The following is a 144,179-nucleotide window of genomic DNA, read 5'->3' on the forward strand; positions in this document are numbered from 1 at the left end:
TTGTCCTTTAACACCATGTCACATTGGAGATCAATCAGTTCCAACTGCAACTCCTGTGGCACTGTTTCCGGGTCGTGTGAGAAGGGACATGACACCAGCTGAAGTGCCCTGTCAATTTTTCCAAAATCACAAAACCGACGGCAGAATTCCTCATGCAGGTCATCCAGTGATTTCCTATATTTTTTCACGTTGCGGGGCCTCTTTTAACGTAGCCAGTGTGGAGAAATGAGCAAATGACTTGTCTGACATTTGCTTCGAAAATAAAACCAGCTTGGTTTTGAAGGCTCTGACGTTTGCTTGCATTTCATGAACAAACTGGTGTTTCCCTTGTAGCTTCACATTCAGCTCGTTCATGTGTTTCAGTATGTCCACAGTAAAAGCTAAATCACAAAGCCAATCTGTGTCATTCAGCTCAGGAAAATTGTCAGCATTCTCAAGTAGCTCCAAAAATGAAATAATCTCCTGTTTGAGCTCCCACACACGTTGACATACTTTTCCCAAACTTAACCAGCGGACATTAGAATGGTAAAGTAAGTCCGTGTGATCAGCATCAGTTTCTTCAAGAAAATGAATAAACTGACGATGGTGAAGTCCCCTTGCTCGAATAAAGTTAACGAGTTTCACAACCGGCTTCACTACGTGGTCAAGCTGCAACACGGATTTACACTGCTTCTTGGTGAATTATGCAGTGCAGGAAAATTACCTCCTGCTCAGGGTTGTCCTCTTTCACCCTGTCCTGAATTCTCTTGAGCAACCTAACGTTTCTTCCTGTCAGATTTAGTGATCCATCTGTGGTAACGTTGGCGAGCGTACTCCAAGGTAACTTGTGCTTCTGTATGACTGCTGAAACGCTGTTAAATAAATCCTCTCCACGTGTTTTTCCTTTCAGGGATTCCATATCCAGAAACTCCTCCGTTATCTCGAAATTCTCATTAATCCCTCTGATAAAAATTAAAAGCTGAGCGGTGTCCTTTATATCATTGCTTTCGTCCAGTGCCAAAGAATATAATGTAAATGACTCCGCTTTTTTGTTTAGCTTGCTAGTTAAGTGTTCGTCAATTACTTCAATACGGCGAGTCACTGACCTGCGTGATAAGCTAATTTTTTCGAACTTGTTCTTGCTCTCAGGACATAAAATACTTGCTGTCTCTACCATGCACTCTTTAAGAAACTCCCCTTCGGAGAAAGGCTTGCTGGCTTTTGCTAGTTTGAATGCCAGTAAATAACTTGTCTTCGTGCTTGCTTCTTGGATGGGAGTTGCTCGAATAAAGGTGTTTTGCTGAGCTTGCAAGCTAGCTACCAACCTGTCAGCGGTAGCCGTATGTTCTTGTGTTGAAAGGTTGCTGGCGTAATTAGCATGCTTGGTGGAAAAGTGACGGCTGATGTTGTACTCTTTTAAAACCGCAACGGTTTCTTGGCAAATAAGACATACAGCCTTGGACCGGAGTTCAGTAAAAAAGTATTTAGGCGTCCATTCTTTGTTAAACACCCGGCACTCACTGTCGACTTTTCTTTTCTTTGACATTGCTGTAGATGGGTTCTGATCTGGTCAGTAGAAGAAGAGCGATAACTGAAAATGGCTCGGGCTCCGTAAAATCAAGACACTGCGCCTACTGCGCCACCTGGTGTTGAAATGCCTGTCATTACAAGTCAAAATGAAATAAATGCAATCATTCACATCAAACCTTAATTCTGTACCAATCTTCGGCGGGCCGGATTAAAAAGACCAACGGGCCGGATGTGGCCCGCGGGCCGTAGTTTGCCCACCCCTGCTCTTGAACATCCTCTGTAGAAAGTTATAGAGCAGCTCTGCTCTAGAAGTTTCTCCAGTTGTCGGTAGGTCTACTCTAGAACTTTCTCCAGGTGTCAGTAGGTCTACTCTAGAACTTTCTCCAGGTGTCAGTCGGTCTACTCTAGAACTTTCTCCAGGTGTCAGTAGGTCTACTCTAGAACTTTCTCCAGTTGTCGGTAGGTCTGCTTTAGAACTTTCTCCAGGTGTCGGTAGTTCTACTCTAGAACTTTCTCCAGGTGTCAGTAGGTCTACTCTAGAACTTTCTCCAGGTGTCAGTAGGTCTACTCTAGAACTTTCTCCAGGTGTCAGTAGGTCTACTCTAGAACTTTCTCCAGTTGTCGGTAGGTCTGCTTTAGAACTTTCTCCAGGTGTCGGTAGTTCTACTCTAGAACTTTCTCCAGGTGTCGGTAGGTCTGCTTTAGAACTTTAACCAGTTGTCGGTAGGTCTACTCTAGAACTTTCTCCAGTTGTCGGTAGGTCTACTCTAGAACTTTCTCCAGGTGTCGGTAGGTCTACTCTAGAACTTTCTCCAGTTGTCGGTAGGTCTACTCTAGAACTTTCTCCAGTTGTCGGTAGGTCTACTCTAGAACTTTCTCCAGTTGTCGGTAGGTCTACTCTAGAACTTTCTCCAGTTGTCGGTAGGTCTACTCTAGAACTTTCTCCAGTTGTCCGTAGGTCTACTCTAGGACTTTCTCCAGGGGACGTTCTCCTTTCCTGCTTCCAGTCTTTAAGTTTAGTCTCACTTAGAACATTCCAGGTCCTTGAAGTCCATAGAGGTGGGTCCAGGTTTATCACTTTTAATGGACTTTTTCAGAACTTCATCAGTCCAACAGATAGAACCATGACATTTAGGAGGAGAAACACCTGAGTTCTGGTACAACCTGACCCCAGATCAGTTTTAAATCCATACAGATATCTCAGTCTAAACAGTAAACCAGAGTTTTGGAACGTCTGGACATTTTTCACGTCGTTCTAAACTAATGTTTGGCCGTTTCAGACCAGTTTAAAGCTGTTCTGGATGACTCTTGAGTCGTTCTGGAAAACTATTGGAGCGACTTCAGGCAGATTTCTGAGCAAATAAGTGAAAATAGTGAAATCAGCTTTTGTCATTTTAGACTTTTTCTGAAAAAACTGGACCATTTTGAAGCTGTTTCTGTGATTTTTGGAGCCATATTAAAAATTTTATGAGTCACTGTCGACTGGATTTTTGTCAGATTGGCAGTTTTTTTTAAAAAAAAAAGACCATTTTGAGTCATTTTGACCATTTTTTGTGTCATTCTGAACAAATTTAAAGTCATTTAGAACAATTTCTGAGCAATTCTGGACCATTTTTCCTCTATAACCATCTTTGATCATCAGTATTATGGGATGTATCCTCGTGTCAGCAGTTTAGAGTTACAGAAACTATCATTGGTTCCCTGGATGTGTTTCTGTTTCAGTCCAAAATTACTCCAAAATGGTTCAAATTACATGAAATTCTTCCCAAAATGATTTGAAAACTTCCCAAAAAAGTCTCAGAATTTGTCCAAAATCCTAAAATCTCATTAAGGTGTCTGAAATCTTTTCCACAGAGACTTGAAACGTGACCAACGTGAAGCAAAAAGACTCTGAGGTTAAGAGTTCCTGAGCTGATTCTTCTGTTATCACTTCAGTTTATTGTTTATTCATATCAGCGTTACAGAAATCTAATTAAACTGATTAGATTCACGTTTGTTGTCATTACTCATGTCTGAAGTACGAGGCAACGACATGCAGACTGCATCTGAGCAGAAAATAATAAATATGGAAAATGTTCAGTAGAGGAGGTTAGAAGCAGAATGTCGAAGCCAGAAATAATCTGAACTGAGTTTTATATAGAAAATGACAAAACTCCTCCAAAATGACTTAAATCTTTTCAGAAGTGAACTGAAAATCACTGAAAATGACCGAAAACTTGCAGAATGACACAAAATTTGTCGAAGATGCTTTAAAAACTTCTAAAATGACACAGAATGAGTCTAAAATGACTCAAAAATGATCCAAAATCAGTCAGAATTTCTCTCAAATGATTAAAAATGATCCAGAATGACTGAAAATTTGTCTGAAATGACTTGGAAATGATCCAAAATTGCAGAAAATTTGCTCAGAATTACACAAATGTTGTCAGAAATTACAAAAATCCTCCTAAAGTGACTCAAAAATTGACCAAATTTACTTAGTCTTTTTGTGGTCATTTTGTGTATTTTATGATCATTTTGTGTATTTTTATGGTCATTTTGTGTATTATTACAATCATGTTGTGTCTCCTTGTGGTCATTTTGTGCATTTTTAAGAGCTGCTGCTGAGACGCTGTAGCAGCAGAATGACGCAGCAGATTCACGTCGTTTCTCATTCTGTTAACGGAAACCGATGAGTCACTTGGATCTGCAGCCAGAAGAACGATTCAGCAGCAAACCTGCAGTTTAATCAGCAGGAATAAAAGCTTGAAATGAAGGTTTGACATCAGGGAATCAGCTGGTTGTGTAAAACATCCACGTCATCGTTTATCAGCTGCTGAACTTCGTCCCGTCAGATATTGAAAACCAAAAAGATAAACAAGAGACTGACTCACAATCAGATAAAACTAAACTCTCAGCAGCTTCACAACGTCTCATAGAAATGATCAGAAAATATCAGCGTTTTAAAGCTTGTTTACTGATTAAACAAACAAGATGTGGATGGACACTGGAAACAATAATAAAAACAATAATAATAATAATAATAATAATAATAAGAAGAAGAAATCCTTAAAAAACCCAGTGGCAATCTGACAATAAGGTGTCAGAGAGAAAAAAAATACATAATAAACAAAAAACATGGAATATTGCATTGTTCAAAAACATTCAAAACAGTGGAAATATCAGCAAATATATGTAAAATATTTATATTTTTAGCTGATTTAAATGCAATAAAACTTTTTATTTCATTAGTAAACATGCACATATTTCTTTAAATAATAAAACAATGTTTTATATTTTTGCTGATTTAAATACAATAAAACTGTAATTTTACAGGTAATTTGAAGTAAAACTCAGATTTAGATGGACATTATTTACAGTTTGGTTCTGTGGCGGTGGTTTTTAATAATACTTTTTTCTGGTTTCATTAGATGTGAGTTATTTAATAAAAACAGGGAAAATCTGCAGAATAACAGTAAATAGGTCATAAAATTAAAGTTAAAACTGAACAAACATGCATTTTATCAGCAATTTGTGTCATTTTGGGGTCACTTTTGGTCCTTCTTACATGTTTTGTGGTCATTTTGTGTCTCTGTTGTTGTTTCTTGTGTCTTTCAAGGCAAACTGAGTCTTTTTATGGGTGATTTTTGTCTCTTTGTGTTTCTGTTGTTTCTTTATGAATATTTTTGTATCTTTTCCTGGTCCTTTTGTGGTTGTTTTTTGTCTTTTCCTGGTCATTTTGTGTCTCCTTGTTTATATTGTGTATCTCTGTTGTTGTTTCGTGTCTTTGTGTTCCTTTGGCGCGTCTTTGTGGCAGTTCTGTGTCTGTCGTCATTTCATGTCTTGTATTTTTGCATCTCTGCAGTCATTTTGCATCTCTTTATAGACATTTTGTGTATCTTAATGGTTGTTTTCAGTCTTTTTATGAGTGTTTGGCATCTTTCGGGGCTTTTTATATGTTTTTGTTGTATTTTTTTAGTCATTTTGTGTCTCTGTAGTCATTTTGTCTCTTTGTAGATGTGTTGCAACTCTTCATGGACTTTTTGTGTATCTTCATGGTTGTTTTGTGTCTCTTTATGGACATTTTGCATATCTTCATGAATGTTTTTAGTCTTTTTATGGTTGTTTTGCAGCCATTTCTGGGTTTTTATATGTTTTTGTTGTCTTTTTGTGGTCATTTTGTGTCTCTGTGGTTGTTTTCTGTCTCTTTCATAACATGTTGCATCTCTATGGACATTTTGTGTATCTTCATGGTTGTGCTGAGTCTTTTTATGATTTTTTGTGTCTCTTCCTGGTCATTTTGTGTGTCTGTCTGGTTGTTTTGTGTCTTTCTGGTCTTTTGTTATGTTTTCATTTTCACTTTTTGCCTCTTTGTGTCTTTGTTGTTGTTTCTTGTCTATTTGCGGTCGTTTTGCTTCTCTTTTAGGTCATATTTTTGACTCTCTGAAGTTATGTGTTTCTTTTTGGTAGTTTTGCATGTCTTGGTGGTCATTTTGTGTGTCTGGCTGTTTTGTGTCTTTTTGATCGTTTCTTATGTTTTCATTTTTTTCTTTGTGTCTCTTTTGCTGCTTCTTGTCTTAGTGGATGTTTGCATCTTTTCCTCGTCCGTTTATGGGTGTTTGTTTTTGTCGCTTCCTGGTCATTTTGTGTTTCTGTTGTTGTTTCGTATCTTTGTGGTCCTGTGGCGCCCCCTTGAGGAAGTTTTGTGTCTGTCATCATTTCATGTAGTTTTGCATCTATTTGTAGATGTGCTGCATCTCTTGTGAATATTTGCGTATCTTCATGGTTGTTTTCAGTCTTTTTATGAGTGTTTTGCATCTCTGTGGGCTTTTTACATGCTTTTGTTGTCTTTTTTTAGTCATTTTGTGTCTATCATTGTTTCTTGTGTTTTTGTAGATGTGTTGATTCTCTTTTTGTTCTTACGTTTTAATGTTTTGCCTTTTTGTGTCTCTGCTATTGATTCTTGACTCTGGATATTTTTCCATCTTTTCCTGGTTCTTTTCTGGTCATTTTCCATGTTTTTGTTTTCATTTTGTGACTCTCTGTGGTCACTTTGCATCTTTCTATGGACATTTTGTATTTCTTCATGGTTGTTTTGAGTCTTTTTGTGGTGTTAAATCCTAAGGCCAGTAACCTCATAAATCAACTGAATTCATCAATTAACTATGAGAGAAGTACTGGACCAGCTCTCCATCTAACGCAGGGGTGGGCAAACTTTTTGGCTCAGGGGCCACATTGAGTTTTGAAATTCGACAGAGAGGCCAGACCAGCATCAGATGGATGGAGATTGTGCAAACTAATATGAATTACATGTTAAAGACATTACTGACAAAGTAAAGAATACTCACATTCAGTTGTCGTGGGAACAGTGTTGCTGGTCACCCTTTTTTGCCAGTGCATCAAAGTCTGGTGTCGGTTTGGTTGTGGCAATTCTCAGGATAGATCTGAGGTTTTCATCAGTTAACTGGGATCTGTGGTGTGCTTTGTTGATGTTCACCACGCTAAACAGCTGCTCACACATGTAGGTAGATCCAAACAACACCAGCATCCTCTGACCCATCTTCCGAATGTTTGGAAACTTAGCTTCACTTAGTGATGTGTAAAAGTCATTCAGTTTAAGGGAGCTGAACTTCTCCTTTAAGACTGAGTCACTTTGAAGATCGATCAGTTCCAACTGCAACTCCTGAGGTGCTGTTTCTGCAGCTTCAGCCTCTCGATGACCCAAGACATCCTGTCCTACAAGTCCTCTGCTCCTGTTTCCCCCTTCATGGATTCCATGGTCAAAAATTCATCCGTTGTCTCAAAATTGTCCCTCTAATAAAAATTAAAAGCTGAGCAGTGTCTTTTATGTCATTACTTTCGTCCAGTGCTAATGAATATAACTTGAAGGACTCCGCTTTTTCGTTCAGTGAGCTGGTTAAGTCTTCACAGATTAGTTCAACACGGTGAGTAACTGTCCTGCGTGATAAACTCATTTTTTCTAATTTGTTTCTGCTCTCTGGACACAGGAGACCTGCTGTCTCTACCATGCGTTCTTTCCAAAGCTCCCCTTCGGAGAAAGGCTAGCTAGCCTTTGCTATTCTGAATGCTAGTAAATAACTTGCCTTCGTGCTTGACTCTTGAATCGTAGTTTGTGGAAGAAAGTATTTTGCTGAGTGTGTAAACTGGCTGCTAACCTCTCAGCCGTAGCTGTCCATTCTGTGCTAACTGGTTGCTAGCGTAGTTAGCATGCTTCGTGGAAAAGTGTCGGCTGATATTCTTTAAAACCCGCAACGGTGTCATTGCAAATAAGACATACGGACTTCAGCCAAAAAATATTTAGTAGTCCACTCCTTCTGAAACACTCGACACTCACTATCGACTTTTCTTTGATCCACTCCTTCTTACAGCAGGGTTCAATGCAGTTGCAAAGTGGAAGAAGAAGAGAGAATAAAACAACAAAGGTCACGTGTGTCTGGAGTGCGCCATCTAGTGGGGTCAACAGAAACGCCGGGTTCTGCAGGAGAAGGCCAAATGAATGTGGTCTTTACTGCAATTTCGTCAATTCTAATATTGACAAAATTATTTCTCGGGCCGGATTGAAAAGCCCAAAGGGCCGTATGTGGCCCGGGGGCCGTAGTTTGCCCATGCCTGATCTAACGGGTCCGGTTCCCGTAGCCCATATGATACAACCCAGATGGGATCTGAGGAACGTTTTTAAGCTGGTAAGTGAGAAAATTCACCTAGCTTCTAACTGCCTCCATCCAGACGCCTATCCTGCTTCCTCTGATAACTAACTCAACTGAGTAGCCACTTTCCAATGGTCAAATTAATTACCAGTCACGTCTGTTAACGGCAGCTTTTCTCTCATCGGATTCTGCACTTGGTAAGTTGCTAGGTTTAAATTTAGAGGTTAAGGAATGGATAACCCCAAGGATAAGTTTAGAAAAGGCCACCCTCGGCCCCAACGACTAGGTAATCTGACAGAACCAGTTTTAGATGTAATGCACACAGTAACCTGACTTTTTACAAACTGAGAAGATATATGTGATTAATTCATTATCATGATAAAAATAAATAGAATTTCCAATCTGTTAACTTTAATTGCAGGATGAATATTTTATCATAATATTTCAGCAGGAAAATAGCAATAGCCCATAAATCATCAGACAACCAATTAAACATTAATTCTTATAACAATCCTCTAACATGACTCCTAACTGGAACTATGCTTTTATCTAAGAAGAGCAATAATCACCCAGACTATGTAATCTGGAGGGGGAGAGCAGAGGGTGTGGCCACACCTGCTGCTCACCTGAAGACCGACGCCCCGCTGGGCTCTGCTCCAGGGAGGAGGTGGAGAGAGAGTTCAGTCCCCATTTAGATCTGCTTGTATCCTTTATGTTGTTTGGCCCAATAAAAACTTTGTTATAATCCACTCTGGTGTTAATCCTCTTGGAAATAGTAGAGTTCAGTAATATTCCTTCAGTCAGCGTTATTTTTAGATCACAGTCTTTCGTAATCCTCCAACAGTGCAGAAAGAGCACTCCTTAAATCCATAATTCCCGTGGAAAAGTTATTCCTTTACAGATCATGTTGAATTCTCTTCCAAGTTACGTGGTAAAATCCCCCATGCTCAGAACATTGCTGCCTGGCTTGCATCCAGTGACTACCTCGTAACTCTCCCAACAACTCTTTCCAACAGGTGCATTTTATAGCAAACTTCTCTCTCCAGAATTTACATATGCGATGTCAGCATCCAGTTTGCATACGTGATGACAGTACACTTTAATTTACATACGTGATGACAGCATTCATCCCCCTCCTCACTCGTGCACTGCTCCCATCCACCGACCTCATGGCCTCTGCATGCTCTGGAGGAACTAAAACCTTGGACTGTTTTGCCCTTTCACCCAGTCTCAACTTTCCATTACTGTATTTGTTCCATCCACAGCTCAGAGCAGACCTCCGGTCGGGGAACAGGAGCAGCTGTTGTCAGCACCTAATAATCACTGACACCACACTGTATATCTCTGCACAGTGCGCACAGACTTACGCTAAAACCCCCAAAATATATTCAGTTTATTAACTTTTAAGGTGACCCAAGTTTGTCTCGTCTTCTCGCTTCACCTCCAAGTAAACAACCTCCCAATTTCACAGGGTGATCAAACTCTTCTGTAAACATCTCTATTTCGTAGTAATCAAAACCTTAAAAGCATTTCCATTTTCATAGTAATAAAAACCTTAACACATCAATTGTCCTGGTAACACTAGACCTCTCTCCCTACAGTGTGTTGCTGCCCCCATGTGGTTACTTCTTATACCAACATTATAAGGATATGTATTCAGACAATCACCTTTATTGAAATAAGACACTCCTGTAACTCAGTTACCCCTAAACCAATATTATAAAAGACAAGTATTAAAATAATCAACTCCCCACTCCTCTGATTTCTACACTGTTCAAAATAAAGATTGTATAAAAGAGACATATTCAAAAATAATCAACTCACCACCTTTCACAGTGAGGGACTCTTCTGATTTCTACACTGTTTCAAATAAAGATTGTATATATAAAAAATAGGCACTTGGTTAAACACATTTATTATGTTACAGCATGAATCAATCATAAATCACAGGTTATAATATCATACTGTGTCCCCTCATTTATCCGTTATTCTGCCAGAAGCCTGCACCTATAGCTGACTCAGGGATCTCATACCTCTAGGATCTTATGACAGTGAGTGTTTTGTGTCTTTCTGGTCTTTTCTTATGTTTTCATTTTAGTGTTTTGCCTCTTTGTATCTCTGTTGTTGTTTCTTGTCTATTTGTGGTCACCTTCCTTCTCTTTTCGGTGTTTTTTTTTTCCTCTAAAGTTGTTCAGCGTTTAATTTCTGGTCGTTTTGTGTCTCCTGGTGGTTGTTTTTTTTTCCCCGTTCCTGTTTCCTTCTGAGGAGCTTCCATGGATGGTTTCTCCAGAACGTCCTCCAGATGTTCCGTCTGAGATCTGGTGAAGGTCACGGTAACGTCCAGAGGTTTCCGTCAGAACATCATCAGAACATCACCAAACGTCATCAGAACATCACACTACCTCCACTGACCTGCTGCAGGAAGCTCCGCCCACTGACAGGTGTGAGCAGGTGTCGTCCATCGGTCGGATTCTAGAGTTATTTACACATTTTTAACAGTTGAAGAGAAACTTTTTTTTACTGCTAATCTAAACAGAACATCAACAAAAAACAGAGAAAACAAACCGAAAGACGTGACGAATAAAGTGTGACTGGTGTTTTACTACAAACTGCTTCTAGTCTGATAAACATTAGAATAACAACCCAACAGCACCACCTGCTGGCTGCTGAACCCTAAAGTCCTAAAGCTCAAAAATGCTTCAACATCACTCAAAATTTGCGAAAACGTCTTTGAAATTTGTCAAAAACTCTTTAAAATGTGTCCAAAAAGCAGAAAGTTAATACAGATGAAAAGTTATTTCCAAGGCTGGAATATAATCTTCATGATTCTTTCTAAATAATTCTTTTAATTTGTCTCTTTATGTGGATTTTCTGGGTTTGAATGCAGAACGTCTGTGAGTAAAGAATGGAAATGTTCTAGTTTTTTATGTCTTGTATTCTCAGTCATCGTAGGAGCTTCAGGAGAAAACATCTGGACTTCTGGTTCAAGAACCTACCAGAAAATCCAGTTGGATTCTCCTGAAGCTCCTACAATTATATAAACTTTTCTTTCATAGGAGTTTCAGGAGGAACCATCTGGACTTCTCTGGGAGGTTCTTGAACAAGAAGGAACTTCTCTTTTTTGGAGAAACTTTTATTTCGTAGGAGCTTCAGGAGAAGTCCAGATGGTTTTTCTTGTACAAGAACCTACCAGAGAAATCCAGTTGGTTTCTCTGGGAGCTCCTGAAAGAAATCATCTGGACCTCTGGTAGGTTCTTGAACAAGAGAAGTCCAGTTGGAAGTTCCTACGATTTTACAAACTTTTCTTTTGTAGGAGCTTCAGGAGAAACCGTTTGGACTTCTCTGGGAGGTTCTTGTTCAAGAACCTCCCAGAGAAGTCCAGTTAGTTACGATTTTATTTTTTTTACTTAATTGTGTCGTAGTCGATGTGTTTAAACGTGACGTGGAGCTGCAGAACCTCTGAGGAACCTTCTATGGAACCAAATCAAACGTTTGAAGTCCGGTCCTGAAGTTCTGCAGCTGCTCAGTTTGACTGCAGAGTTTTCTTCAGAAACTCCACCAGCAGGTGGTGAGGAAACCCAAAGTCCATCTGAATCACCGTGAAGCCCTGAAGCAAAGACACAAGTCAGAACCCAAGGAGAACCCAAAGACAACCCAAGGAGAACCCAAAGAGAACCCAAAGAGAACTCACGTCTCCAGGTAGAACCTCAGGGTTGAAGATGGTGAATAAGTTCGTTCCCTGTTTGTCCAGAAGTCGAGTGAGTTCCACCTCCAGAACTGCAGAACAACCAGACGTCAGCTTTTTATTTCTAACCACTTTTAAACCTGATTAAAGACATTTAAACCTGACTAACGACGTCTAAACCTGATTAAATCTGACTAACGACGTCTAAACCTGATTAAACCTGACTAACGACGTCTAAACCTGATTAAACCTGACTAACGACGTCTAAACCTGATTAAATCTGACTAACGACGTCTAAACCTGATTAAACCTGACTAACGACGTCTAAACCTGATTAAACCTGACTAACGACGTCTAAACCTGATTAAATCTGACTAACGACGTCTAAACCTGATTAAACCTGACTAACGACGTCTAAACCTGATTAAACCTGACTAACGACGTCTAAACCTGATTAAACCTGACTAACGACGTCTAAACCTGATTAAATCTGACTAACGACGTCTAAACCTGATTAAACCTGACTAACGACGTCTAAACCTGATTAAACCTGACTAACGACGTCTAAACCTGATTAAACCTGACTAACGACGTCTAAACCTGATTAAACCTGACTAACGACGTCTAAACCTGATTAAACCTGACTAACGACGTCTAAACCTGACTAAACCTGACTAACGACGTCTAAACCTGACTAAACCTGACTAACGATGTTTAAACGAGTTAATTTCATCCAGAACATCATCAGAATCTCTACTGGAAAACACATCTAATGATTTAAATGTCCAGTTTAGGTCTCAGACTTCCGCCTGGACAGAAAATGTCCTAAATGATCCAAAATGACCTAAAACCGTCTACAGAATGTGTCCTTAACCACTGAAACATCTTTGAAATGGCTCAAAGTTTGACAAAAAAATAATGGATGTTTGTGTCTCTGTGGCTGTGTGTCTCTTTATGGATATTTTGCGTGTCGTCATGGTTGTTTTGAGTCTTTTTATGGTTGTTTTGACTCTCTTAATGACTGCTTTGCATCTTTTTGTGTGGCCATTTGTGTGTCTGGTCTTTTCTTATGTTTTCATTTCATGCGTGTTTGTGTCTGTTGCTGTTTCTTGTGTCTTTGGAGACATATTGAGTCTTTTTATAGTTGTGTTTGGAGTCTTTTTATGGGTGTTTTGTGTGTCTTCCTGGTCATTTTGTGTCTCCTTCTTTACATTGTGTACCTCTGTTGTTGTTTCGTGTCTTTGTGGTCCTTTGGTGCCTCTTTGTGGAATTTGTGTGTCTGTCATCATTTCATGTCTTGTATAATTGCATCTCTTTGCAGTCGTTTTGTGTCTCTCTGTGGTCATTTTGTGTCTCTTAGTGGTCATTTTGTGTCTTTCTGGTCTTTTCCTATGTTTCCATTTCCATTTTTTGTCTCTTTGTGTCTCTGTTGTTGATTCTTGTTTCTTTGTGGATATTTTTGCACCTTTTCCTGATCCTTTTGTAGTCTTTTCAATGTTTGGGTTTTCATTTTATGTCTCTGTGTTCATTTTGTGTCTATTTGTGGATGTTTTGCATATCTTCATGATTGTTTTGTGTCTCTGTGGCCATTTGACCAAATCGGCTTTAAATGGTCCAAAACAATGTAAAATTGTTTAAAGAATGCGTCCACATGAGTCTGAAACGGCTCAAAGATTGTCAAAAAATAACCAAGTTTTACAAAATTACTCTAAATTTGCTCAGAATTATTAAAACGACTTAAAACTGTGGATAATTAATCAGGATTTTACTTTGTTTTGATTAAATAACGTTCCTCTAGATACAGAATCAGCTGATTCAGGGGGATGTGGCTGATTTTAGATGGAGGAACTATTTACTAGAAGTGTTTGTTGAAGCTGGATAACCTCTAATTCAATAATTATTCTGTTCCTTTCAGCTAATAAAGAGTTTCTCACCAGACAGGACTTCAGGAACTCCGACTTTCTGCACAGCTTCTCTGATAAACTCCTGGAGCTTCTCATCCTGCAGCTGAACACAGAAAAGTTGATTAAACAGGTGGAAATAAAAAGCAAAACTCTGAGAAAATTAACCAAAACACCACAATGAGTGTCAGATTCAGAGCTGCACAGGAGAGTGAAGCTCACAGCAGTTCATTTAAAAAAGCTTTTTATTTTAATCATTACAAAGTTATTTTTAACCCTCAGGTTCAATGTTTCAAAAAAAGACTGGAAATTAGTTCAAAATGAGAAAACTATTGTCTAAAATTTGCCTAAATATGTCTAAGATTATCAAAACATCTGCAAAACAACAAAAATGTGTCCAAATGGAAATTAAAAAACTCCAAAATGACTAGTAATCTATCGAAAATGGGAAAACTACTCTGAATTTATTTAAAAATTTCAAAAATGGCTTAAAAAAAATGTCAAAAAATGACGAAGACGAAATAAAGATTCAGAATTTGTTAAAATAAACTCAGCATGAGTCACAAAATGTCCAAACGACCTGAATGACTTTAAATGATGCAAAAGTTGTTCAAAACGTCAAAAATTTCTCCAAAATGATTCAACAAACGTTCAAAAGGACACAAAAATTGTCCAGAAGTATTAAAAACTTCTCCTAGTTGTGTAAAAGAACCAGAAGTTTATTCTTATTAGCAGTTATTGTTATTAAATGTTTGTAAAACAAGACAAAAACTGGTCAGAATGAATGAGATGAAGGAATAAACTCACCGGCAGCTCGGCTCTGATCAGAGACACTCTGGAGGAAGAAGGAAGCATTAGAGAGAAAACGAAGCCCAACGAAGGAAACGGATGAGATGTAGAACCGTAGAACCGTAGAACCAGACTGGACCAGCAGGGGGAGACTCACTGGGAGGAAGAACGAACGTCTGCTGGGGCTCAGTGGTGGAACTTTCTCATGGTTTTGTGTCCCATTCATGTTATGTTTGTGGTTTTGGGACATTTTTTGTCTCCTTCCTCTCATTTAGTTTTTTTCATTCAGTGACTGTTTTGTGTTGATTTGTCTGGTTTCTGTCATGTTGTGTGTGGTTTTTAATGTGTGTTTGGGACAGTTGTGTATCCTTTCTGTGTCTGAGCGTCTCTCTGGTTAAATCCTAATATCAGCTGGAGGTTCTTACTTTTTGACGTCTCCCTGCATGAAGAGTTTCTTCTCCGAATAAGAAACCGAGACATCTAGAATCACATCCTGCAGAGAAAACACACACACAACCGTCAGCAGACACACAAACAACACACAAGCAACCGTCAGCAGAAAACAAACTGACAGGGATTCACTTCATTGTTATTATTAATAGGAAGAAATAAATAAAGTGACGCATTTAAACGTGTTCTGGGTTTGAATGTTCTCAAAAAATCCCAAAACATCGTCCAGAATGAAAAAAAAACCGACATAAACTGATCAATACGACTCAATATGACAAGAAAACTGTTAAAAAATTCCTCAAAATGGTCCAAATTAATTTCTTTAAAGTTTCAAATGACAGAAAAATCTCCCTAAATTTCTCCAAATGTGACAGAATTGTTCAGAATAAAAACAATTTCAAATCCGTTGAAAGGAACAAGAAAATTGTTTAAAATCAGTCAGATGTTGTTAAAAATTACAAAAAAAATTGATCCAAAATGATATTTAAAGAAAAAAATCATTAAAATTAAGATCATTTTTACTGAATTTGTCAAAAAATTGAACAAATACAAAACAAGAAAATCATCTAAAATGTTAAACCTGAGCAAAAATAAATAATTTCCACATTAAAAATCTGTATTTTCATAAACAGTAATTTGTTCAGTTTTAACGTGACGATTTTTTCTGTTATTTTCAGGTTTTATTTAAAAATGTTTTAAATTATTTCTTCTTTTAGTGAATTCTTTCTGTCACATTTTCTTCCCGCCGACAGAAGGAACGTCACCGTCTGGAAGGAGAGCGTCGGCGTTCCTCCGGTTCCACAGTGAAGTTCTGCTGAGGCCTGAGTCCAGACGGAGGAACCGGAGCTGGACGTGTTGAGACGAGGAACAGAAGAACTCCAGACGGAGAACCGAGAGGACGACGGATCCTTCAGACACTACAAACATCAGAAACAGGAAGTTCTAGAGGGTTCTGGAACACAACGTTCTTCTGACAGGTTAGACCAGAGACGTTCTAGGAGCGTTTGGTGAGAACGTTCCGTAAATGTATTATTATTGTTATCATTATTATTATTAGTGTTTCCAGCAGGTTTGTTATTTATCTCATTATAGAAACAATTCATTAAAATGTTTGATTGTTGGTTTGAGAACGTTTGTCTTAATGAATCAAAACACACAAAACAAAAAAATAAATCAAACCAAATGTTTTCAACTATTTACTGTTATTTTACAGATTTTTCCTTTTTTTGTTTAATTGTAGAAAATAAAAATGAAAATCACTGAAAAAAACAGTAATTTACATGCTGAGTGTAAAAATAATAAAAATATAAAAAACAGGACAAGAGTCAGTATTTTTACAAACAGTAAATTTACTGGATTTAAATCAGAAAAAAAAATTACAGATATTTGCCATTCTTTGACAGAAAAATCATGGAAATTAAAAAAAAAAAAATTGTTTATTTATAGTTTATTCAACTGCTAATTCTATATATAAATTCAAAAAATGAAAATAAATGTAACCATTTTTTGTGAAATTACAGATATCTTATAAAATCATGGAAAAAAAATATTAATTTTATAAATTTAGTTGACTGTAAAAATGTTTTTGAAAAACAAGGAAATAATCAGCATTTTTACAAATAGTATTTTTTTAGTGTATTGAAATATAAAAAACATCACAAACATTGTCCATTCTTTGAAGGAAAATCATGTAAATAAAAAATGTAATTAGTTTATTCAACTGTTAATTCTACATACATTTTTAAATAAGAATAACATCTAATAAAATCATGGAGAAAAGGCATTAATTATTATAATTTAGTTGACTGTAAAAAAAAAAAAACAGGATAAGAATCGATATTTTTACATGAATTTTTAAAATGTATTGAAATCAGTATATACATACATATATTTTATGTTATTAAATTTTACCAATTTTCATGAAATTACAGATAACACCTAATCTAAAAGTATGAATTTTATTCATTTAGCTGACTGTAAAAAATAAAAAAAACGGGCAAAAACCAAAGAGTAATTTTTTCTTTTTAATGTGTCTATAAATATATTTATATTTAATTCTTTTACTGTATTTAAATCTGTATGTTTTCATTTTTAATTGTATTTTTAATTGTATGTAATCACCAGATTTTACATTTTTTAACAGATAAGTTTTGTTTTATTTTATTTTAACATCCTCTGAATGTTAATTTCCAAACGTTCTGTCTTTGTTCACGTCAAACCTTCCAGGACCTTATTAAATCTCATTACTGATGGTTACCTGTGTGATGAGCTCAGGTGAGCTGCTGGACAGGTGAGTCTGGAGCAGGTTCTGAAACACATCCATCCCATAATAAGACAGCAGCAGTGAGAACAAGAGAACATCCGTCTGCTGAAGGTTCTTACAGAGAGTTCGTCTCCAGAGACATTCAGCTGGAAGCGTCCGTCCAGGTGAGCAGCAGAGAGCATCGGGTTGAACACCTGGTCTGCAGGTAGGACAGGAAGTAGCACCGCATGAGACACAGAGACACAGAGAGACAGAGAGAGACAGAGAGACAGAGACACAGAGAGACACAGAGAGACAGAGAGACACAGAGAGACAGAGACACAGAGAGACACAGAGAGACACAGAGAGAGACAGAGAGACACAGAGAGACAGAGAGAGACAGAGAGACAAAGAGACAGAGAGAGACACAGAGAGACAGAGACACAGAGAGACAGAGAGACACAGAGACAGAGACAGAGACACAGAGACACAGAGAGACAGAGAGAGACAGAGAGACACAGAGACAGAGAGACAGAGAGACACAGAGACACAGAGAGACACAGAGACACAGAGAGACAGAGAGACACAGAGAGACAGAGACACAGAGAGACACAGAGAGACAGAGAGAGACAGAGACACAGAGAGACACAGAGAGACAGAGACAGAGAGACAAAGAGACAGAGACAGAGAGACAAAGAAACAGAGAGACAGAGAGACAGAGACACAGAGAGACACAGACACAGAGAGACACAAAGACTCAAAGAGAGACACAGAGAGACACAAAGAGACTCAAAGAGAGACACAAAGAGAGAGAGAGACACAAAGAGCGACACAGAGAGACAGAGAGACAGAGACACAGAGAGACAAAGAGACAGAGAGACAGAGAAAGAGAGACACAGAGACACAGAGAGACAAAGAGACACAGAGAGACACAGACACAAAGAGACAGAGAGACAAAGAGACAGAGACAGAGACACAGAGACAAAGAGACAGAGACACAAAGAGACAGAGACACAGAGAGACAAAGAGACACACAGACACAAAGAGACAGAGAGACAAAGAGACAGAGAGACAAAGAGACAGAGAGACAGAGACGCAAAGAAACATTTCAGATTATTTCAGACGTCTGATCAGCCAGAATGTGTAAAAACTATCTGAAAAACAGCATTCGAACTATTTCCTGAAAACTATTTATTATTATATATATTATTATTTATATTTATTATTGTGCAGGCATATGGGTTCTGTAAAGCGTCTCGAGACAATTTGACTGTAATTGGCGCTATATAAATAAAATTGAATTGAATTGCATGTTTTTATTTGAACATAAAGTTTCTACACTTTCAAAATGTCTCTATAGTCGTTTTGTGTCTCTTTTTAGTCATTTTATGTCTCTTTATAGTCATTTTGTGTATTTTTACAGTCATTTTATGTCTCTTCATGTATTTTTATGGTTGGTTTTATTATTGTGCATGTTTTTTTTAATGTGAACATTAATCTACACTTCATCTACACATTCAAAATAAAGTTTGAGCTCTAGCAAACATCACTCTTTAAAAGGTCAGACAACTTGTAATGGGATTGTGTTCATCCAACAGGCTACTGTGAGTTCCAGGAATCAGCTTTCCCTCTACAGTTGAAGGTATTTTCAGCTCATCAGCGGCATCAACACAACTTTAAAGTCCATAAAACCGACCAGACTGTCTGGATGTGAGAATAAAAGCCCACCTGAGACCCAGAAGTAGAGCATCCTCTGTTCGGTCAGCTGACTGGGATGGAAACCAGAGTCTCTGATCACAGCAGTCGTGTTGTTGTAGTTGGTCAAACCCTGACATTTCAAAATAAAAGACAACAACAGGTCAGAATGGACAAAAAACTACATTTAATGTGATAATTTTACCCCTAAAAGTCACCACAGTGACCATATTAGAATATTATTGGAAGCAGAGCAGTCCGACTCATTTTCTGTAGTTTGGGAGAAAAATGGGTTGAAAGTTTAGTGTTTTCCAGAATGGTCTAACATTCCACTGTAACGCTGTATCTGGGTTGTGGGTTAGACCACTCTGACACTAAAATCTACCAGAAAATATTACAGGAATGATAGAAAACTCAGACTGGATGTTTAGTGGGTTAGACCACTCTGCTTCCAACCCCTCCTTTTTGGGTCATTCTATATAAAATGAACTAAATGTGAAAAAGCTCCCCTTGACGTCCTCAGAACCAGACGATTCTTCATCTACAGGAACATATTTACTGACAGTACTGTGGATGAAGAATCATCTGGTTAATGGACGGAGTGTTTAGTACCTTGTGATATGATTCGATGTAGTTTGCAGTAATAACTGGAGCCGTCGTCACTCCGATATCCACGCTGATGTTTCCGTCACTCAGGAACTGCTCTGGAAAAACACACCGATGTTCAGAGATGTGAAGATGGAGAGTTTATGGATTTATACCTCCAGACTTGATCTGTTTGTTATCTGGGACCAAAAGCTAAGTTATGAAAAATGGTTTGGTTGGATTTTAGAAGTTTTAGACCTGAGAATTTCTACATTTTCCCCTCAAAACAACCCATGAGGTCATTTTAAAGGTTCAGTATCTCCAGAAATATAACTCCAACAGAGAGAATAGTTTCATCAGATCAGAATGATTGAATGGATCCAGCAGAGGATCAGTTTAATTACTGGACCTTAAAGATGGGGGAAAAAAGTGAACAATCTCCAATCCAGGCTGGTCTAGTGTCTCCATAAAGTTCCTGTAAGTGTTTATCTATGGATGGATCCATATTTGTACTAAAATCCAGTCTGTGGTCCACATTTCTCCAACTGTTGAGGCTCTAACATCAGTAGAATCTGATGGGTTAAAGTTGGACCAGACAAGGTTCCAGTTCCAGGTTTTAAAATGTCTCATAATTGTAATAAATGACTCCAGATTATCCAGAAATAATTTTAAAACGTCTGGAATTTGCCAAAATGACTCAACATTGTCCAAATCACTGATAATAATAAATAACAACTGGACTTTGAAAATGGAAGAAAGTGCACAATCTCCAACCTATGCTGGTCTAGCGTCTCCATAAAGTTCCATTCGGTGTATATTTATGGTTGGATCCATGTTTATTGACTTTAATCATCAGTTTCTATGTTCAGATTTCATTTCCAGTGTTTTTAAACTGGAAGACACGTAGAAAAAAGGTGATTGTGATGAAACATTTAAATCTGTTTCATTTTCCAGGTAGAACATCACAGATGATGCATTCCAGGACAGTGGGAAAGCTGAAAAGCTGCAGATTGTTTTTGTTTGGCTGATAAATGGTTCCTTTCAGTGACGGTCTGTAGACTGAACGCTGCTCACCTGCCTGCTCCTGGATGAAGTCGGCCAGGATGTTGGCCACCTTGTTGATCTCCTTACAGATCTATTAGACGACAGACGGTCAGCTGACAGAGCAGAATGCAGCCTCCTGATTGGTCGATGTGTCTCACCTGTCCTTTAACGACCAGCTTCACGGTGAAGGTGATGAAGTCGGTGAAGAGCTTCTTTAACCAGTTCGGTCTGAACACGGAAACAGACGTGTGATTTATCAATACCAGATGTTTCATCAAACCGACTCCAGGTGAGTCACTCACTCTTTGTCTCCCTCCAGGTGAAGGCGGAGCTTGTGGAAGTTCAGGTAACAGTCGGATGTATCGGCCGCGACTTTACCTTCACCACAGTCTGATGAGACAGAAGACAAATAAACAAAGAAAACAAATGGAATTTAGAGGAGTTTATAGTAACTCCTTCATTAGAGTCATAGCTGTCTTGGTGGCCTCTTGTGAACTTGGAGTCCTACGTAAGATTCTTCTGAAAGAGGAGTCATAGGTGTCTTGGTGGCCTCCCTCTCTAGTCTCGCTCTCATATTTCCATCATTCCTGAACATTCATCGGTAGCAGATGGAAACTCGAAATTTCAGGATGTGATCCATAAAATACTCACATAGTTTGGGGTTGATTCCCAGATCAATCTGAGACTCGATCTCAAAGTCCAGGGAATGTCCAACATTGACTCTGGTTCAAAAAGAAAGACAACAAATACAGATGGACTGTTCTTTCCTATGTGAGATATTTCCTCTATCGGTGATCTTCAGGTTGTTTCTGTCTCTAAGTGACTGAATGATGGGATGTTCAGACTCACAGCCAGCTGCCGTATCCATACTGGATGGTTCCTCTGAACACTGCAGAAACGTTACTGATCTCCATGGCGATGCCTTCACCTGGACGCAGCTCAAACGCACTCCGACCGATGGACAGGTTGTGAATCTCCAAACTGATCAGAAACACAATTTAATGGCATTAATACATATACAGGTTGTGTATAAATATATACCTGATGTATACAGAGCCTCTAAAAGTATTCACCCCCTGGAAGATTCCTCTTTACTGCTTTTCAGGATGAAATCATGATCAGTTAATTTGATCTGTTTAAACAAAAATGACAGAAGACAGTCAGTATTTAGTAGATGAACCTTTGGTCTCCATCAGTCTGAACATCTGGACCTCCTTCTTCATAAACTGTTGAACTCTGTCAGGTTCCTCAGGGATCCTGATCAACAGAACCTTTCAGGTCCAGACTCTATTTCTCAGATGGATTAAGGTCTGAACTCTGACTCCTCCAGAACTTCAAACCATCTTTGAGGATCTTCAGCTGTTTGCTTCGACTCATCATCTGGATGGAAACCCGATCTTCTCCACGTCTCACTTCTCTTCAGACTGCATCAGGTTGTCCTCCAGGATTTCATTTACCCTCTACCTTTACCAGCTTTCCAGGAACTGCTGCTGAGGAACATCATGATGCTGCCACCACCATGCTTCACATCATGATGCTGCCACCACCATGCTTCACATCTTGATGCTGCCACCACCATGCTTCACATCATGATGCTGCCACCACCGTGCTTCACATCATGATGCTGCCACCACCGTGCTTCACATCATGATGCTGCCACCACCATGCTTCACATCATGATGCTGCCACCACCATGCTTCACATCATGATGCTGCCACCACCATGCTTCACATCATGATGCTGCCACCACTATGCTTCACATCATGATGCTACCACCACCATGCTTCACATCATGATGCTGCCGTTTCTTAATGAGTCTCATTGAGTTCAGTTAGAGTCTTTAAAGGGGTGAAGACTTTTTATCGGCACCATATCTACATATTTTGGAGGACTCACTTGTCGAGGCCGTACAGGACTCTACCGATGAACAGCAGGGATTTCTCTCCCTTCATACTCGGGTATCGAGCATGTTGGAACGCTGCCTCGATCACTTTAGTGGTTTTCTCGTTCACTGCAGACAGACAGACACTTGAAGGACACTTTGGGATGTTAGTCTGACCTTTAAATTCTGTCAACTCTGAAGATACTGAAACGCTTTCAATTATTATTTCCACAGTTTCAGAATGTTTCGTTCAGACCAGAAGATCTTCAGGGTGATGCTTATTCAGAGCTTCAGTCTGTCCCTTAGTGCTGCTAGTTCAACAGCTGCTGCTCCAACTCAGCTTTAGCTCAAAGTTTAATTATTTGTTATTTGGGAGCCAAAAATAAATTCTGGGAAATGTTTTGGCAGAATTTTGAATGTTTCCATCTGGGAATGTTTGTTTTCTGCCCCAAAAACATGTGAAACCATTTTCAGCCTTCAGCATCTGCAGAAATAAAACCCTCGCTAATAGACGACGAAAGTTTCAACTGCATTTTTCACTGCATTCATTTTAATTGTTAAAATTAAACCACAAAACTGCAACAGGCTGGAAACATCTGCTGCCGGCATTTCATCTGCAGTTAGACAGCCATGCAGACGTCAAATTAAAACACTTTGTCAATAAGAACGCTGGTTTCATTTATATTAACATGACTTTTAAACAAAATCTGAGTCATTTTTAGCAAAGTTTGAGTCATTTTAAATAAAGTTTGAGTCATTTCTAACAGAGATGGAGTCATATTTTAACACAGTTTGAGTAGTTTTTAACAGAGTTTGAGTCATTTCTAACAGAGTTTGAGTCATTTCAACAAAGTTTGAGTCATCTGGACGAAGTTTAACATGACTTGTGGTTGTAAAAAGACAACGACTGGCCTAAATGAATGAAAGAATGAAAGCCTTAAACTCACAGACGACAGCAGCGGGGTAGGTGAGGCGACACACAGCCCCGGTCAGTCCGTAGGCCGGCGTGGGGTCCTGCAGGCAGCCGCTGGACGCCCCCAACACAACCAGCAGCAGCAGCAGGACAACATCACGAGGCATCGTGCACGTGGACCTCGGAGGTGTTTAACCCTGTGGACTGTTTGCTGTCGGCAGCCCACTAACCCACAGTCTGGAAACCCTGCAGATATCCACTGACCAGTCCTGACATCCGACCAATCACAGGCCGCCGGGATTCTCACCTGGTGGAGCACAAACACTGACTCAGGTTTGGTAAACTTAAAGCAAACTGGGCAAAGTGCACCTTTCTGTGATGTTAGAGCCACAAAACCTCTAAAGTTTTTAACTGTTCACACAAAGAGTGCAGGTAAAGTAGAACACGATAAAACAGTGATTCTACCTGTATGCCTGCCAACAGAAAACACAAAGACAGTTTGAGTCATTTTTAGCAAAGTTTGAGTCTTTTTTTAGCAAAGTTTGAGTCATTTTTAGCAAAGTTTGAGTCATTTTTAACAAAGTTTGAGTCATTTTTAACCAAGTTTGAGTCAGTTTTAGCTAAGTCTGAGTCATTTTAACAAAGTTTGGGTAATTTTTAAATAGGTTTGAGTCATTTTTAGCAAAGTTTAAGTAATTTTTTAAACAAAGTTTGAGTCATTTTTAGCAAGGTTTGAGTCATTTTTAACAAAGTTTGAGTCATTTTTAGCAAGGTTTGAGTCATTTTTAGCCAAGTTTAACACATTTTTTAAACAGTTTGACACATTTTTAGCAGTTTGAGTCATTTTAAGCAAAGTTTGAGTCATTTTTAACCAAGTTTGAGTCAGTTTTAGCAAAGTCTGAGTCATTTTTAACAAAGTTTGAGTCATTTTTAAATAAGTTTGAGTCATTTTTTAGCAAAGTTTGAGTCATTTTTAGCAAAGTTTGAGTCATTTTTAAATAGGTTTGAGTCATTTTTAACAAAGTTTGAGTCATTTTTTAAACAAAGTTTAACATGCCTTCTGGTTGTAAAAAGACAATGACCGGATTAAATGACTGAAAGAATGAAAGCCCTAAACTCAAGAAACGTTCAGAATAAACTAAAGTATCTCCGGTTTCTCTGCTCATCCTACATCCTCACATTCAGATCTGAACGAAGACTGTTTGAAACAGTTAGCATGACAGCTAAATAGTTAGCCTGACGGTTAGCATGACAACTAAATAGTTAGCCTGACGGTTAGCATGACAGCTAAATAGTTAGCCTGATGGTTAGCATGACAGCCTGACCCTTAATCTTAGAGTTAGTCTGACTCAGGTTTGGTAAACTTTTCTGAGATGTTGGAGCCACAGAACTTCTGCAGCTTCAGACAGGTAACACAGGTAAACTAGAACAGAATAAACCAGTGATACGAGCTGTATACGTACCAACAGAAAACACAGAGAGGCTTTAAAGTGACCAGAAGTCTGCAGGTGAATCACTCTCGGCTGCTCTCAGCAGGTAACAAACATCCTCACATTCAGCTGAACAAAGACTGTTGGAGGCAGTGAAACCAGATCCAGCTGAAGGCAGCAGAGGGAGGAGCAGCAGATAACAGCACTGATCCACTGTTTGACTATTGATTGGTTCCTCCTGTTTCAGGATCACAAACACCTGGAGAAAAAAGGTGATCAACAGTGGTAGCTTCTATGAGTGTTTGTGATCGCCCCACTTTACCTTCTGTTGGCTGCCGCAGGATCATTCTGAGTCATCTGGACAAACTTTGAGTCATCTGAGTTTAGTTCATCAATCTTTCTCTAATATGAGAGATTACTGAGAGACGCTGAACTAAACATGATTTCATGACCTGACTGAATGTCATTTTGGTTCAAGAAAATGTTTTGTGTAAATATCAGTACAGGAGATCGATCGTATCATTTCCAATCATATATAAACACTGCAAAATGTCAGATTAGAGGCTGTAAAATATCTAATTTACAGTCACTCCAGTTCTCACACTCCATATAATATCATTTTTGTTTAGAACCTAGCAGTTAGCCTGACAGTTAACCAGTTAGCCTGACAATTAGCCTGACAGTTAACTACTTAGCTTGACAGTTAGCCAATTAGCCTGACACTTAGCTTCGGGGTTGCTAGCCTCGGTTTGCTAGCTTCGGGGTTGGCCGGTCTTACCTTACAATGTAAAGCTTTAACTTTAAATTCCGCTTTGAAAAAGTCTTTCTAAGTAAATCTGTGACCAGATCCACATCTCCTCCCCCGTCACCGACAACAGTTTTAAAAAAACAGCTAATACAGTTAATACTTTTAGGATAAAGTTGTAGCTTCAGCGTGTCGCTACAGATAGGAATCGTTAGCTTTGGCTAAGCTCTCTGACCATCCAATCAGAGGACGTGAAAATGCAGACGTCATCGTACGCCAGCTGGATGGCCCTGAGGTCACCAATTGGAAATCTGATTGATTAAAGGAACAGTTTCATTGCGATGTATGGCGCTTTTGATACTGAAGGCCTCGGGGCAGATTTATTTGCCCCTAGCAACACATGACGGTTGAATTATGATTGGATAAAAACTCTCACATAAACACCACAGCCCATTCAGGATTCTTTCATTCCTAAACCCTCAAGGTTTCTCTTTATTTGGAGGTTCACATGAAAATAGGTGACATTTTCAGCGAGTTGTCTGACAGTTAAATAGGCAGATTTCTTTGACCCTGGCAACACATAACAACTGAAATATGATTGGATAAAAACTAACATAAACACCACAGCCCATTCAGATTCTTCCATTCCTAAACCCTCAACTTTAACTTGCGGAACTGATGCTCTGTCGCTGAGTTTACTGAAGGTTAAATGTCGTCACGTGTCCTCAGAGTTCCTGCAAACGAGGGTCAACAAACTCCGGTTGAACTGTTTGTACCAAAACCACAAACCAGATGTGAACAAATCCACTCGGCGGGGTTAAGAACATTTATTGCATCTGTTATTGCAGATCCTCCTCAGCACACTTCATAAAACAGCATTGATTTCTCACAGAAAGACAATAAAAAGTTTCATCTCCAGTCGTATAGAGAAGCAGAGAGCTCATTTACAGAGTTTAAAACTATTATTCCCCGTTAATAAACTCAAAGATCAGGAGAATCTGGAAGAACAAAATCACGTCTGTTTAAGATAAAATGAGATAAAAACAGGAGAAATAATTCACTTCATTATTCCACATTTAATTAATAATCTGGAATGAAGCATCAACTAAATATTAAAGCAGCTTCTAAAAGCAAAATAAACTGGCCTTAAATCATTTATAAGCTTTAAATATTTCACACTTGACCTGAAACTTAAATAACTCAGAGCCTTTTCTTTAAAACGATAAATGAAGCCCTCTGTGTTGCTTGCATAAGATTAGCCTGACAGTTAGCCTGACACTTTACCAGTTAGCCTGGCAGTTAGCCAGTTAGCCTGACAATTAGCCTGTCAATAAGCCTGACAGTTAGCCTGACAGTTAACCAGTTAGTCTGACAATTAGCTTCACAGTTAGCCTGACAGTTAACCAGTTAGCCTGGCAGGTTAGCCTGGAAGATAGCCTGACAGTTAGCCTGACAGGTAACCAGTTAGCCTGGCTGGTAACTAGTTAGTCTGACAATTAGCCTCACAGTTAGCCTGGCAGTTAGCCAGACAATTAACCAGTTAGCCAGGCAGTTAACCAGTTGGCATAAGATAAATGCTGTAAAGTGCTTCGTGAACACACAATATATTTACAAAACTTTACACCTTCGCTGCTTTTTTACAGCTAATTTGGCAGAATGAGTTGGGTTTGGTCACAATCTGAGTTCAAGAAAAACTAAAATTCAACTAAAACAGGAGAAAAGTCACACCAGAGGTTTGACAGTATTTCAGATTCTGTGAATGTCTGCCAAAGAAGCAAACAGAGGCCAAAAAAAATCTGATTTTCTTCTGTTAATTTTAGATGCTTTTGTATGATTTCAATGTCTAAAGGTGTCTAAAAACACCCCAACCAAATTTAGAGTTAAAATGATCTTTTTTTGACTGCATGTAGAGAAACCTCACGCTGACCTGCTGGAAATAATGAAGATTCTGATATTTTGGTGACTTAAGTTCAGTTTTTCCACAATCAGACACTCAGATTCTGATGTTTTTGGCCTTTATTCGCTTCTGAGGTTGGTGTGAAAGTCATAAACAACCTCACAGGAGTTTTATTTCTCCCTCTGCTGCCACCTGCTGGATAAAACAAGAGTCTCAGAAGGTCCGGAGGTGAAGATTAAAACCAGCAGGTGGAGAAAGAAGTGAAACTTGCAGCTCAGATCCTGGAGTCGTTGGTAAAATGTGGTTCTTGTTCTTCCTGTTGCTGGTGTTTGTTTGTTTCTCACTAAAGGAGATAAAGCGAGTCCGTCAGTTGGCCTGAGGAACCTCCGGGATGAGGGAGGAGAAGAAGGTTTTGAAGAAGATCCAGGCCGTCCACATGACCGAGACCCGGTGAGGAGGAACCAGAACTGCCGTCATCGGACCAGAACCGTCAGAACCTTCAGCTGCAGCTTCGCCTCCCTAAAAACACGTTTAGACAAGAGTCACTCCATTAAAAAACCAACCACAACCTCCTCAGAACATCTGGTTCTTCATCTCCAGCAACTTTATCAATGACCAGAGTTCTACCAGGTCCTTGAAGTTCATAGAGGAGAACGTCCCCTGGAGAAAGTTCTAGAGTAGACCTACCGACAGCTGTCTACTCTAGAACTTTCCTCAATAGGTAGGTATAATCTAGAACTTTCGTCAAGAGGTAGGTCTACTCTAGAACTTCCCATGGAGAAAGTTCTAGAGTAGACCTACCGACAACTGTCCAGTTGTCCACAATATTCTCAAGATGAAGGTAGAACTCTTATTATTAAATAACTGCTATCAGATCCAGGTTCCTTTAAAGGGCCACTGACTAACTAGATGGAAATGAAGACACCAAACGATTAAAATAAGCTTTAAAACAGGTTTTCTCACTGGATTCTGGTTCTGGTTCTGCTGGTTGTGCAGGACCTCAGGGGGCTGCTGGAGGTTCGGTTCTTGAACTCGTCTTCTGAAGGGAAACCGGCCGACGGTGTGCCTGTGGAGGACAAGAGAGTTTTAATAAATAGATTTAACTTCTGGCACCAACAATTATTTAGAACAGAAATTAGTCTAAAACCAGTAAAATCAACTGTTCACAATTGTTTCTGCCACTCAGGAAACAACTAATTTCCACAACAGGAAATTAGTTAAAAATATCTCAGATGTGTAAAGTACCAGGTATGAAGTACCAGGTATGAGGTATCAGGTATGAGGTACCAGGTATATGAGGTATGAGGTCTACGAGGTACCAGGTACCAGGTATGAGTCAAGAGGTACCAGGTATATGAGGTATGAGGTGTACAAGGTACCAGGTATGAGGTACCAGCTATAACGTCTATGAGGTACCAGGTATGAGGTAAGAGGTCTATGAGGTACCAGGTATGAGGCCTATGAGGTACCAGGTATATGAGGTATGAGGTGTACGAGGTACCAGGTATGAGGTACAAGCTATAAGGTCTATGAGGTACCAGGTATGAGGTAAGAGGTACCAGGTATGAGGTCTGCGAGGTACCTGGTACCAGGTATGAGGTACCAGGTATATGAGGTATGAGGTGTACGAGGTACCAGGTATGAGGTACCAGCTATAAGGTCTACGAGGTACCAGGTATTAGGTCTGCGAGGTACCTGGTATCAGGTACCAGGTATATGAGGTATGAGGTGTACGAGGTACCAGGTATGAGGTACCAGCTATAAGGTCTATGAGGTACCAGGTATTAGGTCTGCGAGGTACCTGGTATTAGGTATGAGGTACCAGGTATATGACGTATGAGGTGTACGAGGTACCAAGTATGAGGTACCAGCTATAAGGTCTATGAGGTACCAGGTATGAGGTAAGAGGTACCAGGTATGAGGTCTGCGAGGTACCTGGTATCAGGTATGAGGTACCAGCTATAAGGTCTATGAGGTACCAGGTATGAGGTAAGAGGTACCAGGTATGAGGTCTGCGAGGTACCTGGTATCAGGTATGAGGTACCAGGTATATGAGGTATGAGGTCTATGAGGTACTAGGTATCAGAAGTATCAGGTGAACTTACAGGTACATGAGCAGAAGAGTACTCATCACCAGCAGGAAGCGACTGAGGTTGGAGTTGAAGTAAACGATCATCAGCAGGACGCCGAACCGAGCCGCCGAGTACATCCAGTCCAGCCAATCACGTTCCACTTCCTCCTCGTCCTCCATCACCGGACCGCCCTGAGCGTTCATCCGCAGGTTCTGATTGGCCTCCCCGGGGTTCAGGAAGGCGCCGTCCTGGGCCGGGTTCTGATTGGCTGGCAGGTTGTCGATGGGGTTCTGGTTGGCCAAGGGGGCGGGGACTGGCAATTGGTGGGCAGGGACTGGAGGGTACTGACCAGTGGTGGGGGCTGGAGTGGAGGGGGCGGAGCCTGCTGCTGCCAGAGCTGCATGACTGATGGGGGAGAATCACTGTTAGGATCATCACAGGAACTCAATCAGGACTCCATATACCAGATACCAGGTACCAGGTACCAGGTACCAGACATCAGGTACCCGATACCACGTACCATTTTGGGACAATTTAGTGTAATTTTGGAGTTTGAGACAGTTTGAGACATTTTTGACAAATAGTGAAACATTTGGGATGATTTTTGTGTAATTTTAGCCAAGTTTCATGTAATTTGACCCATTTTTTTCTGGTACAGTTCTGGTAAAAACTGACACCAGTTTTTACATCCATCCAGGTGTCTCAGTCTAAACACTGAATCTGGTTTCTGTTCAGTTTCTCTGTAACCAATTTGTCAGACTTGGTTGATTTTAGATGAAACAGCCCACTAAAGGGTCCATTCTTCAACACATGTAGTACTACTTACTACTGCATGTAGTAAAACTTACTACCGCATGTAGTACTACTTACTACTGCATGTAGTAAAACTTACTACCGCATGTAGTACTACTTACTACTGCATGTAGTAAAACTTACTACCGCATGTAGTACTACTTACTACTGCATGTAGTAAAACTTACTGCCGCATGTAGTACTACTTACTACTGCATGTAGTAAAACTTAATACCGCATGTAGTACTACTTACTACTGCATGTAGTAAAACTTAATACCGCATGTAGTACTACTTACTACCGCATGTAGTAAAACTTAATACCGCATGTAGTACTATTTACTACCACATGTAGTAAAACTTACTACCGCATGTAGTACTACTTACTACTGAATGTAGTAAAACTTACTACCGCATGTAGTAAAACTTACTACCGCATGTAGTACTACTTACTACTGCATGTAGTAAAACTTACTACCGCATGTAGTAAAACTTACTACCGCATGTAGTACTACTTACTACTGCATGTAGTAAAACTTACTACCGCATGTAGTAAAACTTACTACCGCATGTAGTACTACTTACTACTGCATGTAGTAAAACTTACTACCGCATGTAGTAAAACTTACTACCGCATGTAGTACTACTTACTACTGCATGTAGTAAAACTTACTACTGCATGTAGTAAAACTTACTACCGCATGTAGTAAAACTTACTACCGCATGTAGTACTACTTACTACTGCATGCAGTAAAACTTACTACCGCATGTAGTAAAACTTACTACCGCATGTAGTACTACTTACTACTGCATGTAGTAAAACTTACTACCACATGTAGTACTACTTACTACTGCATGTAGTACTACTTACTACCGCATGTAGTACTACTTACTACTGCATGTAGTAAAACTTACTACTGCATGTAGTACTACTTACTACCGCATGTAGTAAAACTTACTACCGCATGTAGTAAAACTTACTACCGCATGTAGTAAAACTTACTACCGCATGTAGTACTACTTACTACCGCATGTAGTAAAACTTACTACCGCATGTAGTACTACTTACTACTGCATGTAGTACTACTTACTACTGCATGTAGTACTACTTACTACTGCATGTAGTAAAACTTACTACTGCATGTAGTACTACTTACTACTGCATGTAGTACTATTTACTACCGCATGTAGTAAAACTTACTACCGCATGTAGTACTACTTACTACCGCATGTAGTAAAACTTACTACCGCATGTAGTAAAACTTACTACCGCACGTAGTAAAACTTACTACCGCACGTAGTAAAACTTACTACCGCACGTAGTACTACTTACTACCGCACGTAGTACTACTTACTACCGCACGTAGTACTACTTACTACCGCACGTAGTAAAACTTACTACCGCACGTAGTACTACTTACTACCGCACGTAGTAAAACTTACTACCGCACGTAGTACTACTTACTACCGCATGTAGTAAAACTTACTACCGCACGTAGTACTACTTACTACCGCACGTAGTAAAACTTACTACCGCACGTAGTACTACTTACTACCGCATGTAGTAAAACTTACTACCGCACGTAGTAAAACTTACTACCGCACGTAGTACTACTTACTACCGCACGTAGTACTACTTACTACCGCACGTAGTACTACTTACTACCGCACGTAGTAAAACTTACTACCGCACGTAGTAAAACTTACTACCGCACGTAGTACTACTTACTACCGCACGTAGTACTACTTACTACCGCACGTAGTAAAACTTACTACCGCACGTAGTAAAATTTACTACCGCACGTAGTACTACTTACTACCGCACGTAGTACTACTTACTACCGCACGTAGTACTACTTACTACCGCACGTAGTACTACTTACTACCGCACGTAGTAAAACTTACTACCGCACGTAGTACTACTTACTACCGCACGTAGTAAAACTTACTACCGCACGTAGTAAAACTTACTACCGCACGTAGTACTACTTACTACCGCACGTAGTACTACTTACTACCGCACGTAGTACTACTTACTACCGCACGTAGTACTACTTACTACTGCATGTAGTACTGCTGGGCGTAGACGTGCTGGAGCCACAGCAGCTGCTGAGGACTGTACAGGGAGACTGAGGGGAACGTTGGCTGGTTGATCTGTGGAGCTTCAGGTCTGCAGAGGAACATCAGAGGAACCATCAACATGCTGACAGGAGCCTTAAAGTTTACCCAGAATGCACTCTGCTGAATGGCCAGACCTTCTACATGGAACGTACCCTGCAGCAGGAGTCTGTGCTGGAGATGAAGAGGTGTTCCTCCTCTGCCTCAGCTCAGGTGAAGCTGCTGGAGGAGCTGTGGAGCTCTGAGGAGAACATCAGACAGATCTGTTAAATCAGCCTTAAGATGATGTGAAACTGATCACAACTTTCTTCAGCTGCACGTCTCATCCTGAAACTGAAACTGAAGCAGAACCGTGACGAGAGGAAGAGCATCTGTTTATCAGAGAACATGTGATGTTCTGAAAGTCCAAACTGCTGAACCCAAACCTGAAACCAGAAGTTTAGAAGGAACTGGAATAACAGAAACACACAGCTGCTCAGAGGGGAAACCAAAACCAACCGCATTTCAAAATAAAAGCAGCAGAGTTTCACTGGAATCTCTGGTTTTAATTCAGGAGCAGCGGTTGAATACAAACATCAGGAACTTTATTTATACAGCACACTGATGCTAACACAGTAAATACGAATGAAACGGTACAATAAGAAGGAGACATGAAATGATGAAATAAATGAGTTTGTTTCATTCAATCAGAACCTAAAGAACAGATGGTTATTTGAAGACTTTTAACACAAACTCTGACATAAAACTAAAAATCTTTTCCTTTCTAACCGAACACAGAGCAGGTTATGTGGTCTAGAAAACATGGACAGGTCTCTCTTGAGAATGACACTCAGTGTCTCAATGAGACTACCTGTATAAATAAAGGCTAAATAAAAATAAATAAATAAATAAATTCAGTAAATCTGATTATTTCTCACCAGAGTTTTACCTCCTGGACTTCCTGCAGGAGGATTTCTGACGGAACAAACCAGGTGAAGAGTCGGAACCGAGTCCGTCTGAAACAGGAGAAAAAGCACAACATCAAGACCAAAGGAATGCAGTAAACAACAAGTAAACAACAGGTAAACAACAGGTAAACAACAGGTAAAACCTGAGGTAAACAACAAGCAAAACCTGAAGTAAACAAGTAAAACCTGAGGTAAACAACAGGTAAAACCTGAGGTAAACAAGTAAACCCTGAAGTAAACAACAAGTAAAACCTGAGGTAAACAAGTAAAACCTGAAGTAAACAACAAGTAAAACTTGAGGTAAACAACAGGTAAACAACACGTAAAACCTGAGGTAAACAACAAGTAAACCCTGAGGTAAACAACAAGTAGAACCTGAAGTAAACAACCAACCAACAACGGTAAACTTTACGGTTTATTTTGTGTCATTTTCAACAGTATTCAGAGTAACTTGGGGGAATTTTCATGTTTTAAACTATTTGTGAGTCATTCTAGACTTATTTTGGACATTTTTGGTATAAGTCTGGACAACTTTCATGTATGAAAAACACATTTAAGCTGAATTTGACCATTGAACTGGATCGTAGCTGGATCACCAGGTAAACATGCTCCTGATGTTTGGTCTGTGAAGGAAACTCTGCTGCAGGTCGACCGACTTCCTCTGATTATTTGGTAGTAAAATCAGTTGTGAAGCTGCTCTCTGGTCCTCAGATCGAAGATACCCGGAAATAAAACCCCAAAACTTTTGGTTTTGTGTCTTTTAGTGTCATTGCTGTGTTATTTTAGCATCATTTTGTCATTTTTGTGTTATTATAGCATTGTTTTGTGTCTTTCTGTCATTTTTTTAGTTACTTACGCATCTTTTGTGTCATTATTGCATTATTTTAGCATTGTTCTGTAATTTTTGTGTTATTTTAGCATTGTTTTGTGTCTTTTTGCATCATTTTTGTGTTATTTTAGCATTGTTTTGTAATTTTTGTTATTTTAGCATCCTTCTGTCATTATTTAAGTTATTTTAGCATCCTTTTGTATCTTTTTGTATTATTTTTTATTTTATTTAAGCCTTGTTTTGTCTTTTTTTTGTTATTTTACTATTATTTCGTGTCTGTTTGTGTCATTTTTTTTAGTTATTTTAACATTGTTTAGTTATTTTGGTATTATTTTAGCCTCTTTTTGTGTCATTTTGTGTTCTTTTAGCATTGTTTTGTAATTTCTGTGGTGTTTTAGTATTCTTTTGTGTCATTTTTGTGTTATTTTAACATCTTTTTGTCATTTTTGCTTCAAATTTGCCATCCTTTAGTATAATTTTTGTGTCACTTTGTGCCATTTTTTTTAGTTATTTAAGCATCTTTTTGTGTCATTTTTATGTTTCTTTTTGCATTTATGTTGTTTTTAATGTAGTTTCAGATCATTTACTAGGATCAGACCAATTTAATACTTTTATAATATTATTGTTTTTCTTCTTATTTTTACTGGTGTACAAGTGAAGTTAATAATATTTTACAGCAGTAAGGGTCGACTGACTCCTCCTCAGAATCTGTAAACTATTATTAGTTTTCTGTCAGTATTTTTACTATTTTACTGTTTTTATTTCCATCCTGACGACCTGATCTAGTACTAATGTGTTCATTTTTATTTATTTATACACTTTTCTACTGATATTTCCTCATTATTTTCTCCATCTGTTGATGAAACATTACAAATTCTTCCACTGAGGGGTTCATAAAGGATGATGGGATCCTAAGTTTTATTGATTATTGGATCTACTGGATGAACTTTCCAGAACTTTCTGACGCTGCCGTCGGATGTAAACTGATCTGATTCCTCTTTTCTTTGTCTTCTTCAGCAACATGAGCTTCAGCTGGGATTCAGGAATAAAACCGGAAAGAAAATCGGTGAAATATTAAACCGGCTGCTTCTACAGAGCATGAAAAGCTTCTGGCCGGTTACTATCTGATGATGTGAGGGAAAGAAAACCAGGAGGAACGAAGCTTCTGTCGGTCTGCAGCTGAACCACACTTAAGAAGCTGTTAAAAAACTCTGCCTTCCAGTTCTGCACGACGTTTATGTTGAAGATGTGGACGGTTTAAACGCTCTAGATTCAGTTCCTCACCTGTCTGAAGAGGTGTCTGAGCTGCAGGTGATCAGGAAGCAGTTTTCCAGCGTAGATCAGCCTCTGGTCGCTCACAGCCTGAAGGAAGCAACAAGTTCAGGTCAAATAAAACCTTTAAACAGAAATCACATTTAATCTATGGTGACTTCAGATCTGAAATCCTCTTTACGGTCATTTTTTGTCTCTTTGTGGTCATTGTTTGTCTTTATATGGTAATTTTTCATCTCTCTGAGGTCATTTTTTGTCTCTTTACGGTCATTTTTTGTCTATTTACAGTCATTTTATGTCTCTTTGTGGTCAATTTTGTCTTTTTGTGGTCATTTTGTGTCTCTTTACAGTTATTTTCTGTCTCTTTGTGGTTGTTTGTTGTATCTTTGTGGTCGTTTTGTGTCTCTTTATGGTCACTTTGTGTCTCTTTGTGGTTGTTCTTTGTGTCTCTATGGTCATTTTGTTTCTCTTTACATCATTTTCTGACTTAGTACAGCTTCTGACTGGAAAACGAATATAATTTATCATCATTAATCTGCATTTTACTTTTGTTTTTTATGTTAAACTTGAGTTTATGACTCTGTCTGCAAAACTGGAGACAGTTTTTAGTGAAGGTGCATCAATTAATCAAACAGTCAATTAAACTGAATTGAAAGTAAACTTTATTTAAACACTGTTTATGAACCAGAAATATGTGAAATGAACCATTTTATATATTTATTAAACTTATTAAGCCGAGCAGAAGAAGTTTTACACAGAAAAAAACACTTTTAACAGTTCTTTTTAATAGATTTTTTAACTTTAAAATGGGTCGGTTTGAGCGGCTACTTAACAGGAGCGTGACAGCAGAAAAATTCCTTGAATCTTTTCTCGACTTTAGTCTTTATTTTTCTCCACCTGGTGCTTCCTGGACGTCCTGTATCTAAAGGTTAGCAAGTTTCTGTGTAAATATCTTCAGTTATCTCCACGTGAATTCCACATCTAAACTTCTAGCTGTCAGATAAGAAATGTTGTTTAATGCCATCACCTTTTATCAGCAGAAACACCTGCTGCTGCTTCCACTGATCAGTAATCATTCATTGTTTTTCCACTTTCACCTGAACACACCTGGAGTTACACTCAGGCTGTTACATAAAGCTTTTCATTCAGAGGATCGACGTGAATCTGAACTAAACTGAGACTGAATCCAACCTGGAGTCGTTTAACTCTCAGTTATTAACTTCCTGTTATGTATCCGCTCAAACAGACACATTTTTAAAGTCAAAACATCTAAAAAAAAAAACCCTCTTAAACATCTTTTTTCTGTTCGAAACTTCTTCTGCTCGGCCTAAAAAGTTTAATCAACATATAAAATGGTTCATTTCACAGATTTCTGGTTCATAAACAGCATTTAAATAAATTTACTTTCAATACAAATCCTCATTTTAAACACTATTTTGAGTAACTTTTGTGTTATTTTAGTATTCTTGTGTGTTTTTTGAGTTATTTAAGCAAAATTTTGTGTCTTTTTGTATTATTTTTATTCTATTTAAGCATTGTTTTGTCATTTTTGTATTATTTTTAGTATTCTTTTGTGTCTTTGTGTGCTATTTTTTAGTAATTTAAAAACATCTTTTGTGTAATTGCTGCTATTTTAGCATCATTTTGTCATTTTTGTGTCTTTGTGTTGTTTTAGTATTCTTTTGTGTCTTCCTGTGTCATTTTTTCGCTATTCAAACACCTTTTTGTATAATTTTTGTTATTTTAGCATTGTTTTGTCATTTTTGTGTTATTTTAATGTTCTTTTGTGTCTTTTTGTGTCATTTTTGTGTTATTTTAGCATTATTGTCATTTTTATGTTTTTCGAAACAAATCCTCATTTGTCTTGATTTAAAATCAGCAGCAGTGAACAGAAGATGTGTTCATTTATCATTTATCAGCTCCATAAGAGGGGAAATAACACACAGATTATTGCAGAAGTAGACATGATTCCTACTTTCCTTTAAATTAGTATCCATTGGAACGGTTTAATTTATGTAACAGGTAAACTCAGACTATTTTAAGAGAAATAAACATTAAGATTAATTCAATTCTACAATAATAACATAAAAACTTACTGTCCCTTTCCCTTCAGGTAACACATGCTGTGGACTTTTTAGCCTTTATAACAGTAATATTCAGACTGTTTTAAGGAAATAATTCACAGATGAATGTAGATTTAGTTGTATCTTTAGCTTTCCTTTGAGCTAACACCTGTTGTAGACAGTTTATTATTCTGAAACTCTTAAGTTCCGGCTGTTTTAAGGGAAATAAAGTAATAAAATAACCCAAGTTTGAAGCCACGGTGTCTCTTCTATCATCTGAGCAGCTTTTGGGTTAAAAAAAAATAAATAAAAAAAATCGCAGAAACCCACCAGAACCAGAGAAGTGGCAGCCAGCTGTTAGTAGTTGTTAGCATCTGTTAGCATCTATTAGCCGCTAACAGCCACTAATAGCTGCTAAAATAACAAAAATAACACAAAAGGACACAAAAGAACACTAAAATAACACTAAAATTACCAAATAATAATAAAGTAACACAAAAACAACAAAACGATAATCAAATAAAAATACAAAAAGACATAAAAGAATACTAAAATAACACAAAAATGACACAAAAGAATACTAAAATAATACAAAAATGTCAAAACGATGCTTGAGTAAAATAAAAATAATACAAAAAGACATAAAAGAATACTAAAATAACACAAAATGATGCTAAAATAACAAAAAAATTACCCAAAAAAGTGTTTAAATAATTTTAAAAATGACACGCAAAGACACTAAAGAATACTAAAATAACACAAAAACGACAAAACGATACTTAAATAAAATAAAAATAATACAGAAAGACACAAAATGATGCTAAAATAACCCAAAAATTACTCAAAATCACACAAACGAATACTACAATAACGCAAGAATGACAAAATAATGCTAAAATAACACAAAAATAGCCGCTAATATTAGCATGTTAGCCGCTAATAGCATCTCTCACCACATTCCTCCACAGCCTGAAGCTAACCAGGCTAACCGGATAAACTTCTCACCCCGGTAAAACTCACCGGTTTGCTCGGATACACGGCGGACAGATGCTCTTTCAGCTCCCTGACGGTCCAGTCGAGGCGGACCCCGTCCACAGTCCGGTCCTCCTGGGTCTGGTTCGGGGTTTTTACCAGAAGACTCGTCGTCTGTCGGTCAGCTTCTGCCGGATCCATGTCCACAGAGCGGCTGCTTCCGTCTACAGTCTGGACTCTAACCCGGCAGGACGAAGTAAAAGCGGCTGAGTGTGTGAGGAGACTCGTGGAGAAGCTGCTCCGGTGCTCCAGTATTCCGGTGCTCCGGTAAACTTGATCACCGACTGACGGACCGAGGGAACAACATCCCGGACTTTACGGTTATTTCCAAACACTGTGGCCGCTCCCGATTGGCTGCCGGAGGCTCGTGCTCAGACGTGGAGGCTCGCTGAAACGTTGCCTGAGTGAACATGCGCAGTGAGGAACAACACGTCAAAGATCGTTGATATTGGACACGGAGCTCACTTTGACGCCATTTTAACAACTTCACCAAAATACATAATTTTTTACTCATGACTGTGTGTTTAACTGTCTAAAGGTCGCTTATGAGATTTATAGTTTAGATTTTCTTTTCTGTCGTCATTTTAAAAATATCTGAATTCATTTGGTCATTAAAATTAGTTAAAAACAAAATAAACAAGATGTTCAGAAAGGTAACTTTAACAGTGGAAACCTTTAAAACTGATGTTTTATAATATAATATAATATAATATAATATAATATAATATAATATAATATAATATAATATAATATAATATAATATAATATAATATAATATAATATAACATAATATAATATAATATAACATATTATAACATAATATAAAAAATATAAAATAAAATAAACTAAAATAATATAATATAATATAATATAACAATGGGTAATTGGGCAAATTAACAAATTAAGCGACTTCAGATCGGTAAATAATTACATTTCCTTAAAATCAGTTCCTATTAATAGCGATTTATTGTGTCTGGGTATTTATTAGAGTGTAAATTATCTCAAATCAACATTTCTATAAAATATTTTCTTTATCATTTGTGTGTGAAAATGTTAATTGATCTGAGACGATTTTGCTTGTTTTTTGGGAAAAAAAATCCCGAATATGTCTTGCTGAGATTATTTCACCAGTAAATCCGTGAACGTGGATTTTAATTAGAAGTAAAATGAGATTAATAACAAAATAACCCACAACCTTTTGTTTTTCATTAGTTTCGTTAGTTTTCTCCACAGAGTGAGACCTCCGTCCTCTTCCGCCCCTCTCTGACAGGAACCTTTCAAAGTAAAATTTCTGTGTTTACATTAAATCAGCTGCAAACTTCAGATTAATCAACCAACAGCTGATCATCAGAGAGTTCAAGCATTCTTTATTCAGAAACTTCAAGAAGCAGCAAATATCTGAAGGAAAAAAACTGAAGACAAGAAAATAAAACATAAAATAAAGATTATAGTTAAACTCTGCACTGATAATAACATACTAAAATACTGTGAGCATTAAAAGACACATCTGAGTTCTGGTAAAAACTGACACCAGGTCAGTTTTAAATCCATGCAGGTGTCTCAATCTGAAAATAATCCAGATTTCACCAATTCTGGACGATTTTTGAGTCATTCTGGATAAAATTTCAGGTCCTTTGGAACATTTTGGGAATAATTTGGGGAAATATTGAGTCATTTTGGAAGAATTTTCAAATTTTTTGGGACAAATTTTAATAATTTTGATACAATTTAGTGTAATTTCAGATGTCTTGAACAGTTTTTGAGACATTTTTGAAAAATACTGAAAAGTTTTGGGACAATTTTTGTCTAATTCTAGCCAAATTTCATGTAATTTCACCAATTTTTAATAAACAAAAAACACATCTGAGCTGTGGTAAAAACTGACACCAGATCACTAAATCTAGTTTTGATTTATTTTTCATACAGAGAACAATTTTCTAGTGAGACAGAATTGGTCACAAAGTTATTATAAAGAAAAATACAGAAAATATAATCAGCTTCATGTTTATTCTGCATTTTTTTTAAATACAAATGATTCATACAATTAACAGAAGAAGAGCTGATGGAGTTAAATACATTTAATTATATTTCATTGGTCAGAATCAGCATTTACTAAAAATGTAGATTTTATAATGAATCAGTGTGGCGCTGCAGAGATGCTAAAAGTCAGAATTCAGTCGTCGCATCATCTTTTTTTATTTGTTTTGTTGGAAAAAATTGCAAAAAATGATCATTTCCACTAAAACTGTGAATTAAATCTCAATTCCTGCCTAAATTTTATGCAGTTTGACTTGTTTTTTGGACATTGTTCAGCCTGAATGTTACAGTTCGACACAGAGACACAAATAATTCAGGTTGAAATAAACCTGGATCGTCATTTCAGCGTTCTTTATTAATTATCATTGTCTGAATTTATGTCATAAAAAATAGAAAAAAATCTTTTTAACATTTATAAAATCTAGAGAGAATAATTTTAGTTTTTGTTGAGAAAACTATAAATCATTCAGATTCTACATTATTAGTGAAAACAGATACTAATTTAGTAAAATTATCCATAAATTTAACAAAATTAACCATAAATTTACTAAAATTAACCATAAATTTAGCAAAATTAGACATGAATTTATTTAATCATAAATGTTGTCGAATTGACCATAGATTTAGAAAAATTATCCATAAAATATAGAAAAATTACACATAAATTTAAGTAAATTAACCATATTTACTAAAATTAACCATAAATTTACTAAAGTTAAACATGAATTTAGTCAAATTAACCATAAATTTTGTCAAATTGACCATAGATTTAGAAAAATTATCCATAAATTTAGAAAAATTATGCATAAATTTAAGTAAATTAATCATAAATTTACTAAAATTAACCATAAATTTAGTCAAATTAACCATAAATTTAGCAAAATTAAGCATGAATTTGGTAAAATGAACCGTAATTTTTGATAAATTAACCATAAATTTGATCAAATTAACCATAAATTTAGTTAAATTCACCATAAACTGTCCAGTTTGGTCATCGGGGGGTGGACAAGAGAAAAATAACATTTTAGGGCAACTCCAGACTTTTTGGTATTTTAAATATTTTAAACATTCTTTTCTCCTAGTTTTTTTAGATTTAGTCTCAGGACCAGAACCTTTACACAACTACTGATGCTTTAGGGTTTAATATGTGGATTATGGGATGTAAAACGTCCTCCAGTTCTGGACTGATCCATGTAAAAGATGCGATTCTGTTGATCAAAGTGTTTCCTGATGTTCAAACTGTGTCTTTAGATCAATAAATCATTAATTCCTGCTGCTAGTTTCTATCCATTGATGTGACTGGATGAACTTTAGAGCCGTTAAAAGTTAAACGTCTCTTGTTTCTGAAAGTGTTGCAGCTCTGGAGGCCATTTAGTTTCATTGGCAGTAGAAGGTGAGAACGTTCTCCTGGTTTCCTCGGACCAATAGGACGGGAGGCCTCAGGTCACGTGACAGGAAGTCGAGCCAGGCCAGGTAGAGCATGCTGGGACACACACCTGTCCTCCCCACCGGCATGGTGCTGGTTCAGGACAGGAGGAGGAATTAAACTGATTCACTCACATAAACTATAGGATGTTGAGATACCAGCAACTCAGCACAGAAACAGGTTTATAATGAATTAACACCATAAAATCCCCCTAAAATGACTTAAAAACACAGTTTAGTCGAGTCGCTGTTACTTACTCAGCACATTTAGAACAAAAACCAACATGTGTAGCATCATGGACTAAATACTGAGGTTAAGATTTTACATATCAGGAATTTAAACCCTAAAAATGAAATAAAACACAACTTTACTCGACTGTTTCACACATTAAGCCTTAATATGGAGATTAGTCTGACTAATAATTGAAATATAAAAATGGAAAATACGCCCATATTAAAAGATTATTTTAGCTATAAACAATAATTAGAGGAAATACTGACTTCAGATGTCATTTCATCTTAAATCATCAAATTTTTACAACAATTTCATTTTTTCTTTATTTTCATGATTATTTCCATTGTAGATTCTCACTGAAGGCATCAAACTATGAATGAACACATCTGGAGTTATGCAGTCAACATAAAAGTGAGAAATAAGTCAAAACATGTTTTATATTTTAGATTCTTCAAATGATTTAATTTGAATTAAAAATTACCAATAATGACTCAAAATCTGTCCCAAATAACTTGTAAAACAAATTGAAATTAGTCCAAAATGACTCGAAACCTATTCAAAACTACTTAAAATGTCCCAAAATGTGTTAAAAATGGTCCAGAATGACTGAAAATATGTTCAAAGTTTGTTAAAGTTTGTCGTAAATGACCCAAAAGAAGTTCCAGATAACCCTGAACAAGTCCCCCAGAAAATTCTGTATTCAAAAATGGTACAAAGTGACTCATAGTGTGTCTAAAATAACTCGTAAACCAAGTTGAAATTTGTCTAAAACTACTTCAGTTGTAGTAAATGTGCCAGGTTGGCAGCTGCCAGGCCCAGATAGCGCCCTCTCCCCCTCTCTCTCCTCCCCTTTCTTCCTTTTTAGGTGATCCATGGAGTAATTGCAGCAGCAGGTGATCTGCATCATCACAATCATCAGCCGGTTCAGGAGCAGGTGGAACGCAGCCAATCAAGCCTCACACTGCAATATAACCAGACACCACTCACCTCCCAGTGGGGGATCCTGATACAGCCTGTAACTGTTCACTCATGTACCACAGCCTTTGAAACTACTGATTCTCATACCTGTAGTAACGCTGGTTGTCCTCCTTCGTCCTAGCTCTAGATCCACCTGCTCCTGCTTGGACTCACCTGGGTTCTCCGTCGCTTCTCTCTCTCGGTTCCTTCAGCATCAGAGATTCACTCAGCAGAGCCGACTCGACCACCTGCCGTTCTCACCATCACCTACCAGCCGCTGCAACTGCCTTGGATCACATGCACCCAGAGGTTTCCACTTAGAGCCCAGTCCAAGCATCAGTTATTTGAATTGTTTTGTAATTTGTTTCTGATAGTTATAGAGTTGTTTCATATTAATGTTTCAGAGCCTTAGTAGTTGAAGTTATAGTTCGTATCATAGTTGCCTGAGTAATTTGCGAACCTTTCGTTGTAGTTTTGAGTCTCGAAATCTTAGAATTGTTAAAGTATTAGCCTTTCTTGCCTGGGTCTTACCCACCGTGAGTTAGCGCCCTTAGTTTTTGTAATTAGTCCTCCTTGCCACTAGTTGTAGTGAAGTGCCTTTCTTGAGTTTTCCTAGGATTAATTCTGGTTGTTATTTTCCTACTTCGACTTGTAGTCAGCTCTCAGTCCTGAAAATAAACACCTTAACCTTACACCAGTGTGTCTGCTCGTTTCCTGCGCTTGAGCTCCATTGCAAATTGTAACAAAATGACTTGAAATTTTTAGATAATAAATTGAATCTTGTGTTCAGTGACTGAAATATGTCCTAAATTACTGAAAAATCCTCAAAACTGATTCAAACATTATCTATTATGAGTAAATATTTGTCCACAATGACTTGAAACTTGTTCAAAACTTCTCAAAACATGATAAAAATGGTCCAGAATTAGTCCCAGATAACCTGAACAAGTCCCAAGAAACTCAAAGTTTGTTCAGAATGATTCAGTTTGAATTAAAAATCACCAATAATGACTGACAATCCGTCTGTTCTGATTCTCTGGATGAGCTTCATGAGGTAGAACCTAGATGGTTCTTGTAGGTTCCTGGGTAGTTCCCAGATGGATCCTGGGTAGTTCCTAGATGGTTCCTGGTAGGTTCCTGGGTAGTTCCTAGATGGATCCTGGGTAGTTCCTAGATGGTTCCTGGTAGGTTCCTGGGTAGTTCCTAGATGGTTCCTTTTAGATTTCTGGATAGTTCCTAGATGGTTCCTTGTAGGTTCTTGGGTAGTTCCTAGATGGTTCCTTGAGGATTCATTCAAGGTTTTTGCAGTTTTCCAGACTGACTGACCTTCAGTTCTTAAAGTGATGATGGACTGTCGGTTCTCTTAGCTGATTGGTTCTTGCCATAATATGCATTCTAACAGTTGTCCAATAGGGCTGTCAGCTGTGGACCAACCTGACTTCTGATGGTCCCAACCCCGTTAAGAAGGCAAGAAATTCCACTAATGAACCTTGACAAGGAACACCTGTGAAGTGAAACCATTTCAGGTTCTACCTCATGAAGCTCATCCAGAGAATAACAAGAGTGTTCAAAGCAGGAATCAAAGCAAAGAATCTAAAATACAAAACATGAGTTATTTCTCAACTGTTTGTTTGCTACATAATTCCATATATCTTCCTTCATAGTTTTGATGCCTTCAGTGAGAATCTACAATGTAGAAAGTAGTGAAGATAAAGAAAAACCACTAAATGAGAAGGTGTGTCCAAACTTTTGAACGGTAGAGTACGTATAAACCCAGAAGAAGTTAAGTCTCACATGACGATCAGAGCGGCGTCCCTGGAATAATCCTTCAGAACCTCGTTGAGTCGGATCTGTCGGAGAGTCTGAAGACACACAGAGTTTGAAACCACAACAGAGATGTGTTTTCTGGGTATTTTGGGTTCTTCAGTTTGTCTCAGACCTTGGCCTGGTTCCTCTCCACATCCTGCTGGCTGATCCTCCAGGGTTCCTCCTGCTGCCTCCCCAGCCCAGAACCAGGATCCTGTTTGGGGTCCGGATCCACACTGAAGGGTCCGATGAGGTCCTGGAACCGCCGGACACTGGACAGACAGAGTTAACGAAACAGGAGCTGGTTTCTGCTTTAAGAACCGAAATCTCAGAAAGTCTCTACAGCTGTGATGGACCAGAACAGAACAAAGTGGTCCATTTTAAAGTAAAAAAGACATTCTAAAAAAAAAACAGTTAAAAGTATTTTTTCTGTTTGAAACTTCTTCTGCTTGACTTAAGTTTAATCAACATAGAAAATGGTTCATTTCACAGATTTCCAAACCCACTCTGGACAGAAGATTTATCAATTCCATTAGAAGAAAAAAATTAAAAATGTAAAATAAAATAAAATTTAAAAAATCAACGTCATGTAAAACTATGAATGAGACAAGAATGAGAAAAAAATTACATTTAAAGCAGCAAAAACTAGGCGCAAAATACCAAAAATAAGACACAATAATAAGAGAAAAAGAAAGAAAAAATGGGAACAAATGAGACAAAATGATAAAAAAGCAAATTCAAAACAAGAAAAATGAAATGAAAATGAAAAAATTAAGATAAAACAAGAGAGAAAGACAACAAAAATGACAAAAACGACAAAAAATTGAGAAAAAAATGAGAAAAGCATGACACAAACAACAAAAGTGAGGCACAAAATGAAAAAAATGTGACAAAAATGAGAAAAACAAGACAACAAAAATGAGTCACAATTAACAAAAACTAGACAAAAATGTGAGAAACGAGAAAAAAATGAGAAAAACAGAAAAAATTATAAAAACTGAGACAAAAATGAGAAAAGCGAGACAGAAAACGAGAAAAACAAGACAAAAATGAGAAAAACGAGACAAAAATGAGAAAAACAAGACAAAAATGAGAAAAATGAGACAAAATGAAAAAAACTGAGATGAAAAATGAGAAAAACGAGACAAAAACAAGAAAAATGAGACAAAAATGTGAAAAATGAGACAAAAAATTTGAAAAATGAGAAAAGCGAGATGAAAAACAATGAATTCTCCTCGTTTACTGATTGTTTTTGTCTGTATTAATTATGGATTCTATGGTTTCAAGTTTTCTTCTGAGTCGTCTGCATAATGTTTGATATTTATGTTCTAACCTCTGATGAACCGTTGATCTGTGATAATTAAAGAACTCCAGTGAACTAAATACTGATAGACATGATTCCTAATGGAGTTAGTAATGAGATACAAACAATGTTTTCCTTTGGTTTCAGGTATTTTTGGATAATTAAACTTTATTTCTGAAGCTAACAGGAAGTTAAACTGATTATTTAGTCATCAAAGTTAAAAAACTGTTTTCAGGTTTGTCTGTTTGTGGTTTTTCCACTGAGAAGATGGAATTTAACGACTGAAGCTGATCAGGATGAAACCTTCAGTAAACTCACCTCTCAGGCTGAGGGTTCTGATAGACATCTGGAAGAACTTCCACATCGTGGAAACCCAGACGGAACTTCTTGATCAGAGCCAGAACTCTGGAAACAAAAACAGTAAATTTTGGAACATTTTGACAGAATCTAAGAAGTTTAAACTCAATCCAGAAACAACAACATGAACTTCAATTAACGTTCTCCTGCGTTCTGTTTTAGGATAAAGTTTAACGGTACCTGGTGGCGGCTAAAAACAAACCAGATATAGATTCTATAAATGTGATTCTGTGAACATTTATGAACCCAAACTGCAGGAAAGTGAACATTCATCAGGTTCTTCAGGTTCTTCAGGTTCTTACTCCTGTCTCTGCTCCTCCTTCCTGTCCGGGTCTCCTCCAACAAACACTCGGACTTTACAGCTGGACCAGCGCCTCCTTCTGGTCAGCAGGTAGGGCAGCAGCAGGGTCAGACCTGGAGGTAGAAACAGTAGAATGATGGAGAACCTGAAGTTCTGGAGGTAGACACAGAAATGGAGAACCTGAGGTTCTGGAGGTAGAAACAGACATGGAAAACCTGAAATTCTGGAGATAAATACAGCAGAGAGATGGAGAACCTGAAGTTCTGGAGGTAGATACAGACATGGAGAACCTGAAGTTCTGGAGGTAGATACAGACATGGAGAACCTGAAGTTCTGGAGGTAGATACAGACATGGAGAACCTGAAGTTCTGGAGGTAGATACAGACATGGAGAACCTGAAGTTCTGGAGGTAGATACAGACATGGAGAACCTGAAGTTCTGCAGGTAGATATAGACATGGAGAACCTGAAGTTCCGGAGGTAGATACAGACATGGAGAACCTGAAGTTCTGGAGGTAGACAGAGATGGAGAACCTGAAGTTCTGGATGTAGAAACAGAGATGGAGAACCTGAAGTTCTGGAGGTAGACACAGAAATGGAGAACCTGAGGTTCTGGAGGTAGAAACAGACATGGAGAACCTGAAATTCTGGAGATAAATACAGCAGAGAGATGGAGAACCTGAAGTTCTGGAGGTAGATACAGAAATGGAGAACCTGAGGTTCTGGAGGTAGAAACAGACATGGAAAACCTGAAATTCTGGAGATAAATACAGCAGAGAAATGGAGAACCTGAAGTTCTGGAGGTAGATACAGACATGGAGAACCTGAAGTTCTGGAGGTAGACACAGAAATGGAGAACCTGAGGTTCTGGAGGTAGAAACAGACATGGAGAACCTGAAGTTCTGGAGGTAGATACAGACATGGAGAACCTGAAGTTCTGGAGGTAGATACAGACATGGAGAACCTGAAGTTCTGGAGGTAGATACAGACATGGAGAACCTGAAGTTCTGGAGGTAGATACAGACATGGAGAACCTGAGGTTCTGGAGGTAGAAACAGACATGGAAAACCTGAAATTCTGGAGATAAATACAGCAGAGAGATGGAGAACCTGAAGTTCTGGAGGTAGATACAGACATGGAGAACCTGAAGTTCTGGAGGTAGATACAGACATGGAGAACCTGAAGTTCTGGAGGTAGATATAGACATGGAGAACCTGAAGTTCTGGAGGTAGATACAGACATGGAGAACCTGAAGTTCTGGAGGTAGATACAGACATGGAGAACCTGAAGTTCTGGAGGTAGATATAGACATGGAGAAACTGAGGTTCTGGAGGTAGAAACAGAGATGGAGAACCTGAAGTTCTGGAGATAGAAACAGACATGGAGAACCTTAGGTTCTGGAGGTAGACACAGAGATGGAGAACCTGAAGTTCTGGAGATAGAAACAGACATGGAGAACCTTAGGTTCTGGAGGTAGACACAGAGATAGAGAACCTGAAGTTCTGCAGGTAGAAACAGACATGGAGAACCTGAGGTTAATAAGGGACGATAAGGAGAGAAGAAGGAACCAGGACCAGACCTCCATCGTCAGACAGCCAGTAGACATCGATGGTTTTCTTTCCCTGTTTCTTCTGGAACGCTGAGTCCAGTTGAGGTTCTGGTCCGATGCAGACAGAAGCTGAAAATACAGAAGACAGATTCATGGACCAGGATCTCCAGCTCAGATGGTTCCTGATGTCTGGTACCTACAGGTGGCGCTGGTCTGGATGCAGGACGGAGCTGAGATGTTCTCTGGACCTCCAAGGAAACCATCAAAACCTGGATTCACTGGAGGAACAAACATGTTAGATGAAGAGAATCTGGAGTCATTTTAGACAAATTTGAAGTCATTTTGGACAATATCAAGTAGCTTTGGACAGATTTTGATCCATTTTTGGCAAACTTTTAATCATTTTGGGAAATTTTTCAAACAAAATCTGGAGAAACACTGAGCCATAGTGGTCAGTTTAGAGCCATTCTTCTCAGTTTTAACACTAGTTTCCTCAGATTTTACTGCCAAAGTAAACTAAATCCCTCCACTCTCACCGTGTGATCGACGTGGAGGAGAAACATCGAATCCTTCTCTCATTCTGAGGACACAAACACCAAACTGCAGGTCAAACGCGTCGCTGTAGGACACAGAGGGATAAATAAAATAAATATTCTGCATTAAAGCGACTCCACGCTGCAGGAAATGTTCATAAAGAGGCCGAACTCACTGCAGGATTCCGATGTAGCTGTGAGCAGCTTCAGGTGAGGATCTGGACCAGTCGCTCTTAAAACCCATCAGCACAACGTTGGGCTTCATACGACCCAAACCTGAGCCCTGGAGGACAGCAAGGAGAAGACATCAAGTTTATTAATACCAGAGGAAACTGTTTGAAAGAAGGAGAAGAAGAAGCAGATGAAGGAGATGAAGGAGAAGGAGAAGAAGATGGAGAAGAAGAAGAGAAGAAAAAGGATGAGAAGAAGAAGAAAAATGAAAAGAAGAAGAAGAAAAGGAGAAGAAGGAGAAGAAGAAGAAGGAGCAGAAGCAGCTTCTTCTGGACTGATGAAACCAGACATGGTGTCTCTCAGACCTGCAGCAGAACGTTGACTCCTGATCTCAGATCTGCAGCTACGACTCCTCTGTAGAAAGCTCTGACCTTCCTCTGGTTCAACCAGGAGACGTGGCGGCTGCTGTTAGCTTCCTGCAGCTCCGACAGACACGAAGACGCCTGAGGAACACAGACGGAAAAACACCAGAACATGAAGCTCCAGGTTCTCCTGGACGGCCTCAGATCAGCAGATCAGAAGGTCAGCAGGGTTCTTCTGCAGCTCTGCTCAGTTTCAAGCTTTTCTGTCAACAACTGGAGATTTAAAACAGAATCTCTGAAGTTTAGGTTCAGATATGAAATCATCTGTGAGATCTTTTTTTAATCACCCGTCCACCAGCTTTCTGCAGGTTTATTCTCAACAATATCTCAGATCAAAATGCCTCTACAAATTTAACGTTTTTATTTTCAGATGTATCAAATTACTTTTCACATCATCACAGAAAAGTTGATCTGCTCGTCCAGTGTTAGATTGTGGTGTTTTTCTACTTTAAGTGTGTGTTCGGAGTGTTTTAGACCCACAGTGACGACGTTTCCACACATCATGAGGCTCAGACTTTTGGTCAAACAGCTGACGAGGTCGACGAGAGCAGGACGACGGCTGGGAGGTCCAGTCAGAACCAGACACTGAGGCCTGGAACACACAAATATAACACAACGAACAGGTCAGAACCAGACACTGAGGCCTGGAACACACAAATATAACACAACGAACAGGTCAGAACCAGACACTGAGGCCTGGAACACACAAATATAACACAACGAACAGGTCAGAACCAGACACTGAGGCCTGGAACACACAAATATAACACAACGAACCGGTCAGAACCAGACACTGAGGCCTGGAACACACAAATATAACACAACGAACCGGTCAGAACCAGACACTGAGGCCTGGAACACACAAATATAACACAACGAACCGGTCAGAACCAGACACTGAGGCCTGGAACACACAAATATAACACAACGAACCGGTCAGAACCAGACACTGAGGCCTGGAACACACAAATATAACACAACGAACAGGTCAGAACCAGACACTGAGGCCTGGAACACACAAATATAACACAACGAACAGGTCAGAACCAGACACTGAGGCCTGGAACACACAAATATAACACAACGAACCGGTCAGAACCAGACACTGAGGCCTGGAACACACAAATATAACACAACGAACCGGTCAGAACCAGACACTGAGGCCTGGAACACACAAATATAACACAACAAACCGGTCAGAACCAGACACTGAGGCCTGGAACACACAAATATAACACAACGAACAGGTCAGAACCAGACACTGAGGCCTGGAACACACAAATATAACACAACGAACAGGTCAGAACCAGACACTGAGGCCTGGAACACACAAATATAACACAACGAACAGGTCAGAACCAGACACTGAGGCCTGGAACACACAAATATAACACAACGAACAGGTCAGAACCAGACACTGAGGCCTGGAACACACAAATATAACACAACGAACAGGTCAGAACCAGACACTGAGGCCTGGAACACACAAATATAACACAACGAACAGGTCAGAACCAGACACTGAGGCCTGGAACACACAAATATAACACAACGAACCGGTCAGAACCAGACACTGAGGCCTGGAACACACAAATATAACACAACGAACCGGTCAGAACCAGACACTGAGGCCTGGAACACACAAATATAACACAACGAACCGGTCAGAACCAGACACTGAGGCCTGGAACACACAAATATAACACAACGAACAGGTCAGAACCAGACACTGAGGCCTGGAACACACAAATATAACACAACGAACAGGTCAGAACCAGACACTGAGGCCTGGAACACACAAATATAACACAACGAACAGGTCAGAACCAGACACTGAGGCCTGGAACACACAAATATAACACAACGAACCGGTCAGAACCAGACACTGAGGCCTGGAACACACAAATATAACACAACGAACAGGTCAGAACCAGACACTGAGGCCTGGAACACACAAATATAACACAACGAACCGGTCAGAACCAGACACTGAGGCCTGGAACACACAAATATAACACAACGAACCGGTCAGAACCAGACACTGAGGCCTGGAACACACAAATATAACACAACGAACCGGTCAGAACCAGACACTGAGGCCTGGAACACACAAATATAACACAACGAACCGGTCAGAACCAGACACTGAGGCCTGGAACACACAAATATAACACAACGAACCGGTCAGAACCAGACACTGAGGCCTGGAACACACAAATATAACACAACGAACCGGTCAGAACCAGACACTGAGGCCTGGAACACACAAATATAACACAACGAACAGGTCAGAACCAGACACTGAGGCCTGGAACACACAAATATAACACAACGAACCGGTCAGAACCAGACACTGAGGCCTGGAACACACAAATATAACACAACGAACCGGTCAGAACCAGACACTGAGGCCTGGAACACACAAATATAACACAACGAACCGGTCAGAACCAGACACTGAGGCCTGGAACACACAAATATAACACAACGAACCGGTCAGAACCAGACACTGAGGCCTGGAACACACAAATATAACACAACGAACCGGTCAGAACCAGACACTGAGGCCTGGAACACACAAATATAACACAACGAACCGGTCAGAACCAGACACTGAGGCCTGGAACACACAAATATAACACAACGAACAGGTCAGAACCAGACACTGAGGCCTGGAACACACAAATATAACACAACGAACCGGTCAGAACCAGACACTGAGGCCTGGAACACACAAATATAACACAACGAACAGGTCAGAACCAGACACTGAGGCCTGGAACACACAAATATAACACAACGAACAGGTCAGAACCAGACACTGAGGCCTGGAACACACAAATATAACACAACGAACAGGTCAGAACCAGACACTGAGGCCTGGAACACACAAATATAACACAACGAACAGGTCAGAACCAGACACTGAGGCCTGGAACACACAAATATAACACAACGAACAGGTCAGAACCAGACACTGAGGCCTGGAACACACAAATATAACACAACGAACAGGTCAGAACCAGACACTGAGGCCTGGAACACACAAATATAACACAACGAACAGGTCAGAACCAGACACTGAGGCCTGGAACACACAAATATAACACAACGAACCGGTCAGAACCAGACACTGAGGCCTGGAACACACAAATATAACACAACGAACCGGTCAGAACCAGACACTGAGGCCTGGAACACACAAATATAACACAACGAACAGGTCAGAACCAGACACTGAGGCCTGGAACACACAAATATAACACAACGAACAGGTCAGAACCAGACACTGAGGCCTGGAACACACAAATATAACACAACGAACAGGTCAGAACCAGACACTGAGGCCTGGAACACACAAATATAACACAACGAACCGGTCAGAACCAGACACTGAGGCCTGGAACACACAAATATAACACAACGAACCGGTCAGAACCAGACACTGAGGCCTGGAACACACAAATATAACACAACGAACCGGTCAGAACCAGACACTGAGGCCTGGAACACACAAATATAACACAACGAACCGGTCAGAACCAGACACTGAGGCCTGGAACACACAAATATAACACAACGAACCGGTCAGAACCAGACACTGAGGCCTGGAACACACAAATATAACACAACGAACAGGTCAGAACCAGACACTGAGGCCTGGAACACACAAATATAACACAACGAACAGGTCAGAACCAGACACTGAGGCCTGGAACACACAAATATAACACAACGAACAGGTCAGAACCAGACACTGAGGCCTGGAACACACAAATATAACACAACGAACCGGTCAGAACCAGACACTGAGGCCTGGAACACACAAATATAACACAACGAACAGGTCAGAACCAGACACTGAGGCCTGGAACACACAAATATAACACAACGAACAGGTCAGAACCAGACACTGAGGCCTGGAACACACAAATATAACACAACGAACAGGTCAGAACCAGACACTGAGGCCTGGAACACACAAACATAACACAACGAACCGGTCAGAACCAGACACTGAGGCCTGGAACACACAAATATAACACAACGAACCGGTCAGAACCAGACACTGAGGCCTGGAACACACAAATATAACACAACGAACAGGTCAGAACCAGACACTGAGGCCTGGAACACACAAATATAACACAACGAACAGGTCAGAACCAGACACTGAGGCCTGGAACACACAAATATAACACAACGAACAGGTCAGAACCAGACACTGAGGCCTGGAACACACAAATATAACACAACGAACCGGTCAGAACCAGACACTGAGGCCTGGAACACACAAACACAATGGGATAAAATAACCTGGTCTGGGTTTATGACATGTTCTTATCTGCTCCTTCACTTCCAGACGACAACAAAAAATTTGCTAATGAGATGAATCTGCCAAAAATGTGACTGAAAATGACTTGAACTGAGCATCGTTTTGTCATTTTTGTGTTATTTTAGCATTCTTTTGTGTCTTTTTGCCATTTTTTTAGCTATTTAAGCACGCTTTGTGTAATTTTTTACATCTTTGTGTGTCATTTTTGTGTTATTTTAGCATTGTTTTATCATTTTTGTTATTTTAGCATTGTTTTGTCATTTTTTTGTTATTTTATCATCGTTTTGTGTCTTTTTGTGTCAATTTTGTGTTATTTTAACATCTCTTTGTGCCATTTTGTGTTTTCTTTTAGCTATTTAAGCATTGTTTTGTCATTTTTGTGTTGTTTTAGTATTCTTTTGTGTCATTTTTTTATCTAGTTAAGAATACTTTTGTTATTTTTGAGTCTTTTAGTGTATTTTTTGTGTTATTTTAGCATCTTTTGTCATTTTTGTGTTATTTTAGCATTGTTTTGTGTCTTTTTGTGCCCTTTTTAGCTATTTAAGCATTGTTTTGTCAATGTTATGTTATTTTAGTATTATTTTGTGTCTTTTGTGTCATTCTTTAGTTATTCAAGCATCATTTTGTCATTTGTGTTAAATTTGGCATCCTTTTGTGTCATTTCTGTGCTAAATTTGGCATCCTTTTGTGTCATTTCTGTGCTAAATTTGGCATCGTTTTGTGTCATTTTTGTGTTCATATTTTTTATATTTTATACTTTATTTCACATGGAAGTAACCACCGAGCTCCTGTTGACATGTTACTGCACAGCTACCTCTTGTACAACTGTTTTTATTGTGCTTAATGTCTTCTGAAATCAGATTGTGTATTATTCATCCTTTTAAAACTCTAATGCATCTAGTATTCTGTTCTATTCTTCGCTTTTTTCTGGCCTTAAACTACTGAACACATTGTAGTTTTCATAACAAATCAGCAACGACTCCAATGAGATGTGATTCTTAAAACACAACGCTAAATACAAGCTAAATGTAGTATTTGTTGCAGTAACTGAGCAGCTTTACTGGAGTTACTGACTTACTTGCATTTAATCGGAGTATTTCCATTGTGACGACCCTCCATGTGGACACCAGGTGTGTCTGATCAGGAGCTGAGGGTCTCCACCTGACTGAACCACACCTGTAATCAGTGGTTCAGCTGCATTTAACTGCTCTCCTCTGCAGTCTAGACGGGGTTGCTGACAGGAGCTGGTGTCTGTGGAACTCCAGCCCCACGTGTGGGTTTTGCTCGTTTGGGCCTTGACGGCAGCGTGGACTTACTGTTTGATTGGAAAATAAAACCTTTGTTTTTCACAGTGCAGTGGTTGTCTCCGTGTCTTTGTTACAACTGCGGAGCCGAGTTGTAACACCGTTGTCTACTACTTTTTACCATTTAAACCACCACTCTACTACAGCTCAGAGCCAAATGTTGTACTTTTTACTTCACTAATAAGTTAATTTACTCACAATTTTTAAAATCCTTAAACAGAAATCAACAGTCAGTAGCGGATGTTTCACATATGTCTCGCCCCTCTACCCTGACAGCCAATCGTCTGCTTTATATGACCCTAACTGGAAAACATTCAGCCAGTCATATTGCTGCACAAGTCTTTGCGCATGCGTAGTGGAGGACTATCAGCGCTGTTTAAAACCTTATTTTCGGAACTTTCAAAGCGGTTTTTCATCAGATTTGACCGGTGAGTTGGTTTTTATGTCCCGGTTAGCTGTGTGTTAGCTGTGAAAACATAGTCATGGTTGTTTTTCTCATCATTTAGAGCCCTTAAACAGACATAACCATCGTTTCCAAAATGGCTGCCGGTGGAGACTGTTAGCTTAGCCGTTAGCTTAGCTGTTACTGTTAGCCTTTAGCTATTAGCCAGCGAGCAGCTTTGCCACTTGTCAGACCAGTGTATCATTTTTGTCTTTTTGTGTCATTTTTGTCGTTTTGTGTAATTTCAGCATAGTTTTGTATCATGTTCTAGTTATTTAAACATGCTTTTGTGTCATTTTTGTGTTATTTAAGCATCGTTTTGTCACTTTTGTGTTATTATTTTGTACCTTGTGTCATCTTTTAGTTATTTAAGCATGCTTTTCTGTCATTTTTGTGTTATTTTAGCATGGTTTTGTGTCTTTTTATGTCATGTTTTTAGTTATTTAAGCATGCTTTTCTGTCATTTTTGTGTTATTTTAGCATGGTTTTGTGTCTTTTTATGTCATGTTTTTAAGATAAGATAAGATAAGATAAAGATAAAGTTCTTTATTTCTCCCCACTCCAGGGGAAATTTACATTGTTACAGCAGCTTATGTAACAGTAGACATAGTGATAAGAATAAAAGAATAATAGAACAATAGTAATAATATTTACAATATATACAAGGGTGACAGATGAGGGTAAAGTGGCTTAACAGAAAAAATAAAAATAAAGTTTAACAGTGCAGAGATGTGCAGTGCAAGAATGTCAGTGCAAATTTTATGGTTTGGGGTGGTAATGATATAGTCCAGTTTATGTTAACATCAGCCAGTGATGCTGATGTTGTAAAGTCTTATAGCAGATGGAATGAAGGACCTGCGATAGCGCTCTTTCTTGCAGGGTGGATGTCTTAGTCTGCTGCTGAAGGAGTTATTAGTTATTTAAGCATGCTTTTGTGTAATTTTTGTGTCTTTTTGAGTTATTGCAGCATTGTTGTCATTTTTGTGTTATTTTAGCATCGTTTTCTGTCTTTATGCCTCATTTTGTGTAATTTTTTTAGCTATTTAAAAATCATTTTGTCATTTTGGTGTTATTTTAGCATCGTTTTGAGTCTTTTTGTGTCATGTTGTAGTTATTTAAGCATGCTTTTGTGTCTTTCTGTGTCATTGTTGTGTAATTGAAGCATTGCTTTGTAATTTTTATGTGATTTTGGAATTATTTTTTGTCATTTTTGTGTCTTTAATAACTTTTAGTTATTTAAGCATCATTTTGTGTCATTGTTGTGTTGTTTTAGCATCGTTTTGTCATTTTTGTGTTATTCTGGTAATATTTTGTGTTAAATTTGGCATCTTTTGTGTCATGTTTTGGTCATTTAAGTATGCTTTTGTGTCTTTCTGTGTCATTTTTGTCTTATTTAAGCATCGTTTTGTCAAGTTTGTGTTATTTTCATATTCTTTTGTCATTTGTGTTTCTCTTTGTGCTACTTTAACATGGTTTTGTCCTTCTTTGTGTTATTTTGGTAATATTTTGTGTTAAGTTTGGCATAATTTTTGTCATTTTTGTGTCTTTTTGTGTGAACAGGTTGTTTTAATGGAGAACAATGAAGAACATAAACATTTATGGCAGTAAAAAGCTGCTACTGGACATGATGTCAGACAGGGATGCTGGTAGAAACCTGTTAAACGTGTGTTATTGTATTTATTTTACTGATCAATGCAGCTGATTATTGACAGACCGAACGTTAGTAAGGCTCCTCTCTCACCTGTAGTTCTTGACGTGATCCTCCACGCTGTTGAGGCCGACACACTGGTTCAGGGCGAAGCTGTAGGAGCCGGCCTGGACCGACGAGCCCCAGTTCACATCTGGACACAGCAGGAGGAGGGTGGAGCTGAACGTGGACGGATGGACGGAGGTAGTGCACGTTACTGTGGGCATGTGTGTTTACCTGGCTTCTTGTACAGCGTGTATCCCAGCAGGAAGACCACCACTCCAACAGCGATGAGCGCCGCCCACCAGGTCAGCAGGAACATGATGACGACACAGCAGACGGCCCCGAGCAGAGAGAGCCAGCGGCTGTAGAACCTGAAGCTGGGACGCCACCCTGGATAGTATATATACAATATAAACACATAGAAATATATATGAATGCAATATAAACACATTTATATATATATAAATACAGAGCAGAGAGAGCCAGCGGCTGTAGAACCTGAAGCTGGGACGCCACACTGAATAAAAACAAATATAAATATATATTAATACAACGTAAACACATTTATATATATATAAATACAATGTCAACACATATATATAAATATAAACACACACGTGTGTGTGTGTGTGTGTGTGTGTATACAATATGATCACATTGATATATTTATACAGTGTAGGGACAACAGGAGTGTTTTACCATAAATGAACCTAACGGTTTTGTTTCTTTTTGTGTTATTTTAACATCCTTTTGTGTCATTGTTGTGGCATTTTGTATAATATTTGTGTTTAATTTGGCATGTTTTGTGTCATTTTTTAGTTATTTAAGCTTCATTTTGTCATTTTTGTGTGATTTTTGCATTCTTTCATGTCTTTTTGTGTCATTTTTGTGTGATTTTTGCATTCTTTCATGTCTTTTTGTGTCATTTTTGTGTTAAATTTGGCATCTTATGTGTCATTTTTTAGTTATTTAAGCATCCTTTTGTTTCCTCTTATGTCTTTTTATGTCATTTTTGTGTTATTCAAGCATCATTTTGTCATATTTGTGTTATTTTAGCATCATTTTGTCATATTTGTGTTATTTTAGCATCATTTTTGTCATATTTGTGTTATTTTAGTATCATTTTGTCATATTTGTGTTATTTTAGCATTCTTTTGTGTCTTTTTATACCATTTTTGTCTTTTTGTGTTATTTTAGCATTGTTTTGTGTCATATTTTAGTTATTTAAGCATGCTTTTATGTCTTTTTTGACTTTTTTTGTTATTTAAGCATCCTTTTGTGTCTGTTGTTTTTGTGTTATATTTGGCATGCTTTTGTGTCATTTTTGTGTCTTTTAGTGTCATTTTCATGTTATTTAAGCATGCTTTAGTGTCATTTTTGTTTCTTTTGGTGTTATTTCAGCATTGCTTTATGACTTTTTCTGTCATTTTTTAGCCTACGTGATGTTAAAGTTAAACAGAAATGATCCAGTGGTTCGATGGGACTTTAGATTTGGTAGATTTTATTTGGACTGACACAACGTTTCCTGTGTTTTTATTACAGTCTGTGGTGTTAAATCAACGTTTCCTTTGTTTTCACTGCAGTCTGTGCTGTTAAATGAAAGTTTCCTGTGTTTTTACTGCGGTCTGTGGTGTTAAATGAACGTTTCCTTTGTTTTTCCTGCAGTCTGTGGTGTTAAATCAACGTTTCCTTTGTTTTCACTGCAGTCTGTGCTGTTAAATGAACGTTTCCTTTGTTTTTCCTGCAGTCTGTGGTGTTAAATGAACGTTTCCTATGTTTTTACTGCAGTCTGTGGTGTTAAATGAACGTTTCCCGTGTTTTCACTGCAGTCTGTGCTGTTAAATGAACGTTTCCCGTGTTTTCACTGCAGTCTGTGCTGTTAAATGAACGTTTCCTATGTTTTCACTGCAGTCTGTGGTGTTAAATGAACGTTTCCCGTGTTTTTACTGCAGTCTGTGCTGTTAAATGAACGTTTCCCGTGTTTTCACTGCAGTCTGTGCTGTTAAATGAACGTTTCCCGTGTTTTCACTGCAGTCTGTGGTGTTAAATGAACGTTTCCCGTGTTTTTACTGCAGTCTGTGCTGTTAAATGAACGTTTCCCGTGTTTTCACTGCAGTCTGTGCTGTTAAATGAACGTTTCCCGTGTTTTTACTGCAGTCTGTGGTGTTAAATCAACGTTTCCTATGTTTTTACTGCAGTCTGTGGTGTTAAATCAACGTTTCCTATGTTTTTACTGCAGTCTGTGGTGTTAAATGAACGTTTCCCGTGTTTTCACTGCAGTCTGTGCTGTTAAATGAACGTTTCCCGTGTTTTTACTGCAGTCTGTGGTGTTAAATCAACGTTTCCTATGTTTTTACTGCGGTCTGTGGTGTTAAATGAACGTTTCCTTTGTTTTTCCTGCAGTCTGTGCTGTTAAATGAACGTTTCCTTTGTTTTTCCTGCAGTGTGTGCTGTTAAATGAACGTTTCTATACTAATTCTCACTCTTCGTCTCTGTTTATGCTGCAGGCATAACGTCTGACCTGGTGAGTTGGTGACGGAGGCGTGGAAGCAGCTGAAGTTGATCAGAGAATACGAGCAGAGGAAGAAGTTGGAGATGATGGGAGCGATGGTGTTCAGCTCGGCTGGTAGAAGGAAAGAAAAATCAGCTCATAGATGATCAGCAGTAAAACAAATCACCACATATGACACAATTTTATTTAGTTTTTAACCATAAAAACAAAGAAATGTGAATTATGTTGCTGGAGTATGGACTTAAAAATGAAAAAAATCTTTTATACGGAGCTCATAAAACTGACATCTAAAAGAAATACTGAAAAATTCTGTCATCATAATTAATTTTAAAGTTGTCATGATGTCAATATAAATAATATTAATAGAATAATAGACTGTGAAATAACATAAAGCAAATATGAAAAAAAAACAGAACAGTTTTTTGGATCAAACTGCAAAATAAAAACAAGACAGAAACCAAAAATAAAATTATGTTTAAAACCAGCAGAATGAAAAGAGGATAAAAACAGGAAAAATAAATTGGTTGAATATAATTAGATAAATGAAAAAACACTAAAAATGCAAGATACACAATGGAACAAATGTTTTTGAAATTAATTGTTCAATCAATAAAAAATATTTTAAAAAAATTGAGCAAACCTTTAAAATCAATAACTTAAGTAAAATAAATTTTAAAAACACTAAAAATGCAAGATAGAAATTTGAAGAAATGTTTTTGAAATTAATTGTCAAATGAAATAAAAAAAAATATAAAAAGCAAAGTTTTAAATCAAAAATTAAGCACTAAAAATGCAAGATATAAAATGCAGCAAACACTTCAGAGATAACTATTAAATACAAAATATAAAAAGGCAAACTGTTAAAATCATTAATTTAAATAAAATGAAATACATTTTAGAAACCCACTAAAAATGCAAGATAGAAACTAGAACACTTTAGAAATTATTAGTTAAATCAAAATAAAAACAACAAAATATTCAAAAAGAGCAACTATTAAAATCAATAATTAAAATAAATTTAAAAAATACAAAAAAAGAAAACTGGATAAAAACTTGCAGAGTAAAATAAAATAAATATTATATAATAATATAACAATAAGTTGAAATAACCTCTGATCAGAAAAATCCTGGACCTCAAGTTAAAAACGTCTGAACAACCACAAAGCTGCAGAATTAGCGTTAGCATTTCCGCTTTAAAATTCTCACCAATCAGAATGAAGCAGACGGCGATGATATAAGCGAGCAGGTAGCCTCTGATTGGTTCCTGGTTTTTACCGTAGCCTTTACCGAAGAATCCGATCAGAGGGTAGAGTTTGTCCTGACACAGACACTGGAGGAGAAACAGAATTAAATTAATTAATTTAATGCTGTAGACCTGAACACACAGGCTCCTGGAACAAAAAATTAAATAAATAAACAAAATGCATGCTGCAAACCTGACCACACAATTCAATTTTAGTTAATTTCATTTAATGCTGCAGATCTGACCACACAGGTTCCTGGAATAAATACAGAATAAAATGAAATGAAATGAAATTAAAATTCGTGCTGCAAACCTGACCACGCAGGCTCCTGGGAAAAAAATTATAAATTACATTTTATTAAATTAAATTTAACTTAATTTAATTTAATGTTACAGATCTGACCACACGCTCATGGAATAAATACAAAATAAAATTAAATCAAATCAAATCTTCAGTCAATTTGGATCATTTTTGAGTCATTTTGGGTGAATTCTGACTCATTTTGGACAATTGTCTTTTGTGTCATTTTCAACAAGTTTTATGTCAACTTGGATCTTTTCTCCTCATTTTGGGTCATTTTTTAGTCATTTGGGACAAATTTCATGTCATTCTGAATTCGTTTTCTGGACTTATGAATCTTCTTTGAGTCATTTGGGACACATTTGAGCCATTGTGGAAAATTTTTAAATCATCTTTAATAAATTTAGTGTTATTTTGCAAGTTTTCAGTCATTTATAATAATTTTCATTTCATTCTGAACACATTTTCAGTCACTTTGGGTCTTTTTTAAGTAATTTTTGAGTCATTTTGTACCATTTGAAATAATTTTAGAGAGGATTTTGTCATTTCTGACAATTCTGATGTCTTTCTCAACAAATTTCCCTGTAATTTTGGATAATTTTGAAGTCATTTGGGACAAATTTGAAATAATTCTGGATAATTTTTGAAGCATCGTGGACTAATTTGGTGTCGTTTTGAAAATCTTCAGTCTGTTTGCATCATTTTTGAGTAATTTTGGGTGAATTCTGACTTATTTTGAACAATTTTCTGGTCATTTTCAACAAGTTTTATGTCAACTTGGATCTTTTCTCCTCATTTTGGGTCATTTTTTAGTCATTTGGGACAAATTTCATGTCATTCTGAATTCGTTTTCTGGACTTATGAATCTTCTTTGAGTCATTTGGGACACATTTGAGCCATTGTGGAAAATTTTTAAATCATCTTTAATAAATTTAGTGTTATTTTGCAAGTTTTCAGTCATTTATAATAATTTTCATTTCATTCTGAACACATTTTCAGTCACTTTGGGTCTTTTTTAAGTAATTTTTGAGTCATTTTGTACCATTTGAAATAATTTTAGAGAGGATTTTGTCATTTCTGACAATTCTGATGTCTTTCTCAACAAATTTCCCTGTAATTTTGGATAATTTTGAAGTCATTTGGGACAAATTTGAAATAATTCTGGATAATTTTTGAAGCATCGTGGACTAATTTGGTGTCGTTTTGAAAATCTTCAGTCTGTTTGCATCATTTTTGAGTAATTTTGGGTGAATTCTGACTTATTTTGAACAATTTTCTGGTCATTTTCAACAAGTTTTATGTCAACTTGGATCTTTTCTCCTCATTTTGGATAATTTTTGAGTCATTTGGGACAAATTTCAGGCCCTTTTGAATTTTTTTTCAATAATTTGGGGAACTCCTGAGTCATTTTGGAAGTGTTTTGTCATTTCTTGAACACATTTGAATAATTTTGGGACAATCAGTTTCATTTTGAACAGCTTTTGAGCCATTTTTGACAAATATAGAAAAAAACTAATATTTTTTGTGTAAGTTTAGACAAATTAATGTAATTTAATTAATAAAAAACACCTGAGTTCTAGTGGAGTTAAATCAAGTTGAATTAATCTTGAAACACAGAAATAGCAAGTATAAAAATGAGAACCTGGAAGACTTTGGGTGCTGACACCAGACAGGCCAACGCTGAGGACAGAGTCGCTCCAAAGATCCCAGCGGTTATTAAAGGAGCGAATCCAGAAACCAAACTCATCATCTGGACACAGAAATCTGATTTTAATTAACTGTTAATAAACTGGAGGTTAATCTGGCAGCAGAATAAAGTTTAAAACGGTTAAAAAGTCAAACATTTCTCCATTTAGAAGCTCAGAGATGTAAATAAGGAGTATTTTTGTTACCTGGTAGTAGTTACTGATTCCATACAAGCAGCTTTTATTATTTATACACTCAGTAAAGTCCCAGCTGTAGTTACAGGATAAACCAACGCAGTCAGCAGACGATGAAGTCAGAGAATCATTTAATAAACCGGACGCATCCCTGACCACACAGGCTCCTGGAAAAAATATAAAATAAAATAAATAAATACATGCTGCATCCCTGACCACACAGGCTCCTGGAAAAAATATAGAATAAAAAAAATAAAACAAATAAATACATCCTGCATCCCTGACCACACAGGATCCTGGAAAAAATATAAAATAAAATAAATAAATACATGCTGCATCCCTGACCACACAGGCTCCTGGAAAAAATATAAAATAAAATAAAATAAAACAAATAAATTAATCCTGCATCTCTGACCACACAGGATCCTGGAAAAAATATAAAATAAAATAAAATAAAACAAATAAATTAATCCTGCATCCCTGACCACACAGGCTCCTGGAAAAAATATAGAATAAAAAAAATAAAACAAATAAATTAATCCTGCATCTCTGACCACACAGGATCCTGGAAAAAATATAAAATAAAATAAAATAAAACAAATAAATTAATCCTGCATCTCTGACCACACAGGATCCTGGAAAAAATATAAAATAAAATAAAATAAAACAAATAAATTAATCCTGCATCTCTGACCACACAGGATCCTGGAAAAAATATAGAAAAAAATAAAACAAATAAATACATCCTGCATCCCTGACCACACAGGCTCCTGGAAAAAATATAGAATAAAACAAATAAATTACTCCTGCATCTCTGACCACACAGGATCCTGGAAAAAATATAAAATAAAATAAAATAAAACAAATAAATTAATCCTGCATCTCTGACCACACAGGATCCTGGAAAAAATATAGAAAAAAATAAAACAAATAAATACATCCTGCATCCCTGACCACACAGGATTCTGGAAAAAATATAAAATAAAACAAATAAATTAATCCTCCATCTCTGACCACACAGGATCCTGGAAAAAATATAAAATAAAATAAATAAATACATGCTGCATCCCTGACCACACAGGCTCCTGGAAAAAATATAAAATAAAATAAAATAAAACAAATAAATTAATCCTGCATCTCTGACCACACAGGATCCTGGAAAAAATATAAAATAAAATAAAATAAAACAAATAAATTAATCCTGCATCCCTGACCACACAGGCTCCTGGAAAAAATATAGAATAAAAAAAATAAAACAAATAAATTAATCCTGCATCTCTGACCACACAGGATCCTGGAAAAAATATAAAATAAAATAAAATAAAACAAATAAATTAATCCTGCATCTCTGACCACACAGGATCCTGGAAAAAATATAAAATAAAATAAAATAAAACAAATAAATTAATCCTGCATCTCTGACCACACAGGATCCTGGAAAAAATATAGAAAAAAATAAAACAAATAAATACATCCTGCATCCCTGACCACACAGGCTCCTGGAAAAAATATAGAATAAAACAAATAAATTACTCCTGCATCTCTGACCACACAGGATCCTGGAAAAAATATAAAATAAAATAAAATAAAACAAATAAATTAATCCTGCATCTCTGACCACACAGGATCCTGGAAAAAATATAGAAAAAAATAAAACAAATAAATACATCCTGCATCCCTGACCACACAGGATTCTGGAAAAAATATAAAATAAAACAAATAAATTAATCCTCCATCTCTGACCACACAGGATCCTGGAAAAAATATAAAATAAAATAAAATAAAATAAAACAAATAAATACATCCTGCATCCCTGACCACACAGGCTCCTGGAAAAAATATGGAATAATAAAAAATAAAACAAATAAATCCCCCCTCATCCCTGACCACACAGGCTCTTGGAAAAAAAAACAAACAAAAAAAAACCAAATTAAATTAAATCTTCAGTCAGTTTAATTCATTTTTTAGTAACTTTGGATAAATTCTGACTCATTTTGGACAATTTTCTTGTCATTTTCAACAAGTTTTATACCAGCTTGGATCTTTTTTGGATCATTTTTGCGTCTTTGGGGTTTCAGGTCCTACACAATTACACTATTTAGTGTAATTTTGGACATCTTTTGTCAGTTTGAACAGTTTTTTAGCTACTTTTGACTAATATTGAGAAATTTGTTTCATGCAATTTGACCAATTTTTAATAAAAAACACATCTGAGTTGTGGTAAAAACTGACACTAAATTCAAACTGGGGACTTCCAGTTGTGAGGCTACAGTGTTAACCACTGATCCAACGTGTCACCCAGGACTTTTATGCAAACATAATTCTGAATGAATCAGTTTTTGACCCATAATGCTTCATTGAAGGTCTAAAGGATGCTGTTTATCTGCAGTTTTTGGTACCAATGGTGGCTGAGATGATGAGGTAGGAAACCGTGGTCCAGAAAATGGCCATGAGGGTTCCTCTGGGGATCGCCACCGTGGGATTCTGGGAAGGAGAAGACATTTATATAAACATTAGATCACAGTTCACTCATAAATACCTAAATACTGTCGATTTATGTGTCTGTATGTGAGGTTTGTACACTGGAATTCTATATTTAATGATCAAAGTTCAACAACTTTCATGTCATTCTGAAGATTTTTTTGGAACCATTTGAAAAAAAAGAAATTTTGAGTCATTTTGGACGTTAGATAATTTTGAACACATTTTGATTGATTTTGGTCAATTTTTAGGTAATTTTAAACAAATTTTGAGTCATTTCAGACATTTCTTAGGTCATTTTGACCAAATTTGAAGACAATTGGGACATTTTTAGGTAATTTTGAACAAATTTCAAGTCATTGTAGACATTGTTAGGTCATTTTGAACTCATTTTGAGTAATTTTGGACCATATTTAAGCTGTTTTTGGTGAATTTGGGTATTTTTTTGAGTCGTTATGGACTCAATTTTGTCAGTTTGGTAAATTTCGAAAAACACTTCACAATTTTAAATGATTTTGAATATTTTTGTGTTGTTCTAAACTATTTTTTTGTCATTTTGACCAAACTTAAAGCCACTGAGGTTCATGTTTTAGTGATTCTGGACAACTTTCATGCCATTAAAAACACAGTTTGAATAAATAAATTCAGGTTTTTGTCATTTTGGAAAAATTTTATACAATTTTTTAAAAAAATTAGTCATTTGGACATTCTTTAGGTAGTTTTAAACAAATTATTAATCATTTTTGCCATTTTTATATCATTTTGAATACATTTTGAATCATTTTTGGCATTTTTCAATCATTTTAGACACATTTTGAGTCATTTTGGACATTTTTTTGCATAATTTTGAACAAATTTTGAGTCATTTTGGACCATATATAACCTGTTTTTGGTGAATTTGGGTATTTTTTCAGTCGTTATGGACTAAATTCTGTCAGTTTGGCAAATTTCAGATAACACTTCACAATTTTAAATCATTTTGAATATTTTTGTGTCTTTCTAAACAAATCTTTAGTCATTTTGTTCAAATTTAAAGCCATTGAGATTCATATTTTAGTGATTCTGGACAATTTTCATGTCATTCAAAACATGTTTTCAGTAAATAAGTTCTCATTTTTGTCATTTTGGACAAGTTTTATGTAATTTGGTAACATTTTTGAGTCACTAAACAAACTTGTGTCTTGTATTTATTTCTGAGCAGATTTTAAGTAATTTTGGACATTTTTAGGTCATTTTGAACAAACTTTGAGTAATTTTGGAGATTTTTTAATGCAGTTTTGTTCAGTTTGGGCATTTTTTGAGTGAAATTTTGAATATTTTTGGACAAAGTTGGGCACCATGTTTATATTTAACCATCTTTGATCTTCAGTATTATGGGATGTATCCTAGTGTGAACAGTTTAGAGTCCTAGAAACAATCATTGGTTCCCTGGATGTGTTTCTGTTTTCTGATGATCCACCAGAGAACACTTTGACCTCAGTGTTTCCTGTAAACCACCTTCAGGTCTCCGGAGATGTTGGCTCCTGCCAGGATGCCGGTGGCCGAGGGGAAGAAGATGGAGAACATCCCGAAGAAGCTGCCCTCAGGTCCTCTCCAGTCGGGAACAAAGTTGGCAGCAAAGATATCAGCTGTTGGAGGAGAAACGGTGATTATCCTGGAGTGATGCCAGAAGGAAACTTCTCATGAAGGACAGTTGGTACCTCTGTAGCTGAAGAACCCTTTGGACTGTTTCTCCGGTGAAGCAGGGATGATGGTTCCAACTATGTAATTAACAAATGATACCATGATGACGAGGAAGAACAGGATCTGGGCCTGTGGAGGAGAAATGTCTGGTTTTAGCGGTTAACATGAGTCCTGGTTCTTCAAACATCAGTAAATAAGCATCCAAACTGTAGAGCACCTTAACAGAACCGCTAATCAAAAACTATTCTCATCATCGATTAATCAATTTGAATTTTCTGCATATTTTTCAAATAGCTGCTGCATGTGGAGCTTTTTTCTCTGCTTTCAATCCTTCTTTTGTAACACAACTAATCTTTTACCTTCATTTGAACAAACGTCTCAGATGCACCAACCTTTGACTCCCAGGCCATCCCCGCCATGGAGATCCCCAGCAGACATGTAACCGTGACGATGCCGATGATGCGGATGTTGTTGATTCTGTCCACCATGACGGCTCCATGTTCCTGAAAGAACCATTTAAAGAGAATCAAGAAAGTCTGGTTTCAGGATCAGCGCTGAGATATAAAATGAGGAAAACTAACTGCCTGTCTATCTGCTGGACTGATGAAGTTCTGAAGCTCAGAAATGATGGAAAAAGTCCATTAAAAAGTGATAAATCTGGACCCACCTCTATGGACTTCAAGGACCTGGAATGTTCTGAGACTAAACTTAAAGACTGGAAGCAGGAAAGGAGAACATCCCCTGGAGAAAGTTCTAGAGTAGACCTACCAACAACTGGAGAAAGTTCTAGACTAGACCTACTGACAACTGGAGAAAGTTCTAGACTAGACCTACCGACAACTGGAGAAAGTTCTAGACTAGACCTACTGACAACTGGAGAAAGTTCTAGACTAGACCTACTGACAACTGGAGAAAATTCTAGAGTAGACCTACTGACAACTGGAGAAAGTTCTAGACTAGACCTACTGACAACTGGAGAAAATTCTAGAGTAGACCTACTGACAACTGGAGAAAGTTCTAGACTAGACCTACTGACAACTGGAGAAAGTTCTAGACTATACCTACTGACAACTGGAGAAAGTTCTAGACTAGACCTTCTGACAACTGGAGAAAGTTCTAGACTAGACCTACTGACAACTGGAGAAAGTTCTAGACTAGACCTACTGACAACTGGAGAAAGTTCTAGACTAGACCTACATCTTAACGAAAGTTCTAGAGACCTACTCTAGAACTTCATATGGACTTCAAGGACCTGGAACTCTGAAAATATTCACAGTATGAAGGTAGAACTCTGATCATTAATAAACTTTTACTTTCAGATATCTCAGGTGAATCCACTCACACTCATGAGGTCTGTCACCGTCTCGGCGAATCCCACAGTGTGCATCGCCACGGCAACAGCGTTGGCAAAGGCGAAGATCAGACCAATGGAGCCACCGAGCTCCGGGCCGAGACTCCGACTGATCAGGAAGTAGGTTCCTCCTGGAGGGAAGTTTATGATCAATCAGAGGTCAGTCGGTGTCATTACTGAGTTCTGTAAAATCTTCAGGCTGAATTTTGAGACGTTTGGATGTTTTCAGACCCATTTTCACCCAAAAAAGACACGGGAAGCCATTTTAGGGTTCGATATCTCTAGAAATAAAACCCAGACAGCTGTGAAATGTGGTGAGAACACAGAATCACAGCAGAGCACACATTTTTGGGTCTTAGAAATAGGAAGAAAGGGTCAGATATGCCCTGAAGTGTCCAAAAATGTCCAAAAAATGACAGAAAATTCTCCAAAAGACCTTAAATTTCTCCAAAATTTGCTAAAAATGGCTCGAATCATGTCTTCAGATACTCAAAAATGACAAGATTTAAATGAATAAATAATTATTAACCCCTGAAGATGGACAAAAAAGCAGATTTTATATTTCATAGAACTTAGCTTTGGGTGCATAAAGAATGAAACTGAATCTGAGATGGTGTTTTATGTGACCAGAATTTCAAAATAAAAGCATGCAGCTCAACAAACCTTTGACTTGGGATCAAGCAATTTAAGACAATTTTTGTTTCATTTTCAACAAATTTCCTGTAATTTTGGATTACTTTTGAGTCATTTTGCTCAAATTTTGAGTAATTTTCTATCATTTTTGAAGCATTGTGGACTAATTTTGTGTCATTCTGCAAATCTTCAGTCAGTTTGGATCATTTTTGAGTTATTTTGGGTGAATTCTGACTCATTTTGGACAATTTTCTGGTCATTTTCAAGAAGTTTTATGTCAACTTGGATCTTTTCTCCTCATTTTGGATCATTTTGTGTCATTGGGATCATTTTCGAGTCATTTAGGACAAATTTCGTGCCATTCTGGTTCTCACTTGGATGGATGTAAAACTGATCTGGTGTCAGTTTATTAGCAGAACTCCAGTGTATTTTCTGTTGAAAATTGGCCAAATTACATGAAACTTGGCTAAAATTGCATAAGAATCATCCCAAATTTCTCAATATTTGTCAAAAATGACTCAAAAACTGTTCAAAATGACAAAAGATGTCCAAAATTACACTGAATTGTCCACAAATTAATAGAATTTGTCCAGAAAAATGAGAAAAACCTTCCAAAATGACTGAGTATTTCCCTAAATTATTCCAAAAATGTTCTGAAATTTTGTCTAAAATGACTCGAAAACTGTCCAAAATTGGTGAAATCTGTCTTCACACTGAGACACCTGGATGGATGTAAAACTGACCACAACTCAGATGTTTTTTTAATTAAAAATTGGTAAAATTACATGAAACTTGGCTAAAGTTACACAAAAATCATCCCAAATTTGTCAATATTTGTCAAAAGTGGCTAAAAAAACTGTTCAAAATGACAAAAGATGTCCAAAATCACACTAAATTGTCCCAAAATTATTCAAAATTATATATAAAAAAAGATCAAATGATGGAGAAATTATGGAAAATGATTCCAAAAGTCACTGAAAATTCTCCAAAATTTACCATGTCAGAAAATACTCAAAAATGTCCAAATTTACATTATTAAATAATTATTAGCTCCTGAAGAAGGACAAAAAACAATCACATCTCTGAAAGCATACAATAGTTATACATTACATAACTTAGCTTTGGGTCTGTAAAGAATTAAACAGAGCGGTTTGTGACCAGGACTTCAAAATAAAAGCATGCAGTTTGACAAACCTCCTTTGACTTTGCCATTGGTGGCGATGGCTGATGTGGACAAACCAGTGATCCCAGTTATACAGGAGGACAGGAGGATGATGACCCAGGTCAGACCTGAAGGACAGAAAATCACACTGAAGCAAAGATAATTAAAGTCTTCTGCAGTGGATGAAGATGAAGGAGGATTTGTTCAGCGTACCGACTCCAGCCTGAGCTGTGATCCATGGCAGCCTCAGGTACAGAATCACTCCCCAGATGTTCAGCATGCAGCGGATCTGCAAACACTGAGTCTATCAGGGATGTTTTATTCAAACATTTACACGTATTTATCAAAAAAGGTTAGAGACGACATTTTTTTGTCTTTTTCTAGTTTTTCTAGTTTTTCTTTCAATTTCAATTTTTCTCACATTTTGTGTATTTTATTTGTTTAATCTTTATTTAACCCTCGTGTCATCTGACCCATTTTAAAGTTTGAAAATGTGGAAAAAAAAAATTTCACAGTGAAACTTCTGATGTCCACATTTTCAACATTTTTTGGTGGAAAAACAATGTTACAAAAGCGAAATTCGCTGGATTTTGGTTGATTTTTTTGTGAATGTTCTTAAAGAAAATATTAGAAGCTTTACTGATATATGTGTAATCACTTTAGATATTTTTTGCATTTTTTTGGAAGATTTGTACTCATTTTTTGAAAACATTTTCAAGAATTTTCTTGCCAAATTTGGGTGATTTTTTTAAAATAAAACTTTTAAGGGAAACTTTTTAGGAATTATCGGAATTTTCTTCCTGAAGGTTTCGCAAATTTAAAGTTTGAAAATATGGGAAAAAAAATATTTTCACAGAGAAACTTCTGATGCTCACATTTTCAACATTTTTGGGAAATTTTTGGTGGAAAAAAGAAATGTAAAAAAAAAATGTTTCTAAAGAACATTCCCCAAAAAAATCAACCAAAATCCAGCGAAATTCTCTGGATTTTGGTAGATTTTTTTCCTGAATGTTCTTAAAGAAAATATTAGAAGTTTTACTGATATATATGTAATCACTTTAGATATTTTTGGGATTTTTTGGAAGATTTTTACAAATTTTTGGGAACATTTTTACAAGAATTTTCTTTCCAAATTTGGAGGATTTTTTAAAATAAAACTTTTAAGGAATTATTGCAATTTACTTCTTGAAGGTTTTGCAAATTTAAAGTTTGAAAATGTGAAAAAAAATATTTTCACTGTGAAAATGTCCACATTTTCAACATTTTTGGGGATTTTTTGAAAATTTCGAGTACAAAAAAGAAATCTTTAAAAAATGTTCTTAAAGAAAATATTAGATGTTTTATTGATGTATATGTAATCACTTTTGATAATTTTAGGATTTTTTTTTGAAGATTTTTACTGATTTTTTGAAAATATTTACAAGAATTTTCTTGCCAAATTTGGAGGATTTTTTAAAATAAAACTTTTAAGGAATTATTGCAATTTACTTCTTGAAGGTTTTGCAAATTTAAAGTTTGAAAATGTGAAAAAAAAATATTTTCACTGTGAAAATGTCCACATTTTCAACATTTTTGGGGATTTTTTGAAAATTTCGAGTACAAAAAAGAAATCTTTAAAAAATGTTCTTAAAGAAAATATTAGATGTTTTATTGATGTATATGTAATCACTTTTGATAATTTTAGGATTTTTTTTTGAAGATTTTTGCTAATTTTTTGAAAATATTTACAAGAATTTTCTTGCCAAATTTGGAAGATTTTTTTAAAATAAAACTTTTAAGGGAAACATTTAAGGAATTATTGGAATTTTCTTCCTGAAGGTTTTGCAAATTTTCAGAAATTTGTGGAATTTTTTTTCTTGATGAATTTTTGGTTTTTGTTCAGACAAGGAAACAATTTTTTTGGTTGCCGTAAATGAGGACAACAGGAGGGTTAACCAGGTAAGGTAAATATGCTACTTCCAGCAGGATATTGCTCCATATCACAAAACTCAGATCATCTTAAACTGGTTTCTTTGACATGACAGTGAGTTCACTAAACTCCACAGTAAAAATACTCACTATGTGTGATAAATGAGTGTAGTCTGTGTTTGACCTCCACCCACCATGACTCCCTGAACCCAGCCGAACCGGGTCGGTTCAGGAGGAGGCTCCGTTGTTTCCTCTTCATCGTCGGAGGACTCGGTAGGTCCGGCAGTGGTCTCCTCATACATAGGGGGTCTGCAGTCATCCTGGTCGAGTTAAATCAAGCTGCTGGACGTCAGTTTTACTCAAAATAAAATAGAAGCTGCTTTAAAGCTCCTCATTCCCAGAGATATAAACTCAGAGTCGCAGTGATTAACTCATCAGTTCTCAACTGTTCAATTTACCACCAAATGTTTTGATAATTAATTGAAATAACATCTTAATAAAAACATACTAAATTCCTCTAAACTGTAAATGCAAAATAAAGTGAAGAAACTAAACATCTCTCAGCAAAGGTGCTGGAAAAAATATGTTAAATACTAAAAAAAACAAATGGCAACAAATACCTGTAAATTAATTAAATATTAAATAAAAATTACACATAAAATTAATAATTTATAACTTTTTGATGTAGATGGTTTATTGTTTACATGTAAATTAATACTTTTTTCTGTGGGTTTACTAGATATTATCTAAAGTATCTGTAAAATAACAGTTCGAAAGAGTATTGACCATTTTATAATTTTTAATATATATAATTTTTCAAATAACAGCAGATTTCCACATTTTCAACATTTTTGGGAAATTTTTGGTGGAAAAAAATGTAAAAAAAAAAGTTTCTTGTTTTCTGTAAAAACTCGTCACCAATAATACGTTTCAATCCTCTGCCGTGAGGGGGTTAGAAGCAGAGTGGTCTCACCCACAAAATAACTGAGTTTTATATAGTTTCTGTAATATTTTCTGGTAGATTTTAGTGTCAGAGTGGTCTAACCCACAACCCAAATTCAGCGTTCCAGTGGAATGTCAGATCATTCTGGAAAACACTAAACTTTGAACCCATTTTTCTCCATAACTACAGAAAGTGGATCAGACCACTCTGCTTCCAAATCCTGATTGTCCAAGATGCTTCAAAAATGATTCAAAATGACCCAGAATTACAGAAAATTAATGATCTAAAATGACAAAAAATTGTTCAAAATATCACTACAATTGTCCAAAATTACTCAAAAAATCATCCAAATTTACTTGAATCTTTTCAGAAGTGAACTGAAAATCATTTTAAATTGCTTAAAAAATACAGAATGACACAAAATTTGTCCAAGATGCTTTAAAATTTTTCAAAAATGACTCAAAATGTGTCCCAGTGACTGGAAAATTATCAAAAATTTGATGTCATTTGTTCAGAATGACATGAAAATAGTCTAAAATGACTGGAAAATGATCCAGAATCAGTCAGAATGTGTCCAAAATGACTTAAAGTCATCTCGAATGACTGAAAATTTGCAGAATGACACTAAATTTGTCCAAGATGCTTTAAAAATCATCCAAAATAACTCAAAATTTGTCTAAAATTACTTGAAAATGATCCAAAATACAGAAAAAGTGTCCAGAATTACACAAAAGTTGTCAGAAATGATAAAAATCTTCCCAAAACGACTCAAAAATTGTCCCAAATTACCTATTTGTGATTGTAAGTCTCCCCTTAGAATCACTAATGCACCTTTTTTGTAGTTTAGTCATTTTAACAATAGAAAAAGTTATCATTTTACTTAAAACTCAACAAAATCTTCACTCAGATTAAGCATTCGGGTACAGGACTTTGCCTGTAGTTTGCACCTTTCTTTGGACGTTGACTTGTTAAAGTAACATTTCTGTGCTTCCTTTTCTTAATTGTCTTCATATTTAAAGTGAAACATTGGAGTTTCATTACCTCTGGCTTTGCGTGCAGCTGGTACAGCGACGGTCTGAATCGCCGCCGTCGACCCCAAACCTCGGTGTTGGCGTAGAAGTCATAGTGTGGCGGGGCGTCCAGAGTCTCGTAGCCGGTTAAAGCGTCTGATTTATCACCATAATGCTGGTAGAAACCAGAATCCTCAAACCTTGCTGGTGTCGGCTTCCTACATGAGGACGGGCGGACGCCGTCGCTGGCCACCGGTAGCTCCATCCAGTTATTCTAAATCACTTCACAGACTGCTTTCCCCTCCACCGGTCAGGGTGATGGAGCCATGCTGGGTTTCAGGAGAATGAACGAGGCCTCGCTGCAGTGCCGGTTTTATATTTGACCTTGCAGGAAAAGCCTGAAGGAACAAGTTGAACAAGACTCATTACACCAACTGTTAAACCCGACACGGACTATTTAACGCCGCTGAGAAATCGCTGCTGTGCCAGGAAATACACAGATCCGTTTACTGAGGAGTCCTGTGTGAAATGTCCTCAAAGTGATTCAACATATTCTCTCCAACAGCTGAAATATTGCTGAAAGTATCGGGCTCCGTGTTGTATTTTCAGACCTGCTGCTCATGTTAAAGTGTGTCTGGTGTTGTTGGAGTTTTATTTTCTCAGTTATTAATCTCCTGCAGGTGTTTCTGGTTAAGATGTAAACAGCATCATTACACACTTGTCAGATGACCTTCAGTGAGACGGAAGCAACACAGCATGAAGGAGCTTCACTGAATACTTCACTCTAAGTGTGTTGGTAACTGCTTTAGGAGGACTGCTTATTTGTAATTGAAATAACAGAACAATTTGGTTATAAGAGAAAAAACTGCTTGTTATAAACCTTGTTCACTTATCCAACTAAATTTAGTTCAGCTCAGTTTAATTTTTCTTGCACCATTTTATAACATAAATCGCGGTTCATAAACATACAGTAAAAACCTTATAATAACATAGAAAAAACAAATCAGGTTTTCTTTTGACACTCGTTGCCAGAAGGTAAAACTCTCCTCTACCAGTAACTGCACCTTTTGTATTTGAACCATCATCTTTCCAAGTGTTTAGAACTCTAGACAGCCTGATACTCTGGCCTCATCTGGGATTTAAACCCAGGACCTTTCGCACCCAAAGCGAGAATCATACCCCTACACCAACAAGCCACTAGCAAATAAAGAGATTTCACCTCCACAGCCTGAAATGATCCAGTGAGTCCCTTTAAGACCTGCAAACACAAGAAAAAAAAATCTCCCTTTTGCCAGTAAGAAACAGCTGGCAGAACCAGTCTCAGGTAGAGCAGACATCTGCCTCAACTGGTTGGGGTGAGGAGAAATGGAGTCAAAACGATGGTAGTTGGTGTGATTTCAGAATAAGACTGACCCAGTCACAAAGGAGTTGCAGCTTCTAAGAAGTTTGTTCAAATTGACATGTTCAGTTGTTTTCAGATCAACAGGAAGTAGTGCAAGACAGGACTAAACTGGTTCTGTTATCTGGATTTTTAATCTTCTTACCAGCTCATCAATTGCTTGTTGAAAAGTCACCACTTTCTAAGAGGCAGGGCTCATCCGGGATTTAGAACCGAGGACCTCTCGCACCCAAAGCGAGAATCATATCTCTAGACCAACAAGCCACATTAAAACTAGTAGATTTAACCTCCACAGATGGAAATGGTTCCGTTTGACGACATACATCCAATTATTCACTTGACAGAAGAAAGAAACTCCCTTTTACCAGTAAGAAACCTCTGGCAACACAGAGGCTCAGGGAGGGCAAACATCTGCCTTAACTGGTCAGGGTGAGGGGAAATGATGGCAGCTGGTTTGATTCAGACTAAGACTGACCGAATCAGAAAGGTGCTGCAGATTTTGCAATGTGAGCAGTTTGTTCATACTGACCTCTGGGTAGACATGTTCAGTTGCTTTTAGATCAACAGGAAGTCTTGCAGAAGGTCACTAATTAGTTCTTTTTTTAAAAACCTTTTTCTTACGAGCTCATCAATCACTGTAGTTTGTTCAAAAGTTGCCGTTTCCCAACAAGCAAGGCTCATCTGGGATTTGAACCGGGGACCTCTCACACCCAAAGCAAGAATCATGCCCTTAGACCAACCAGCCGCCCTAAAATGCCCAGATGTTTCCTCGATCTCACCTCGGTCTCAGGGCTCTTCACACAGTATGATGAAGACATTAACATATCATAACCCGACCAGTCCAGTGATTCCCTTTGAGACTTCTCTTTAGAAACTACAACAGATTTCTGACTTCATAGATCTTATTCTAAAGCGACACCAACTGTTATCCTTTCCTCTCCATTTCCTCTCACTCCAACCAGTCAAGGCAGATGTCTGCCCTCCCTGAGCCTGGACAGGCTGGAGGTTTCTTAGTGGTGTTCTTCTGCTGACAAGTCTCCAAAAGAAATCTTCGGCAAATAGAAGTGTCGCTAAACTGAACGATTTACTGTCCGTCTGTCTGTCTCTGTCTGTCCGTCCGTCCGTCCGTCCGTCTGTCTGTCTCAGGTTGCTGCATAGTAAAATGAAAACTTTACAATCACGTTAAGAGTCAGAAAGTTGAAGATCTTGAGGAATGGTCCCATCAGAAGTCCTTGTTATGCTCAATCTCTGAAACTCATCCAATTAAATGAACTTAACTTCAGTTCTGTTTAATTTTTGAAGACGAATGTAATGTTGATATTTAGTGTTTTGTTTTGATGAAATGTCTGATGTCTCTACAGAACTCTGGATGCTTTGGTACAGCTTCTCCTCCACCTTAAATACCAGTTTCTGCTCAGGTGAGTCTGACGGCTTCAACATTACTTTTAACAGTAACACCATCAGGGTTGTTTCACTCCTTGTGGTCCATAAACTGACTCAAATGATTCTGTTTGTTTGCTGTTGTCGTCTCGGCTGCAGCTGAACACAAACATCTTAACTCCTCTGAATTTCCACTGAAAGGTTTATAAATGATTAAATGGAGCTGCTGAGACCTTCAGCCTGAATAATTGAACTTGTTGCTTTGAACAGAAACCAACCCCACAAACATGGGTTCTTTATTTGATGTTTGCTTTAAACTTCAGAGCTCTTTTATGTTCTATGTAGATGTCAGATAACTGCTGTATCCTTTCATGTTCAGCTAAACTCTAACTCAGACTCTTGTTCAACCAGTAAGAGGAACTTAACTGTCGGAGACTTTAGTCGTTTACAGAAATAATCGACATGCACTGATGAACATTCACAGCTTCAAGGTAAAAGACTCACGATGTTTATATAACGTACAGGGAAACACCAAGGTCACGGCTGATTCCTTTACTTTCTGCTCTCTGTAATCTCTTAAAAAAATAAAAAATAAAAAGCCTTTAGAAAAACACAATCGTGTCCCTCACGAACGGGTTTTAATCAGTCAAAGGTAGTAAACACTGTAAACAGCTTCGTCCTTCACTTTATTACTTTAGTTCAAGTCATTTTAAAAATATTGATTTCCTCAACTTTTACTCATGGATCAGTTTACTGATGGATGAAATAAACCGTTTCAGGCATTTTAAATAGGCGGAAGAACATCAATCCCAATCTGTAGACTTTAAAGTTTGTGATCAACAACACAAGGAAAGTTTACATTGAACTTCTTGTGATTCTAAAACTAGGAGTAACAAACTGTTACTGCCAGTAATTTTAAACAGATTTCTGTCATTATGGACACAAATTTGCTAATTTTGGTCAAATATTGAGTCATTCTGGACACATTCTTAGACGAATTTTAGTGTCTGAATGATTTTTTGAATTGTTTTGGACAATCTGTGTTATTGTTATTGTTATTATAATCTAAGTTATTGATGAGCTTGTAAGAAGATTAAAAATCCAAGGAACAGAACACTTTACTTCCTGTTGATCTGAAAGCAGCTGAACATGTTGAATTGAACCAACTTCCCAAAATCTATGACTCCTTTCTGACTGAGTCGGGGTGATTCTTGCTTTGGTTGAGAGAGGTACTGGGTTCAAATCCTGGATGAGCCCTGAATGTGAGGCTGTCTAGACTCCCCTCCCCCTCAGCTTTATTGACAGGATAGTAGGGATGAAGACTGGAAAGTGGGGAGAAGAATGAGCTAAGGCCCATAGGCTCAAAATGACGTATTCTGTAATTATATTATTTTAAATAGACGGAAGAACATAGACCCTAATCTGTAGCTTAAAGTTTGTGATCAACACAACTGAGAGTTTACATTGAACTTCTTGTGATTCAGCATCACTGCTTCTGAACAAACTCTTATTGCCATTTTAGACAATCTGATTAATTTTATTCTGATGCATTTTTAGTCATTTTGGACAGAACTTAATTTTAACAATTGTGGATCATTGTTGAATTTTCGAATACTGTTGTATACTTTTGAGCAATTTGCGAGATTTTGAACAAACTGAGTTATTTGAAACAACTTTAGCATTTTGTTAATACAGCATCACTGCTTCAGGGTTTTAACCTTTAGCTTGAATATACTGATTCCAGTTACAGAAGAAAACTCTACTAAACAGAGCCACAGCTGCCAACCTGTACAATGATAACTTTAGCTATTCAGGTAACTCTTATATTAGTTCAGTTTGAAACAACAGGACTGACTTCATGTAGAACGAGCCGTCAAACTGTTGTGGCAGAACTCGACCTGAACAAACAGGCGACTCTCAGGAGACGAATCCAACAGCAGCAGCAGCTCTGATCACACTTTCGTTTGAACATCATTTGAGATTCTGCCAGAGTTTCAGCCCCAACAGATGCAGCAGTTTGTTTAATTCAGCAGAAATACGAGTTCCTGTTTGGTACATGGAGGCTGATAAAGATCAAGATTTGTGGAAAACTTTTACTGAGACAAGACAAAGATTCAGAATCCTTATAACGCCTCAAAGAGACAGTCGGACATTTAGAAAAAACACTTTTCTCCCCCCAGAAGTTTCACATCTGCATTTTTCCTGTAAGGGACCATAGAGAACCTTTAAACTGGTAAATCTGAGGGCAGCTTTTCTAAAGAATCAAACCACAGGACAGAGTTCAGACACTTTATTGGAGACGAGTCGACAGATTATCCTCATTGCACGGATTCAGTTCAAACTGCAGCCTGAAAGAAAGAATATTTATATTTGTCAGAAACCATAAGATTACCTGGTTCTGCATCTCCAGTAACTTTATTAATGATCAGAGCTCTACCTTCATACTGGGAATATTTCCAGGTCCGTGAAGTCCATAGAGGTGGGTCCAGATTGATCACTTTTTAATGGACTTTTTCCATCATTTCTGAGAACCAGTCCTAAATTGCTTGAAAATGATCCAATTTCTGAGTCAACAATTTTGTAAAATTCTAGGGGAAAAAAATGGTTCCGAGCAGAAACCAGATTCAGTGTTCAGACCGAGACACCTGGATGGATGTAAAACTGTTCTGGGGTTAATTTTTAACCAGAACTCAGATGTGTTTTCCTCCCAACTGTCATGGTTCTATCTGCTGGACTGGTGAAATTCTGAGGCTCAGAAATGATGGAAAAAGTCCATTAAAAAGTGATAAATCTGGACCCACCTCTATGGACTTCAAGGACCTGGAACTCTGGAAATATTCCCAGTATGAAGGTAGAACTGATCATGAATAAAGTTACTGGAGATGAAGAACCAGATGATTCTGAGGAATTTTTGTTAATTCTATATGGAATAAGTCAGTTTAAAGAGTGTAATAACTTACCTGCACTGGGTTCCTGTGTTAGTCACCTTGAAGGTATCAAAGACTGAAAGCATCAGCTGATCTGCAGAAACTTTGCTCCAGCTCTAATGGACATCCTGGACACTGGGTTTGTCTTCAACAGAACAACTTCCTTGTTGTTCAGGTGTGTATAGATGCCCAAGTTCTATTAAACCCTGCTGGTGGAAACCAGTGGTTTCTCCATCATTAGTCTTCTGGTGATGTTGTGGAACATATCTGGATAAAGCAGTAATCTGATGGAGAGGTTAGATCTTTATGGAGTAAGAGTTTGACATTTGTTGACCTGGATATTTACCGCCATAAGGCCTCCAGTCGGAATATTTGATGTCGTATATGTTAAACTCATCGTCCTCAGGCAACAGATACTGGAAGTTTAGCAGCCCCGAAACATGTTGTGGACTTGAACCACCGCTGTACTCGTAGTTCTGCCCCGACTGCACCCCATTTCCTGCTCCATAGGTAACGACGGAAACTTCCCTGTGATGAAGACCAGATGATGGGAGTTCATGTTGGGATGCAGCGATCTGTTTGGTCGGTTTGAACTGGTTGTAGTTGGACAGTTGTACTGAATGCTTTGTTTCTCCTTCATTATAACGCTGGCCATGGTGATGCCCACCTGGAAGTCCTTCATAGTGCAAAGAAACATGGAGGTTTGTTGCATCGGGTGAAGCCGTGGGACCTTTACCGTCATATTTTTGGGCAGGATTTATATGGAAACCATAGTAGTCACTGTCTACATTGAGATGTTGGGGATGGATTGGGATTGGCAGGGTAGGAGATGGATGTTTGATTGGATATTGTTCAGCTTGCTTGATTTGCTCAGGAGCCACTTGACTTTTACCGTAGTCCTTTTTCACAGGATTTAAGTGGACATTGTAGTATAGCTTGTCTTCGTCGAGATGTTGAGGATAGTTTGGGATGGGCAGGGTAGGAGATGGCGGTTTGACTGGATGTTGTTCAGCTTGCTTGATTTGCTCAGGAGCCGTTTGACCTTTACCATAGTGTTTTCCAGCAGGATTTACCTGGACGTTGTATAGGATGTCTTCATTGAGATGTTGAGGATAGTTTGGGATTGGCAGAGAAGGAGATGGATGTTTGATTGGATGTTGTTCAGATTGTTTGATTTGCTGAGGAGCCGTTTGACCTTCACCATAGTGTTTTTTGGCAGGATTTATATGGAAACCATAGTAGTCACTGTCTACACTGAGATGTTGGGGATGGATTGGGAGGGTAGGAGATGGATGTTTGATTGGATATTGTTCAGCTTGCTTGATTTGCCGAGTAGGAGCCACTTGACCTTTCCCGTAGTCCTTTTTCACAGGATTTAAGTGGATGTTGTAGTATAGCTTGTCTTCGTCAAGATGTTGAGGATAGTTTGGGATGGGCAGGGTAGGAGATGGCAGTTTGATTGGATGTTGTTCAGCTTGCTTGTTTTGCTCAGGAGCCGTTTGACCTTTACCATAGTGTTTTCTAGCAGGATTTACCTGGACGTTGTATAGGATGTCTTCATTGAGATGTTGAGGATAGTTTGGGATTGGCAGAGAAGGAGATGGACGTTTGATTGGATGTTGTTCAGATTGTTTGATTTGCTGAGGAGCTGTTTGACCTTTACCGTAGTGTTTTTTGGCAGGATTTATCTGGACGTTGTAGGGTACGATGTCTTCGTCAAGATGTTGAGGATAGTTCGGGATTGGCAGAGAAGGAGACGGATGTTTGATTGGATGTTGTTCAGATCGTTTGATTTGCTGAGGAGCTGTTTGACCTTTACCGTACTGTTTTTTGGCAGGATTTATCTGGAAACTGTAGTAGCTGCTGTCTGTGTCAAGATGTTGATAGTTTGGGATCTTTAGAGTTGGAGACAGATGTTTGATTGGATATTGAGTTTGTTTGATTTGCTCAGGAAGAGATGCTTGACCTTTACCGTGGTACTTTTTTGGAGGATTCTTCCTGGAGCTGTAGTATCCATCTACGGCGAGATGTTGAGGATAGTTTGGCATCGGTAGGGTTGGAGATGGATGTTTGATTGGAACTTGGTGAGTCTGTTTGATTTGTTTACTAGGAGCTGTGTGCTGGTGAGGATATCCAGGTAAAATGAGGAGTCTGGGGTCAATATTTTTAGTGTGAACTGGCTCATAGATCTGTTGTTTTTGTTGCTGCACAGAACCAGCAGAACTGAAGAAAAACGGATCTGATCCAGTCTGGATTGAACCTGATTGGACTTTTGTTGGGTCCATGTAATGCTTCTGGACAGTACTTCCTGGTCTTTGTGGAAAGTGACCAGTTTGGCTGCTGCCAGTTGGTGGAATCGGAACATGTAGGCCGAGATGATACCTCTGCTTGGAAACTTCATGGGGATTCTTTGCTCTGGTTGGGTCTTTTGTGGAACCTTTGCTTGAAGAACCAGACGGGACGCTGACGCTGCTCTCCAGGTGGATGCTACTCGGGCCATATCTAGAATAATCGTTCAGATCTGAGCCTTTACCAATGTTGAGAACAGAAGTCTCCTGGTGGAACTGGAAGCCTCTGGGTCCGGGTGGAGGAGGAACTTCTTCGGGCAGTTTGGTGACAGAGCGGGACTGTTGCTGATATGGACTCAGGGTTTGACGGTACAGGTTTGGTTGATACCGTCGAGGGTTCCTCATGAAGCCTCCCCACGGTTTCTGCCAGGTTCGGACATGAACCAGAGGCTGCAGGTTCCTGTGATGCTGCCTTAGAGTCTGGGAGTTCTGTAGGGGATGACGGAATCTGTAAGCAGACACTTCCTGTTGTGACCTCCTTCCAACATGCCAGGCTTTAGGATACACAAAACGTCTGCCTACGAGAGAACAAAGATGTCTGGTTAAAATTATCCATATCGTAAGACGTTTTACATGTTGAAATATTTTACAGTTATACCTCGACTTTGGCAGCATTTTAACTAATCATTTGATTTTAGAACCGTCTGAACACCAGAACCCACTGGACGGTTTGAAAGAAAGGTTTTCTTTAAAATAAGAGTTGCAAAGATTACACCATTTATCAGAGACAGAAACCATGAAAAACTCTGATGGTTGTTGACAGAATCATGGGTTAGTCTTCCATCTGTAAAGTTTAAGATCATGATACTTCCTCATCACTTCATCCTACATGTGTCTAAACACACTTCCTCCAGTCAGATTCTATAAAATAAAAACAACTTGGTCACATTTCATTCATCTGTGGTCAACAGTCAGGTGACAAATTCAGAGTTTTCAGGTGAACTGCAAACGAGGAAACATCGTTCTACAGTTAATGAGTAAAAAGGTTTGAGAGGCTGCAAAAAAAAAAAAAAAAAATCATGTTCAGAGTCAATCAGAATTTATCCTAAATGATAAAAATGAGATGGAAATTTTCAAAAATTAGATACAAAGTGACTATAAAGCAACAACAACAACAAAAAAAAAAAAAAAAAAAAAAAAAAAAAAAAAGGGTCAAAACAATGCAAAAACGCCAGAATAAAATAATGTGGCATGGCTCAGAAACAGTGAACAGAGGAGCAAATATGGAATAACTCTGAATAAAAAGATGAATTTATATGAGATGCATGAATAGAAGCTCAAGTTTGACAAACAATAAAATGAGACAGATTGTTGAAAAAATGACATGAAAATTGTCCAAATTACAGAAAATTTCTTAAAAATGTCTCAATAATTGTTGAAAATGACAAAAACAAATGTTGAAAGCAACAAAAACTATTTCAAAAGTCTACTAAAATGAACTAAAACTACTTGATGAATGAAAACCGTGTGGATCTACTGAACATTATGCAGCCAAATATAGAATTATGAAGAAAATATGGACTAAAACTCTGAATAAAAAGCTGAATTTATAAACAGAAGCTCAAGTTTGACTGATGACAAACAATAAAATGATACTTATTGTTAAAAATAACATGAAAATTGTCCAAAATTACTTAAAATTTGCCAAAAAATATCTGATAATTGTGAAAAATTACCAAAAAAATTTGCAAAAACACTAAAAGTTGTTGAAAGTCACACAAAATTATTTTAAAACTCTACAAAAATGAACCAAAAGGACTTAATGAACAAAAACAGTGTGGATCTGCTGAACATTACGCAGCTAAAAGTGTAATTAGTTTGACTGATGATTAAAAAAACCCCATCACACTTATTGGTAAAAATAACATGAAAATTGTCCAAATTATTTGAAATTTCACAAAAATGACTTGAAAAATTGGTGAAAATGACACAAAAAGTTGAAAGCAACAAAAATATTTTCGAACTCTGCACAGACCAAACCAAAATGACTCAAACCCAGATGTTTTTGGTCAGCAGCAGTAATAAAGGAAGTGTCCTCCCTGTTCCACTGCTCCTGTAGGAGAATTTATTTACTTCTTCCGTAAATTATAGCTTCACATGTTTGATCTGAGGAGGATTTGAATTTCCCTCGGGATTAATAAAGTATCTCAAGTAAAGTATTTCTGTCTGCAGATCGACTCAGTAAAACACGACTCACCTGTTGGAAAAGTCGAGGAAAATCCGACTCCACTGAACCAGCAGAGCAGCAGAACTCTGAGAAGAAGAAAAAAACAGAAAAAAAACTCAGAAAAAAACAGAAGAAACTCAGAACCAGAAGACGACTGGGAGGTTTCCAGGAGAAGCAGTTTTACCCGATGATGGTGAACCCAGCAGCCATTCCTGCTGCCGCTGCTCACTGACGGCTCGCTAAAACCTGCAACTCAGGATCCAGATTTAAAGTAGAAGACTCTCCAAGAGCTCACAATCCAGATTTAAAGAAGAAGATTCTCCAACCTGCAACTCAGGATTCACCTTTAAAGTAGAAGATTCCACCTGCAGCTGCCTCCCAGGTGAGACCAGCTGCTTTAATGAGCTCAGGTGAGATCAGAGCTGCTTTAACGAGCACCCAGGTGAGTCCAATGATCAGAGATTGATGGTGATTGTCTTTCTGACTCCACAGATCCATGGTCCTGGTGAGTTCTACTCATTATTTTACTGATTCACCTCATTTAGTTTCAAACTTTAGTTTCTCTTCATAAATTCATATTTTTATTCAGAGTTTTGTTCCATATTTTCTTCATAATTCCATTTTTAGCTGCATAATGGTCAGCATATCCACACTGTTTTCATTAATTAAGTAGTTTCGGTTCATTTTTAAAGAATTTTGAAATCATTTTTGCACATTTTTTGTCATTTTCCATGTTATTTTTACCACTGTCATTTTATCATCGGTCATTAGTCAAATTTTAGCTTCTCTTCATAAATTCAGCTTTTTATTCAGAATTTTGTTCAATATTTTCACAAAAAAATCTGTATTTGGCTGCATAATGTTCAACAGATCCACATGACTATCATTAATTTAGTCATTTTGTTTAATTTTTTTCTTGCTTTCTACATTTTTTGAGTGATTTTTGAATTTTTTGGTCATTTTCAACAATTATCAGGACAATTTTGAGAATTTTAAAGTAACTTGGGACAAATTTTAAAATAATTTTGGACAAATTTTAAGTAATTTTGGACAAACCTTAAATAGTTTTGGACAATTTTCAGGTTATTTTAAACAATATGTGTCATTTTATCATCAGTCATTAGTCAAATTTTTACTTCTCTTCATAAATTCAGCTGTTTATTCAGAATTTTGTTCAATATTTTCACAAAAAAAAATCTATATTTGGCTGCATAATGTTCAACAGATCCACACGACTATCATTAATTTAGTCATTTTGTTTCTTTTTTTTGTTGTTGCTTTCTACATTTTTTGAGTGATTTTTGAATTTTTTTGTCATTTTCAACAATTATCAGGACATTTTTGAGAATTTTAAAGTAATTTTGGACAAATTTTAAAATAATTTTGGACAAATTTTGAATCATTGTGGACAAATTTTAAATAGTTTTGGACAATTTTCAGGTTATTTTAAACAATAAGTGTCATTTTATCATCAGTCATTAGTCGAATTTTAGCTTCTCTTCATAAATTCAGCTTTTTATTCAGAGTTTTGTTCCATATTTTCATCATAATTCTATTTTTAGCTGCATAATGTTCAGCAGATCCACAGTGTTTTCATTCATTATCTCATTTTTTTGTTGCTTTCTACATTTCCTGAGTGATTTTCCACATTTCTTGTGTCTTTATTTCCTCTGAGGGGAGTAGAAACCAGCAGTGATGGTGTTTGAGGTGACTACATGTCTGATTAATGAGGCTGATTTTAACGAGCTGCTGAGCTGTAGGCGAATCTCTGAAGATGATAAAAAAAAACCCACTGAAGTGCAGCTTGACGGATTTTACTGCTTCAATTTCATCAGACTCATTGAAATTCCTCTCAGCAAACAGTCTGAGTTTCATAAATGTGTTCTAGACGTCAGAGTGGTGAAGGTATGGAAGCCCAGAGAGGCCTGAAATAGGACATGAGAAAAACAAGACACAGAACTAAAACAACGAGACACAAAACGAGAATAAGGAGACACAAACTTAGAAAATTTTGACACAAGATGAGGAAAAATGTGACAAAATGAGAAAAATGAGACAAAATGAGGAAAAATGGGACAAAATAAGAAAAATGGGACAAAATTCTAAAAATGATACACAAAACAAGAAAAAGTGACACAAGTATATAACGGAGACACGAAATGAGAACATTTTGACACAAGATGAGAAAATGTGACATAAAATTATATAAACAAGACATAAAATGAGAAAAAATGAGACACGAAACAAGAAAAAGTGACACAAAATTATATAAATGAGACACAAAATGAGAAAACTAGGACACAAAATAACAACAAATGAGATAGAAAATCAGAAAAAACAGACTAAGATGCAAAACGAGAAAATTAAGACTCAAAAGAAAACAGACACAAAATGAGAAGGGCAAGAAAGATGAACCATAAAAGGAAAAAAAAAACAAATAAAAAGTGAGAAAACTGAGATGCAAAATGAGCAAATATTAACACAAAGCCAAGCAATGAGGCACAAAATGAGAAAAGCATGACGTCAAAAGAGGAAAAATTAGACGTCGTGAGAAAGACAAGAAATGAAACATAAAATGAGAAAAAACAGACACAAAGCAGGGAAAGTTAAACTCAAAACAAAAACAGACACAAAGCGAGGAAATAAGATGAAATGAGACTACATATGAAAATCAAGACACAGAAGAAGAAAAATGAGACACAAAACAACAACAGAGATGAAAAAAGAAAAACAAGACACAAAAGGAGAAAAATGAAACAAAATGAGAAAAATGATACACAAAACAAGAAAATTGTGACACAAAATGAGAAACTAGGACATAAAACAACAACAAATGAGATGGAAAAGCAGAAAAAACAGACTGAGATGGAAAATGAGAAAATAAACCCGTGAAGCAAAGCAATGAGACACAAAATAAGAAAATTGAGACTCAAAACGATGAGAAACAAAATGAGAGACGAAAATGAACCATAAACTGAGAAAAAAATGAGACAAAGTGAGAAAACTTAAAGCATCAAAAACAGACACAAAACAGGAAATCAAGACTAAATGAGACACAAAATGAGAACAAAAAGTGAGAAAACTGAGATGCAAAATGAGCAAATTAACACAAAACAAAGCAATGAGACACAAAATGAGAAAAACACGACGACAAAAGAGACAAAATGAGAAACAAGAAACAAAACAAAAACAAACAGAATGAGCAAAAAAAATGACACAAAGCAGGAAAAATTTAACTCAAAACAACAAAAACAGACACAAAATAAGGAAATAAAGACTAAATGAGACAAAATGAGAAAAAACAAGACACAAAACTTGAAAATCAAGACACAGAAGAAGAAAAATGAGACATAAAATGGAATAAATGAAACTCAAAATGATAAAAACAAGACTGTGTTTTGTAGATTTCCTCTCCCTGACAGTGAATCTGAATTAAATCTGAATTAAATCTGAGTTAAATCTTTACTAGTGAAGCATTTCCATGGAGCTGCTGCAGGTTTTTATTCTTCCAAAGGGAGGTTTTGTCTTTAATTTGTTTTATTTGCATCCAGTTTCTTCGTCTGAGTTTCTGTCTGTAGTTCCTCAGATCGGCCACCAGGAGGCAGAAGATCAACACTGCGGAAGGTAGAGGAGGATGATGATTGGTTCATGAACCAGGAAACCTTTTTATTCTCTCACTGATTCATTTAAAGATCATTTTATTACGTTTCTGCTTGTGGATCGAGATCCAAAAAATCAGGACGCTTCAGTCAGACGACCACAAATAAACACAAAATCACTACAAACAACTATAAGGAAAGAAAAAAGACAGGAAGCGAAGCAAGGCAGTGAAAAAGAGACACAAAATGAACACAAACATAAAACTAACTAAATGCACAGAAAATGACCAGAAAGAGAATAAAACTGACTAAAAGACGTGCAAAATGAACAAAATGATGCAAAACTAAAGACAAATAGACGTAAAAATAACTGCAAAGACACGAAAACATCAGCAATTTATGTAAAACCAAAGAAAACGAGACATAAAATGAACACAAATACATAAAACAACTGAAAATGCATTGAAAATGACCAGAAACGTGTCAGAAATGAATAAAAAGAGATGCAAAATTAACATTAATAAGCGTAAAACGATCACAAAGATGCAAAAAGTTCAGAAATTGATCTAAAACCAAACAACTATGGAGAGAGCTTGAACAGGTCGTAGTGCATTTTGGACACATTTATTGAATTTGGACAGATTTCAAGTCATTTTGTGTCATTATAGACAAATTTGAGGTTTCAGTCAATATAGAGAAGAAGTAGAACCTGGTCTTGTAATACTTGTCAGACATCAGATTCTCCTGATATTGAAGACCTCAACAGCTGGAGAAATGTGGACCAAAGGCTGTATTTTAGTAGAGACATGGATCCATCCATAGATAGACACTGACAGGAACTTTATGGAGACACTAGACCAGCCTGGATTGGAGGTTTTAAACTTTTTTCAATTTTCAAGGACCAGTAATTCTTCGTTATTGTTAATTTGCACAATTTTAAGTCATTTCCAGACAAGGTTTATAGATTTTAGAGTTATTGGGGGGTTATTTTCAGTCATTTTGAGCAAATTTTATGTAATTTTTGAACAATTTTGGGTCATTTTGGACACATTTTTGATATATTTGGGTCATTTTTTCAGAATTTGAAATCATGTTAAACATTTCAACTCATATCAGAAAATTATGAGATATTTTGGGCAATTATGAGTAATTTTAAAGAGATTCAGATCTCAATATCTAAAAACTGGAACTTTGTCTGGTCCAACTTTAACCCATCAGATTCTACTGATGTTAGAGCCTCAAAAGTTGGTGAAATGGGGACCAAAGACTGTGTTTTGGTAGAAATATGGATCCATCTATAGATATACATTTACAGGAACTTTATGGAGACATAAAATCACCTTTGATTGTAGATTTTGCACCTTTTTCCATATTCAAGGACCAATAATTATTCACTGTTGTCAGTTTAGTCTTTTTCACAAATCCAAAGTCTTCTTAATTTGATTCCCTTTGATCAGAACAAAAACCAAACCTCAGACGTCCAGAGTCCATTGATCCGGAAATAAAAATCAGATAAACGAGATTCAGCTGCAGCTCAGAGTCTCCTTCCAGCTCTGAATATGTATACTGTGATTTATGGTTTGGACAGCTTCACATCAGCCTTTCAGCTCTGGATCCAAACATCCTGCCGCCCTTCACGGCTTTGAGTGTTTCCTGACGTGTTGATTCCTTTATTTAATCAGAAACGTGTCCGTCTGTAATAAATCACAACCAGCTGAGCTTTAAGGGATCTGAAGGCTCATGGACGAGAGGGAAATGGAATAATTTACCGCTTGGACTGTTGGCGGGAAAAGATGGCTGAAAAGGTGGATGCAACGTTTTCTTTCCTCTCAGTGTTATTTATTCATTCCCTCCAGACACCGCTGTTTCTCTTCAACCTCCTGTTTACTGCTTTGTCCTCAGTGAATCCTCAAACTGCACACGTGGACAAAATTGTTGGTACCCTTTGGTTAATGAAAGAAAAACCCACAATGTTCACAGAAATAATTTGAATCTGACAAAAGTAAAAATAAATAAAAATTCTATGAAAATTAACCAATGAAAATGAGACATTATTTTTGAACCGTGGTTCAACAGAATTATTTTAAAAAATAAACACATGAAACAGGCCTGGACAAAAATGATGGTACTCCTAGAAAAGACTGAAAATAATGTGACCATAGGGGCATGTTCAATCAAGGTGTGTCCTCTAATTAGCATCACAGGTGTCTACAAACTTGTAATCAGTCAGTCGGCCTATTTATAGGGTTACAGTAGTCACTGTGCTGTTTGGTGACATGGTGTGAACCACACTAAACATGGACCAGAGGAAGCCAAGGAGAGAGTTGTCTCAGGAGATTAGAAAGAAAATTATAGACCAGCATGTTAAAGGTAAAGGCTAGAAGACCATCTCCAAGCAGCTTGATGTTCCTGTGACTACAGTTGCACATATTATTCAGAAATTTAAGATCCATGGGACTGTAGCCAACCTCCCTGGACGTGGCTTCAGGAGGAAAACTGATGACAAATGGAAGAGACAGATAATAGGAATGGAAACAAAAGAGCCCAGAACAACCTCTAAAGACATTAAAGGTTCATGTCGTTTGTCACATTTTGTTTCTCATTTTTGTAATGTTTTATCTCGTGTTTTTTGTTTTGTCTTTTTTGTCTTGCTTTTATTTGTCAGTTTTTTAGTTTCTTCGTAACTTTTTTTGTCTAATTTTTTGTCTCTTTTGTTTTGTTTCGTTTCATTTGTCTCATTTTGTTTCTTGATTTTGTCACTTTATAACTTTTTTGTCTAATTTTGTGTCCTTTTTGTGTCATTTGTCTAGTTTTCGTCATTTTGTATCTTATTTTTGTAATATTTTGTCTTGTTTTTGTTGTTTTTTTGTCTGATTTTTGTCATTTGTCTGATGTTTTTGTCATTTTGTTTTTTGCTTTTGTCATTTTTGTGTTGTTTTTCCATTTTTTTGCTGCTGTGTAACTTTTTTGCCGCGTTTTATTCTGTTGAACAAACCAAGAAACAAGACTTACAGAGACTCACTTTGCACCTAATGAGAAACAGAAAGCAGAATTATCACATTTCTGGCAGAATAAATGAGGACTTTGTGGATAAAATGAGAACAAGTGTGGGAGCTGCTGCGTTTAATTCATCGCCACGCTGGAAGAAGAACTGAGTAATTAATAAACTAAATGATGAAAGTGATGTGAAGCTATCAGTGGATTAGTGTGAGAACAGCCTCCCTTCCCTCGTAGTGCCATTAATTAAGGAAAAGAAGTTGTTGAACAGCTGCCAAACATCCAACAGGACATTAGTTTCCTCCTGATTACCACCCATTTTGATTAAACCGAGAGTTTGGAAGAGAAATGATGTTCAAGTCTTGAAAATATCTGTCATTTATTGTGAGGATGCTGCATTGAAAACATGTAGACGTTCAGAGGATGGATTCAGCCTGAAAGTCTTTGAGTTTTCGTCTTTATTAAAGCCGATATCTGGACTCGGCGCTCCGATAAGACTCCAGCGTTCCTCCGTCCTTGGGCTGTGATGGAATGATGTGATTGGAAAACTGAAAGGAGTTGAATTTACATTTTAATGCGTGCTATCTACATTCAACATCCTGTTTCTGCCGGCAGAGGAGCCGACGCCTCTATCGGCTTTAATTTCCTTCGCTTTAAAGCTGCACCGATCAATACTTTTCTATTAGCGGATCAGATCATAACGTGGAATGTGGAAAGAGTCGCTGGCAGCAGCAAACCTTGAAAGAATCACCGACTCTGGAGCTCTGTGAAACGTTCTGCCGTCCGTCAGCTCAGGGTTTTGGTTTTACAGACTTCATCTCATCTCGTTTTTAAGCTAGTAGCGTGAAGTATTAAATATAATGGGAGGAAATAAGGAAGCAGTCGCACAGCAAAAGGTACGATAAACACAGGAACCACAACACAAAACTTAAATGAAATGCGCTGTAAGATTATGAAATGTTTTCTGGGGACTGATCTTGTGGTGCGACTCCCCAGAAAACCAGAAAACGTTGTTGAGTCAAACTGTAGTCTGTTCCTCATCGTAGCTAAATAGTTTAGCAGCCTAAACAAAGGAAATAAAACCAAATGGTGACAGAAAACTTCAGAGAACAGCGGCTGAAAAACATTGTCATAGACATATTTTAACTAAAAGCGTGATCTTTTCCTTAACTTTTCCATGTGAGTTCTGCAGAACAACCACAGCTCGTATCTTCAGGAAACCTCAGATGTTGAATTATTGGTCTTTGGTAGACCTGAAGGGTTCCTAGACGTGGTCCTGTTAGGTTTTCGGTAGACCTGAAGGGTTCCTAGACGTGGTCCTGATGGACTTTGGTAGACCTGAAGGGTTCCTAGATGTGGTTCTGTTAGGTTTTTGGTAGACCTGAAGGGTTCCTAGATGTCGTCCTGTTAGATTTTTGGTAGACCTGAAGGGTTCCTAGATGTGGTCCTGTTAGGTTTTTGGTAGACCTGAAGGGTTCCTAGATGTGGTCCTGTTAGATTTTTGGTAGACCTGAAGGGTTCCTAGATGTGGTCCTGTTGGACTTTGGTAGACCTGAAGGGTTCCTAGACGTGGTCCTGTTAGATTTTTGGTAGACCTGAAGGGTTCCTAGACGTGGTCCTGTTAGATTTTTGGTAGACCTGAAGGGTTCCTAGATGTGGTCCTGTTAGATTTTTGGTAGACCTGAAGGGTTCCTAGATGTGGTCCTGTTGGACTTTGGTAGACCTGAAGGGTTCCTAGACGTGGTCCTGTTAGATTTTTGGTAGACCTGAAGGGTTCCTAGACGTGGTCCTGTTAGATTTTTGGTAGACCTGAAGGGTTCCTAGATGTGGTCCTGTTAGGTTTTCGGTAGACCTGAAGGGTTCCTAGACGTGGTCCTGTTAGGTTTTCGGTAGACCTGAAGGGTTCCTAGACGTGGTCCTGCTAGGTTTTTGGTAGACCTGAAGGGTTCCTAGATGTCGTCCTGTTAGATTTTTGGTAGACCTGAAGGGTTCCTAGATGTGGTCCTGTTAGGTTTTTGGTAGACCTGAAGGGTTCCTAGATGTGGTCCTGTTAGGTTTTTGGTAGACCTGAAGGGTTCCTAGATGTGGTCCTGTTAGATTTTTGGTAGACCTGAAGGGTTCCTAGATGTGGTCCTGTTGGACTTTGGTAGACCTGAAGGGTTCCTAGACGTGGTCCTGTTAGATTTTTGGTAGACCTGAAGGGTTCCTAGCCGTGGTCCTGTTAGATTTTTGGTAGACCTGAAGGGTTCCTAGATGTGGTCCTGTTAGGTTTTCGGTAGACCTGAAGGGTTCCTAGACGTGGTCCTGTTAGGTTTTCGGTAGACCTGAAGGGTTCCTAGACGTGGTCCTGCTAGGTTTTCGGTAGACCTGAAGGGTTCCGAGACGTGGTCCTGCTAGGTTTTCGGTAGGCCTGAAGGGTTCCGAGACGTGGTCCTGTTAGGTTTTCGGTAGACCTGAAGGGTTCTTAGACGTGGTCCTGTTAGGTTTTAGACATGGTCCTGTTAGGTTTTTGGTAGACCTGAAGGGTTCTTAGACGTGGTTCTGTTAGGTTTTTGGTAGACCTGAAGTGTTTCTAGATGTGGTCCTGTTAAGTTTTTGGTAGGCCTGAAGGGTTCCTAGATGTGGTCCTGTTAAGTTTTTGGTAGACCTGAAGTGTTTCTAGATGTGGTCCTGTTAAGTTTTTGGTAGACCTGAAGGTTTCCTAGATGTGGTCCTGATGGGTCTTTGTGCTGGATCTTCTCTCAGGTCGACCTCCAGGGTTTGCTGCTTTGCTTCTGTGAATAAAACATTATTTGGGTAAGAATCTCGCTGCCTCCTCCATCCTTATCTCTAATTATTTCAAAGGAGAAGTTTTTACCGCATTCCTTTTCCTCTCGTTTGGTCAGAAGATTCTTGGTCTGGTTTATTCAGAGCTCTGGTTCTGGTAAAAGTCTCATTTAGGATCATTTTGAGGTCATTTTAGACACATTTTGATAACTATGGTTAATTTCTGTGTAATTTTGGATGACTTTTGTGTCATTTTGAATAATTTTTTTGAGTCATTTCTGAGTAATTTTCGACAATTATGGATGAATTTTGAATGATTTCTAAACAGTTTTTGTGTAAAATGGGGAAGTATTGAGTCATTTTTGACGTTGCTTTTGTCATTTTGGACCATTTTCTTGACATTTTGAGCTATTTTTGATGCCTGAGTAACACATCTGAGTTGCAACTAACTCAATTTTGCATCCATTTCAGGTCGCGTGATCTGTTTTTCATTGAGGACCACTTTTTTGGACAATTTTCAAGTTGATTTGAACAAATTTGGAGTCATTGTGTGAAATTTTTCATAGCATTTTGGACAATTCTTCAATAACTTTGGACATTTTTGGTTCATTTTGGACTATTTTAAGTCCATCTGGACCAATTTTGAGTTGAGTTGAACAAATTTGGAGCATTTCTGGACAATTTCTGAATGATTTTCGATAATGTTCTAGTTAATTTGAACAAATTTGGAGTGATTGTGTGGAATTTTTCAGAGCATTTGAAAAATTCTTTAATAATTCTGGACATTTTTCAGGTAATTTGGTTCATTTTGGACTATTTGAAGTCAGTTTGGACCATTGTTGAGCATGTTTGAGTAGATATAATCAGAGATGGATCCTAGTGTCTACAACCAACTGCCATTATATATATTTTGAACACATTTTTATTCATTTTGAACATTTTTTAGGTAATTTTGCACAAATTCTGAGTCATTTTGGACACTTTTTAAGCTGCTTTGGTCATTTTTGGTATTTTTTGAGTCAAATTTTGAATCTTTTTGGACAAAGTTGGGCACCGTGTTTTTATTTAACCATCTCTGATCATCAGTATTACGGGATGTCTCCTAGTGTGAACAATTTAGAGTCGTAGAAACAACCACTGGTTTCCTGGATATATTTCTGATAATCCACCAGAGGAAACGAGCCGACTAACCCTGGTCTCTGTGAATCTTTAACGTCCAGCTAAATCCACATGGTTTCAGACTCAGAGCTCATGAATATGTAGCGCTACGAATGACTGAGCCGATCACAGGATATAAAATCCTCCACCCGAAGCTCCTGGAGAGCTTCCTGAGGAGGGAAGTTGTTTTTTTTCTAGCTGGTCTAAAAATCTGCCTCCATCAGTGACGAGCTAAAAACAGAAATCGTGTTTCAGCCTCGGGTCAGGGAATGTTTTGCCTCTGTCGTTGCTGTGGTTACGGCTGGCTGTGATGACCCGTCAGGTTGGATTTACTCAGAGCGCTTCGTAGATGGAAGGTGAGCTGGAATGGACGAGGCTAATCGCTGGAACAAAGAGCGGAAGCTGGTTTTACTGCAGTCCAGAAAAATACCAGAAAAACACGTTTGATGGAGAAACACCTCAGAAACCGCCAGGAACATTTCTACTACTGAACAGAGCATTTATTAATAATAGTTTGGATCATTTTTGAAGCATCATGGACTAATTTTGTGTTGTTTTGTAAATCTTCAGTAGTTTGGATGATTTTTGAGTCATTTTGGGTGAATTCTGACTCATTTTGAACAAGTTTTATGTCAACTTGGATCTTTTCTCATCATTTTGGATCATTTTTGTGTCTTTGGGATCATTTTCAAGTCATTTAGGACAAATTTCATGTAATTCTGAACTCATTTTCTGTAGTTATGGATCATTTTAGTGTCATTCTGAACAAATTTTAAGTCATTTTAGGACATTCTGATTCATTTCTAAAGAATCTGGTTCCTTTCAATATGAACAAATCCACCCCTGCTGTGTATTTTTCCTGTTTTTATGGAGTTTTCAGAGAGATAATACGCTGCAAAGCTGCTAAATATGGACAGGATTGAGGCGTAGTTAGTCTCTACAGAAGGAAAATGTGTGTTTTTTATTTTGAAGAGGCCACATGAACCATATTTTACCATCTACTTGTCAGTGAATCTGAACTTCCTGCTTCTTTTCTGGTTCTTGTCTTCAGGACTCTGCTTCACATCAGCAGGTTCAGAGGCACTAATTACTGCTGCAGCTAGTTTTTCTAATGAATGAGCTCCTTCCAGGTAAACTGGGCTGTCAGAGTTAATATGAAGATAAAGAAAGGGTGCTGGATGTTGACGTGAAGCCCGAACAGCTCAGGAAGTAAAGTTAGTGTGAAAACCTCCCACCTCAGTCTGAAAGGGTTGACATGCAGCTCGACAGTCTGCAGGTTTACCTGGAGGAATCCTGAAAATAACGTTCAGATCAGGAGTTTCTACGTCTTAAAGACACCGTCAGATTCACTGATGAAGATAAAAATAAGTTAAAACTGGATTAACGCCCAAGCAGTGAAGAACTGGTTCTTACTATAGACGAGTGTTTGCAGTCCTCTGTGTGGTTTTATGTTGAGCAGCAACTTCATTGACTACAACTAAATTATTAATTGGAGTCATTTTTAAGAAAACAAAGGTTACAATGTTCCTGATTTCAGCTCCTTAAAGGTGAATATTTTGTGGTTCCTTTCCTCTATGACAGTAAACTGAAGTTCTGTGGACTAAACAAGACATTTGAGGAAACTCTGATCCACATTTTCCCACAATCTATTTGGCATTTTATAAATTTTTTAAAACAAAGTTATCATTTTGCAGTCCTTTAGTGAATCTTCATCAAACCAAACTCCATTCAAAAAAGTTCCAATTTAAAGCCAGACAGAGAATGTTCAATATTGAATCCTGATTTATAGCTCCGAGTTTGGTCGCCTCCAGCAGATTGTAGAAATAATCTATTAATCTGTAAATAAAAACTGTCTAAATTCTGTGATTTCAGCTTCTTAAATCTCTGCTGATCTCTGGACCAAGACCTCAGATAAACCCAGAGAGAAAACCAACTGAAACACAGTGAGTTGTGAGTTCTGGTAAAAACTGACCCCAGATCAGTTTTACATCCATCCATGTGTCTCAGTCTGAAGATAATCCACATTTCACCAATTCTGGCCAATTTTTGAGTCATTTAGGACAAAATTTCAGGTCCTTTAGAACCTTGTTAGAATAATTTGGGGAAATATTGAGTCATTTTGGAAGGTTTTTTTTTTCATTTTTTGGACAAATTTTAATAATTTTGGGACCATTTAGAGTAATTTTACTCTAGAACTTTCTCCAGTTGTCGGTAGGTCTACTCTAGAACTTTCTCCAGTTGTCGGTAGGTCTACTCTAAAACTTTCTCCAGTTGTCAGTAGTTCTACTCTAGAACTTTCTCCAGTTGTCGGTAGGTCTACTCTAGAACTTTCTCCAGTTGTCAGTAGTTCTACTCTAGAACTTTCTCCAGTTGTCGGTAGGTATACTCTAGAACTTGGTCCAGTTGTCGGTAGGTCTACTCTAGAACTTGGTCCAGTTGTTGGTAGGTCTACTTTAGAACTTTGTCCGGTTGTCAGTAGGTCTACTCTACAACTTGGTCCAGTCGTCGGTAGGTCTGCTCTAGAACTTTGTCCGGTTGTCGGTAGGTCTACTCTAGAACCTTCTCCAGTTGTCGGTAAGTCTACTCTAGAACTTGGTCCAGTTGTCGGTAGGTCTACTCTAGAACTTTTTACAGTTGTCGGTAGGTCTACTCTAGAACCTTCTCCAGTTGTCGGTAGGTCTACTCTAGAACTTTCTCCAGGGGACGTTCTCCTTTCTTGCTTCCAGCGCTGTGTAAAACCGACTGGAACATACTCACGCTTGTTTTGTCATCGTATTTTTATCCTCCGAGTCTTTGCTCTCTGGGAACTTCACAGCAGCAACAGTCGAAGCTACCAGAGCGGAAGTTCTAGATGAGCTCTGGAAACGTCTGAATAAATCAGCAGCAGGTGACGACAGGTGAGCCCAGATGAAGGACAGAATAATGAGGAAACACTTTAGTCCGGCTAGTGGCGAGGCTCCAGGGAGGAGATCTCAGTCTGCTCCTCCACTAATTTAGTCCAGACTGAAATATCTCATCAAACGTCGGCTGCTAAACTCCGTTCAGACGCTCATGAACATCTCCGGAAGCCAAATCTCAGCCTGAGACCGACTGGAGGATCTGAAGAACTGGAAAGAAGACCTGAAATTTACAGCTAAAATCTATAGCTAAATCAGTGATATTTAATCGGTCATCAGTTTATTTCTGTTCATATTTCACCTGATTAATAACACGTTGACAGATGGTTCCTGTTCAATGATCTTTTCAGAAAAAAATCTCGATACGTACATGTTTGTCAGGCTTTTGGCCGCTCATAAGGACTTAATAGTTTAATGTTTGACATTTATTCTATTATAGACATTGATCTAATGATTGTGGGAGTTTAGCTCTAAACGGGCACCATGACAAAGACTTCTGTTCTACTTAATGACTTTCTTTAGCCAGTATATTTCTCATCTCATTTTTTAAATTTTATGTCTCGTTTATCAGAATTTTGTTTTTTTGTGTGTTGTTTTTGTCGTTTTGTCTTGTTTTTGTCGTTTTGTCTAGTTTTTGTCATTTATTGTCTCCTTCTTGTCATTTTGTGTCTTGTTTTTGTAATTTTGTCTCTCATTTTTGTCATTTTCTGTCTCGTTTTTGTTGTATTGTGTCTCATTTTTATCATTTGTCTCATTTTTGTCATTTTGTGTCTAATTTCTGTCATTTTCTGTCTCGTTTTTGACATTTTTTGCCTCATTTTTGTCATTTTGTGTCTCGTTTTTGTCGTTTTCTGTCTCCTTTTTGTATTTTTTTCTCTTGTTTTACTAAATGGCCTTAATTTTAAAAAAAAACTGAAATTATTAAATGGAAAGCAATCATCCTGACTCCTCCAGACTGATTGCAAAATACTTTGAGAGCATGAAGGAAACCTGTGAGAACAGACGAGGTTAGAATCTCCTGCAAGGATTCAAAGGAAGATTTTTGACAGATGAACAAGTTCATGAGTTTATTCCTGTCAGTTGAGATGTTTGCTGTCAGGTCGATGATGAACTTCAATAATCCAGAAAGTCTGGCTCTATGGGATGTTTGGTGGATTTCCAGCTGTTTTAATAGAACTCCTCATGTTTTCAGCAGGTTAGAAATCACTTTCTGGTGGCAGATATGGATGGAAAAACCTTCAGCAGAGTGGGATGTTGGTCTCCTAGGACAGGAGAGTCGTGACTTCTTCTCCTGCAGCTTTAAATGAAGCCGTTGGCTACAGTCTGAGCTTCTGGTGACGTTTTGTCAGGCAGTTAATGAGGAAACGTCGAGGCTGACAGCAGAACTGTCAGAGAGAACGTCTGAATTATCGCTTCGTCTCCAGAAACATCCCAACGTGTCCGACAAGTTTCCAGCCGACATTCATCAGCGCTGAATAATTATCTGTGAATAACAACAGAACATAAATAACAGCGGGTTTAATTAAAGGAGCAACGTGTTAACATGTTCTGTCCTTTAAATACGACAACAGGCTCTCACTCCCACACTGGAAAGAAGACATATTAAATCCTGTAAAAATCACAAGAATGTACTAAACAGTGGAAATGGTCCAAATGTCCACAAAAATGGCCAAGATGACTTAAAAAAACAGTCAAAAATAACTTAAAACTTGTCTGGAAACACTTAAAACTGGCAAAAATTCTATTACAATATCCAAAATTACAACAAAATGACATTAAAAAAAATCTAAAATATCACTAAATTTATGACAAAAAAGTGTCCATAATGATAAAAAATAGAAAGATTCAAATAATGATCAAATAAAATGACAAACAAAATGTGCTAAGCTACTTTAAATTTCTTCAAAATTACCTCAATTTTGTACAGAAAGACTAAAGAAAAGGTCCAAACTGATTCAAAAAATGGTCCACAAAGGCAAAAAACGGTCCAAAATGACAAAAAAATGTTTAAAACTTCTACAAATTTGTCCAAAAATGACTTGAAACTTGTCCAGAAAGATTTGAAAATTGTCCAAAATGACAAAACAAAGTGTAAAAATTACCTTAAATTTGTTCAAAATGACCTGAATTCTGCTATTCTGCTTTTTATCAACATTTCTTTTTTTCATGTTGAACTTTTTAAAAATCATTTTGGACGATTTTCAGCTTTGTTCATCATTGCTGGCTGTGATAATCAAAACACAAATGTACCACTTATTAAATGAACAACAAGGATGGAAAGGATTTACAAACGATAAAAAAAACCTCTATTGGCAACAAAATGCAGCGGTGAGATTAAACAACCAATAAATGGAGGCTCAGACAGGGATGTGTCACCTGACCTGTTCTCCTTGTAGAGTAAAAACATCCTGAGGAAAATAGGAGGATTACTGGGAGCATCCATCGGAGGTTCTAACATAAATATCAAACATTTTGCAGATGACACTCTGCTGATAGCGAACAGTGAAGAAAACCTGTAAACCATGGTATCTATAATTAATACAGAGAGACAAGAACTTGGTCTGTCTTTAAACAAAAAGAAAACAGAAGTCAAAACTATCATCCCAACCTGTAACATAGAATTAGACCAATACCAAGGCAGCTTCATCATTTCAGGTTCATGGATGACGTCAGATGGGAGGGGTGAAGCAGATATCAGATGTAGAGCAGCGATGAACGCAAGAATGAAAATGAAAAATATACTGACAAATAAGAACATAGCAATTAACATCCATATGACGACTCTCAGCTGTTTACTGATATCAGGAGGAGTGACACCAACAGAGCAGCAGTTCATGCCAGCATCAGGTTCTCTTTGATCTTTGGGTTTATGTTGTAGTTGGTAGAAGGTCAGATTTAGATTACAGACCAACATGGAAATGACTGGTCTGTTTGGTAACGTCAGAATAGAGGATATCTGACCTCCTGCAGCGTCTAAAAGCCTTTATGATCTTAGAAAGGGGAAATAACAACACATTAAAATCCCTTATTATATGTAAAAAGTATTCAATTTTTTTGTGTTTTTCTATTATGTTTTATTTACAGGTTGTTTTGATGTGTTTGTCCTGAAGGTCTTGAGTTAACTTTAGTTATTGTTGTTCATCATTTACACGTCTAAAACTGTGATTATTAATAAAACCAACTTTAACTTAGCACTTGTTATATGGAAAATTTGTCATAATTTTAAATAAAAACATCATGCAAACAAACTGGTATTTAAAGAGTTAAAACCAAGAAAATTACTGAATATTAATTTTAAAAAAACTTCACAACAGAAGTAGAAGATAACATTAATCATCTGTGTAGCTTTAATAAATGGATGCCTCAGAGTTCAATCTGATTTTAAAGACATAATTTAACATTTTTCCTGATTAAAATGTCCACAGCGACGATCAGAGGTTCATTTATCAGCTTGGTTTTTAATGATTATGCCTTATTTATTGCTGCCACTATTTACCTGTTAGCTGGAAGTGCAATTTATCTGTTTAATTATAGTTCATTAACTCTAAATAAATGACTTCTTTATTATCTCTGACAGGTTTAAAGACTGATAACGTCCAACAGATGTTTCAGGCTGAGCTGCAGGTTTAGATTAAAAGACTTGGACCCATTTCTCTGTAAATATGAGCTTCTGTACCTGAGCTCAGGTGTTCCTGCAGAGATTCATGGAAGCTCTGTTCTATTTCTGTGTCCCAGTAACAACAAACCAGCTCAGAACATCTTCTTATTCATTATTTGCACCTGGGCTTCTTTTGCTGTGACATCTGTTTATAAAAAGCTGCAGGTTTGTTGTTTTCTAGTTTTAGCAGCAGAGCAGTCGCCAGTAACCTGAATTAAACATTCTACTGAAACACAAACACTAGAGAATACAGTCATGGAATAAATTATCACACCTCCTAGTTTTCATCAGGTTCTTGTTCATTTAATTCCTGGTACCTCTAGAATAAGAATACAATGAACATGACTTTAAATGCAGCTGATTACATAATTCTATAAAATGACAAAAACGAGACAAAGTGACAAAAATGAGACACGAAATGACAAAACCAAGACACAACGCCAAAAACAAGACACAAAATAACAAAAATGAGACAGAAAATACAAAGATAGAAAACTACAACGTCTTTCTACCTACCAGATGACCGTCACTCATCTGTTCCTGTCATCCACTGCATCCTAACCTATCTCCAGTTATATTGACCACATCTAGGCCAAGACAAGAGAGTGAGGCTGACGATTTGCACAACTCTCCCTCACTTTAATCCAAGTCAAGCACAAGTCATGACTTCAGACCCAATGTTGAAGTCGGGACTTTCTTCAGTCACGAAGGGCGAACATCATCATGGGGTAGTTTCAGTCTGGGATGAACAGGGCAGATGAACTAGGTCATGTTTGGAGCTACTCTTGAAAACAGCTCATTCTTGTCGTTTTGTGTCTTGTTTTGTCATTTTGTGTCTATTTTTTGCTGTTTTGTGTTCTGTTTTTGTCATTTTTTGTCTCATTTTCTGCCTTGTTTCAGCACTTAAATTAAACTTTTATCAGCAAGTTTTGTTGTTTTCATTATATTTGTCCAACCAAATGGACGTTTAGTGGTACTAAGCATTAAAATGAACAATAAACTGAATAAAACCAGGGCGGTCTAATCATTTTTTCCATGACTGCATGAACAAATGTTGGAAACCCACGGCAGCATCCTGACAGGTTAATTAGCAGGTTTTAAATGGAAATAGCTGCTGCTGGAGCCCAGAACGCTGAAGTAAACAATGATTTTATGTGCAGATTGAGTGCAGGAAGGCAGCAACATGAGCTGCAGAGATAATGGATCAGAAGTCTCTGAAACCATCAGCTTAATGGACTGGAACTGAAAACAGGCCACAGTTAAAAGCTAATGTCCAGGAGTCAACAATAAAGGTTTAACCCCACTGCATTAAAGCACTGCATCCCGGAAACTCCTCCATACATCCACGAGATAAAATAAAACAATGACTCACACTTTATGCATCTTTTTCTACAGAAACTGTAAAAGAACATTTAAATCCTACACGGAGTGGAGAGGCAACCGTTTCAAACCTCATATTCCTAAAACACCTTAAACTATTTAGACCTTTATTATGTACGGCAATGATTGATTATTGATAGATTGATTACTGCCAATAATAATGTGACAGATTGAAAATAAATCAACCGATAAAGAAGAACAAGGCCGTACATGTGGACAAATGTAGATCAGCTGTAGTTCCTGGTTGTTCCACCAGGTGGAGCCTCTTCCTGTTTAATGCTGTAGAGACCAGAGGAGGCGTCACTCAGACTGCAGGTCAACGCAGTAAACATGTTGCATTCACATGGGGTTGTTTTAGGTGCAAAAATAACTTATGTTTACATAGAGATCAGGAAAAGAAGATTTCCTGATCAACAGAAATGACCCAAAAAATGTCCACAATTACTTTAAATTTGTCCGAAATGACCTGAGTTTTGTACAGAAAGACTTAAAAATTAAACAGACCCAAGAATTGTCCAGAATGACTGAAAGTGTCCAAAAATGAAACGGAATGACAGAAATGTCCACAATTACTTCATTTATTTCCAGAATGACCTGAAACTTGTGCAGAACGACTCAAAAATTGTCGAAAATGACAGAAATCCCCGAATCATTTTCCCAGGATGACTTGAAATGCATCCAGAGAGACTCAAAATTTGTCCAAAATGACCAAAAAAAGTCCAAAATTACCACAAATATGAAAATCATAGACATTTCTGTCATTCAGGACATTTTCTTTGTCATTTTGGACATTTTTTTTAAGTTTCCGTGGACAAAATTCAGGCCATTTTTAACAAATTTAAAGTAATTGTACACTTTTTTTGTCATTTTGGACAGGTTTCCAGTCATTCGGGGCAAATTTGAGGTCATTTTGGACTTTTCTTTTGCCATTTTGGGCAAATATTTTGAGTCTCTGGACACATCTCAAATCATCCTGGGAAAATAATTCAGTAATTTTTGCCATTTTGGACATTTTTTCTGTCATTTTTGGGTTATTTTTAAGTCCTTCTGCACAAAATTCAGGTCATTTTGGAAAATATCTTTTTCCATTCTCTCCTCTAACATCAGACCTGGACGGATCGGGACGGAGACACGTCCTCCTCGTCTTCCTGTCCACCATAAATCCTGCTGGAGTCGAGGACGCCACTGTGATTAATGCAGGGATTGTGAGTCTGTTTGTGTATTGAGGCTTCAGGAACAGAGTGAATAGATGGTCGCATGAAGAATAAAGGTTCCGCCGGGTTGGTTATGAATCCTTCACAATGCTTTATGGTGGTTTGTTCTTCCGACACGTCGTCATCGTTTTTGAAACCCATCGGCTCAAAAGTGTTCTTCCTGTTTACCAGCCGTCGCCTTGGAGCTGCTGCAGCCCAACACTAAAAGCCAATGAGACACAAAACGACAAAAACAAGGCGTTTTGTGCTACATTCATTAACTTTTAACCTTCATTATGGCTCCCAAGTGTAAGTCAGACTCTTCTGATGGCAGTACTTCGACAAAAACAAGACACAAAATGACAAAAACAAGACACAAAACGACAAAAACGAGACACAAAAGGACAAAAACGACATAAAATGACAAAAATGAGACAAAATGACAAAAACAAGACACACAGCGACAAAAATGAGATAAAATGACAAAAATGAGTTTTTGTAATTTTATGTCTCGTTTTTGTCACTTTAGGTAAATGTGGAACAACAATATCAGTCCGTTACAATATTCTGTTATCTTCTAGTAAAATGATTCATACATGCATGAAAGTCGTTGGTATTCATGACTTTATGAAGAACTGATGTTTTCTGATGTGTACGACCTTCTTCTTTGGTCTTATTGGTTGTTTTATTTTAAATCAGTTTTATTTCTAACCACAGTTAATCGATTACTTGATTGTCATTCACATCTTTAGATGGTCCAGTAGTGTTATACTTTTATTTTGCCGTTTATCAAATCATAAATAAACCAGACTTTTATTTTTCAGTTTAGTTTTTAGAGTTTTATTTTTCTGTCTCTACATCGCTGGATGTTGTTTTTGGATCTTTTAGTGTCATTTTTCCATCTTCTAGTTTGATTTTTACATCTTTTAGAGTCTTTTTTGTCTTTTAGTGGCGTTCATGCATCTGTTAGTGTCATTTTGGGTCTTTTGGGATAATTTTTGCATCTTTTAGTGTCATTTTTCATTCTTTTATTGTAATTTTTGGATCTTGTAGTGCCATTTTTATATCTTTTAGTCCTTTTGCTTTTTAGTGTTGTTCATGCATCCCTTAGTCTAATTTTGAGATCTTTTGGTGTAATTTTTGAATTTTTGGGGGTTATTTTTGGATCTTTTGGGGTTATTTTGGATCTTTTAGGGTAATTTGGTGATTTTTGGGGGTTATTTTTGGATGTTGTTTTTGGATCTTTTAGTGAATTTACTATCTTTTAGTGTAATTTTTGGATTTTTTGGGGTTGTTTTTGGATCTTTTAGAGTTTTATTTTTCTGTCTCTACATCCCTGGATGCTGTCTGGTCCGTCTGACAGCTCTAGTTCTGGGTCTCTGCTGGAGTTTTTATTTGAATGAAGGGGTTTTGACCTCAGTCTGATGACAGAATTCTGTCACTTTAAGTGATGATGAAGCAGCAGCACTACGTATCCAGGTACAGATGGAAATATTCGAGGTCAGTTCGTCTCCGTTCAGACAGAAAACGTAAACATGGAGTCCTTGAAGACAACATGACCTCCATTTCTCAGGGTCAAGATCATGTATATAAAAAAATCTCATTTTATCCTGAATGTGTTGCTGCTCTGCTCAGGTAGAAGATTCAGCAGAGAACAATCAGTAACATCTGAAGCATTAAAGTTCCTCTAAATAAGCAGAGGTCTGACGTTTATGGATAAAACAGCGTCTCCAGGAGAAATGCTGCAGATTTAAGAGAAGCTTCAGAGTTTCAGACATTATTTTGATGAGCTGTTGTGACATAATAATGTTAATTTAATGCTGTTTACTTTTATTTTCCTGTTCCTTCATTTCTCTGTTTCTGCTGACAGACTCTTTAGATATATTTAGTTTCACAGTAAGAACTAAAACTCATTTTTTGGACTAATTATGGACATTATTGAATATTATTTGAATAATTTGGGGTCATTTTGAACACATTTCAAGTCTTACAGGACAATTTGGAGACATTTTAGGACCTGGAACTGGAACCTTGTCTGGTCCAACTTTAACCCATCAGATTCTACTGATGTTAGAGCCTCAACAGTTGGAGAAATGTGGACCAAAGACTGGATTTTAGTAGAAATATGGATCCATCCATAGATAAACACTTACAGGAACTTTATGGAGACACTAGAACAGCCTGGATTGAATGTTTTAAACTCTTCCATTTTCAAGGACCAATGTATTATATGTTCTTAATTTGCACCACTTTAAGTCATTTCTGGACAGGTTTTATAGAGTTATTGGGGGATCATTTTCTGTCATTTTGGATAACTTTAAGTCAATTTTAGATACGTTTTGGTCATTTTTAAATCATTTTGGACAATTCTGAGACATTTTGGACAAAATTTAAGTCATTTTGGGCAAACTTTATGTAATTTTTGAACGATTTTGGGTGACTGAACAAATTTTTCGATATTTTTGAGTCATTTTTCAGAATTTTAAACATGTCAACTCATTTCAGAAAATTATGAGACATTTTTGGGCAATTCTGAGAAATTTTAAAGAGATTCAGGTCAAAATATCTAACTGGAACCTTGTCTGGTCAAACTTTAGCACATCAGATTCTACTGATGTTAGAGCCTCAAAAGTTGGAGAATTCCTTTGTACAGTTGCAAGTCATTAAAAACATCTTTATTGGGGCGCCCGTATAGCTCAACGCATTGAGCAGGTGACCCATGTACAGGGGCTGGTCCCCGACGCAACTGGCCCGGGTTCGATTCTCGCTCACGGCCCTTTGCTGCATGTCTTCCCCCGACTCTTCTCCTGTTTCCTGTCTCTCTCACACTGCACCTATCCAATAAAGCCGATAAAAGGCCAAAAAAATAACTTTAAAAAAAAACAAAACATCTTTATTTTATTTTTTATTTTATTATTTTATTATCCCTTATTAATCCCACGAGGGGATTCTGGACTAATTTTATGCCATTTTGGGTAAGTTTCAAGTAATTTTGGACAAGATTTAAGTCATCTAATGTAATGTGTTATTACATTATTACATTACATGCAGAGATTCATTGACATCTTAAATGCAAGAACACCAGATTCTCAAAATGAAAATGAATTGAACATCTACTACCTAAAGTTTTGATCAGTGTTTTACTAAAACAGAACGACAGCAGCCTTTAGTTTATGTAAAACCCTGTTATGATGTGGAGTATTCCTGTCCCTTCATCTGTCTCCTGGTTCATTAATTAGCAGCGTTTTAATTACAGCAGCAGCAGCAGCAGCAGCAGCAGCAGCAGCAGCAGCAGCTCATGATCCCAGGTGCTCCACTTCAGCCCTCAGATGAGCCTCTTTAATCACAGGGTGGAGATTTACTCCCAGCGAGCAGCCATAAAACCAGCCACCTTCGGCTTCTACTTTGTCTGATCTGATGGATTCCAGGATGGAAAAGTCAATATGTTCCCCATCAGACGGTGAAGTACCTGCCGCTCTGCTGCCGATGGATGCTGGTGGAGTCTGGAGCTGCTTCAGAGCCTCATAGCTGGAAACAGATGGCAGAGAATTACACTGGAGCTGTTTTTATTCTGATTCTATTAGCAGCTCTGAAAGGAAAATGTTCTTTAATAGTGGAGACAAACAGGAAGGACACAAAGGAGGAGAGCTGATTGAAAATAGATTAACTGATGAGGCAGAAGAAGAAGGTCACGCATGTCAGAAAATGTACATTACAGGAAGTCCTCGGTTTATGACGTCCTTGACTTACAGCGTTTCATTGTTACATCAGAACTGGTTACTGGAACTAGTTGATGGGTGGAGTGGATGAATACGTCGTCACAAGGTGCTATCAGACAGCTTTGTTTCCATTCTCTGGTTGTACTCCACCTTGGATTGTGCTACATTCACTAACTTTCTGTCCTTCATTATGGCTCCCAGCGTAAGTCAGACTCTTCTGATGCTTGGAAGAAAAGGAAAGCCGTCTCCATGGAAGTGAAATTAGACAGAATAAAACGCTGGGAACAGGAAGAAACACCAACCAACATGGGTTAAGTTGTAAAAACTGGTCAACATATTGTAGTGACCCTCTGTGATGAATGAGTGAGACTTTATCTGGTTCTCTGCTGGTTTATTGAACCTTCACACAGGCTACTGTGGACCGTAGCCAACGCCAGAATAACTAGAAAAACCCCATAACTTAGCTCCAGAATTAGCCGCCGTTCCCAGCTCTCTCTCGCTCTGGAAGAACTCATCGATATCGTGATGCATGGAATGACTTTGTTTACATTTTCACCAGAGTTCCGGCTTACAGTGAAAATCGACTTACGTTGATCTATAGGAACGGAACTCTGACGTAAGTCAAGGACCTCCTGTAATGAACAATGTGTCAACGTGATGATGATCTAACTAATCTAACCACTTTACCAACTAGAGATGTTAATGAACTACAGGTAATCAATTAAGTGCAGATAATAGTTTAACCAATTAAAAATATATTAACCAATGAGACCAAAGGAGAAGGTGCTGATGTCAGTAAATGAAGATCAGCTGTAGTTCCTGGTTGTTCCACCAGGTGGAGACAAGGATCTTATTTTTATATATAAATTTAGATTTGAATTGAACCCTTTGTGGGATTTTTTTGTGTTTTTGTGCAAATTTTGTCTTAATTTTTCATCTTTTTATGAGGATTCTGTGCATTTGTGGGGTTTTTTGTGCTCATTTTGTGTTGTATATTTGTGTTTTTATGGTGATTTGAAACTCTGTATTTTTTTTTTTAACTGTTTTTGGGCTCATTTTGTGTTGATTTTTCTTGTTTTTATGGTGATTTCATGTATTTGTGGTGTTTAAGGGGTTTTGTGCTCATTTTGGTTTGTTTTTTGTGTTTTTATGGTGATTTTGTGTCTTTGTGGCAATTTGTGCCTTTTTGTGTTCATTTTGCATCATTCTGTGGTGATTTTTTTCATCTCTTCATGGTGATTTTAGTCTCATTTTTTGGTTCGCTGTAGGTTTTTTTACAGTAATTTTGTGTCTGTGGTGATTTGTGCATTTTTGTAATCGTTTTCAGTCTTTTTGTGCTCATTTTGCATCATTCTGTGGTGATTTGTCATCTTTTCATGGTGATTTCAGTCCGTCTGAATCTCTTTCTGGTGTTTTTGTCGACATTCTTTGGTTCTCTGTTGGTTTTTTATAGTGATATTTTGTGTCTTTTGGTCCTTTTGTGTCTCTTTTCTGCTATTTCACACACGTTTATCTTCATTTTGCTAAATACTTCCACAATGACTTCAGTCCTCAGGTTGGTTTTCTTCTCCTTCATATTCCTGCTCTGATTGATTGTGTTCGTCGTCGTGGTGACGTCTACTTTCACTTTCACTTTGTGAGAAGACGGGGACTTGGATTCTCCCTTTTCCGCTTTGGCAGCACCAATTTTCCTCTCCGATGAGATGATGGGGAAGTAATTGCACATTTTCTGGTGTCTGGGTGGAACGTGACGCTCGGCTGAAGGAGGCAGGAAGTCTGATTGCCTTCAGTCTCTTCAAACAAGGAAAGTTCCTGATCAGAAAAACTTCATTTCTGCAGTATTGAAGGGAAATTCTAATAAGAGGGTGTAAATCTGAGTTCTTCCACTGCTTCTCCCTGCCTCCTCTACAGTCATCACTCCTTTATTTTCTAGTTTTTACTATCCAGAGAAGCAGCAGGAAGATTTCTCAATATGAGATTTGACTCATAAATGTTGTATTTCTGCCAGAAAAACAACCCCTGGAGCGTTAAATCCTCTCCTTTCTGTGTCAGTTTTAGTTTATAATTCCATTTTCAGCAGCTTTAAGAGGCTCAATGAATTCTAGATCAACATAAACAGGTTAAATCAACCTCTGGAGTGTTTGGGAGCAGAGCAGCTCCTGTTCACAGGATTTATCCAGCGAAATTGCTGGATTTTGGTTGAGTTTGGTTGGTTTTTATGTGAATATTCTTAAAGAAAATATCAGAAGTTTTACTGATATATATGGAATCACTTTATGTATTTTTAGGATTTTTTTGGAAGATTTTTACTCATTTTTTGAAATTATTTACAAGAATTTTCTTGTAAATAATTTGGAGGATTTAAAAAAAAAAACTTTTAAGGGAAACTTTTAAGAAATTATTGGAATTTTCTTCCTGAAGGTTTTGCAAATTTTCAGAAATTTGGGGAATTTTTTTTGCTGAATTTTTGGATGTTTTTCAGACAAGGAAACAATATTTTTTGGTGTCCGTAAATGAAGACAACAGGAGGGTTAATGTGTCAGATTACATTTTTATGTGCTGATTTAGAAATATCCTTTAATAATCCTTTACAGGAAACTACAGCACCACAGAACAGACGTAGGACCACACATTTCCTCACCTAGCTTCTATACTAAAGCAGTTAAATAAAAAACAATGAATAAATACTAAACTATAAAAGCTCTCAGAGAGCTCAGTCCTCCTCCAAGGCTGCTCATTCCCCCGTATGTCAGAAATGCAACATTTGTTTATTAGTTATTGATGATCAGAAATCATTTAATATAGATGTACCCACAAACTAAATGAGCACAGGTGTGTGTTATACATGTGTACGTTATGTACGGACACCGAATCACGTGACCTAAATATGTGTAAATTACTCTTATAAAGGTCTGTTGATCAGTTCATCACTTTTTGCAAGCCTTTGTTTTGCTAGTGTTAAAATAATAGTTTCCTCCATGCTTTTATTTTGAAGGTGTATTTTTTTTTTTTTAATGTTAGGGCCTTTTATTTTGGGCATCATTGCAGCGGCACAGGAAGTGTTTATCTAAGAAGAGGTTTCTTGACATGACGAAGACGCTGCTGAAAAGTCCGAAAATTCACGTAAAGATGGAAGTAAAACGGTTCAACTCAGAAACATCCCATAATTTACCCAGTTGTTCCTTGGATCGCTTCTGACGGATAAGTCCTGACAAGTCCTCAGGGGTGGATTTGTAGTAGGATCACAATCAGCTGACGTAGTGTTCACTTGTTTTCATGGTTACAGTGACGCCAATATCTGGCAGTGATACAGAAATCTTTAACAAATCCGTGGATCCAGACTATAAGCTGCATCACTGCTAAAATCTAATGACAAAATGATATAAAACAACCAACATGTGATGCTAAATGAGCTCATAAAGACATAAAATGACCAAAGTACGGCCCAAAACAACCACAAAATAATGAAAAACAACCAAACTGAATATATAATAATATAGCTGTGAATATATAACATACTATCTGTGAATATATAACATACTATCTGTGAATATATAACATACTATCTGTGAATATATAACATACTATCTGTGAATATATAATCTAATATCTGTGAATATATAATCTAATATTTGTGAATATATAATAATATATCTGACCGTCCTCTGCTGTTTTTCTGAGGACTTTAGAGAATAACGGCTGCAGATGTGCCGCTTTTTATTAACATTCAGGCCGAGCAGCAGATTAATTAGTGAGTTGCTCATTGTCATTGTCCTGATGTAAACTCTCTCCTCTGGTCCAGGAGTTCCTGAGGAGTAAAAGCAGAGTTTAGAAGAAGACAGATGGAGGTTTATGCTGGACGGTCAAGGTTCTCTGAGGTTCCACCTCTGAGGTTCTTCATTGGAGACTCCAGGTTCCTGATCTGGATACGATGTGTGACCTGTTTGGTAGAAAATAACTTTGAGAGGAAATGTGTTTTCATGGCGACGTGAAAAGAAATTAGCTTTAGTCGACTAGAGTCAATGACATGAGGAATCCCTCAACGAGTTATTTTAGGGACGCACAAACAAGTTTCTGAACCAATAGTTGGTCAATCTGTAATCAATAAACTGTCATCAGACTCTACCGTTGTGGTAACGCCGGTCTAGTAGGTTTAGTTCATGGAGATACAGAGGTCATTAAATTCCTGTAGCTAGCTAAACTCTCATGACCAACCGACCAACCTACCAACCTGCCAAGCAATCTACAGTGGGGATCGAAAGTTTGGGCACCCCAGGTATAAATTTGTAGTAATGTGCATAAAGAAGCCAAGGAAAGATGGAAAAATCTCCAAAAGGCATCAAATTACAGATAAGACATTCTTATAATATGTCAAAAAAAGTTAGATTTTATTTCCATCATTTACACTTTCAAGATAAAAGAAAACACAATAATGGCGTCTGCAAAAGTTTGGGCACCCTGCAGAGTTAATACCTTGTACTGCCCCCTTTGGCAAATATCACAGCTTGTAAACGCTTTTTGTAGGCAGCTAAGAGTCTTTCAGTTCTTGTTTGAGGTATCTTGGCCCATTCTTCCTTACAAAAGTCTTCCAGTTCTTTGAGATTTCTGGGCTGTCTGTCACACACTGCTCTTTTAAGGTCTATCTATAGATTTTCAATGATGTTGAAGTCAGGAGATTGTGAAGGCCATGGCAAAACCTTCAGTTTACGCCTCTTGATGTAATCCACCGTGGATTTTGAGGCGTGTTTCAGATCATTGTCCATTTTTAGAAGCCATCCTGTCTTTAACTTCAGCTTTTTCACAGATGGCATCAAGTTAGCGTCCAAAATTTGCTGAAATTTTATTGAATCCATTTTTCTTTCTACTTGTGAAATGTTCCCTGTGCCACTGGCTGCAATACAACCCCAAAGCATGATTGATCCACCCCCATGCTTAACAGTTGGACAGAGGTTCTTTTCATTAAATTCTGTGCCCTTTCTTCTCCAAACGTACCTTTGCTCATTCTGGCCAAAAAGTTCTATTTTAACTTCATCAGTCCACAGAACTTGTTTCCAAAATGCATCAGGCTTGTCTATATGTTCATTTGCAAACTTCAAATGCTGATTTTTGTGGTGAGAATGTAGAAGAGGTTTTCTTCTGATGACTCTTCCATGAAGACCATATTTGTACAAGCATCTCTTTATAGTGGAATAGTGTACCACAACTCCAGTGTCTGCCAGATCTTTCTGGAGGGATCATGCAGTCAAACGTGGGTTTTGACTTGCTTTTCTCACAATCCTGCGAACTGTTCTGTCTGATATTTTTCTTGGTCTTCCAGATCTTGCTTTAACTTCCACTGTTTCTGATGACTGCCATTTCTTAATTACATTCTGAACAGAGGATATTAGCATCTGAAAACGCTTTGCTGTCTTCTTATAGACTTCTCCTGCTTTGTGAGCATCAACTATTTTCAGTTTCAGAGTTCTAGACAACTGCTTAGAAGAACCCATGGTGCTGATTGTTGGGGTAAGGTGGGCATTTAAAGCCTCTGAGACTGACATCACCTGGTCTTTCCAGACGATGATTGTGAACAATCCATGACACTGTCAGGTCTCAGCTTTCCAAAGGGGGTGGTGCATGCTATAAACTCTGCAGGGTGCCCAAACTTTTGCAGACGCCATGATTGTGTTTTCTGTTATTTTGAAAGTGTAAATGATGGAAATAAAATCTAACTTTTTTTGACATATTATAAGAATGTATCATCTGTAATTTGATGCCTTTTGGAGATTTTTCCATCTTCCAATTTGCTTCTTTATGCACATTAATACAAATTTATACCTGGGGTGCCCAAACTTTCGATCCCCACTGTATCTACCAACCTACTAACCAACCAACCAACCAACCAACCATGGTGTTTTTATGGTGATTTTGTGTATTTGTGGTTATTCTTTAGTGTTTTTGTGCTCATGTTGTGTTGTTTTTTTGTCTTTTTATGATGATGTTGTGGTGATTTGTGTCATTTTGTAATAATTTTTAGTCTTTTTGTAATGATTTTTAGGTCTTTTCATGGTGATTTTAGTCAGTTTCAGTCTGTTTCTGGTCATTTTGTCGCTCTGTCGACATCCTTTGGCTCTTTGTTGGTTTTTCATCGTCATTTTGTGTATCTTTGTGGTCATCTTGTGTCTTGTTTCCACTATTTCGCATGTTTATCTTCATTTTGCGTCTCTTTCAGTCCGCTTTAAAGTGTTATCTTGTGTGTCTAAGAGAAATTTTTTATTTTATGTTCTGTGCATTCAGTTGATGTCTTTCACACCTTCTGACTCCAGATCAGGACTTTCAGACGTGGTGATAATCAGATAATCAGTGTTTCTGAAACCGATACCAACCTCCCCGGCTGATGAAAGAGACATGAGATGGAATCCCTTGTGGGTTTTTCTGGAGGCTTTTTGTTGCTGATGGATTTCAGGGAGGGAGCATGTGTCGCTGTGTCTAATTAAAATGACATCCAGTAAAAGGAGGTGTTGAATCATTGTGTTCCTCTCGGAGGAATTAAGCCGTTCTCCGACACTCCGCTGCTTCGCTACATCTTCCTCTGGGCTTTGACAGCTGAATGGAAGAACGAGATTAACATTTCCCAACAATAAATCTTGAAATTGTCCTTTTTCTTGTCGTACATTTGTTTGTATGTTCGTCTGCAGCAGCTAATTTTTTGGTTTCCACAAAGGATTCTCTCAATCAGAGGAGGAATTATTCCATCTGCCAACGATAGTGAAGGAAGTCCAGGTAGATAGGAACCTACAGGGTGGCATAATCAGTTGGAGAACAAAGGAAAAGCAGAAAGTGTCTATAAATAGAGCAGAGATACGTCAGTGAGGCATGGAAATGAACTGTGGACCACAGAGAGAATCTACATCTTCTGCAGCAGAGCTTTGAAACGGCAGCAATATGGAGCCTGGAAGCTTCTAAACACTGAAATAAATCGGATGCAGCAGCAGGAATCCAACGGTTCTCCTGGTGGAAAACAGCTTCTGAGGCGACGTCCTGAAGGTCTTTGAGAAGCTCTGTCAGGAAACACTTTGATGTCAGTCACTCACTCGGACTCTCTGACTTTCTAACCCTGATTCTTTGACTGTAACTCTATGACTCTTTGACTCTGACTCTGACTCAGACGTCGGAGATTCACTCTGATGGAAGAACATCTGAGGAGTCGGACCACTGGGAGGTTTTAGAGATAAAAGACCTTCATGATGAGAAAAGACCTGAGGAATGGAGCTGTAGAACAAATCCTCAAACCAAAACCACCAGATGCATCCGAGTCCTCCGACTCCTGCAGAACCGCTGGAAATGACCGTTTAACTGAAGGACATCGACTCAAGAGTGGTCTGATCCACTTCCTGTGGTTTTGGAATTTCATTCTGAAATCATTTGGGTCAATTTTTGAGTGATTTTGGGAAGATTTTTGTCATTTATGACAACTTTTGTGTAATTCTGGACAAAATTTCAGCAGCTTTGGATAATTTTCAAGTCATTTTAGAATCATTTAGAGCAATTTTGGATGATTTTTAAAGCATCTTGGATGAGTTTAGTGTCATTCTGCAATTTTTCAGTCATTTTGGATCATTTTAATCATTTGAGAGAAATTCTGACTGATTTTGGATCATTTTCCAGTCATTTTAGATGATTTTCATGTCAGTGTGGACAAATTTTCATCGTTTCAGATAATTTCTGGAAAATTTTCTGTAATTCTGGATCATTTTTGAAGCATCTTGAACAATAAGGGTTTGGAAGCCGAGTGGTCTGACCCACTTTCTGTAGTTTTGGAGAAAAAATGGTTTCAAAGTTTAGTATTTTCCAGAATGTTCTAACATTCCACTGGAACGCTGTATTTGGTTGTGGGTTAGACCACTCTGACACTAAAATCTAGACCAGAGAATACCACAGGAATGATATAAAACTCAGTTTAGTTTTAGGGTTCAACCATTTTTCTTCTAACCCGATCATTTTTGACTTGTTTCCACTTGTTCTTCACTGAATTATTTCCATTTTCAACTAATTTGTTCTTTCTGTTGCTCTTCTATGGTTCCCAGAGGATGAATCCTACAGACTTTAGAGACTTTCCACCAGCAAACTCTGAAGTAAATAAAAGTCAGTTATTCAGTGAAATATTAGAACTTCAGCTGATTGAATTGTTGCAAACTTCTGTGGAAGTTTATTCATGGACCCCAGATGATGAATCCTTGAGACTTTGGTGACACCATAACTTTTCTCTAGCGGTACCAGAAGATTTAAAAAAATAAATAAATAAATAAATAAATAAATTAATAAATAAATAAATAAATAAATATATCTATCTATATATCTATCTATCTCTCTCTCTCTCTCTCTCTCTCTCTCTCTCTCTCTCTCTATATATATATATATATATATATATATATATATATATATATAGATAGATAGATAGATAGATAGATAGATAGATATACTCCAGCTCCCCCCGTAACACTTGATGCTCAAAATTCTGCAGACATTCATGGTTCCCAGAGGATGAATCCTACAGAGGAAAGAATATTGAGTAAAATATTATTATACTTTGCTAAGAGCTACTAAACTTGACTTGATATGAAGAAACAACTAAACTTTGATGAATAAACCGAAACTAAAGCGCGTTTCTGTGCTGCTGTTTGTAAAATGTTTGGTTTCAGCTCCGAGCCTCCGTTTCATTGGAGCTCTGACTGATGGCAGGACTTCCATCTGGCAGCGACTCAGCATTTAAAACCAGCTTCCTCCCTGGGGTCCAGTTCTAGAAAAGGCTGGAGCTCCAACAGAAGTCCAGCTGTCATCAATTCTGATAAAACGCCTCCAGAAATCGCTTCAATTTATTGAACGCCACTTCAGTCTCGGCTCCAAACTGTAGAAAAATCCAGCGATTATTCTGGAGCCGGATTCATCTTTCAGGAAGTTAATCAGTCAAATGGGAGCCGGAGGGTTTAGTTTGATGTATTTAACGTCCAGCAGGAACCATTTAGGAGATTAATGGGAGGACTGGGAGACAAAGAACAGATGAATTATTAACTGGAATCTCCTGAATGACATCGTAGAGCCGGTCAGCTGATCGGATAATGGTGGTTAAAAGCTTCTGTTTCTGCTCCGACGGGCATTTAGGGAAGAAAAGTAAAAGGTTGAACTACAGCAGCAAATAAATCAACAAAAATGAGGATAATCTGCCAACAACAGTTTAAAAAATGGTGACAATGACGGCAAATATCTGTTAAATAATCAGATTTCTGGCAGATTCAAATACAGTGAAACACTGTAAAAGAACTCATTTCTATCTGATGTGGAGTTTAATTAGAGATAAAAAATATACAGTCAACATGTCAAATAATACTTTTCTGTACTATAAAACATAGAAAAATCTGTAAAATAGGTTAAAATACTGTTTTTCATTTTTCAATCCTTCATTTTTCAGAGTGAATTTAGAGAAAACGACTGAAAGTAATGCAAAACCTCAACTGAAAATGTCAAAAACGGGGAAAAAAAATTAAAACAGCAAAGAACAGTGACGAAAAAATGACTGAAAACAACAAATAGCCATGAATGAAAACAAAAGCAAACACAAAATTAAAAAAAACGACAATAAAAGTAAAACTGAAAATGACAGAAAACTGAAAATGAACAGATTTTACAACAACAGATAAGTGACTGAAAACATCAGTTACCATGGTAACCTAGCAAGTTAAAAGAGAGCCAACGAAGTAAAGATTAAAAAGAGTAAAAATATGTGGAAATATGACAGCAAATAGAAAAAAAACAGCAACTGATAATGACTGAAGATGAAATCCAACAGCAAATGAAAAATGACAGAACAGAAAACAACAGAGAACAACAAATGAAAGGTAAAGCAAACACTGATGAAAACAACAGAAAATAAAACCAAAAATGATTAAAAAAAATCAAGAAACAAAAACCTGAAGCGAGCAGTGATTAAAAACAATGAAGAAGAGCGACTGAACGCTTTGGTTACCATGGTAACATTAGCATTAGCTCCAGGAAGCTAACTAACCAGAACTACCCAGTAAGATTTCATCATTTATCCATCTTTAAGACTAGAATAAACTCAGTAAATCCTAAATAAAGCCTCCCTCAGGTGTTCTAGATCCAACATGAAGCATTTCTAATCAGGTTCCTGTTGTCAGAGAACGTTGCTTTGAATTAGCATCCAGGACAACAACGTCATTAACCTCCAACACGGCAGAGCTACAGTCGCCTTCGGTCAGATCCACTGACTTCCTGTTGGCAGCAGCTTTCGCCCTGAGCATTGACTCCGAGCCAAAGCAAACGATAGCGTTGCTGCTTCATTTATTAACAGAGAGTTTATTTATTATTAACAACAACAGATGCTGAGGTGAGCTGATGAATCCAGAACTAGTTTTAAAAAATCAAGCCTGTACCATTTGAAACAACTGGAAACAGCGTCTAAAAACAACCCAAAACAGCATCTAAAAAAAATCAAAAACAGCATCTAAAAACAACCCAAAACAGCGTCTAAAAACGACCCAAAACAGCATCTAAAAACAATCAAAAACAGCGTCTAAAAACAACCAAAAACAGCATCTAAAAACAACCAAAAACAGCATCTGAAAACAACCAAAAACAGTGTCTAAAAACAACCAAAAACAGCATCTAAAAACAACCCAAAACAACATCTAAAAACAACCAAAAACAGCATCTAAAAACAACCAAAAACAGCATCAAAAAACAACCAAAAACAGCATCTAAAAACAACCAAAAACAGCATCAAAAAACAACCAAAAACAGCGTCTAAAAACGACCCAAAACAGCATCTAAAAACAATCAAAAACAGCGTCTAAAAACAACCAAAAACAGCATCTAAAAACAACCCAAAACAACATCTAAAAACAACCAAAAACAGCGTCTAAAAATAACCCAAAGCAGCATCTAAAAACAACCCAAAACAGCATCTAAAAACAACCGGAAACAGCATCTAAAAACAACCAAAAACAGCATCTGAAAACAACCAAAAACAGCATCTAAAAACAACCCAAAACAACATCTAAAAACAACCAAAAACAGCATCTAAAAACAACCAAAAACAGCATCTAAAAACAACCGGAAACAGCATCTAAAAACAACCAAAAACAGCATCTGAAAACAACCAAAAACAGCATCTAAAAACAACCCAAAACAACATCTAAAAACAATCAAAAACAGCGTCTAAAAACAACCAAAAACAGCATCTAAAAACAACCCAAAACAGCATCTAAAAACAATCAAAAACAGCGTCTAAAAACAACCAAAAACAGCATCTAAAAACAACCCAAAACAACATCTAAAAACAACCAAAAACAGCGTCTAAAAATAACCCAAAGCAGCATCTAAAAACAACCAAAAACAGCATCTAAAAACAACCGGAAACAGCATCTAAAAACAACCAAAAACAGCATCTGAAAACAACCAAAAACAGCATCTAAAAACAACCCAAAACAACATCTAAAAACAACCAAAAACAGCATCTAAAAACAACCAAAAACAGCATCTAAAAACAACCGGAAACAGCATCTAAAAACAACCAAAAACAGCATCTGAAAACAACCAAAAACAGCATCTAAAAACAACCCAAAACAACATCTAAAAACAACCAAAAACAGCATCTAAAAACAACCAAAAACAGCATCTAAAAACAACCAAAAACAGCATCAAAAAACAACCAAAAACAGCATCTGAAAACAACCAAAAACAGCATCAAAAAACAACCAAAAACAGCATCTAAAAACAACCAAAAACAGCATCCAAAAACAACCAAAAACAACATCTGAAAACAACCAAAAACAGCATCAAAAAACAACCAAAAACAGCATCTGAAAACAACCAAAAACAGCGTCTAAAAACAACCGGAAACAGCATCTAAAAACAACCAAAAACAGCATCTAAAAACAACCCAAAACAACATCTAAAAACAACCAAAAACAGCATCTAAAAACAACCAAAAACAACATCTGAAAACAACCAAAAACAGCATCAAAAAACAACCAAAAACAGCATCTGAAAACAACCAAAAACAGCGTCTAAAAACAACCGGAAACAGCATCTAAAAACAACCAAAAACAGCATCTGAAAACAACCAAAAACAGCGTCTAAAAATAACCCAAAGCAGCATCTAAAAACAACCAAAAACAGCATCTGAAAACAACCAAAAACAGCATCTGAAAACAACCGGAAACAGCATCTAAAAACAACCAAAAACAGCATCAAAAAACAACCAAAAACAGCGTCTAAAAACAACCAAAAACAGCGTCTAAAAACAACCGGAAACAGCATCTGAAAACAACCAAAAACAGCATCTGAAAACAACCGGAAACAGCATCTAAAAACAACCAAAAACAGCATCTAAAAACAACCAAAAATAGCATCTAAAAACAACCAAAAACAATGTTTAAAAACAATAGAAAAAACAGAAAAAACCAACAGAAAACAGTGTTGAACAACAATCGAAAACGTCTAAAAACAACCAAAAACCGAGTCCAAAAATACCCCAAAATGGCATCTACAAACAACAGACAACAGCATCTAAAAGCAACCAAAAACAAAGTCTAAAAACAGCCAAAAACAGTGTCTTAAAACAACTGAAAACAACATCTAAAAACAACTGAAAACAGCGTCGAACAACAATCGAAAACATCTAAAAACAACAGAAAAGTGGGACTGACAGCTGTAACCCAACGCATTATTTGGTCCCTAATAGCAACAAACAGCAACTGAACATGACAGAAACATGAATTTTGTGTCTCTTTGTGTTTTTCGTGTCTTTTTGTGGTTATTTTGTGTCTCTGTGTGGTTATGTTGTGTCTCTTTGTGGTTGTTTGTGTCTCTTTGTGGTTGTTTTGTGTCTCTCTGTGGTTGTTTTGTGTCTCTCTCTGTGGTTGTTTTGTGTCTCTTTGTGGTTGTGTCTCTTTGTGGTTGTGTTGTGTCTCTTTGTGTCTCTTTGTGTCTCTCTGTGGTTGTGTTGCGTGTCTTTGTGGTTGTGTTGCATCTTTGTGGTTGTGTTGTCTCCTATAGTGTGTGGGTCAGTATTTATCTCTCATGATGATCTCCCTGAGGTGAAGCAGCTCCAGTTAATGTGAAGAATCTGCTGTCCCAGTTTAGTCTGAACTAAATATGCAGGATTCGTCCTCCATGTCACAGTTTATCACTCAGGGTGTTAAACATTTAAAATCAGGGCCACATCTGCACTAACCCACCGGTCACCAGAGATCCACCTGTGAGCTGCAGAAACATCTCCAGGCTTCTGCTTTAACACACCGTCTCATTTAACTCATGTTTCCTCAGAGGGAGGATCTGCAGGGCTCAGAGTCTGTCTGGTCAACCAGCAGATCTTCAAGGACACTGAATCTGCAGGAACGTTGGGTTTTAACTTTAAACATCAGAGATTTTAAGATAAAACTTTATTGATCTCCAAGAAATTCCTGGTGCTCAGAAAACAGAAACAGAAATAAAATGAGAAATAGTGAAGCGTCCAGTCAGGTTGATTGTTGTTCTCCAGACACACGGTGAAGAAGTTCATATTTTTATTCTGATTAGTTTCATTGCTTTTCATCACAAAAATATAAGAAATGATGGACACCAAACACTGAACATCATCACAAACACACCATTCTCACTGTCAAGCATGGTGGTGGCAGCATCATGGTGTGAAGCACGGTGGTGGCAGCATCATGATGTGAAGCACGGTGGTGGCAGCATCATGATGTGAAGCACGGTGGTGGCAGCATCATGATGTGAAGCACGGTGGTGGCAGCATCATGATGTGAAGCACGGTGGTGGCAGCATCATGGTGTGAAGCACGGTGGAGGCAGCATCATGATATGAAGCATGGTGGTGGCAGCATCATGATGTGAAGCACGGTGGTGGCAGCATCATGGTGTGAAGCACGGTGGTGGCAGCATCATGGTGTGAAGCACGGTGGAGGCAGCATCATGATATGAAGCATGGTGGTGGCAGCATCATGATGTGAAGCACGGTGGTGGCAGCATCATGATGTGAAGCACGGTGGTGGTAGCATCATGATGTGAAGCACGGTGGTGGCAGCATCATGGTGTGAAGCACGGTGGTGGCAGCATCATGGTGTGAAGCACGGTGGAGGCAGCATCATGATGTGAAGCACGGTGGAGGCAGCATCATGATATGAAGCATGGTGGTGGCAGCATCATGGTGTGAAGCACGGTGGAGGCAGCATCATGATATGAAGCATGGTGGTGGTAGCATCATGATGTGAAGCACGGTGGTGGCAGCATCATGATGTGAAGCATGGTGGTGGCATGATTTAAGATGGGATCTGAGAGTGGGTAAAATGGTTTTCCTGTCTGCCACTTTTAATTTGAAAGAGTTTAGGGGTTCACTGTGAAACATCAGAAACAATCTAATCACCAACATGATGAAGGAAACATTTTATTTTGTTGTTTTACATTTTATTTATTTTATTAAAATGTTGTTTTATGATAAATGAACTTCAACAGGAAGTAGATCATTTATCTACAGTCCCTAACATGAATAAACAAAACACCTAGATCCATCATTCATCCATCCATCCATCCATCCATCCATCTATAATCCATCCATCCATCTTCCATCCATCCATCCATCTATAATCCATCCATCCATCTTCCATCCATCCATCCATAATCCATCCATCCATTCATCCATTATCATCCATCCATCCATCCATTATCATCCATCCATCCATCCATTATCATCCATCCATAATCCATCCATCCATCCATAATCCATCCATCCATCCATCATCCATCCATCATCCATCCATCCATCCCTCCGTCTCCAGCTGTAGAGGGAGGCCGGCCCCCTCGTCCTCTGGTCCCGCCTCCTGTCCTTCCATTGGGCCGCTGGAGGCTCCGAGCTGCGGGGAGCAGCGCTGCGGCTGTTAGACTCTTAGCGGCGGAGCGCAGCGTGATCGTCAGGCAGCTCAGCGGGACTCGGCGGGCCCGTCAGCCGAATCTTCCCTCTGCATCCACCGGAGCACCGAACGATGCCAGGGCCGGCACCGGAGCGCGCGGCGGCGCACTGATCCGCGGTTCCGCGTCCTGCTCCTCGGCGCACCTGCGGCGGCGCGTCGGGGTCCGGTCCGGGCTTCCGTGGAGGGATGTGGCGATGCTGTGCACACGGAGAACTAAAACTTTGGTGTCCACCTGCGTGATCCTGAGCGGGATGACCAACATCGTGTGTCTCCTGTACGTCGGATGGATCACCAACTACGTGGCCAACACCGGGGGGAAAGTTACCGAGAGCGGCGGAGGCGGAGGAGGCGGCGGGGAGGACCGAAAGTTGGAGGAGGACGGGAAAGGAGAGACGCTGAGGATTATAGAGAGGCTGGAGCGGCTGGAGAGCGTCGTCAACGAGCACATTAAAGGTAGGAGGAGGAAGTCCAGCTGCAGTATTCACCGCTGATGCTCACAAACACATTTAGTCTCATTTCAACTCATTTATTAAGATAAGATAAGATAAGATAAAGTTCTTTATTTCTCCCCACTCCAGGGGAAATTTACATTGTTACAGCAGCTTTATTTACAATATATACAAGGGTGAAAAAAATTTTTAACAGAAAAAATAAAAATAAAGTTTAAAAGTGCAGAGATGTGCAGTGCAAGAATGTCAGTGCAAATTTTATGGTTTGGGATGATATGATATGAGTCCAGTTTATGTTAACATCAGCCAGTGATGCTGATGTTGTTCAGTCTTATAGCAGATGGAATGAAGGACCTGTGATAGCGTTCCTTCTTGCAGGGTGGATGTCTCAGTCTGCTGCTGAAGGAGCTGCTTAAAGACCCCTATTGAGCTAAAACTTCTAAAACTCTCCTTCCTGCTGCTGGAAAGCGACTTTTGCTGCTTTTCTGTTGGATATTCTTGTGATTTTTATGAGACAACAACAGTAAAAAGTGGAACCTTTTAATTGGCTCTGATCTGATCCACATCCAGGTAACAGGTGATGCTCATTAAACTGATGGAGAAACTCGAGGGGATTTGTTTGACCCTTTACTGCTCAGCATGACCCAAAAACAAGACAAAATATTACAAAAATGAGACACACGACACAAAAACCCCCCAAAAAGAGACAAAAATGCAATAAAAAAGTTACAAAGCAAAAAAAATGGACAAAAACGAGACAAAAATGACAAAAAAGGAACAAAAAATAGACAAAGAAGACACGCCACACAAGATAAACACAAAACAACAAAAAAGTGAAACAAAACAATGAATAAAGTAAAACACAAAATGACAAAAAAAGACACAAATGAGACAAAAAATTACAAAAAAGAAACAAAATGACAAAAATAAGACAAAAAACACCAATGAGACAAAAAGGAAACACAAAATGACAAAAGTCAGACTAAAAACAACATGACAAAATATTTCAAAAATGAGACAAACGACACGAAACAAAACAAAAAAGAGACAAAAAATTTGACAAAATTAACAAACCGACAAAAATGACAAAGAAGGCACAAAATGACAAAAAAAGTAGACAACACAAGCGAGACAAAAAAGGAAACGCAAAGCGACAAAAACAAGACAGAATATTGCAAAAATGAGACACAAAACGACAAATAAAGTGAAACACAAAATGACAAAAAATGAGACAAATAACAAACATCAGACAAAAAACCCCAAATCAGCAAAAACAAGACAAAATAATGAAACAAGAGACACAAATTGACAAAAATTGAGACAAACAACATGAAACGAAAAACAAGAAAGAGACAAAAAATTTGACAAAAAAGTTACAAACCGACAAAAAATGGACAAAAACAACAAAAAAATTACACAAATGAGACAAACGAGACAGAAAATGACAACAAAGGAAACACAACGACAAAAACGTGAGACAAACGACAGACATGGTGACTTTGGAGCCTGTTGGGCATTAAAGGGTTAAAGGAATTGAATTAAGTCGATGCTAATTAGATCCTGTTGGTGGGTCGATGACCTCTGATGAGGTTTTAAATTGAACTGAATCCAGAATTATTGGACCAAATTAAAGGAATTCCCTCCAGTGGAAACCAGTGAATCCAGTTTGGGAGACGTTGGAGTCGACATTAATCCAGCTGAAGCTAACTGCTAAAAGCTAAACTTAAAGTCAACTTAGTTCAACTTAAATTTCATTCTGGGATTCAAACTCCAGTTTGAGGTCAGATTGAAGGTGAGGAAGTTCCTCCTTCTTTAGAACTTTAACCTGAAGAGTCCAGAGATCCTCAGAGATCAGCTGGATCAGGATTATTGTAGACCAGGTTCCACATCTAGTCCAGTCTGGTTCTGCTGCATCAGATTAATGCTTTTATAAAAGATCTGTGATGTTTTAGAGTTTGATTAGTGGATTCTGATGAATTTCCTCCAGTTTTATCACCTGAATCAGTGGAAAGTTTCAACATCGTCACACTTTGTTCTGGATTTATTCGTCTGTGCTGCTCAACTTTGCACTTGTACAGTTATTTACCTTTAAATGTCCGAGTGTTGCCTTCTGTTGTTCTTTTTTCAGATTTTTAGAAATTTTTTTACAAAATCTTAATCGACTTTTAGTTTTTCACACTTTGTACTGTTGAGTTCACGTCTTCAGCTGCATTAAAATGGAAATAAAGCTCCCAGATCATCATTCTGCTGTAGAGGAAGAAGCGTCCACCTGTTGGAGGTTCTTTAAACCAATCACAGCTGTGGTGGGCAGAGCTTAGCCCAGGATGTAGAGGTGGTGCCCCGTAGACAGAAACCAAGGGATGGTTCTGGTGGAACTTTGGTGGAATTTCCTGTGAGAATGAAGCAGGTTCATCTTCCTGCAAGATCTAAAATCTCCAGTAAAACTTCCTGTTTGGAGGTTCTTGTTTGGAGGTTCTTGTTTGGAGGTTCTTGTTGTGGAGGTTCTTGTTGTGGAGGTTCTGGTTTGGAGGTTCTTGTTTGGAGGTTCTTGTTTGGACGTTCTGGTTTGGAGGTTCTTGTTTGGACGTTCTGGTTTGGAGGTTCTGGTTTGGACGTTCTGGTTTGGAGGTTCTTGTTTGAAGATTCTGGTTTGGAGGTTCTGGTTTGGAGGTTCTTGTTTGGAGGTTCTTGTTTGGACGTTCTGGTTTGGAGGTTCTTGTTTGGACGTTCTGGTTTGGAGGTTCTGGTTTGGACGTTCTGGTTTGGAGGTTCTTGTTTGAAGATTCTGGTTTGGAGGTTCTGGTTTGGAGGTTCTTGTTTGAAGGTTCTGGTTTGGAGGTTCTGGTTTGGATAGGGCTGGATCGATTAATTCGAGTTTGTACTTAATGTCGATTTGTTTTAATGAAAATCGATTTTCTCATCAACATCCACCACCAACACCTTCCCGCTGGGCTCCCGTAGTTCAGAGTGCTCCCCCTCCCCCCCACACTTGATACACAAACAACATGGCGGCAAGCGGTGCAGATCTAAAGGCTTGTGTCCACTAGATGCTATTTTCCCGCACGGCAACGCACCACATCTGAAAATCTCACGGACAGCGGGTGGTCACTAGCGAACCACAACATGGTCACATGACAGCTCTGAGCAACAGCAGGCCGCTACGTGGTCACGTGACCGAGCTTTCAGCTGGACAGTCCTGCAGACAAGTCGGATAAACACAGCGGCTCGGCCACAAACTTTCCCTTTTATTTCAAAAACACGTCACCGAAAAGTATTTCTGAAAGCATTTGAGGCGAGAAATAATCTGCAGCAGCTAAATCTGTCCTAGTTTAGAAGTTTGAGGACAGTTTCATGATGTGTGGAATCTCCGCACGCAGCATCCAATTTGCATAAAGTAGAAGTCAGTCTACTTTATGCAAATGAGCTGCAATCGCGAATCGGGATTTTTTGTGAAAAAAATCGGAGATTTTTTTTTTTAGGCCATATCGCCCAGCCCTAGGTTTGGAGGTTCTTGCTGTGGAGGTTCTTGTTGTGGAGGTTCTTGTTGGAAGTTCTTGTTGTGGAAGTTCTTGTTGTGGAGGTTCTTGTTTGGAGGTTCTTGTTGTGGAGGTTCTGGTTTTGAGGTTCTTGTTTGGCGGTTCTGGTTTTGAGGTTCTTGTTTGGAGGTTCTTTTTTAGAGGTTCTGGTTTGGAGGTTCTTGTTTTGGAGGTTCTTGTTTGGAGGTTCTTGTTGTAGAGGTTCTGGTTTGGAGGAGACCAGGGGATCGTTTTGGTGGAACTTTTAGACACAGGAAGGTTAGAAATCAGTCAGAATTAACCTCAGCAATGTTGCTCCGTGTTCCTTAAATCAGATCTTCTTTGAAGCTTGAAGTTCTCAGCCTGGAGCTGCTGCTCAGACGTTGTTCTGACTAATTCTGGAATCGAGACTTTCATAGCTGCTTTGTGAAATATGAAGAATTTCCTTGAATTGAATCACTTCAAACCGGAACTGTAAGAACCAAAGTTTAGGAGACGTGAGTTTCTATCTTCACCTCAGTTTGCTGTTTAACGGCTCAAATTAACTTTTACAGGACGATGAAGAAGCTTTTAACGGTTCTAGAAGCTCTCCTATTGGCTGATTATTGCTTCCTGATTGGTTCCTTGGTTCCTGATTGGTTCCTGGTGGGTTCCTGATGGGTTCCTGATGGGTTATTGTTTGGTTCCTGATCAGTTCCTGATTGGTTCCTTGGTTCTGCTGAGTTCTTCTCACTGATGACTGAAGTTCAAACTGAGCATCAAACCTGTCGACGGTTGTCATCCCACTTTAACTCTCTGGTTGTGTTTTCATCATCAGACCATTTAAAGCCGCCAGAGTTCGACCTAAATCCAGAACCCAGACCAGGATCCGGGTCAGAACCGGTTCTGAACCTGTTCTGTTTACAGCCAGAGGTCACTAATTAAAGCTGCTGTTTCAGGTTTTCAACATGGATGAAGAAGAAGCTCAAAGTCTTCAGGTTCTGTTTGGCTGGAAAACAACTTTATATGTTCAAGATGTTGATTTCAACAGTTATTAAAAAAAACATAACACAAACGAGACACAAAATGACAAAAATTAGACACATAATGACAACAGCATGAAATATTGAGACACGGAACATCAAAAATTTGACACAAAATAACAAAAATTAGACAAAACAACAAAAACAGGAAATAAACTGATAAAAACAAGACACAAAAAATCACAAATGAGACACAAAACAACAAAAATGAGACACAAATGACAAAAATGAGACAGAGAATGTAGAAAATGATAGAAAATGTCAAATATGAGATGCAAAATGACGTAAAAAAGACACAAAAGGAGAAGAAACATCACAAATTTGAAGTAACGTGTGAAAAACAAGACAACAAAAACAAGACAACATGACAAAAGTAAGGCATAAAACCACAAAAATGGCAGGAAAATAACACTAAACTGACACAAACATCAATTAAAATGACAAAAACAAGATGCAAAATTACAAAAATGTGACACAAAATGATCAAAAAGCATCACAAACTGGGACAAACATGAAATAAAATGTCAACAAGCAAGACAATCGACAAAAATGAGACACAGAATCAAACAAAACAACAAAAGCAAGACACAAAAAATGTTATAAACCAACACCAACATGAAATATGTCAAAAATGATACACAAAATGAGAATAAGCATCACACAAACATGAAATAAAGTGTGAAAAACGACACAAAATGACACAAAACGTGTCACAAACCAACACAAATATGAAATATGATGTCAAAAACAAGACACAATGTGACTAAAGTGAGACACAAAACCACAAAAATGACAGGAAAGTAAAACTACACCAACACAAACATAGAATAAAATGACAAAAACAAGACACAAAATGTAAACAATGAGACACAAAACGACAAGACAAAAATCACAAAAATGAGACAGAAAATGACAATAATGAGACACAAAACAATAAAAATGAGACACAAAATGGAAAAAAAATTGATGCAAAACGACAAAAAAGAGACAAAATGACAAAAATGAGGCAAAATGACAAAAACGAAATGCAAAATAAGAAAAAGGAGACACAAAATGACAAAAATGGCAGGAAAGTGACTCTAAACTGACACATATATGAATTAAAATGACACAAAAAGTGTCATGAACCGACAAACATTGGAAAAAAAATGACAAAAATGAGGAAAAAACCCAACAGCTTTTGATTGTTTTTGAAGTTCCTTTGCCTGAAATGCATTTTTCAGTTTTTATTTTTTGATTAAAGAACTAAATCCGGTCTTAGACTTAAAGACGACAGGATTTCAGTTTGATCTTCATCTGAGTCGACGGAGAAGCAGCATCAAAGAAGAACAGATTTCTGTTGTCCTGATTCCTCGTTGAACGTCTTCTCTGGGTTACGGTCTTTTATCTTCTCTGCTGAACTCGTTCCTCTGGTGCTTTGATTCTCCCTGAAACTGGAACTCAGGGCTCCGCTGGAGATCAGGTTCCCCGGCTGCTGTTCCACATCCAGGCCACAGCGTGCACGTTTCACCACGTCAGCTGGTGGCTGCTGCAGGGCTGCTACGTGCACGGCGCTGCTACGTGCACGGCGCTGCTACGTGCACGACGCTGCTACGTGCACGGCACAGTAATTCTGATCTAATAAATGACTCACGTTTGATCTGCTTTGTTTGTCCTGCCAAGTCGTATTTTTAGTCGTCTCTTTTGTGAGTCAATGCGACTTGATCCGAGCTGACAGTCGACTGAAGCAGGACTTCTGAGGCCGAGTGTGTTCGTCACAGGGCGAGTTGTGTGTCTGCAGCGTCAGCAGACAACACAAAAAGAGACACAAACCGGCACAAATGGAGAGGGAATCTCAAAAACCAGACATAAAACAAAAAAATGAGACATGAAACGGCAAAAAACAGACATAAAATGACAAAAATGAGACAAAATGACAAAAATCAGACATAAAACGACAAAAATGAGACATAAAATGACAAAAATGAGACATAAAATATCAAAAATGAGACACAAAATAACAAAAATGAGACACAAAATGTCAAAAATGAGACATGAATGACAAAAATGAGACATAAAACAACATAAAAGAGACATGAAACGACGTAAATGAGACACAAAATAACATAAATGAGGCACAGAATGTAAAACAATGACACAAAATGACAAAAATGAGACGCAAAACGACATAAATGAGACACAAACTGACGCAAACAGAGAGTGAATCTTAAAAACCAGATAAAATGTCTAAAATGAGACACAAAAGGACACGAAGGAGGCACGAAATGACAACAGCTGTAATGAAATGTTGAGAACGAGACGAGAATCTGCTGCCTGAGGAGGAAGCAGAATAAACAGGATGAAGCTGTGAAACGTGAAATCCAGACTGACTCTGCTCCTGTGGATGTTAAATGTGTTCAGGTGGCCGACAGGTGAGACGTTCTGATGTCTTCTGGTCTGTCAGGTGTGTTGATTTGTTCACATGAAAGCCGGAGGATCGTGTTGAACCTCCTCCTGCAGGTTATTAAACTCCGTTCCACAGGATTTCACCTCCAAATTAACTTCATTCCTCCCAGAAAACCCAGAGAAAGTTGACAAAATCTGCTGAAATATGGCACAAAAACAGTTCCAGGAGACACGAGACAACAAAATGTAACACAAAACAAGTAAAAAAAGACACAAATGAGGCAGGGAACACATACAAAAGACTGAAAATTAAACCCAAACCAGCGCAGACTAAATGTGGTGAACATAAACGTCTGACTTCCTTAAATATGAATCAGTGAGGCTGGATGAGTCCTATCAGCTGTCAGGTTTGGATCTGAGCAGCTCCAGGACTCTAAAACTCCTCCATCCTCCCTGAGCTTCAGCAAAATCCTTCCAGAACATCACGTCTAATTTTAGATTCCTCCTCTGATTGAAGTCCTGCTACTCAGCTTCCAGCAGTAAAACAGTTTTACTGTAGATGCTGTTCAGGTACACAGGCTCAGGTACTTCTTACTACTGCAGTACTTCCTACTGTGTAGTACTATGGAGCTGTACTACATCTGGGAGGTTTCACAGTAAATCACTGATCAGCAGCAGGAACAATAAAAGACACAATTATGACTCAAAGTGACTCACACAGGACACACAATTACAGAAACGGAAATTAGAAGGACAAAAATGAGACACAAAATGACAAAAGTGAGACATGAAATGTAAAAAATGAGACATAAAATGAGAAAAATGAGAAAAAATAAGGAAAATTAGACATGAAATGAGAAAAATGAGACAAAAAATGAGAAAAATGACACAAAAATATTTTTTAAAAAATGAGACAAAATGAGAAAAATGAGACAAAAATGACAAAAATGCCATAAAATGACAAAAATATGTGGACATTTAATCTGATCTGTTTTACAGGATCCAGCTAGATATCAGGATTTCTACACATATTTATACATTTAAACATTTCTGGGAAATTAATTTTATATAAATATTTTATTACTCAAATATTATGTTTAATATATATTTATGCTATTTATTTAGTATTGTTTAGAAAGTAATAAAATATTTATATAATATGTGTGTATATATATCTATACACACATATTATATAATATTTGAGTGATAAAATATTTATATATAATACAAATATTGTACTGATCAAATACTAATTTAATCTATATTTATACTAATCTTAATTATATTTCTATATTTAATTCTATTTTATTTACAATATTTTAATATTTTAAGTCATTCCTTATAAATATTTTTTTAAACTTGAATCAGATTTTTATTTATTTATTTATTGAAAATTTGGACATTTAACCTTATTCCTTCTCTCTATATTTTTTTACACATAAACTTATGTTTTACAGTTTCTCAATATTTAATCATTAATATTTTATTTTAAACATACAATATAAATGTAAAATATATAAAATAAAGTTGATAAACTATAGAATCTACACATTAAATTCTTTGTTTTTGGAATATTTAGATTTTTTTTAACAAATTTAATTAATATTTGTACATTTTAACTGATTATTTTTTAGAATATTTAAAGTTCTTTCGAATGTTTGTGCAGATACGTTTTTTTTTTGGTTGTTTTCTTTTCCGTCATTTTGGACAACTTTTAATTCACGTCCAATAATTTTAAAATAATTTTGTTTATCTTGTGTTTATCTTTGACATTATGGGTGGATTTTGAACTGTTTTGAACCATATTTTTTCACACAATCTGGTTGTTTTGTGTCACATTTTGGCCGTTTAGCTTCACATTTTGGTCATTTTATGTCACATTTTGATCATTTTCAGTCATATTTTGATCATTTTGTGTCACTTCATGGAAAAAAATTGCTTTTCTTTCGAAAATAAGGACATTTCTGGCCGTAAGTGACCCCAGACTTTTGAACATTAGTGTATATACATTCTTCTGACTGCACTTTAGAGTCTCCTGGTCTAAATTAGAGGCAGACGGCAGCAGACAAGGCTTTCATTTTAACAACATTGTCAGAGATTTCAGAGGACTGGTTAGTGAGTGTCAGTCAGCAGCAGTGTTTGCTCTCCAATCCCCTCCGGCTCGGTGGGAAGTGTGGACTCCACTTCCTGATGCTCGGTTTGCTTTATTCTGCTCTGCAGAGTGACGGCGGCTGATTGATTTGTTGTGATACTCATCTTCCTTCCTCCCATCACAGCGCAGATCTGGTGGAACGTCGGCGGCCTGTCAGAACACGACATTTACCAGCAGATGAGTCTGTCGCTTCTGATCACCATTTCCTCAATCTGTCACATCGGTTTCCTGTGATTCCTCAGCCCTGCAGACGTTACGGCAGATATACAACGGATATGCGGCGGATATGCGGCGGATATACAACGGATATGCGGCGGATATACAACGGATATGCGGCAGGTATAGGAGTTCCAGGTCCTTGAAGTCCATAGAGGAGAACGTCCCCTGGAGAAAGTTCTAGAGTAGACCTACCTGACTGTCCAGTTATCAGTAGGTCTACTCTAGAACTTTCTCCAGTTATCAGTAGGTCTACTCTAGAACTTTCTCCAGTTGTCAGTAGATCTACTCTAGAACTTTCTCCAGTTGTCGGTAGGTCTTCTCTAGAACTTTCTACAGTTGTCGGTAGGTCTACTCTAGAACTTTCTCCAGTTGTCGGTAGGTCTACTCTAGAACTTTCTACAGTTGTCGGTAGGTCTACTCTAGAACTTTCTCCAGTTGTCGGTAGGTCTACTCTAGAACTTTCTACAGTTGTCGGTAGGTCTTCTCTAGAACTTTCTACAGTTGTCGGTAGGTATACTCTAGAACTTTCTCCAGGTGTCTGTAGGGCTACTCTAGAACTTTCTCCAGTTGTCGGTAGGTCTACTCTAGAAATTTCTCCAGTTGTCGGTAGGTCTTCTCTAGAACTTTCTCCAGTTGTCGGTAGGTCTACTCTAGAACTTTCTCCAGTTGTCGGTAGGTCTACTCTAGAACTTTCTCCAATTGTCAGTAGGTCTACTCTAGAACTTTCTCCAGTTGTCAGTAGATCTACTCTAGAACTTTCTCCAGTTGTCAGTAGGTCTACTCTAGAACTTTCTCCAGTTGTCAGTAGGTCTACTCTAGAACTTTCTCCAGTTGTCAGTAGGTATACTCTAGAACTTTCTCCAGTTGTCAGTAGGTCTACTCTAGAACTTTCTCCAGTTGTCGGTAGGTCTACTCTAGAACTTTCTCCAGTTGTCAGTAGGTCTACTCTAGAACTTTCTCCAGTTGTCAGTAGGTATACTCTAGAACTTTCTCCAGTTGTCGGTAGGTCTTCTCTAGAACTTTCTAAAGTTGTCGGTAGGTCTACTCTAGAACTTTCTACAGTTGTCGGTAGGTCTACTCTAGAACTTTCTCCAGGTGTCTGTAGGGCTACTCTAGAACTTTCTCCAGTTGTCGGTAGGTCTACTCTAGAAATTTCTCCAGTTGTCGGTAGGTCTTCTCTAGAACTTTCTCCAGTTGTCGGTAGGTCTACTCTAGAACTTTCTCCAGTTGTCGGTAGGTCTACTCTAGAACTTTCTCCAATTGTCGGTAGGTCTACTCTAGAACTTTCTCCAGTTGTCAGTAGATCTACTCTAGAACTTTCTCCAGTTGTCAGTAGGTCTACTCTAGAACTTTCTCCAGTTGTCAGTAGGTCTACTCTAGAACTTTCTCCAGTTGTCAGTAGGTATACTCTAGAACTTTCTCCAGTTGTCAGTAGGTCTACTCTAGAACTTTCTCCAGTTGTCGGTAGGTCTACTCTAGAACTTTCTCCAGTTGTCAGTAGGTCTACTCTAGAACTTTCTCCAGTTGTCAGTAGGTATACTCTAGAACTTTCTCCAGTTGTCGGTAGGTCTTCTCTAGAACTTTCTACAGTTGTCGGTAGGTCTACTCTAGAACTTTCTACAGTTGTCGGTAGGTCTACTCTAGAACTTTCTACAGTTGTCGGTAGGTCTTCTCTAGAACTTTCTACAGTTGTCGGTAGGTATACTCTAGAACTTTCTCCAGGTGTCTGTAGGTCTACTCTAGAACTTTCTCCAGTTGTCGGTAGGTCTACTCTAGAACTTTCTCCAGTTGTCAGTAGGTCTACTCTAGAACTTTCTCCAGGTGTCTGTAGGTCTACTCTAGAACTTTCTCCAGTTGTCGGTAGGTCTACTCTAGAACTTTCTCCAGTTGTCAGTAGGTCTACTCTAGAACTTTCTCCAGGGGACGTTCTCCTTTCCTGCTTCCAGTCTTTAAGTTTAGTCTCACTTAGAACATTCCAGGTCCTTGAAGTCCATAGAGGTGGGTTCAGATTTATCACTCTTTAATGGACTTTTCCAGAACGTCATCAGTCCAGTAGATAGAACAATGACATTTAGGAGGAGAAACATCTGAGTTCTGGTAAAAACTGATCAACAATTTTCGAGTCATTTTGGACAAAATTTCAGGTCCTTTAGAACATCTTTGGAATAATTTGGGGAAATACTGAATCATTTTGGAAGGTGTTTGTCAGTTTTTTGGACAAATTTTAATAATTTTGGGACAATTTAATGTAATTTTGGACATCTTTTGTCATTTTGAACAGTTTTTGAGACATTTTTGACAAATATTGAAAAGTTTGGGCCAAGTTTCATTTAATTCAATCTATTTTTAATAAAAACACATCTGAGTTGAGGTAAAAACTGACCCCAGATCAGTTTTACATCCATCCAGGTGTCTCAGTCTAAACACTGAATCTGGTTTCTGATCAGAACCATTTTATTCTATAATTTAAGACAATTGTTGAATCAGAAATTGGATCATCTTCAAGCAATTTTAAGACATTTTTCAATTCATTTTCAACTAATTTCCTGTAATTTTGGATCATTTTCAAGTCGTTTTGCTCAAATTTTGAGTCATTTTCTCCATTTTTGAAGCATCGTGGATTAATTTAGTGTCATTCTGCAAATCTTCAGTCAGTTTAGATAATTTTCAAGTCATTTTGGGTGAATTCTGACTCATTTTAGACAATTTTCTGTTCATTTTCAACAAGTTTTATGTCAACTTGGATCTATTCTCCTCATTTTTGATCATGTCTGTGTCTTTGGGGTCGTTTTTGAGTCATTTAGGACAAATTTCATGTCATTCTAAATTAATTTTATGTAATTATTCATCATTTTTGAGTCATTTTGGACATTTTTAATGTCAATCTTGTTCTCACCTGGATTGATTTAAATTGATCTAGTATCAGTTTTTACCAGAACTCAGATGTGTATCTGCTGGACTGATGAAGTTCTGAAGAAGTCCATTAAAAAGTGATAATTCTGGACCCACCACTATGGACTTCAAGGACCTGGAACTCTGAAATATTCACAAGTTTTATTATTTTTTTTAATCTCACATAAAGATCCTTGTATGAGCTTTAGGATGAGTAATTTTTCATCAATGCAACTTTCTGGATAAAAAGAGATTAGAAAATGCATCTCTAGTCGTTTGTTTAAAGCTCCAGAGAACATCCAGAGGAGCTGTCTGTTCTCTTTCAGCTCTACAATCAGAAGTGCCTGCAGTGCTTCTGGCCTCAGACGGCACCAATAACCTCCATCACAGAGGAAGGGCAGCGTCTGAGAGGGAAAAGAACTCCTTTATTGTGGAGTTGATTGTAGAAAGATAGCAGGAAATGAAGGGAGGCAGACACGGGGGAACGTGGAAACACCAATCACTGGGCTGTGTGGAGGTTTGTTGTCGAGGCGAAGGGCATCAGTCCAACTTCTGCTCTGATCCACACAAGTCCAACACAGAGTCAATAAAATGATAAGAAAGAATCCTTTCTGAGCCTCACAACCCTTGTTATCGGTAGGATTTAATCTATTTGGACCGGTGAAACTCAGAAAAGTTTAGAGAAGCTGATTGAGAGTGGAGCCAGTTGGGTTGTGGAGACTCATGTTGGAGTCTTGAACTTCCAAGATATCAGCAATTTAATGCTCCAGACTCCAGGTGTGTTCATAATTGTAAAATGTGACACAAAATGACCAAAATGTGAAGCCAAACAACCAAAATGTGACACAAAACAACCAAAATGTGACACAAAACGACCAAAATGTGAAGCTGAACAACCAAAATGTGACACAAAACGACCAAAATGTGACACAAAACGACCCAAATGTGAAGCTAAATGACCAAAATGTGAAGCTAAACAACCAAAATGTGACACAAAACGACCAAAATGTGAAGCTAAACAACCAAAATGTGACACAAAACAACCAAAATATGAAGCTAAACGACTAAAATGTGACACAAATCAACCAAAATGTGACACAAAACAACCAAAATGTGACACAAAATGACCTAAATGTGAAGCTAAACGACCAAAATGTGACACAAAACGACCAAAATGTGACACAAAACGACCAAAATGTGACACAAAATGACCAAAATTTGACACAAAACGACCAAAACAGTGGATATGTTTTGTTTGTTTTTTTCTTGTGTGTCATGTTTGTGGTCGTTTTAATAGATTTTTATGATTTTTATGTCATATTGTGTTCATTTTGTGTCACATTTTGGTTGTTTTAATATATTTTTACGATTTTCATGTCAAATCGTGGTTGCTTAATGTCTTTTTATGGTCATTTTGTGTCACATTTGAATGTTTTAATATATTTTTATGATTTTGTGTCATATTGTGGTCATTTTGTGTAACATTTTGGTCATTTTCTATCTTTTTGTGGTTATTTTGTTTCACATTTGAGTCGTTTTAATATATTTTTATGATTTTTGTGTCATATTTTGGTCGTTATAATCTATTTTATTGAATTTTGTGGCATGTTTTGGTCATTTTGTGTCATATATTGGTTGCTTTATATCTCTTTATGGTCATTCTGTTTCACATTTTGGTCGTTTTAATCTAGTTTTATAATTTTTGTGTCATGTTTTGGCCATTTCGTCATTTCCATGTTAGTTGTTCTAATCCAGACTTTTCCTTGAATGTCTGTCGGCTGTGTTTGTTTTACTGGATTATCAGATTCATGAGGAACTATCTGTTGGTGAGACTAAACAGCGGGACTCGGTGTGTTGAAATGAATCGTTGTGTAAATACTGAGCCGTTGCAGTGGAACATGTGGAGCTGATGCAGAACGTTCTGCAGGTTTAACAGCAAACACTCGTCTTCTGGCCCCGACCCAGATTCCATTGGCATCGATTCTCCTCATCCTCACAGAGAAGTGAGCACCTGGTCCTCTGCAGCTCTGTAGTGTGTGATAATCTTCCAACACAGTAGGCGTTTTTCCACACTTGGCTTTTTGCTGTGCAGAGATTATCTAAGATGAGTGAGTTTACCACCCGCCGCCTTCCTGCCTTCAGATCCTGCAGCCTCTCTGCTCCATTTCAAACCACCGTTTGATTCCTGGAAGTCTTTGACGTGAAGGGTATCCCACGCCGCCGTCTCTCACCCAAACACTTCCATTTTTATTTTTCCCAGAGGAGGGCGACGCTCGCAGATTTTCAAAATGAATTCAGAAGAGGACGCGGTGGACTTCCTCTTATCGAAACTCCTCCGTCCTGTGAAGTCAGGAAAAGTCTGAATCTGTCACCAGGCTGCAGTTTTTTAAAGAACAAAATGCGACACAAAACAACTCAAAGTGACGACAAAACGACCAAAATGTGACATAGAACAACGACAATGTGAAGATAAACGACCAAAATGTGAAGATAAATGACCAAAATGTGACATAAAACGACCAAAATATGACACAAAATGACCAAAATGTGACACAAAACGACCAAAATATGACACAAAACGACCAAAATGTGACAAAAAACAACCAAAATGTGACACAAAACAACCAAAATGTGAAACAAAACAACCAAAATGTGACAAACGGACCAAAATGTGACACAAAATGACCAAAATATGACACAAAATGACCAAAATATGACACAAAAAGCCCAAAATGTGTCACAAAATGTGAAACAAAACGACCAAAATGTGACATAAAAAGATCAAAATGTGACACAAAATGACCAAAATGTGAAACAAAATGACCAAAATGTGAAACAAAACGACCAAAATGTGACATAAAAAGACCAAAATGTGACACAAAACAACCAAAATGTGACACAAAACAACCAAAATGTGAAACAAAACGACCACAGTGTGACACAAAGTGACCAAAATGTGACACAAAAAGCCCAAATTGTGACACAAAATGACCAAAATGTGACACCAAATGACCAAAATGTGACACAAAGTGACCAAAATGTGACACAAAACGACCAAAATGCGACACAAAATGACCAAAATGTGACACACTGACCAAATGTGACACAAAATGACCAAAATACGACACAAAATGACCAAAATGTAATACAAAGTGACCAAAATGTGACACAAAAAGCCCAAAATGTGACACAAAATAACCAAAATGCGACACAAAATGACCAAAATGTGACACAAAACGACCAAAATGCGACACAAAATGAACAAAATGTGACAGTGACCAAAATGTGACACAAAATGACCAAAATACGACACAAAATGAACAAAATGTAACACAAAGTGACCAAAATGTGACACAAAAAGCCCTAAATGTGACACAAAATGACCAAAATGCGACACAAAATTAACAAAATGTAACACAAAGTGACCAAAATGTGACACAAAAAGCCCAAAATGTGACACAAAATGACCAAAATGTGACACAAAATGACCAAAATACGACACAAAACGACTGCAATATGACACAAAACGACCAAAATGTGAAGCCAAACGACTAAAATGTGACACCAGCTCCGTTTTCTCCGTCTTCTTTCGTATCTCAGATGGATTCAGGACGTCTCAGTTGGTCCCAGTTTATCTGAAACTCATCAGATCTGGTTGGAGGTCATTAACTCCTCATTAGTCTTTGTCATGGTGCCCGTTGCTGCTAAACTCCCACAAAACTCCTCCGTCCTGTGAAGTCAGAAAAAAGTCAATCTGTCACCAGGCTGCAGTTTTTTAAAGTAACACAAACAGTTAAAGCTCAAAAATGCTGCTGAATGACACAGCTGGATATAAAATAATACAGCAGCGGGCACCATGACAAAGACTAATGAGAAGTTAATGACCTCCAACCAGATCTGATGAGTTTCAGAGTAACTGGGATTGACGAAGACTTCCTGAATCCATCTGAGATATGTAAGAAGACGGAGAGAATGGAGCTGGTGTCACATTTGGGTCATTGAGTTTCACATTTTAGTCGCTTAGTAGTTTAGTTGGTCGTTTTGTGTCACATTTTGGTCATTTTGTGTCGTTTTTGGTTGTTTTGTTTCACATTTTGGTCGTTTTGTGTCAGATTTTGGTTGTTTTGTGTCACATTTTGGTCGTTTTGTGTCACATATTGGTCGTTTTGTGTCATATTTTGGTTGTTTTGTGTCACATTTTGGTCGTTTTGTGTCGTATTTCGGTTGTTTAACTTCACATTTTAGTTGTTTTGTGTCACATTTTGGTTGTTTCACATCTTTTTGTCATCAATTTGTATCATACTGCATCACATTGTTGTCATTTTGTGTCACATTTTGCTGGTTTTACATTCTTTTGTGGCTGTTTCTCATCACATTTTGGTTGTTTTACGTGTTTTTATGATCATTATCATCAGCTAGCAATGGGCACCATGACAAAGACTCCTGAGGAGGTTAATGACCTCCAACCACAGTTAATGTTTTCTCATATTTTATGCAGTGAACATATATAGTAAGGATCCTTTAAATGTAGATATTTAAGGTATAAACACATCTGGAGTTTGGAACGTTAAATTGTTGATATCTTGGAAGTTCAAGGCTCCAACATGAGTCTCCACAACCCAACTGGCTCCACTCAGTCAGCTTCTCTAGTCTTTTCTGAACTTCACTGGTTTAAAAACATGAAATCCTGACGATAACAAGGTTTGTGAGGCTCAGAAATGATTTTATTGACTGTGTGTTGGACTTGTGTGGATCGGAGCAGAAGTTGGACTGATGATGAAGACCAGATCCTGTTTCCTGGTGTCGTACTTCAGTATTTGCACTTCTGTCTTCGCAGTACATCGAGTACTTTGTGTCTTAGCTTGAAGCTCTTCCTGCTTTTATTTTGTTGAGTTTCCTCCTTGATGCAGTCGAGTGTTGGAAGTTAATCTGTGAATTAGAAACTCTCTGCCTCCCGACAGCCCATAATAATCAGCGTGACATACTGGAAATAATCAGCTATGCTAATGAGGTCATTCGTTCAGCTAATTAATGCGCTAATTAGAAAATGCTTCAGTGTGTTTAGAGTGCTGAGGACTTCCTGCAGCTTTCAGGGGAATATCTCATTAAAATCTGCTGCTGGGTGTGAAGACGAGTCCCCAAAGGAAACAAAACCACCAAGACGTCTAGATGGGATCCAGAGGGTCTAAAACTAACCACCAAGAGGTCTAGATGGGATCCAGAGGGTCTAAAACAAACCACCAAGAGGTCTAGATGGGATACAGAGGGTCTAAAACTAACCACCAAGAGGTCTAGATATGATCCAGAGGGTCTAAAACAAACCACCAAGAGGTCTAGTTGGGATCCAGAGGGTCTAATACAAACCACCAAGAGGTCTAGATATGATCCAGAGGGTCTAATACAAACCACCAAGGGGTCTAGATGGGATCCAGAGGGTCTAAAACTAACCACCAAGAGGTCTAGATATGATCCAGAGGGTCTAAAACAAACCACCAAGAGGTCTAGATGGGATCCAGAGGGTCTAATACAAACCACCAAGAGGTCTAGATATGATCCAGAGGGTCTAAAACAAACCACCAAGAGGTCTAGATGGGATCCAGAGGGTCTAAAACTAACCACCAAGAGGTCTAGATATGATCCAGAGGGTCTAAAACAAACCACCAAGAGGTCTAGTTGGGATCCAGAGGGTCTAATACAAACCACCAAGAGGTCTAGATGGGATCCAGAGGGTCTAAAACTAACCACCAAGCGGTCTAGATATGATCCAGAGGGTCTAAAACAAACCACCAAGAGGTCCAGTTGGGATCCAGAGGGTCTAATACAAACCGCCAAGCGGTCTAGATATGATCCAGAGGGTCTAAAACAAACCACCAAGAGGTCTAGATATGATCCAGAGGGTCTAAAACAAACCACCAAGAGGTCTAGATATGATCCAGAGGGTCTAAAACAAACCACCAAGAGGTTTAGATATGATCCAGAGGGTCTAAAACTAACCACTAAGAGGTCTAGATGGGATCCAGAGGGTCTAAAACTAACCACCAAGAGGTCTAGATATGATCCAGAGGGTCTAAAACAAACCACCAAGAGGTCTAGATATGATCCAGAGGGTCTAAAACTAACCACCAAGAGGTCTAGATGGGATCCAGAGGGTCTAAAACTAACCACCAAGAGGTCTAGATATGATCCAGAGGGTCTAAAACTAACCGCCAAGAGGTCTAGATATGATCCAGAGGGTCTAAAACAAACCACCAAGAGGTCTAGATGGGATCCAGAGGGTCTAGATCTGGTCCAGACTGTTAGATTGTTTGATATTTTGATTCTTTTGTGTCACATTTTAGCCGTTTTTTTAATCTTTCAGTGGCCATTTTCTCTCACATTTTGATCATTTTGGTTGTTTGGTTTCACATTATTGGCATCTTTTCACACATTTGGATTATTTTTTTGTCATTTCTTGGTCATTTTCTCTCACATTTTGATTTTTGTGGGTCATATCTGGTTGTTTTGTGTCACATTTTGCTCGTCTTACATCTTTTTGTGGCCATTTTCTTCCTTATTTTGGTTGTTTTAATATATATTTATGGTTCTCGTGTCATATTTAAGCTGTTTTATATCTTTTTGTGGTCATTTTATGTCACATTTTGGTTGTTTTGTGTCAAATGCGGCTCGTTTTACATCTTTTGCGGCCATTTTCACTCACATTTTGCTTGTTTTGTTTCATGTTTTGGTTGCTTAATATATTTTTATAGTTCTTATCTCGCATTTTGTTTGTTTTGTGTCACATTTTTGTCGTTTTGTGTCCTATTTGGTTGTTTTGTTTCATGTTTTGGTTGTTTTGCATCATACTTTATTATTTTTTTGTCACATTTTTGTTGTTTTGTGTCATATCTAGTTGTTGTGTTTCATGTTTTGGTTGTTTTGTCATTTCGTGTCACATTTAGGTCACTTTGTGTCACATTCTGCTTATTTTACACCCTTTTGTAACCATCCGGAACCACTAGACGCTTCCCTAAACCTCACTGATCTCTTAGATCAGCTAACAGCTCACCTGTCAGTTCTAATTACCAGCAGTAAATTATACACGAATCAGACAAATGACCTAATTATGCTGGAATAAAAGTAAATAAAAGTCATGTTTCATAACGCAGGAGTTAGAGTCAAATGAATTAATCACAGCGGCCTTGAATAGAAATAGAACTTTATAATGGAGACGGGATGAGATAATTAGTTTATTCACTGAATGAAAGAATGAGTCCTGACTGAGACCTTCACTACCTGGTTTGGATATAAACCAGGTAGTGAAGCCGAAAAACCAGAACAGGAAGAAGGAGAAAAAAAACGCAGAGATGTCTTCTGTCAGCAGGACTCAGTCTCAGAATTTACCCAAATCTACTGGAAATTAGGTTAAAATGAGAAAATCTGATCTAACATGACTTGAATTTTGCCTAAATTGGCTTAAAAAATACACAAAACTTACTTAAAGCTTCAAAATGTTGTCAGAAAATACAAAAGAACTTCTTAAATGACATGAAATTTGTCTAAAATTACAAAAAAATCATCCAGTATGACTAATAGATCGTCTAAAACAACTCAAAATTAGTTTAAAATGAAATTTTATTGCTTGTTTTAGTTAGTTAGTTGTTTAAAAGTTTAATTTTAAATGGAAAAAACAACACATAAATACACACAAAATGGTTCCAAACATGGACGAAAGAACTAATTTACCAAATGTGACACAAAATGACCAAAAAAATACGTAAAATCACCAAAATCTGATGCAAAACTACCAAATCTGGCACAAGACAACTGCAGAAGATATAAAACAACCAAAAGGTGACAGAAATAAAGAATATATGATGGCAAGCAAACAAAAAGCATGTAAACAACCTAAATTTGATAGAAAATGACCAGAATAATTGCATTATGTTCATTTTGTCTTTTCTTACTATAAAACAGCATTACTTTTAAACCGACAACTCAATAAGGAATAAGGTAAAACTGTACTTTCCTTATTGAGTTGTTGGTTTAAAAGTAACGCTGTTTTATAATGACCAGAAAATGATGTAAATTAAACAAACTATTGAACAAAACAACCCAAATGTGACACAAAAACCCTCAAACACACGAAAAACAGCCAAAATGAAATGTAAAACGACCAAAATGTGCTAAAAAACAACCAAAATACGTCACAAAATAATCCAAATGTGAGATAAAACCATCACAAAAAGATGTTTAACAACCACAATGTGAAACAAAAAGACCATAATGTGACACAATGCGACCAAAATGTGACACAAATGACCAAAATGTGACACAAATGACCAAAATGTGACACAAAAAGACCAAAATGTGACACAAAAAGACCAAAATGTGGGAGAAAATGGGCATGAAAAGATGTGAAACAACCGAAATGTGATGCATGAACCCCCTGAAAACATGAAAAACAACTGAAAAACGACAAATATGCCACAAAATGATGT

General features: G+C 37.6%; 5 protein-coding genes across 12 annotated transcripts in view; 1 reads left to right on the top strand and 4 right to left on the bottom strand.

Annotated features, from left to right (window-relative positions):
• Positions 1–10,054: 10,054 nt before the first annotated feature.
• Positions 10,055–25,678, bottom strand: cetp (cholesteryl ester transfer protein, plasma). Of its 4 annotated transcripts, none has more exons than XM_023270931.3 (20): positions 25,551–25,678; positions 24,806–25,031; positions 23,377–23,649; positions 22,444–22,558; positions 21,397–21,528; positions 21,199–21,269; positions 20,850–20,937; positions 20,706–20,775; positions 20,578–20,638; positions 19,531–19,622; positions 18,952–19,051; positions 17,364–17,443; positions 17,239–17,289; positions 15,746–15,898; positions 14,957–15,024; positions 14,550–14,577; positions 13,776–13,848; positions 11,848–11,933; positions 10,569–10,628; positions 10,055–10,474 (listed from the first exon to the last, which is right to left on the bottom strand). In XM_023270931.3, exons 3-20 carry the CDS (start codon positions 23,507–23,509, stop codon positions 10,355–10,357), a joined length of 1,581 nt encoding a protein of 526 aa, XP_023126699.1. In that variant the 5' UTR covers positions 23,510–23,649; positions 24,806–25,031; positions 25,551–25,678; the 3' UTR covers positions 10,055–10,354. The 4 variants fall into 4 exon arrangements, with proteins under 4 accessions (XP_023126699.1, XP_054865426.1, XP_035804406.2 ...); XM_055009451.1 differs by adding an exon at positions 11,564–11,763 and having other exon boundaries at positions 10,055–10,628; positions 25,551–25,673; XM_035948513.2 differs by lacking the exons at positions 10,055–10,474; positions 10,569–10,628 and having other exon boundaries at positions 11,857–11,933; positions 14,550–14,707; positions 25,551–25,677.
• A 647-nt stretch (positions 25,679–26,325) lies between these two features.
• Positions 26,326–38,889, bottom strand: herpud1 (homocysteine-inducible, endoplasmic reticulum stress-inducible, ubiquitin-like domain member 1). Its single transcript, XM_023270929.3, has 8 exons — positions 38,527–38,889; positions 35,456–35,533; positions 33,313–33,390; positions 32,551–32,636; positions 32,337–32,447; positions 29,520–29,891; positions 28,378–28,480; positions 26,326–27,933 (listed from the first exon to the last, which is right to left on the bottom strand). The coding sequence occupies exons 1-8, from the start codon at positions 38,677–38,679 to the stop codon at positions 27,781–27,783; spliced, it is 1,134 nt and encodes a 377-aa protein (XP_023126697.1). The 5' UTR covers positions 38,680–38,889; the 3' UTR covers positions 26,326–27,780.
• A 1,553-nt stretch (positions 38,890–40,442) lies between these two features.
• Positions 40,443–74,839, bottom strand: slc12a3 (solute carrier family 12 member 3). The gene is made up of 26 exons (XM_055009443.1): positions 74,544–74,839; positions 72,754–72,879; positions 70,865–70,940; positions 70,684–70,779; positions 68,848–68,987; positions 67,898–68,008; positions 67,523–67,634; positions 67,320–67,450; positions 65,741–65,825; positions 63,354–63,508; positions 63,104–63,211; positions 61,124–61,247; positions 59,927–60,028; positions 57,640–57,795; positions 57,457–57,556; positions 50,114–50,225; positions 49,577–49,714; positions 49,217–49,323; positions 49,044–49,126; positions 48,708–48,785; positions 48,538–48,636; positions 46,961–47,072; positions 46,620–46,706; positions 45,132–45,270; positions 44,987–45,054; positions 40,443–42,094 (listed from the first exon to the last, which is right to left on the bottom strand). Exons 1-26 carry the CDS (start codon positions 74,775–74,777, stop codon positions 41,953–41,955), a joined length of 3,021 nt encoding a protein of 1,006 aa, XP_054865418.1. The 5' UTR covers positions 74,778–74,839; the 3' UTR covers positions 40,443–41,952.
• A 4,727-nt stretch (positions 74,840–79,566) lies between these two features.
• Positions 79,567–85,110, bottom strand: LOC111563507 (uncharacterized). The gene is made up of 4 exons (XM_023262601.2): positions 84,918–85,110; positions 84,764–84,819; positions 80,252–83,084; positions 79,567–79,639 (listed from the first exon to the last, which is right to left on the bottom strand). Exons 1-3 carry the CDS (start codon positions 84,941–84,943, stop codon positions 80,515–80,517), a joined length of 2,652 nt encoding a protein of 883 aa, XP_023118369.2. The 5' UTR covers positions 84,944–85,110; the 3' UTR covers positions 79,567–79,639; positions 80,252–80,514.
• Positions 85,111–122,633: 37,523 nt separating this feature from the next.
• LOC111568446 (polypeptide N-acetylgalactosaminyltransferase 18-like) overlaps positions 122,634–144,179 on the top strand; it is a 130,698-nt gene continuing 109,152 nt past the window's right edge. For 2 of the 5 annotated variants that reach the window (XM_055009448.1, XM_055009449.1), the window contains exon 1: positions 122,634–123,521. In XM_055009448.1, coding sequence (XP_054865423.1) covers positions 123,263–123,521 — 259 coding nt within the window. In that variant the 5' untranslated portion in view covers positions 122,634–123,262. Of the gene's footprint in view, positions 123,522–132,721; positions 132,931–144,179 lie in introns of those variants that run through there. The other 3 variants (XM_055009445.1, XM_055009446.1, XM_055009447.1) reach the window with 3 other exon arrangements.

Source organism: Amphiprion ocellaris, chromosome 3 (assembly GCF_022539595.1).
Source record: "Amphiprion ocellaris isolate individual 3 ecotype Okinawa chromosome 3, ASM2253959v1, whole genome shotgun sequence".
Classification (NCBI taxonomy): domain Eukaryota; kingdom Metazoa; phylum Chordata; class Actinopteri; family Pomacentridae; genus Amphiprion; species Amphiprion ocellaris.

Excerpts from the sequence above, each read along its gene's own strand:
- herpud1 (XM_023270929.3), bottom strand. The coding sequence starts at position 38,679 with ATGGATCCGGCAGAAGCTGACCGACAGACGACGAGTCTTCTGGTAAAA. Across the intron at positions 32,637-33,312 it reads GTCCAGGAGGTAAAACTCTG|AGCTCCACAGCTCCTCCAGC; the intron begins GTGAGAAATAAT and ends TGTTCTCCTCAG. Across the intron at positions 29,892-32,336 it reads CAGCAGTACTACATGCAGTA|TCATGCAGCTCTGGCAGCAG; the intron begins GTAAGTAGTACT and ends CTCCCCCATCAG.
- cetp (XM_023270931.3), bottom strand. The coding sequence starts at position 23,509 with ATGCCTCGTGATGTTGTCCTGCTGCTGCTGCTGGTTGTGTTGGGGGCG. Across the intron at positions 22,559-23,376 it reads CTACCCCGCTGCTGTCGTCT|TGAACGAGAAAACCACTAAA; the intron begins GTGAGTTTAAGG and ends GTCTGTCTGCAG. Across the intron at positions 20,639-20,705 it reads AGCTGGTCGTTAAAGGACAG|ATCTGTAAGGAGATCAACAA; the intron begins GTGAGACACATC and ends GTCGTCTAATAG.
- slc12a3 (XM_055009443.1), bottom strand. The coding sequence starts at position 74,777 with ATGGAGCTACCGGTGGCCAGCGACGGCGTCCGCCCGTCCTCATGTAGG. Across the intron at positions 70,941-72,753 it reads GCTGGGTTCAGGGAGTCATG|ATCCGCTGCATGCTGAACAT; the intron begins GTGGGTGGAGGT and ends CAGTGTTTGCAG. Across the intron at positions 61,248-63,103 it reads CAGCACCCAAAGTCTTCCAG|TGTCTGTGTCAGGACAAACT; the intron begins GTTCTCATTTTT and ends TTTCTCCTCCAG.
- LOC111563507 (XM_023262601.2), bottom strand. The coding sequence starts at position 84,943 with ATGGCTGCTGGGTTCACCATCATCGG. Across the intron at positions 84,820-84,917 it reads GCTGGGTTCACCATCATCGG|AGTTCTGCTGCTCTGCTGGT; the intron begins GTAAAACTGCTT and ends TCTTCTTCTCAG. Across the intron at positions 83,085-84,763 it reads TTCCTCGACTTTTCCAACAG|GCAGACGTTTTGTGTATCCT; the intron begins GTGAGTCGTGTT and ends GTTCTCTCGTAG.